Here is a 121,896-nt window from a genome sequence, read left to right as displayed (position 1 = left end):
TTAAGCGAAGTTGCCAGATACAAAAGAAGTTCTCTTCTAAGGGTTGGGCAGGTAAGCCAAGTGAGGAACTTAGCTTTTCTTTGAGTTCTTCAAAAGTTCTCTAGCAACCATTGTTCCATAATATTCATTTTGTAGTATTGAGAGATTTCAAAGCTTTGAAAAATGGCAAACATTTATCCTAGAGCACAAGTTGAAGCGATTGAGGACTGCCAATCTTTTGGTTAGGCATTGTACCTCCTTGACAGTTTTTTACTACTGCATCTCAAGGATGGAGCATTTATCCCTTCACCTTACCTGCCAAAAATCACCACCTAAAACATTAAATTTCTAAGATTTCTTGGCTATCTGCTGAGCAATTGCTCAAGCATGGTGGCCACTTTTGTTTCAAAACAAGCTAGATCAAAGGTCATGGCAAACAAGCCTAAAACATAAAAACATTGAATAAACATAAGGTTATATCATCATCATTTAAGGCTCTCTATGGTATGGTTTAAGTTTTTGATTATTTGACATATAAACATAGATATATGTGTTTGGTATGATTTATGACCTCTATTACTTAAACATAAAATCATAAATAGATCAAGAGCTATTTGTGATTTATTGTCATAAATTGTTTATTATTGTTTATGCACATGTCATTAATGAACATTTGCAAAATTACTACTTAAACAGGTTAACAGAGTAAAATTAAAAAAATAATAAAAAAAAAAATAGAACAAAACATTACTTTTCTTTCCAACCTCTACCTTGCTTACTTCTCCACATAAGAACATCTTAAGGATATCAAAACTAATAAAAGTAAACCAAAATCAAAACTATAGCCAATATCATACTATCATACTACTATATAAGAGCATGAACTCAAAAAAAATAATTACATTTTATTTTCTTAAAAGTCCTTAATCATTTGATTTGCATACAAAAATAAATAATACCCAAAACTATAACTTTATTTCACAATATAAGAATAATTGACGTTAATTGCAACCCCATTTTATATCATACATAATGACTTAGATAATCATTTTCTTTCTTCTATGTTAATTAATTTTTTAATACTTAATATTTTGTTTTCATTTCTTATCATTTTGTTTAATTTAACTAATTAGTTATTCTCTCCCTCCACTCAATTGTAGGAGATAGGATAAGTTACTTGCATACTACTGTGGAAGAGAAAAAATCAATATCTAATTTTTTTAATCAAAATTAAAATTTCAATAAACACTAAAAAGCCCTTTTATCTGATTAACCTAATATTAAGACAATTCAAATATAATTGTACTACACAATTACAAAATTGTAGTTTTATTCAACTAATTCTAATATAACAATATTTCAAAATTATAGTTCATAATAAAAAGAAAATGTCAAAAACCACCTAATGTATATATTGAAATATATGAAATTTTGTAATTGAAGGGTTTGGATAATCATTCAACTCACGAAAATAAATAGTTTAATTTAGTTCATTATTATGAAATTAGAAATAAAAGTTTACCTTAGATTTTCTTTCTTATAGATTATAGTTCAATTGCCTCCAATATATCAAATTTATTCTTTCAACAAAAGATAACTAGAATCATGTTAAGATAGAGCTAAAACATGAGATTATAAGAGACAATAGCTAGAAACATTCTGATTATCCATGCATATTTTGATTTATTATCCTCAATCATGCATAATGTATTTGTAAATAAAAAACGAAAAACTTTAGATACCACAAGATGATAGGCAAAATACATAAACCCCCCAAAAATACATTAAATTGGCACATACATCCTAAAATGCCTTTTAAATTTTCACAATGCTCCATTAGAAAATTCTATTAAGTCATGATTAGAAAATTTCATAATTCCTATGTTACCCTTACTCTCTTGTGACTTTACAATGTCTCCTTTAAAAAAATTGAATCCTAAATTTCATCTTATTTGTTTCTTCATGAATTCCTTCTACTTCCTCAATTTGTCATTTTATAATATAAGATATAAAATAATACAACTAAAGGTATATTTGTCATTAATAGCACAGTTTTGGGATGTCTATACTTTTTATCAATTATCTTGGGGTGTCTCTTAAAAATTCCCAACAAAAAATCATGTATAATGTATGAATAAAGTAGTTCTAAATCACCAAGAAAAAACAGAAAAGAAATGAAACACTTTTAACATGCCTCATGTGATTAGTACTTTTAATGAGCATCACAATTATAAACATTTATTTGTGTTCACTTAATTTACTTATATACACACAGATATAGAATATTCCAAAAATAGCCTAAGTAGAGAAGGGGAAAGAAGAAGAAAAAAATCAATTTTGCATATCCAAATAATAAGTACGGCCTCATGGGTGGCTTCTAACAGGTAAGGTGAAGTAAGGAGATGGGTAAAGAGAAAATCATTTCACCCGCCTACATGAAGGTATATTTAATCAAACAAAGGTATGTAGTTTTCTCTCTTTAAACTTCATGGGAGGATATTTCAGCCATCTAGCATTAAAATTTGATTGGACACTCACCCCAACAGGGTTGTGAGCAAGGTGCGACATCTCACTAAGATGTCGTGTTTCACCGGTTGCAGAAACCAGTGAATCAACTAAATCTCGGCGAAATTTCACTGACTCTTGCCTTTAGTTTTGTCCGAGTAGGCAAAAGCCAAAATCCAAAATAAAAAGCATTAATTGCCCTGGTGTCTGTGTATAGGGTGGGATCAACTTGTTTTGACAAAGGAGAGAAGGAGCATCTGGTTTTTTTCTGGGTTTTTTTTTTTTTTGAATATTTTAAAAACTAACTCATTCTTTCATTTCTTCTCATTTCTTCTTGCAGACGTAAAGTCGCTGGGCATTTCTGTTTCCAACGATGAGGATCAAGAGATGAAACAAATGACCTTCCATTTAGAGAAGACGTTGTCGTGTTTGGTGCATCTACACTTCTCTATACACCAGTTCTGAAATCACCGAAGTCAGCGATGAACTACTTCCGGCTTTAACTACTTCTGAGTTCTTTGATCTCCGATCTCCAGCTTCCCATGGCCAAAACCATCACAAACAAGGCAAGGAGAAAGACGGAAGTTAAGATCGAAGCAAAAACCCTCAGGGGTCTCCACCAAGTTGACAGAATCTCTGATCGTGATTCCTTATCCGGCAACGGAGTATAAGAACATGGAATTTCATGTTCAAGAATCGCCGAACTGGTGATTTATAAAATGGTGAGATATCACCAGTATCTCGGCGATCTCTCGCCAGTTCACGGTTCGCTCTTTGATTTGGCTCGCCATGAACCGAAACCATTGAACTTTGACGATATTGTGTACCATGGTTGAGTCATTTATAAGTTATAATTGGACACTCACCCCAACCGGTTTGAGTCATTTATGGCGAACCGAAACCACCAATATTCAGCAATATTGCGAACCATGGTTGTGAGTCATTTATTAGTTATAATTGGACACACACCCCAACCGGGTTGTGAGTCACTTATAAGTTATCCCACATAAGTGAGTCAACCAGAGTTTAGCTCACTCTAAGCAGGCCAAACTTAAGAAACTCTTTATGAAAATATACCCAGATTATTTTTAGACGCCTTCTAGTAAACCAACTTTCTTTTGGGTAGAACAGTAGACGAATTAATTATAACACCCTAAAAAGCCAACCCAAAATCTCTCATCCATCTCGGCTACCTTCAATCACTCCAACTGTTTTGATGTAAAAACACATTAAAGATGAGAAAATAAATGACCTAGGTTTTAATTAATTCTAAAATTTGACAATTTAAAGGGCGAACTCAATACCAACAGCTTCCGCAAAAGTAAGAGAGGGTGGGGTGAGGACAATTTTCCAATGCAGCCACTAAGAACAATAGCAGAAGCCTTGGCAAATTCCATCAGTCATCTAAATTTAGAGAAAAGATAATCAGACAATGCAATGAAATCTTTAGCCTTAAATAAGCAAAAAAAGAGTCAAATACCCACTTTCTAGACAAGAATACAATGACCAGCAGCATCTCAAGATACAATTTTATTACATTTGACAAGGAAACATGGATTCTGAGTGACCAGTTGGTAACTAATATAAACAACTACATCACTTTTGCTGTTATAAAGCAAAAGGATTAGGAACCACTATGATTGGGGATGTAATTAAATAAAAAATTGCACAACTATTAGACCTTACAAATTTCTTCCCTCCTCAACCCCCACCAAAGAGAAAATTTTGAAGGGGGAGAGGGGAACTGCTGTCATTTCTACAACTGAGAAGCTCTTATACTTGATTTCACCAAAGAACTTGAAATGTTGACTCATAAAATTAGGGTTGCAAATTGCCTGCAAACAAAACATACTAATTAGAATTTCTTAAGAAAATGGATATGATGCATTTTATAGGCTTGTTGTCTAGGAAAGACAAATTGGTGAAAACATTGCAACTTGATGTCTATACAAGTTCATTTGAGACAGCATCCAACAAGAGATCAACAAACCATACATCCTAAAGTTCAATGAATGTTTAGCTGCATCAACGATTTCCCTTTAAAAGCTGATCAGAAACTATAATTTTGGTCCATGCGGCTCTTCTGATTTTTATAAGTTGGTCTGTAGATTTCTGTGGCTTTTTTGGTGTTAGGTACCCATTTACTTTTCCTGTGTGTTTGTCTGTGGTGGTGAAGATGGTGGTTCAGAGGAGTAAGGAGATGCTTGCAATTCAATATGGACAACAAACCCTTTTCTTCAAGGATTTCTCTTAACCAAATATATTAAGCAATTGAAACAAGTGTTGACCAGTTCCAGAATACTTACCATGCATGCATTTTATGAAATAATCTAATTCTGAGAGGCAGATTGCTGTTTGAACATGTGGGGGCGGTTGTTGATATGTGAAGAACGAAAAATGACGATGATCAGGATCACTCCTCGGCTTTGCAGTCTCCAGCATTCTCATATAAGATTCTCTATCATAACATGGAACTGCATTCTGACCAGCAATGGTCAGTCCTTGATCCCAGGCAGAATTTAGAACCTGCAGGATAAGTTAAGGAATGTATTTATTTAGTTCATCTACAGGGAGCCAGCCCATATCATAATGCACCTAGATGATTATCTCATATGGCCCACGTGTTATCAGATAATGCATACTAGATGCCATGTAAACCACATGGAACTTCAGGTAATTTGTGAAAAGTACGAAAGGGTAACTCAGTACTCAATGCTCATCAAAAGGTAGTAATGATAGAGCTACCTGTATCACTAGTTCAGTCACTTTTTTGGTTTTTCTAGGGCAGAAAAGCACCATATCAGATTCCCCCTGATATAGGAATTTATGATAATTTTGATAGCTCAACAAAATTATACTGAAAAGCCTAAAAAGGAGTGAAAGAAACCACATATGCTCATTCACCTGCCAGGAAAATCCCTCTGGGTCAGCCAATGCTTCATCATTCTCCAGAGAATAAAACTGCAGTCCTGAGCATACAAACTTCAGTGTCACTGAATGCTTCTTAAGAACCTCAAAAACTGGAGAATAGCCATCTCGATTACAAGGATTGTAGTATCCTGCTGTGAGTTCTGCTGCATGGCTTGTAGTCTTATACCACCAAAATACTGAAGGAATCTGCATATTTACCCGATCTTGGTCAGAAGACCTTTTAACTTTAATTCATACATATATAGAGATCAGTGTAAAGATCATGTCATGTTAGAAGGAATACGATGAAGAATGTTGCATGAAATCAAAACAAACATATTTTGTAAAAATTTTCAAGACAGCTATTATCATATGGATTCACATATTCCATTTTACTAGACTAAAATCCCTAGATTTAACAAAACTAGAGAGAACAATATGCTACTAAAATTCTCAAGAAATTACCTGATTATATAATCCAACAATGGGATACCATATTACACAGTGGCCAAAATGCAAAAGAAAGACAGCTATTACCGTACTAGAAAAAACAGTGTTTATACTAAATACTCGTTGTTTTGATGTAGATTCCAACTATTTTGCTGTTCATTTTGAAGTGGATGAAAGTGCAACATCCTATCTAAAAATCATTTCTATAGAAGAAAAAAATTAGCGATTAGCAGCAGCTCCCAAGAGTCTCCAGACCACCACCAACAAAAAAAAGAAAAGAAAAGAAAACACTCCCCATAACCATTAAGAACCCAAAGGGAGGGATGCCCCCCCAGTCTGTCACTTCACTCAGCTGCCTGGGAAATAGCAACAGCAGAAGACAAAAATTGATGGAGATCTATGCAGTGATTCTTTTCTTTCTTTTTCCCGAGACAAGAGAGATGCAATGGGTGCATAGCATAGTTGTCACAGCGACGAGGCGATGCGAGGCAGTTTTAGCTAGTTGAGTCGATGAGTCGACAAGGCGCCCTCCGAGACGCTTTTGAGGCGGTCGAGATGTTTTAAGTGAAATTTTTACTTTTCAATGTACATCTCATACACTAATTCATTATAAACCTATCTTATATATAATAAAAAAAAAAACTAATATTAGCCATTTAGCCTACCTCAAGTCATCCATCATACTACAAACCACACATAGTAGGTCCTAAATAAATTCCAAGTATCATACTATCATTAACAAGAATCAAGAAACCAAGTTGCTGAACTATCAAAAAAACACCAAACAACAAAAGAAAAACAGAAACACACATACACCAGAATCACCAGATAAGAAAAGAATCATTACAATGATACAATCAGGTAGATGAAACAGAGATGGGACAAATTCAATGAAGAAGAATCGTTACAAATAAAAAATAAAAAAATGCCAGATACACCAGATAGCAAGTTCAAAGTATGCAATCAGGTGCATTTGCAAGTCACGGACTCACAAAGATGGTGAACAAAGTTACCGACAACATATAAGTATACAACATAGCTACAACGTAGAAAGGAGAAGAAAAAAAATTCGGCGACATACTATCGCCTGAGATGGTGACCAAAGTTACCGGAAGCCGTTGCAACTTGGTCGCTAACTCGCTGCAAGCTTGCAACCGCAACAGTGAGTCGCACGGTGAACAAAATGGATTTAGGGGGGGGAAGCAGAAGAAAGAGAGTCACACGCTGCTGCTCGGAGGTTGCTTGCCGCCGGAGGTTGGCCGCTACAGCCTGCAACTAATACGGTGGAATTTTGGTTGATGAAAAACAAAAATCGAGTCCAGAGGTGCTATCACTGGCTGTCGCCGGTGATGACACCGGTTATGACGCCGGCTGTCGCCGGTGTCACTGATTGTCAGTGTCGGAGTCGGAGACGAAGAGAGTAGCAAAGGGAGAGGCAGAAAGAACTCAGAGAAGAGAGGTTAGGTTAGGGCTCGATATCGATTCTCGAATGGATTTCACTCGATTGTGTCGAGTGAAATCTCGTTTTTTCTTTTTTCTTTTTAAATAATTTAATTAATGTTACAAATGATATGTAACACCTATATAACCATTCACCCATTAGATTCTTTCTGATTGGAATCTACTTTTCAAATTGTTTTTGGCCTTTGATTTGAAATAAAATAAATTACGATTTTAAATCCGAGGCGTCTCTGAGTCGTCGACACGGACCCCTCATAGCCCAAGGCAACCGCCTTATTGATTTTACCTAAGTTGACCATCGACTTAAGCCCTCTATTACCGCCAGGATGCCTTGACAACTATGGTGCATAGCTCAGTTGGACTGTTGGAGTCCCAGCTCAACATTCATGAGAGGTACAAGAATACACCAAAAGAAACATACTGAATCAGCCTAGGAAAGATCAAGAATGAAAGATGCAGAATGATCTGGAAAAGAGAGTTGGGGATCTCATTGTATAAAAAGAACAGTTTCAACAAGATAAACAAACATATTTGCTCAAGCCATTTTTACCCGCCATCAGCACACAGTAGCATAATGTCTGGCATAACCTTCAGCGCAAGAGTAAGATTTTTACTGCTTACCATTTTCAAAGAACCAATGCCTCCTCAAGGCTTGTGCTCTTGAAGATTCCAATGATCAGACCTGTCTCTCTGGGATTTATGCTCAAATGATTTGTAGAAGCAAGTAGATAATCAGCATTCAAGCAAAGAAAAACAAGGTTTCAAATTTTTCTGAAAATTGCTTAAACATGCTAATGGGTCCCTTGGTGAATCAATATTTGGCAAACTAGGCTCAAAATACAAAGTTCTGAACCAAAAGTTGGCCAGATAGAGAAGGAGAAGAAGATGACTAGATGAACGAGGTGATGTAACCCCCAAATTGCGGGCCAGTCTTTAGGATCAATTCAATTGAAACAGCAGGAAAACTAGGATTCCCCAAACCCTGCGGTTATTGTGTAGCGGCTGTTTTGAGTGATATAGGGTTTGGGCAAGGTTAGATAGGGTTCGGCTGGGGTTTATTGAAACAAAAACCCCAACCTTGCTGTTTTGGGTTTCAAGCTTGAATTCCAGATAGGGTTAGGGTATTGGGAATTTATGCCAGCAAAGTAATTAAGGTTTAGGACTAGGGCTTGGTTGGTCTGATTTGGGATATTGAGAGGGAAAGGTCACTAGGGTTGGGAGAATGAGGTTCCTAAATTTTGGGACAGATCTAACGATTAGATTGCCGTAGACATGACCTTAAAATTTAGGTCTTTAGAGAAGTCCGAAAATTCCGGAAAATTTCTGGGGAAAAAAAAAAGGATATGGGGAGTAGGCGATTAGGGGAAGAAGAAGGGATTCAGTATTCCTAGGGTTAAGGGGGATGGTTAGGCCTATGGTTGAGATCAGAGATTTAGAGCTAGGGGAGGGGAGGGGAGGGGAAGAGGTTTCCTAAAGAGATTGGGATGTGGGACAAGGGAAGGGATGACCTATGATTTAGGAGTTGGGGAAGAACTAAAGCTGCCGCAGGCTAGAAAAAAGAGAGGGGGGGTTAGAAAAGAAGGGAAAGGTACGAGCAGGGGTGGGGTGTTTGTATGGTTGTCAAAGCGTCCGCCTAAGCCTCAAGGCGGTTTGTCAACAGCCTTATTTTGAACTGCTTTGTTAAGATGCAGTTTTTTTGCTGCTTTTTCACCTAATTGTTATCATTTTGTTGCCTTGTGAACCTTATTACCGCCTAAACGCCAAAACAATTGCATTTTTCACATTTTGTACATAATAATATTTTTTTTCTTCACTTTTTTTAAAAGTCAAATTTTATCCCACAAAGCCATATGCGAGCTTAATAGTTAGCCATTTTAGAATCGAAAATCAATGAATCATTAAATGGATAAGGCACTTATTTGGCATCACACTATCATAGAGGTAATTAAACATGTAAAATTACTACTTTCATACTTATAATTTGATATAGTTTAGTCATATGTTATGATGATTGATGAAATGAACTTATGCTTGTGTTCTTTTTTAATGATCTTTCATAATTATGATTCTTGAATGCTTGTTTTTTTTAGATGAATGTGATTCTAAAATGTTTGTTTAGCTTATAATAAAAACTTATCGGCTTAAAGTAGTCATATTGAAAAATTTTGACCCAGCCGCTTTGGTCGCCTTACCATCTTGCCAGCCTTGGTGTTTGAATACTCGTTGGAAGAGAAGATTGCTGAAATTTCAGAAAAATTAAAATGCCAAACTTGCCACAGGTTTCCTCCCTTGGTAACCCACGACTCCACTTAATATCTTCAATCGATGTTTATTCAATATTCAAAATTGATTCTTTACAAGCAATGGGCTACATTTATAGCCTTACATGAAGGATTCATACTAGGACTCAACATTAGAAAGCAAATCAAACCAGGAGTTCTACATGGACTCAAATTGGAAAGCAAACAAACTAAGAATCTTAGCTAAACTTAAGTGCAAAGTGCAGGAAATTCTAATTTAAGAAGGAATTTCTTTTAAGATCGGACTCCAACTTAGAAACCTACACAAAGAGGGACTTCTATTTTACTTGGGACCAAGGTAGGAAACTTGTAGATATTTCGTCATTTCGGAAGGAGGTGACACGAAATGTTCCTCAGTTTTGGTGATATTTCTCTGTTTCGGAAGGAGGTGACATGAAATGCTCCTCCGATACGATATATATCATGTCTCCAAAAAATTGGCAAGAAATCGCTGAGTCTTCAATTTCTCACCGATTTTTTGTCCTTTTTTTTGTCAATCAATTTTTCGGCAATGTTTTGCCATTTATATACGAGATTAGGGCGAAAGGTAAGGTTGATTGACCAAAATGCATAAAGTAAGGTAAGGTTGATTGAAAATTTGAAATGCATAATTAAAAACCCATAAGATTGATTGAAATTATAATTGGAAATAAAGATGTAATTGAAATTATAAAGTTAAAGTTGACTAAATCTATAAATTTATAATTAGAAATCAAATCATAAGGTAATATTTGTATCTCCTTATATAATAACTAGAACTCAAACTACTGGCTTTACTTTAGCTACAGGGACAGTTTCACCGACCTAACAAGTTAAGGTTGACTAAATCTATAAATTTATAATTAGAAATCAAATCATAAGGTAATATTTGTATCTCCTTATATAATTACTATTTATAAAAAGAAACTAGACCGAAACCCCTGCAAATGTCGCCAAAATTTCGGTGACATTTTGGGGTTTCACTGGTTTCACCAACCAACCAAACCCCGATTCTAACCAAAAAATCGGACCTTTCTTGGGACTCCCACTCTACTAAGGACTCTCACATATCTCATCCTAGGATGATTGAAATTACAAAACAATAGTAGGACTAGACTCCCTGTAGAAATTGGAATACAACTAAGAGAATCTCCCCCTAACTGAGAATCTTAACTTGACTCAGACTCTTTAATAGCTAGCTAGACCAACCGATCCAAACTTCAAAACAAAAGTAGAAGTAGTTTCCTAATAGAATTTGGCTACTACTAGAGGAATCCCTCTCTAACTATGACTCCTAGGCTCCTAGCTAGACTAGGACTCTTTCATAACTTAACAAACAATGACTCAAAACACAAAAATAAAAGTAAATCTAAATGCCTAACAGGACTCTAAATCAAACTAGGTCAGATTGGGTTTGACAGCGGGACCCAAAATGACCAGAATACCCCTTCCCAGCATTGGCTTCCTCCTTGGGCCATAGGTTGCTAAGCAGCAACCCTAGGCCCTTTTTGGCTAGTGGGGCTTTTCTGTGGTTAGTCCTTATGGTTACACTAAGTGTATTCTAAACAGGCTCTCTAGCAATGAGGTGCGGCTAGATATGCAATTCCAAGCTCCTAGTTCAGTTACTTCTTGCATGAAGCAAACGTCCATGTGACCATTGTCATACTTCATAAAAGAGTATCACAACAGAGAATATTGAACCCTCTACCACAAACTACAACAGCATACACAGCCCTAACCCAACTAAGATCCAAACAAAAAAAGGGCATATAGAATGGGAAAGAGGGATGGCAAAAATGATAAAATGTACAATAAAAGTAAAATAAGAGATTAAGAGACAAATGCAGACGGGGAAAAAAAGAAAGAGGTAAGGCGATAAATGCACATCCAAGCAGGTAAGGAGAAGCTCAGCTAGATGGGGCTAGCTGCATGAATCCTTCTCTCCGACAGGCTCTATCCGAGGTCTACTTGGTAAAAGACCCAGACCATGCATTCCACATAACTTTTTATATAATCATTTTAGGCATGCCCCTAGCTCTTTTAGCTCTTTCAATCAGGATCATATCACTCCTTACTGGGACATAGCAAGGCCTCCATTGAATATGACCAAACTACCTCAAACAACTCTCTTGAGCTACTCTCTTCAGCTTTTCAATTATCAGGACGACTCTCAAAGCATCTCTTATATAAACTTTTTCCGTGCAGGCATTATCCTTGCGGGCCCATATATGTGCGCCATGTTCTTGAGTGAGATCTAACAGTTGCCCTGAAGTTAAAGCTACAAATGTAGACAGATATTCGAAAAGCTGAATTCAATTCATATTCGTATCCGTGTAAGAGCATCCAAATTCGGATATGCCAACTTTAAGTCGGATTTTATCCAATTCGATTAGATATTTGACGGATACTGTCCGTATCCGATTAAAGTTTGATTTTTGGGAATACATCATTATCCCTTCATCAATATTCACTAATAGTAACTAATTACATTAAACTATCAATACACCTTTACAATAATTGCAACCTTCAAGAATGAGTTTAAAACCCTATTCGGATTCGGATATTTTTATTCCATCCGATTACTTTTTCAGATCGGATATTATCCAAAAATCCGACAAACTAAACAAATTTGAATTCGGTTATAAATTTACACATCAAACCAATATCTGATTCAAATTCAGATATTACCATATCTGAGCTGAATCTGATCCGTTTACATCCTAATTAAAGCCGTGGATGTCCTTGGGACAAGTGGCACAATATCTGGGCCTATGTAGATATTGCCACACAAAACAAAAGAAAGTCCGGCTCTTTAATGTTCATTCCTTACTTTATGCTTCCTATTTTCCCGAACATCCAACATAACATCCTTATATTTACTCCACATAGCTTATCAATGATACTCTTCTTAACTACTAGTTTGTTCCACATTTTGCCAAATACAATGTAGCCAATCATACAACAGTTCTATAGAAATTTCTTTTCACTTTCAATGGAATACATTAATCACAATACTCTGGATGCACCTCTCTATTTCATCCATCCAACTTTAACTCTTTGTGAAACAACATCTTATATGTCACCTTCTCTAGTCACTTACCAAAATATCTAAAATTGTCTTTTAAGTCATCTCTCTATACTCAAAAAACAACATTTCAGTATCCATCATTGTGTCATTAAAATTACACATCATAAACCCCATTTCTTACAACAAACTACGAACATAATTTCTCTATTTATCTTAGAATTATATTCAATCAGTTTGTAGAAAAGCAAGTTGACCTGGACAGAAGGCTACTAGCAATGGGAAAAAGAGAGTGGAAATCAAAACTTTGAACAGAAGTTGGCCGTATAAAAAGAACATGGAAGCATGGTGGGAGATCTCGCAAGATATCTCGCTTTTTTGGTTAACCGAGACAAGATGGAAATCGAGTCCTGCGAAATGGGATATCTCACTTGAGATCACACCATATCTCGCTATCTCACCCCAAATCTCGTTGGAACTCTCAATTTTTGCCAAATTTTTGCAGATTTCAGCTGGATTTTCACAACTACTCTTAGCACATCAACAAGACCAAAAGAAAATCAATCATTCTCTACTTGTCTTATGAATTTATGAGTTAATGACTTATATAGAATTTCTAATGGTTATATAATTTTATTATTCTATTCTCGAGAATCAAGATTTTGACACTCATCTAGTTATATGGATGGAATTTTGATGACATTTAAGTTATTTGATACTCTTGCTTTTCATTTATATGCCTTAATGGTTCTATGTTACATGTTCTATAACCTTATATTTCCCAGACCTATAGCATTTTGGTTTCACACTATGGGTGGACTTAAAAATCATACTTGGGGTTGTTTTCTCACAAACCCAAGGCCACCAGTGCGTCAAAAGGCCTTAATATGCTAAATACCAAGTTTCAGCCCAACCGAAACCCTAAAACCCACCGAGATGGGTCACCGAGTTGACACAAAAAAAATCACACATCTCGACCGGATCTCGATTTTTCAGGGTGGCGAGATCTCACTCAAGAGCGAGATCAACTACCATCCATAGAAGTATACCAATTGGTCCCCTTTTGAAGTTGGAAGCCGACTTGGTCTAAATTGAAGAAAGAGATACGCGACAAAATTACTATTTGTTAAGTAATTATTTAGACTTTAATAATGTAATTTGACTCTAAATTCTAGAACCTTTATTCCCCAAGGTTAAGGCTTTGAATCTTCCCATAGCTACATATAGTATTAACACAAAGTAATGTAATACTATATTTGAATGATCAAAACAGTAGCCAAACAAGATGTTTTCCCAAGTAATGACTTTCAGATTCGATAGGTAAAGGATAATATGAAAATTAGATTTGAATCAAAGCGGAAATCTAGAGTGATATCACAATGATAATTTTGGGATAAGATTAGAACAATAGGAACAGATTTGTACTTTAAGGAAAGGAAAGTAACTGAAATAGAAGATTTACAACTTGATGGCTTATTGCTAGATGGAGAAGTGAGGGAATGATATAGCAGAAATGAGAGAACAACAAGGTAGCAAAATAACACCTGGGCTTCACACTGCAAAGGGGATCGATTGGATCAGACACCAACGTATCTTGATCCGACACAAGGTTTTTCCATAGAGAACAAAGGCTAACAAAGTAACTTGATTTCAAATGATTAGTAGGTTCCATTCTCTTACATTAGTCCCTTTAATATAGTCATTCTGTAAGACATAAAAATTAAGTACACCATTCAACCAATAGCTAACACCCACCTATTAATGACTTAACTACTACCTAACTATTGATAAAGGAAAATCTTTTTTAAAAGAGTTCCTTATTTTCAAACTATAGCCCCTTTTATTGACTTCGATGAAAATCTCAAGGACTAGACTTGGGCTTAGGTCTAGCCCACGAAGGTCATAACACATGGGCTGACTTTAACCCACTAAAACAATCCAAGCCTATAAAAGCCTTGGGCTGATTTTGGGCCATATCCTTAGGCCTTTGAAGGGCTTAACCCCTTAGGTTTTTTCTTTCTTATATATGTCTTCAGTTCTGCATCAACTCTCCTCACCTTGAAAACATTCCTCTCCGATGAATGGATGAATGACATGTAATGCTCACACAAATTGGGATTGAATTTCTTGAAATTGTCAGCATGAATCCAAGTACTATCATGCCATGGTGGATTCTTTCATTTCACGAGGAAAGCATGGTATCCAATGCCACGACGAGTGGTTTTGTAAGAATCATCCAAAACCTCCTCAATGACTTCATTGATTAGTGGCTTGAGTTGGGGTAGCCTCAACATTTGTTCATTGTCTCCATCATGAGATGCAAATCAGCCACCTTGAAGACGTTGTTTATGTTCACTTCTTCTGGAAACTCAAGCACATAAGCATTTGGTCCAATGCATTTCAACACCTTGTATGGACCCATTTTCTTTGGATGGAGTTTGTTGTTGACTCCATGTTGGAACTCTAGATTGACATAAACCGTCACCGTGTTTCCCAGTTGAAACTCCACATATCGTCGATGTTGATCTGCCGTAGACTTGTAGACATAATTGCCAAGAGCTATTCTTCGACAAACATCAGCATTTACCTTGGTGATATGGCATCGAAACTTGTCAGCTTCAATACTTACACGTGCTTGTGGTGGTGGTGGAACAAGGTCTAAAAGCCATCAGGGTGGAAGTCCAAGTAGAATCTGAAATGGAGTACGACCTGTCATACGATTAACTGAGCTATCGTAAGAATCTCAGCTATATTAAGTACAGACGACCATGTCTTCTCATAATCACAAACAAGCACCTTAATAAGTTTCTCAAGCTTCGATTCACCAACTCTGTATGCCCATTAGTTTATGGATGGAATGCGGATGAGCTGTAACTTTGTGTTAGGTTTCAGCCACATCTTCCAAAAGTAGTTTATGAACTTCACGTCATGATCTGAGACATGGTAGCCCATGTAATTGGACAACCTCCTTGAAAAATATCTTTGCAGTGTGAGATGCATCAAAGATCTTGCGACATGGTATAAAGTGAGCCATCTTTGAGAATCGGACAACTACAACCATGATGGAGTCGTATACCTCTTTTGTTGAGAGTAGCACAAGTATGAAATCCATACTAATATCAATCCAGGGTGCATGAGGAACTGGTAATGATGAGTACATACCTATATTTTGTTTGGTTACCTTGACTAGCTAACAAACCCGGCATCTCTTGATTACATGATCAACATCTTTTGAAATATGAGGCCAATAATAACAATTGTAACATGTATGATTGTCTTATCCTTGCCGACATGACCTCCCAAATCTCCGCCATGCAACTCTCGTATGATGTGATGTCAGGAAGAATTTGGAACACACAATCAAGTTCCCATGAATAGATAGCCATCGTGAAGTGAGTATTTATGATGCTGCCCGCCCCACCCTACTATAACTCCTTATATGGCATGCTGAAAATGTCATCAAATGCATACTCATCACGTATCTTATCAATGGTAATTGTATGTGATCAGAATGTGTTAACAGTAGGTACTTTTTGGCTCAATGCATCAGCCATTGTATTCTCATTTCCAGCCTTGTACATTGTTGAGAACACAAACTCTTGTAGATAAGCAACCCATTTGGCGTGCCTATTGCTAATCAACTTCTGTGAAGCCTCATGATCAGTATGGAGAATGAACTATTTGCCAATGAAAGAATGTCTCCAATGGCGCAACACTTGGACAATAGCATAAAGCTCCAAATCATATGTCGAGTAGTGTCATTTTGCATCATTGAGCTTCTGGCTATAGAAAGTGATAGGGTGCCTCCCAAACCAATATGTGAAGCATCAGTTGCTACCTCAAATATACAGTCAAAATCTGGTAGGTGAAGTATTAGAGCCCCTATCATCTTTTGTTTAATAATATGAAAGGCCTTGGTTGCCGTTGCTGTCCATTTGAACTTGCCCTTGCCCTACTTTAAACATTCGGTAACAGGTGCCATGACTGCATTAAAGTTCTGAATGAATCTCCTGTAAAACGATGGAAGTCCATGAAAACTACGAACTATAATGATTGTCTTTGGGGTAGGCCAATTAGTTATGCTCTTCATCTTCTCTGGATTAGTTTCAACCCCCTATGATGAGACAATAAAACCAAGAAACATGACCTTGGGCAACATAAAGGAGCATTTCTTGAGATTGATTGTGGCTTCTCAATGCGAAGCACTCTCAAGACTTGCCGTAGGATCTACATGATCATTTGGATGCTTGCTATTGATCAATATATCATCAAAGTATACAACCAAAAATCAACCAATAAAAGAGCAAAGTAACTATGTCATAACCCTCATAGAGGTGCTAGGTGCATTCATCAGACCAAAAGGCATGACTTTCCAACCAAATACATCATTGCTCTTGAAGGAAATTTTCCATTCATCTCCTGGCCAAATAAGAATCTAATGGTAACCACTCCTGAGGTCCAATTTAGAGAAGATCTTAGCCCCTAATAGCATGTCTAACATATCATTAAGCCATGGTACAAGGAACCTATACTTGATTGTAATCTTGTTGATTGCTTTGTTGTGCACCTAGGTACGCCATGAGCCATTTTGGAGTGAGTAATGCTAGCACAACACATAGACTTAAGCTTTCTTGAACGAATCCTTCGTAGCAACTCATCCACCTATCGTTTGAGTTCATTGTGCTCTATGGTTAAGGCGAAAAGCCGGTATGTTTGGTAATACCAAACCGTACAAAATTCATAGCATATTGAATATCGCGTATAGGAGGTAGCTCATCTAGCAACTCATTAGGAACCACATAAAAAAAAAAATCAGAAAGTAACTCTTCAATAAGTGAAGGGAACCTCAGGTTGAGGGGTAACTTCCCTTGTAATAAGAGCCAATAACAGCCCTGTATCATGGCTAGGGTGGATGAACTCCTTGTGAGGAACAAGCAATAACTTCTTTTGTGGAGTGGGCAACACCATTGGCGCTCAATTCATGCCCATCTGGTTGGTCCTCAAGGACCTCCATTGACGCATTTCAATTGGGATGTTGACTAGATGGAGGAAAGTGTGGAAGCCCTTTAAACTTGAAAACACTGATTTTTCATTCCTCTAACCATAATATCATTGTTGTACATCCGCAGTCGACCAAACAGAACATCAGTCAGATGCATAGGGATTAAATCACACCATAAGTCTTCCTCATATTAGTGTAGCTTCATTGGTAAGAAACGACATTGATTTACCTCAAAAGTATTTTCATTCAGCATTTTCTTACCTCCAAAGTATTTTCATTCAGCACGAACACCCCATATGGTTGAGGGTGCTTTTCCACCTTTAAGTTGGCCTTCTTCAAAAAGGTGTTGGAACTAATGTTGACGTAGCTCCCATTGTCAACTACCACCAAAGCAATGAAATCTCTGGACTTCATACAGCTGTAGAAGATACAATTGCGCCACCAATCCTCTCCTTTGGTTTTAGCCACCAAGATGCGGCTTACTATATGAATGCTATAAACATCACCATTGTCAGCAAAATCCTCATCATATGCAGCTCTACCATAGTCACAACTTAATCAAGTGGGTATGGAAATAGATCAAGATCTTCTTCCTCCATTGTACTTTCAACTTCAGCCACAACATTCATCTTTTGATGGTGTGGACAATACTTAGCATTATGTCCAGCCTCTTGATAGTGGAAACACTATGCTTGGTTGCAACTCATCAAAGAAGCCTTGCCCTTATCTTGTCGAGTAGGTACTGTGGGTCAAGGAGGGGTTGTTGCAGTAGGTTTTGGCGCTGGAAAATTTATGCTAGCCTCCCCCGCTTGGTATCCAAATCTCTTGTTATTGGATGCCAATAACTCTTCCACACATAGGGCTTACTCAAAGCAATCCCTAACATTTTCCACATCCACAACGCCAATGGCCCGATTAATTTTAAGGCCGTAAACCCAATCTGAAACATGACAAGATCTGAATCTATTTCTCCTAATTCCTATATAAGAAGAGAGGGAGTCGAATTGCTCTAAATACTCTGCAATTGAAAAGTTCCCTTGACGAAGAGAATTTAACTAGTCTTGTTGTAGTCGCAATCGGAGAGTGAATGACAAGTACTTTTCTCTCACTGCTTCCTTCGTCTCCTCCCACGTATTAGGAGCATGGTGGGAGATCTCGTGAGATATCTCGTTTTTTCAGCTTGACGAGACGAGATGGATGGCGAGAGCAGCGAGTTGGGATATCTCGCTCGAGATCTCGCCATATCTCGCCATATCTCGCCATATCTAGCCATATCTCGCTGGAACTCTCAATTTTCACCTTTTTTAGTGGATTTTGGCTGAATTTCCACTTGCAACTACTCTTAACACATCTACAACAAGGAAGATCAATCATTCTTTACTTGTCTTATGAATTTATGATTTAATGACTTATATAGAACTTCTAATGGTTGTATAATTATTTTATTCTTGAAAATTAAGATTTTGATACTCATATGGATGGAATTTTAATAACATTTAAGTTAGTTGATGCATTTGATATACTTGCTTTTCATTTATATGCCTTAAAGGTTCTATATTACATGTTGTATAACATTGCATTCCCTAATCCTACTACATTTCGGTTTCACACTATGGGTAGACTTAGAAATCATACATAGGATTGTTTCTAACAAATCCAAGGCCACCAACGTGTTCAAAAGGCCTTAAATAAGCTAAATACCAAGTTTCAACTCAATTGGGACCCTAAAACCCACCGAGATGGGCCACCGAGTTGACGCCAAAAAGTTGTATATCTCGACCGAGATCTCACCGAGATGGTCAAGATCTCTCTTTTTCAAGGTGGTGAGATCTCACTCGAGAGCGAGAACTTCTACCATGATTAGGAGCTCTACCATGATCCTCTAATTCATATTCACGAGTTCTCCACCATTCACATACAACTCCAACTAGCTTGATACTTGCGAGTCCCATCTTTCGTGCCTCCAATAGTTCATACCAGTCGAAATAGTTATCCAACGCTGCCAACCAATCATAAAACACTTGAGGATCATGCTTACCCAAGTATTCCTTAAGTTTAAGCATAACTTTTGGGAGTCACCAACATGCCTATTGAATATAGGTTGTCCTCTAGTGAAATAACTCTGTAAGTGCTCCTTGAAGGTTGGTTGCACAATTGGAATCCTTTGGGGCCCTCTCCCTATATTGCTTCAAATTGGAAAATTGGCTACAAAGCGAGCTGGTTGGGATTCTTCACCAAGTGGAGAATGTGTGGCATGAGTGGAGGTTGCAACTCTAGCCTCCATTGTTGAGAGCCTCTATTCCACTTGCTTTTGGTTCGTAGTGATCTGGTTGCTCAGTTGCTAAAACATCTCCATCATTGCTGCCATACGATCAATTTGGACCGGATGCTCCAGATTTGCACTCCCTTGTCATGGCTCGACACCAAATAGTGTAGCATTGTATTTGAATCATCAAAATAGAAGCCAAACAAGATCTTTTCCCAGGGAATGAGTTTCAAATTTGATAGGTTAAGGATAAAATGAAGATCAAATTTGAATCAAAGCAGAAATTTAGAGTCATATCACAATAATAACTTTAAGTTAAGATTAGAACAATAGGGACAGATTTGTACTTCAAGGAAAGGATAGCAACTGAAATAGAAGATTTACAGCTTAATGGGCATCCTGCTAGATGGAGAACTGAGTGAATTATATAGCAAGGTGGATTAGATTGGATTGGCCACCAACCTACCTTGATCAAATACAAGGTTTCTCCATAAAGAAGAAAGGCTAACAAAGCAACTTGATTTCAAATGGAGTGAGTTCCACTCTCTTATATTAGTCCATTTATATAGCCATTCTATAAGACAAATATTTAGTATACCATCCAACCATTAGCTAACACTCACTTATTAATGACTCGGCCATTACCTAACTCTTAACAAAGGAAAATCCCTTTTAACAAGAGTTCCTTATTTTTAAACTATAGCCCCTGTTACTTACTTTGATGAAAATTTCAAGGACTAGACTTGGGCTTAGGTCTAGCCCATGAAGATCATAACATGTGGGCTGACTTTAACCCACTAATACAGTCCTAGCTCATGAAAGCCATGGCTGAGTTGGGCCATATCCTAGGGCCTTTGATGGGCCAGATCCATTAGGCTTTTCTTTCTTATGTATGTCTTCAGTTCTGCATCACAAAGATTAAGAAATAACTAAGCAGAGGTGATTGTACTTTGGTAACTTGGTTGTACGCTAAAAGTTAATTGCTTGTAAAGCAGGCTTTGAGTAACACAAATGGTTTTGCTTCATTTTATTTTAGTTGCTTTCATTAAATTGTTTTTTTTTTTTAACTAAATTATGTTAAATAATCTAGGGAACAGAACCAAACTGCAACTTTCTGTGTGATGTTTAATTTAGAAGTCTCCCAAGTCTCTATATCTCGAGAAGCTAAATTAGCGTTATCCCAAAGTTTCTGGTCAAATATGGCCAATTGACCACCATAATGGACAACCAAACCATGCAAGTTTCAATCAAATTTTGGTCAAATTCTGGTCAAACTTGCATGGTTTGGTTGAAACTTGCAGACACCGGCTATCATGAGTTCAGGAAAGGACATAAGAAGTTCAAATGATTGAATGAGGACTGATAACAAGTCATCCAAAGATGCTTAGATGGACCATATGCAGCCAATCAGTCAAAAGGCAACAGTTCTATTGCCATCACACTCAATAACAGCACATGCATATTATCTACAGGGAAGAAACATCTGGGTAAATACATAACAAGGGTAAAAGTAAATGAACCAATAGCTGACAGAATATAGAGTCAATCTTTCAATTTAAAGTAGTTGATAAAAGTATATAATAACCAACCTTCACAACTATCTGTGTCTCCTCAAATGCAAGGGTTGCAAGAGATAGTACATTATCTGCATGGTCTACCAGAGTCTGTGCATACCAGTGGAGGAAAAAGCGTCCATAATAGCTATCATAATCACCTCGATCACAGAAGAACCCAGTTTCATGTGGCCTAGAATTATATTGACCAGCATTATCAGGGCCCCTAGCCCAAAATGACTGCCCACGCAATTTTGCTGCTTTTTGTAAACTTTGCTGCAAATACTTATCATAACACTGCATAAATTTATCAAATATCATTGGAAGCATTTTCAGTCTGTCAGAATTTCAAAATTTTATGAAAAATTTAAAGGATATCAATTCAAACCTCTGTTTATGTCACAGTTCAAAGACTATTGTGTATTAGACACACACGTATATGACGTCAAATCGATATTAGTATTTACTATTGGTTTTGAGGTTATATTTGTAATCTGATTTTGTGGTTTAGTTTGACTTGGCCTTCCATTTGGAACCTACATGCATCTCAGATTCTCAATGGAGTAGTAATGTGCATTGCATTCCATAGGTGATGCATATATATCAGATTCATAGAGCAGTCTTAAGTCCTCTTGTGGAGGTAATGTAATACACATTCTTGGTAAAGCTGATTGAGATATGATCATATATTATTATTTTATGGATGTAGATCATGATTTGAATAATGAGTCTTCCATAGGTTACAGAACGATGACGCACACCCCCACCCTTCTTTTGGTAGCTTACAGTGTGACATTTAATGCCAAAAATGAGCAATTACCTTCAATGCTTCTGATGCAACCTAAGGTTTCTGAAACATTGATTAGAGGTAGTTATGGAACCAATAAGATGCTAAACGGCTCTAATTAAAAGTAACAGCAATTTTGTGATTAAATGGAAGTTCTTAATGAAGAGAAAAGGTTTATGGGCCCAAGTGGAAACAAAAATGCTAACAGAGGATATTTGTGGAAACTAAAACAAGAATGGGGAACAAAATAAAAAAAAAAATTAAATAAAAGGCAACCAGCTGCAAGCCCACCAACTAAAGTATGTGACACTATCTCATACCTCTCGATGAAGGCAACCAGCTGGAAGCCCACCTACGTAAGTAATTATGAGACACGTTCTCTCCAACCCCTCAATAAGGGCAAGCATCTGCAACCCCACCTACTTAAGATAAAATAACTCAACCCACCGGAGTCTGATAGACTGAAATTTTAGGTCGAATCATTGAAATGGGGGATTGAATAAAGTGGGAGTCTCAACACAAGGTTGTGATTCTCAAGGTTATGGCCATCTCCTTTCTCTTCTCTCTCTTTTATCCTCCTCATTCTTTATAGAGACCAGCATAAAATCACAAGGCACAGAAGATACAATATGTCAATATCTACTTTTGCAGCCTATCTCACCCGGATGTTGGTCCAGCCTATTAAAGGGATCCTGTATCCAATACATCATCTTTCTCCTTCCCAGGTCCAGTGGTTTCTATGGCATCATCTTTCCAGGTTAAAGTCATACACGCAAACACATATTTACGAAGTCTTTCCATTCTCGTCATGCAGACAATTGAATACCATCAGATAATTTTTATATGAAGATTTTGTCAGAAAACCTATTAAAAGAACCTCAGAATCATATGTGAAAAACTTAAGTAGCACAGAATGCCTTTGGATTCAAGAAACACGCATTATCTCTTATCAGAAAAAGAGCACCGTACATATAGCAGTGAGTGGTAAAAAAATTCTCAAATAACTTGAGAACTATACCATGCTACTTTCACACACTCTAAATTTAACTACATTAAGTGAACGGTAACTGATCTCGTACAGTTGACATTTTTAGCTACTCAACATTACACCAAATGAAAGAAATAAAACATATAAAATGCAGAGATAAGATAAATAGATACCTGAAACTCACCAATACCAGGATAACTCCATCCCATCCTTTCTGGGAACGAAGGATATTTCAGCTCCCCAGAAGCTCCAAGCCCAATCTCAACAGCAGAAATAAGGCCCTCAGCAAAAAAGTCATCAAACTCTGTCCTGAACCTTCTCATGAAATCGTAATACACCTACAAATAATCGAAAGCCAGTCACTTATGAACTTAATAGGACATGGAGATATTTCCAGATCACTCATAAGAGCCTGGAAGCTCACAGTATGACCAATGGTACTATATTAGCCATAGGAGACCACCTATTTTACTTAAATATAAAGAGCCTCAACAAGAAGCAAACATATAAATGAAATCTCTCTGGAAGAAGTACAGATCTCAAAGAATCAACTGGCAGATCAGTATGTCGAAAGACCTGAAACAGAGCAAGTAGTTTGTACTTGGTAGTATGTTATAGCTATCGATCCTACAGTTTAGGTTTGTTCTCTCTATTAAAAAACTAAGCACATTATAAGGTTATTTATTATGTCAATTATTATCAAGGTTTAAGGGGTTATAGTGATGTAACAGCAGATTTTACGGATACTTTCTCCTTCCCACTAATATTGAGCACACAATAATTATCTCTCTGAATGTTTCAGATTTCCATACTTGTTTTACAGTTTATTCTTCTAATAACCTACACAATGAGATGCCTTAATTTTATTCTATAATATTGATTCCCACCCATGGTGGGAGATCTCTCGAGATATCTCGCCTTTTTAGAAAGGCGAGACGAGATCTCTGGCGAGATCTGCGAGATTCCAGATCTCGCCAATATCTCGCGAATCTCGCCACGGGGTTTTCCACACTTTAGGGGCTTTTAGCCTTCTCGCTCGAGAGGCTCTCTCGCCTCTCTCTCCTCTTCTGCTGGCCCTTTTGGCCGCTTCTTTTTGGCGGTTTGGCCGTTTTTGGGGATTCAACATAGCAACATCATCACTCATCTACACAACAATTGAGCATATTTGTAGTGATTAAGCATATTTAAGGATCTTCAGTGTAGATTTTCCCCCAATTTGATTTTTTCAAATACAAGGTTCTACAATGATTGTATGGTGTGATATAAATATATGTTGATGTTCAAGCTTAGATCTACACTTTCATGGTTTAATTTTCTGTTATTTTTTTTTTTTTGAATTTTCGTATTTAAAAATAAATTATCTAAAATTAAAATTAAAGATTATAAATAAATACTTATGATATGAATGTGATTATTATTTATGTTAAACTACATTTAGAGGGCTACAATCTCATGTATTAATATTTTGATTATCATGCTTGCTGTATTTTTTTTATTTAAATAATTATGAAAAATAATATTTTATTAAAAAATTATCTGTTTTTTTTTAAATGATGCTTATATTATGTAGTTTATTTTAAAAATACAAACATGTCTTATTGAGCATTGTATATATGTTATCTTAGAACAAAGTGTGTGTTTTGTTGTTTTATAAATTATTTTTACATAACATAATTATAAAAATAATATGTTATTAAAAATTTATCTGTTTTTTTTAAAATGATGCTCATATTATGTAGTTTATTTTAAAAATACTAACATGTTTGTTTGAGCAGTGTATATATGTTATCTTAGAACAAAGTGTGTGTTTTGTTGTTTTATAAATTGTTTTTACATGTTTTTATGTACCTAAAATTATTCTAATGATTATTTGGGAAATTCATGATTCATGTATGTATTTGACTTTCGGTGCTGTACATTTGAATCTTAAATGGCAACTAGTGGGAGTGGCGCCCGGTAGTGGGACTCGGGACATTGCTTGGCACATGGGGATCCACCGATTGACGAAGAATCCCGATGCAAGTATTGCCTCAAGACTTTGAATTCTAGTGGTTCACCGATTGCAACATTTGGCTGGTGGTTATAAAGATGTTGCCAAGTGTCCCGGGGTTCCTTATGAAGTCCAAAAACAATTGCAGCAACTTTAAGGGAGGGCAAGGAAGAGATGGACAGCAGGATTTGAGGATATAGTGCTATCTAGACCTAGTCTTGATGTTGATGAAGAATCAGGATGATGAAGGAGGAAGGGGTTTGGGTGTTGAGTCACGAGCCGAATGGAGACAGATGAGGCTGCAATGGAAGCTGCAGGCGGTCCTTACATGCCGATAGTGTGAGGCAATATGACAAACAAGGGGAGCGGTGTGGTTGGGGTCGGGCATCCATGCCACCTAGACATAGTTTTGGCGGGGGACCGAGGAGGAGGGGAGACTACACTTATGATTCCACATTTGACCAAGACCCCTCTCTCTTCAACCAACAAGACATCTATCAAGGCATTCCCTATATGTTTGGGAGGTGAGAGGCGTAGGGAGGAGGAGCTGGTTATCAATCGCAAATTCATGCTCTATAACAACATTGCACCCAATGTAGCCAAACACCATACTATCGGGATGATCAATGCAGTTGCTAGGGCGGTGTAGGGTTGGCCCAACGCTTGGGGTAATGAATAAATATTTACCCAAGGTAAAGCGGGGTGGATGATACATTGAATCATTAAAAGAACATGGAGTACATATGGTGTTACGTATGGCTGATGGATGGACTAGTCCTACTAGACACCCATCATTAATTTCATGGTGAGCTGCAATGGAAAGACATCCTTCCTCAAGTCGGGATGCCTCGAGATAAGATCAAAGATGCCGACTACCTTTACAAGCTTCTAGGGAGGTGGTACTGAGGTAGGGCCAAAGAATGTTGTCCAAATTGTCACGGATAATGGTGCAAACTTCAAAAAAGCTGGTGAAATGTTGATGAGGAAGAAGAGCAGCGGATCCACCTCTTTTGGACACCATGTGCTGCTCATTCGATTGATCTTATGTTGAAGGACTTGGGGAAAAGAAAGTCAATCAAGATCGTGGTTGAGAGGGCTAGAAGGGTAAGTAATTTTATTTATAACCATGGTTATGTGCTGAAGATGATGAGGAACCACCGTAAGGGTGATCTAGTCGACTCAATTGACTAGATTCGCCACCAACTATGTAGCTCCGAAAAGCTTCGAGAAAGTGGTGGGTCTTCAGCAGCATGTTTTCAAGTGAGGAGTGGTTTGGTTGGCGTGGATCTAGCCATCCGATGCGATTAGCCCAACAAACCATCGCTGATGATTCCTTTTGGAGGCAGCTGAATAGGACACTGGCATTATAGAGCCTATTGTGTTTGTTTTAAGGATGGTGGATTTGGAGAAAAAGCCCACAATGCCCCACATATATGCTGCCCTCCAAGAAATGAAAGAGTTGGTTAGAGCTGCTGCCCCTAGCACCTTCAAATCCTACGAGAGGATCATCGATAATAGATGGGAGATGCACTTGATGCATCCTTTGCACTTGGCTGGTGAGTCACTTTTAAGTCTTTAAGTTTTTGTTGTATACTTTAATTTAAATTCTTTATTTGTTATAACTTATAACTTATAATTTATAAACAAGTAGTTAGTAAACAACCAAATCACTAAGTCATTAACCAAATTTTTATTTCCACAATGCAAGCTTACTACCTCAACCCAAAGTACCATTACAAGAATGATCCGGGGCTTGATGTAAAGTTGATGATCACGGTGCAAGAGGTGGTGGAGAAGCTTGTGTCAAATCCCATCATGCAAGGGACAATTAATGGAGAGGTGAGAACTTATTCAATTGTTTCTTCAACTTCTTGCATTAGTGCATTAGCCATTAAGCATATACATGATAATAGTATAATACAATAATTGAAGAATTGGTGTACAGATCGGGAGTTCGGGATGCCTCGGAGTTTTGGAAAGCCTTCTGCGTTGCACTAGGAAAAAACTGATCTTGGTAAATAGTTCACTACTCTATAAGTCATTAAGTCTATAAGTCTATAGACTATAAGTCTATAACTTTATAAATGATAACCGATAAGTTATATAAATATAAAGATTTGTTTGCCTAATGCATTCTTATTTTTGGTTATGCATTGATCGGTGGTTTCTATATGGAATTAGTGCGCCAAATCTCGGCCATAGCAATTAAAGTACTCTCACGACTTGCTCATCCTCCGGTTGCGAGAGAACTGGAGCACCTTTTCGCTCATCCATAGTAAGGTACGGCTTGGGGAGTAAGAGGCTCGAGAACTTGGTGTATGTGCATTACAACATAAGATTGAGAGTAGGGCACATACAAGATAATATAGATGACACAATCGTGAACCGATTGGTTGATCGATATATTCCACGAGCCCCCGCAGAAGATGAGGAAGATGATGTCATATATCATGGGTTAGGGATCGAGATGGCCCATGCTGGATGGGCCGAAGGGCAGCCCGATCCTACCATTGCCGCCGTCGGGCCCGGATGTCGTGGTGAGCACCTATCTTCCGATGAGGGTCGGCCGCGTGCGCATCGAGGATCGCTGTACCATTTGTGGAGCCACCCGGTCGACTTCAAACACCGGGTGACAACTAGTGTGGGGATTCGATGATGATGCCGATGATACCACTCTACCGCGGCCGTGGCCCAAATCGACATCGGTTCGGTCTGGGGCCGCTGGTCGTGTTTCGTGGAAGTCGCGTCCAAGGGAGTCACCCGACTCACCTCCCCGTCCGAGTCATCCGACACGTGAGCCACGCTTCCCCTATCTCTCGGACTTATAGTAGGAGTCGGAAGAGCGGTCAAGCAGGGCGGGCCCTGATGATGCGAGCATGCATGATCTTGATTGAACATGGGAAGCTGAGCCTAGATCGGTGATTCACACGCGGCCTCTCGGGGTCCATCGGATCACGCCGGGTCGCCGGGGTATTCTTCTTATGGAGGTCATACTATTCCTCAAGACCCTTCACCCGGGGTATGCTATGGGGTGAAGGTGGGTTGTTAAATGAGTGGTTTAGAAAGCCGTCCCAATACTCAACAACTATATGAACAACAACAACAACAATGGCTCTTTCACCCACCCACGATTGCGTTATCCCGCATCGCTATTCCTCCGATTCCGACATGCAAACATATAATGATCATATAAACCGATATGTGACATACTTCTGATCAATTGACTGGGAGTCATATGTGGCCACCGTTCGAATCAATTGATGCGGAATGTTGAGTGATACTCTTAGTCTTGAACTTGTAAGTTGTAAGTTGTAACTTGTAGTTGTAAGTTGTAATCTTCTTAATTCTTATGGAGTTATGGTTGTAAAATTTTGAAGACATTTAAGTGTTTAACAATTTATTACTTTGAATCTTTGATAGTTTGAAGTTTGAACTTTGATTTGATCACTTGTTGACTTGATTCTTGAATACTTGATGTGTAATGTTATTATATATTTGTATTTGATACTTGATGGTTGATAAATGATAACTCATTAACTTGAAGTCTTGAATTACTTGATATCTTTACATAATTACATTACATGTTGTCTCTAACTCTCTAAGACTCTAACTCTATATCTATAATCTCTATTCTCTAAGACTCTAACTTTGCATTACACAGAATTTCGGTTTTACACATAGGGTCGACGTAGGAGACATAGTTAGGGTTATTTTCTCACAAATCTAAGGCCACCAATGTGTTCAAGGCCTTAAATAGGCTAAATACCAAGTTTCAGCCCACCGGCCCTAAAACTCACCGAGATGGGCTCCGAGACTACCGCCAATTTTCGGCATATCTCGACCGAGATCTCGCCATCTCGGTCGAGATCTCGGTATTTCTGAGTGGCGAGATCTCGCTCGAGAGCGAGATCTCCCACCATGTTCCCACCCATGGTTGTCAAGGCGGCAAAGGAGACCAAAGCGGTTGGGGCTCCGCTTAGGCGATTAGGTGACAAAGCGGCACCTACGCGGTAATAAGGCAACCAAAGCAGCTGGGTCAAATTTTTTTAATACAACTACTTTTAAACTGATAAACTTGTATTATAAGCTAAACAAACATTCAAGAATCATATTCACCCCCCCCCCCCCCAAAAAAAAAATCTCAAATCATAATAATGAAAGATTATCCAAAAAAGAACACAAACATAAGTTCATCTCATCAAGCATCATAACATATGACTGTGAACTATATCAAATTGTAAGTATGAAAATAAAAGTAGTAATTTTACATTTATATTTACCTCTATGATAGTGTTATGCCAAATCAGTGCCTTGTCCATCTAATGATTCATTGATTCCCGATTCCGAAATGACTAATTATTAAATTCGTATATGGTTTTGTAGGATAAAATTTGACAGAAAAAATATTATTATGTACAAAATATCAAAAAAAAAACAACCACTTTAGCATCTAGGTGGCAATAAGGTGCACACGGCAACAAAGCGGTAGCGATCAGGCAAAAAAGCGGCTGAAAAACTGCATGTCAACAAAACGATAGAAAATAAGGCGGTTAAAAAACTGCCTTACCACCTAGGTGGACGCTTTGAAAACCATGTTCCCACCTAATCTGTAATATGAAAGATATTAGGGCTATAGGGAGGGTTCCCTCAATTGCCATATTACATATAGTAACCATTCCACTTTAGTCTGCTATATTTGTTATTCATGAGGCACTATGATACAAATGACATGCTTTCCCTGCTAGAACAAGAAAAAACTACCTGAAGCAAAACAGTATGTAAAAATAAATTCAGAAACTCCATACCAAATCCATGGAACAACCGTAAACTATCATACTCAAAAAGTGTAAAAAATATTACATCATGCAGGGAAACAAAAGGCTTTCATCAATATTAGGAAATTTGCAACCAAACCTCAATACCGGTTCTTCCCTTCAACACTCTTTCTTTGTCAATGCCCCAAGACAAGCACTGGGTATTTCTCCTTCCTTCACGATCGGTTGAGAAGATATCCGGATCATCTTTTCCAATCTCCAAAACCCACTGGGGAAGGGAGATCAGCGTTTCAGGAGAAACATTTTCTTCACATTCATGAAATGCCATAACAACCTGCAGAATTAAAAGAGTGAATCCATAGTCCCATTCAACCACTTGCCCCAAGAAAGGAACCAAAGCAAATACATTTGTAACATTTTTAAATCCCTGGTAACCACCATCATGCACACGTATTTATTATACAATACAGATCAACATATATGTTAAGTAAATTCACAACAGTGACCTGTATAATGCTCATGGTTATCAAGCTGTAGCATAGGGGTCAAAGCCTTCTCAGTTCGAGAACATGCCTTTTTTTGGGTGGAGTGAAATAAAAAACAATGGCATTACCAAAAGCAAGGAGAACAAGGGGGCCTAAAGAGGCAGAGAATATACAAGCTAAGGCAAAAGCTAAATCAATATCGCACTTTTCAGACACAGGAGTGGAGGGATTCCAGGAGGTTACTATTTGTCTATTTTCAGGAGAATCAATATGTCTAAAATAGATCACAAGACAATTCTGATATCAAACGAGATGGAGTCACAAATGAGCAGGAAAGATGTAAAGTTGAAGATCCATTTCCAAAGGTGAATAGCAGCTCCAAACACGACTTTTCCAAAAATTGCAAATAGGGGAGCCTGTACATGTCAAGACAACCAAAATCCACTAACACTGGAAGGGGAAAGTGATGTAGAAGCAAGGATAAAATCATGGAGGAAAAAGCATAGCTAAGAAAAGGTGGTTGAAATACCTCTAAGGCATCCCAGAAGAGGATAGAGGAGGGAACTACAGGAATATTCCAATGGAGGAGGAAGATTATCAAAAGGCAAGATACAGGGATTATGAAAATAGTGAAGCTTGTAGCAAGCGATATGAAAGGAAACCGAACCCGTTTTACCCACTAGTCTTTACAAGGTCAACAGCCAGATGCGAAGCTGAATTAGACCACTAGGGAAAACAGATCAGCTCCTCATAGAAATGCCCAGGAGGGCAGACCAAATAATGTCCCCTTTTTTTTCTTTTTTTTTGGAGGGGGGGGGGGGAGGTGTTGCAGGGAGAGAGGGCAGGAAGCATCTCCCTGAATGAAATCTGAAATTGTAGCAACCCCGACATAACACAGACTATAGTTATAGGTAAGATCTATCCCCATCCAAGTGAAAGAGATTACAGGATCTCAAGAATGTGCCGCCACCGGTCCATGCAAAGAATAGCGGAAGCATTATTATCACAGAGAAATGGTCTAAGCTCCAAAGTAGTCCTCCAAACCCAAAAGGATCATTGGGCAGATTAACTAACCAAAGAGAGTCTTTACAAAGAATGTCAAGAATAAACCTATTCTATACAAATATTTTAGATGCTAACTTCCACATCAACTTCTAAAACTGGCATGACGATGTCTTTATCCACTTGAGTCCCCAAAAAAAATCTCAGTTTTGGGAGAACATGGTTCCAAAAGCCACCAGATCTCACGAGCTATCTCAGTTTTTCAAGAAACTGAGACAAGATGGGAAGCGAAATGAAGAAAGCTGAAAATCTCGGTCGAGATCCGGGTCGAGTCAAGATCTCAGTTCCATCGAGATTTCAGTTGACCCCTAGTTACAAGAATGCCAAGTTTCGATTGACAATCTCATGGCACCTTCTTTCCTCTTGCTGGATTTGTGCATTTTGCCAGATTTTTCACCAGAATGTTGGTCGGAACACCTCCTAGCCTGCATCAACAACTTGTTTAGAGCATCTATATCAAAGATCCAGCTGGTTTTAAAGCAAATCCTAAAGCACGGTGACTGTCCTTCCTAGACTGGATTTTTTTACGTTCTATGCTCTCTCTTTGGATGTGGATAAATATATGTTAAACATAGCTTGATCCACACTTTCATGGAGATGATTTTTTTTTCTTAATTTTCTGAATAAAAAAATATATTTTTTAAGAAATTAAAACTAAAATATTATAAAAAATATCAATGTTTTGGAAATGGTTGTAATATATGATAGACTACATTAGAGGGGCTACAACCTTATGGATTCAAAATTTTTCCCCCCATCAATACTGAAATCTTTTTTTTTTTTTTTAGTTTAAACCTTAATGTGTTCATTTATATCAACTCATGGTTGTGTACTCAACGTTTTATAAGTTTGCATGCTCACTTCTTCAGTGCATAAATTTCAAAGTTAGCATCAAGTTGAACTTACATCTACACAGTTTTCTCACAGACCTAAGGCCATGACTATGCTTAGAAGGTTTAAAATAGGGTAAGTACCAATTTCCAGCCCAAACTGAACCCTATAATCCGCTAAGATAAGCCATCAAGTTGGCTTGAGTTGAGCTGGGAAAGAATGCACCATCTTGGCCAAGATCTCGTGAAACCCCAACCTGCCATCATCAAATCCCATCATGTAACCCCAGCTTAGGAAATCAAAGGCTTTGTGGATATCAATTTTGATGGTGGTTGGTTGGTATTCTTTTTTTTTTTAATACAAAACGTTCAGAATCTCATGACAAAGGAGGATGTTGTCAGAGTTACAACAGCTAGGGATAAAAGTCGACTGATTATCATTGACAAAGGAATCAACAACCAACTTAAGCCTATAGGCCAAAAATTTTGCAATGAATTTATATGGAAGATGGCAGAGGGCAATAGGTTTGAAGTCAGACATGGAAGAGCACCTTCTTCATTGGGGACGAGGCCAAGGTTCTAATCTCAATTTTGAGTCCAGTTTCAACCCCGGTTGAAACTCAGATATCCCAGGCATGAAGCAGAAATGTCATGTGCTATCAGAACTGGTTGAAACTGGTCTATATATATACCATTGATGACGCAACAAAATGCGCTCTTTGATGAATCAAGGCAACTATTTTTTTTTTTTAATTGCATGTAGATAAAGAGCTTGGCTGCTGTAAACTCTTTGCCTCTTTGGTTCCACGATTGAAGGTTTTCTTGTGGTAACTTTCTTTGCTTGATCGATTGGTAGATTGATTGATTGATTGAAACATGGTTTGGAGTTCCTTACTTTGCTGTTCTGAGGTTTTGGTTTGTGAGTGGACAGCAGGAGGGCCTGTTTTTCCCCTCCCTGCTCCTCCAGCAGAGGGGGGGGGGGGATAGCAGTGCTGGAGAAACAAATGATGGGTGCTCGGGGAAAGTGAATAAGGAGGTTGGGGACAAGGAAAGAGTCCAGCAAGGGCTGGCATGGAGTGCTTTGCCTGCAGATAGCTATATTAGGGAATCAGCAGAGGGGTTGAAGATGGAATCCGTTCCCCCATCTGTAGAGATGGAGCAAAAGGTGCAATATGCAATGCTGCTGCAGTGTAAGAAGAGAGAAAATTTAGGGGGTGCACTGGTGGGCCACTTCACTGGAGGAAGACCTAGCCTTCTGCATGCAAAGAAATGCTTTTGAAGCAATGAAGCCATCTGCTAATGTTTCTAATTTCTATCAACTTGATAAAGAGTGAGTTACTTATCTTTGATTCAGCTTTGAAGCAGATCGTAAAAGGGTATTAGGAGAAGGACCACGTTTTTGCAAAAGAAGCCATCCATTGTAATTTGTAAGATCTTGAAGCCCAGAGGAGGTGTTGGAGCATATTGAGTTGTCCTCAGTGCTAGTTTGGATCTCATTCCCCAATCTCCCATCCCATCAGTGGTCTGCGCCTAGGTTGAGTACCATAGCCAGTGTTGTTGGTAAGCCTTTAATGACAGATAGAATGAATAAATCCATTAAAAGGATGTTATATGCTCGATTGTGCGTAGAAGTGGAAACTCAAAAAAAGTTGCTGACATCAATTCAGTCTTTGGCGAACTAGGGGTTCTATTTTATCAAAGGGTTCAATATGAATGGAGACATCCATGTTGCACTCTGTGCCATGTGTTGGGGCATTCCACTACTAAATGTCTAACAAGTGGGAGAGGAACAGCTGAGGAACTTGGCAGTCAGAGTAACGGTCACCGAAATACCACCAATGGTACCTAGAAATTAAGGGAGGAAACAGGGGAGAGGCAGTGTGAGGAGTCAATGGAGGTGATGTGACAGCATCACACTTAGGTTTGACCAATAAAGGGAGTATACTGCACAGGAAAAGGGGAAGATCCAATCGAAGCAGAACTCCTTTGCAGTCCTTATGGGAGGCAGGAGGAGTTAGTAGAGAAGGGGGAAATTATGGAGAAGAACTCGAATTCCACAATTTGGGTTGCCCAGTCTACAGATGGACATAGGAGATCTATTACCAAGGAGAGAGGGAGATCGTTGGTAATTCAAAATGCTTTCTCCCCCCCCCCCCCCAGAAGTAGGGATGTGGTCCAAGGATTTTTTTTTTTTTTTTTTTTTTGGGGGGGGGCAGCACTGAATGAAGAATCTCAGAAATTACTAACTTGCCACTAGGGGAGAGGGGGAGGACTCTATTTTTGTGGCACATTTAGGCTATGTTGTTAACATGGACGGGACCTCTTGGGTTAAGAAGAATGCTACTGTAGAAATTGAGTCAGCAAAGGACTCTCTGGAGGGGAGAGAGTTTAGTGGGAGAAAGAGAAGGAATAATGGAATTGAGATGAATCACAAGTGGATAAGGATTTTTCTTGCGCAAGCTAATTTAGGGGTTGTATCAAAAGATGGATTTGACGTGACTGATTCTAGATAGCTGCTGCATTTCAAAGAGGGTGACTTAACTCAGGACTCTGATGTGGATGACTCACGTCAGGAAGGGCCAGCTAGAAACCCTAAGCTCTGTTGTGGTCGGTCCATTCCAACAGCTGGATGGCAGAGGAATCGTGTCTATGATGAATCCACATGGCACCAGGGGGGGAAAAGGAGTGTGACTTATTTCAAAAAAAGAGGCCTCAAGGTGACCCTGATTTAGGTGGACATCATGAAGGGGGAAAAGGTTTTTTTGCACCAGATTTCCACGTGGGAAATTCTTTTGCCTTAGCTGAGTTAGCTTCTACTAGATTCAAGCCCTTATTTGCACAGCCAAATAAGGATAAAACAGCAGTATCAAAAGGTACAAAAAAGGAAAATGCCCAGTGTTTGAGAAAGAAGAAAGGAATGGATATGCATGAACCATGAGACCTAATCCCTCCTGTCAAAATATGGAGGGAGAATGAACCACAAGGATTGAATGCCAAACCTTTTAAATGAGTTGTCTATGCTGACACATGAGGGGTCTAAATGCCCCTGAGAAACAATCTACATTAAGTGAATGCTGATTGAGAAGAAGATTAAGCTGGCTGGCCTCATAGGAACAAAAATAAAAGTTGAAAGTGCAGTAGAAGCATTTCAGAGAAATAAGCCAGGATGGAAGTTTATCTACAATGGGACTTACGAAGTGCCAACTCAAATCTGTGTAGGATGGAACAGGTGACTTGAACATGGAAGAAATGCACAAAAGTTCAGAGGTTATCCATTTAAGGGTGAGAGAGGTGGGACTTTAATTGGTTTTGTTTGCTCTATAATCTATGCAGAAAATTCCATGGAGGGAACACAAAGGTTGTGAATGGAAGTGCAATGAGTGGCGAGATCTACCAAAGAAGCTTGGGCAATAATGGGAGATTTCAATGTTGTTCGGCACCATAGTGAGAAAAGAGGGGGCTGATTTTGTCCAGCCAGCTGCTGCAGAAGAGTTCAATCATTGTACTTTGATGCAGGATTATAAAACTTGAAATGAAGAGGGGAATTATTCACTTGGTCTAATAACCAGAGGGGAGGTGGTAAGGTATTCTCTAAGCTGGATAGGATCCTAGTGAATGATGAATGGCAGGCTAAACTTAGGGTGTCTGGGCTGAGTTTCTAGAACCTGGGTTATTTGATGATTTTGATCATATCCGATTGTTTTGAAGACCTTGGTAGATTACAACTCAGGCCCTAAACCATTTAAATTTTCCAAGCTTGAACAGCCAAGGCTGGATATCCAGAAGTGGTTGAAAGACGGTGGGTAAACTGATTGATAATAGACTGAATCTTCTACTGGGGCTTGCTGCCCAGTTGTGAAATGCGATAGTAGAACAACAATGAACTTGGTGATGTTTATCAAGCAGTTAAGGAAGCAAAAAAAGGAGCTGAAGCATATTCAAGCTTAAGTAGTACTTTTGTTGATGACATCCTCTTAAGTAGCAAAAGAGAAGCAAAAAGCATGAAGTGGCCAGCACTGCATATGAGAGGAAAAATTCCTTAGGGAAAAATCTAGAGTGTGGTGGGTTACAACTTGGAGATGGAAATAATGCTTTCTTCCACAAGTCAGTTAATAGTAGACAGAATAGAAACCACATGCTGGATATAATAATTTGCAAGGTGCTACTATCGAGGATCCAAAGGAAAAAAAGGGAGGCCATCGAGTATTTCTCTAAGATTTGTGGAAGTTGGAACAGTGGAAGAGGATGCAAGGAGTTGCCCACGATATGTCCCACATAACGGGGGAGGGGTTTGTTGGTGGAACAACAGATATGGTTGGAATAAGCTATTTCAAAGGAGATAAAATGAAATGAAAGACTCCAAATCTCCTGGCCCTGATAGATTTGGTGGATATATAAAAGATTATCACAAAGATCCTCACTGATGGGATGAAACGGGTGGTTGGTGACCTTGTAACTAAGAACTAGTCTGCATTCATCAAAGGGAGGTAAAAGTAGATAATATTCTAGTGTGCAATGATATTATGAGAGAGATGGAACAGAAGACAGCTTCCTCCTCAGCTGTGTTGAAGGAAGATTTGCACAAGGTTTATGTTTCACTAAGCAGGAAGTTTCTGTTAGAAGTAATGCAGAGGATGCAATTCTCTAATAAGTTTTGTGGGATGGGTGAAAGCATGCATTAATTCTCTATCCTAATAAATGATAGCTTGGAAGGTTATGTTGCAGAAGGTAAAGGGATTAGACAGGGGGATCAACTCTCACCATATCCACTTACTTCGGCGATGGAGGCCTTCTCAGGGAAAATGAGACGTTTGGAGGTGGATGGCCAAATAAAGTTGCTGCTCAAATGCAAAATCAGCAAGTATATAATATTTGGCGTATGCACATGACTTGATCTTTGTGGAGGCGACTTACAATTCAATCATGGCTAGTATAGGGGTCTAAGATGAGTTTGCTTCCTACTCTGTGTTGCATCTCAATAGGGCTAAGTCCATTTTAGAGGACCCCCGAATAGCAAACTGCAACTTTTGGAATTAACAGGTCTGTAAGGAATATTGGTGTCTTTGTTTTTAGATAAATTATCAAGAGGAGATTGTGGAGCTATCCTAGACAATGTGAGAAGGCTACTTGAAGGGTGGAAAGCCAGGATCCTCTCATACACTGGGAGGTTGCAGCTGCTATCCTCAATGCTCCTGCTCCAATGGTGCTACATTTATTAGTCCGGAATTTTTTGATTGCCAGGAAATGTAATTAAGAAGCAGGTATCTTCTCAAACTCCCCATGGAAGGGACCCTCTCTGGAAAGGAAGATGCATTTTCTATTATAGGATGTCGGGTGAAAGTCAAAGTAGGGAAGCTTAGGATTCTATACATAGAAGACTTCAACACGGCAGGCATCCTAAGGCAGTTATGGTGGATTGCATCAAGACAGAGCATTTGGGTCCATTGAGTGTACAGTAGATATCTTAAACAAGATTCCATATGGTCAGTCAAACCAATTTTTGACTGCTCTTGTGTTTAGAGAAAGATTTTGTAGTACAGGAATAAGGCAAAACCTCTAAAACAGCATGTAATTGGCAATGGAAAGCATACTAATATGTGGCTATATAATTGGAACACTAAAGGTGCTTTGTTTAGAAGATGGGAACATAATCAGGCTGGATGTGAGGACTCAGCGTGGGGAGATGGGGAACAAATTTCTCATTAGTGGAAGATGGAGAAGCTGCACAAGGAGATAAGCAGATCTCATGACTGTATGGAGAGACCTGCCACTTCTAGAGACGGTTGATCATACTAAGGCAGACATGGTGGTTTGAAGAGAGACTTCCACAAGAATGTTCACCTGCCGATAATTTGATTGGTGGAAGGTGGTGCAGTTTGCAGACAAGATTCCTACACACTCATTTACAGCTTGGAGATGTCACAGTCACAGAGACGCCTTTCCAACTGAAGATAATTTGATGAAAAGAATATAATGATGCAACCAAAGTGCTACTTATTGCTGCGAGGGATTGAAAGTAAAAAACCATTTCTTTCATTGTAATTTTAGTTCCTTGGTATGGAGAGGTATATTTAAAATGTTGACACATGAAAAGAGGGCAATGACAAGGAAAACTGAAGTTGTGGTTTGGGTGAGGAACCATGTTGAGGCAAAGGAGAGAATAGAAGTAATCGCAAAATTGGCACTTTGTGTGCATCTTTAGACACAGAAATTATCAGATCCTCAAAGATCAAATCAGAACACGAGCAGTTAATAGCAGCCATAGTGGATGATGTGCAGGTGAAATGTGCTAATCTATAACAGCCCAAGCTGTTTATACAGCAGAGAAGTGGAATCAAGTAGCTTGGTAAAATAGGATTCCCAAGGCCTACTCCCAGTTTAGACCACCTATAAATATGATCTCTTTGCACTGTGATGGAGCATTAATGAATTCAAGAGCTACATATTGAGGGGTACTAAGGAATAATTCAGGCAAACCAATCATGACATATGCTGGTTGAGGAGAATAGCTTTCGGTCTTGGCAATGGAGTTAAAAGTCATACTTTGAGAGATCTAATTTTTTATTGAGAAGGGAATTTGAAGGTTTCCATCATCTGATTCCAAACTAGCAGTTGATACTCTAAATGGGACAATCTAAGGGCCTTCAAAGTGTCAAGCTACAAAAGGGAGGATACTGCATGCGACAGCTATCCTAAAAGAGGAGTTTAGGCATGTCTAAGGAGAACAGAACCAACCAGCAGATTACACGACAGCGGTTCAGCTGGGTCAGCAGCAGGTAGGGTGGTATCTTACACAGTTCCCTAAATAATTAAAAAGTATGTGAAAATAGATGTTCTATTACATATAATTGGGCTTTATTTTCCTATTAGGGACACTGGTTAGGACAGAAAGCCCTCCTTGTCTAGTTTCTCCTAACCCTGTTACTAAGGAGTTCTAGGAGAATGCCTTCTATGTACTTCCCCTCTGATTTTAAAAAAAAAAAAAGAAGGAACAGACACTTATCAAATAATAATAATATGGCAACTGCCTAGATGTCCCCTTGGATGACTATGCATCATTTTGTCGCCTTGTGGCATTTGTGATAGCACGTCTTATACTGTATTAGTTTTTTTACGCTAAGTGAATTTAATTTGAGTTATAGCTATTGCTTTGCTTTTTCTGCATATATCTATATTATATCCCATGCTTATTATATCATATTGCATTGATATCGTTTAGTTTTCAATAATATATTACACATACTGCAGACCCATGGTGCTCCTCCAAAGCCTCGAGTTGTCTGGTCTCCTTGACAACTATGATGATGTAATTTGAGCTATTTCACAGAAAGCAGGTTCTTCTTGAGGCAATGATAAGAAAATACTATGTTAAGGATAGTCACATGAATATGCAACTTAGAAAAAATGAAAAATCAACATGTGCATGCCTAATTTACCACAAGCTTCGTAAATCATATGGATGGAATAAACTCTAAAAGGATATTTCAATCAACAATATTCTGAAGAAATCACCTGCAATTTCAGCTTGAGCTCTCGGATGATGTTAAATAGTTCTCTGTACCCAGACCATACGTATTTTTGCGGGCTCCAGCCCTCAACGATACCCCACCAACAACATACAACTACACCATCCACATGTAATGACTTTAATTGCCTCAATTCCTGTCTAACACCTTCTGGATCCACCAACTGGCAGAAATTGTTGATAATACCATTCTGCAAAAATAGCAGTCAAGTTTTAAAGATACAATCAGAAAACCCAGAACTGGCAACTTGAGATATAGGCACTGAATTGCATAAATGAGAAGTGAGAAGACAGCATCCTACATATAACAAAGTACCACCAAGATCAGCCACTTACTGTGAGCATCACATAGACAGGAATATATGGAGTCCCAGTAAAATTGTTCTCATGTTCCTCTGCATGGATATCTCTTATGAGCTGACCAACCAATCACACAATCAAATGTCATTACAAAGTAATCTAACGATTGAATCATGTTCCATTTTTTCTCACCATGCCCCCAGATCATACATATTAGGAAGGCATCGTTCAGTAACAGTAAAAAGCATAGCTTGGGTATTTAGGAGGAGATTTATCATGGTGCATAATTCTATTGCCAAAATATACATCCACTTTTTTTTTAAGGAAAAATAATTCAAAGAAGTAGCCCTAGGGTTCCAAAAATGAAAAACCTTTTGGTGCAAGATCATTCAAGCACAAACCATTACCTCATCAGCCTCCAAACATTCTGCGGAGTTGATGGAATTGACAGTGGTATATTTATCTCTTTTTGTATCCCTCTCCGCAACAACAGAATCAAGGGATGCTGGTGATAAACTCTCATCGATTCTGAAAACAGATGGCTGGCAGTCTAATGATGCTTTAGTGGTGCAGTTTTTTAGAGGACTAGAGGATAGATGGCTTTCAACAGACCTTACAGGAAATGCTGCCTGCACACAGAAGATCAGTTACATTCCACATCATGATAAATTACAGATGAAAGGATTCAATAAGTAATTGTAATAGAGCTCATAAATGTAAGAACCTTAGCACTATCCACAGAACAAATGGGCTACAACTTTGTACACTTAAAACCACATACAAAAGTAAAATCCATACAGAATAAAGCAAGACCAATAAAGGTAATAATAGAGGGGAAAAAGGAGCCCATGCGGGGTGTTGTGCATTGGGGGATGGTGGAGGAAAATCTAAAAAAATCCAAAGCAAAATGATGGGGACCTGACACATCCACCCACCACCCGTTACTACCAGAGACAGAGGCAACAGAACCTTGGAGTTTCGTTTGGCGAGGCACATGGAGATGCCTACTAGAAAGGGTCATCTGGACCCTTAGGACCATGGTCCACACCACGTCTTTTTTTGGTTGCAATAGTATTAGTATTTATTGAATTATTTATTGTAAAAGTACTTTAGGGAATTTCTTTTCATATCTTGGGGGTTATGGGATTTTATTATGTTCAAGTTATTTTAGGCAAGTCTCTTTTTCTTGTTTCGTTTATTTCATTGGGGTTATTTTAGGAAACCTTTACCCTTTAATGTACTAACCACCACCAAGGCACGACAAATGAAGAGTTAGGGGGGAAAAAAGAAGCATCAATTGCAGCCCTCTTCTATCACTGGCAGAACTGCTTCTCCCTCTGGCTCACTGGTAAGTCCCCTTTTCCCCTCTCTTCTCCTTGCTTTGAAAGAAATTTCCTTCCCTCCCCCCTCTTCAGGCCGGCAGCACTATTTTTCTGGTTCTGCCTTCTTCTTCTCTCATCTCCTCTCCTAAATACCTAACAGCAGGGACCCTTTTTCTGTGGATAGTTTTTCTCCCTTCATCTATCTTCGCCTTCATTTTCCCTCTATCCTGTACGGAAGCTTCTTCCCTATCCCTGTTTTCCCATTTTCTTTTCATGCATGAAAGCCTTGCAGCCCCACCTTATACTTCCTGCTGATTCTTTCCCTTTCTGTTTTCTCTCCTCCCCCTCGATCCTGCTGTGTCTTCTTTTCCTCCCTCTTCTGCAGGCCTTTCTGTCAGCATATTTGCCCTACCATCTTCTTCAGTCTTTTTTGTCTCTTTCTTGGTAAAGAGTATCTTTTGTCTCTGTTGAGTTTGCAGCAGCCTTGGTGCACAAGTCGCACAAGTTTCTATGTTAGAGAAGTTTCTATTTTAGAGAAGCAGTCTTGTTGCACAAGTTTTGAAAAATCAGGGTTTCTATTTTGGTTACTTTCTATTTTGATTACTTCCTAATCTTCTTATTGATTGGCTGACAAGTAATCTTCATCGTATAGTTTTGTATTTAGTAGCTTTGGGAAGTTATATTCAATATGTAATTTTCCTTTTTGCTATAACTCAGCTTAGGAAACTTTCCTAAACTAAGACTTGATTTTGCATTATAAATAAAGTACCAAGGGAGAGCCAAATACACATACAAGCTAATTACAGGTAATGAAATTCTAACAGTCTTCTTCTCCCTCTTCTCTTCTTGTCCTCTTTCTTCTTCACTCTTCTTCTATTCTTCTTGTTCTTCTTTCTAAATTTCCTTTCAGTCCCCAAGCTAATTACAGGTAATGAAATTCAAACAGTCTCTAACCAAATTTTTTCTGCTAGGAAAGCTCTTCTAATACCCTACAGTAGGCTTGCTTCCTTCATCTTCTTCCTCTCTGTTTTCTATAGGGTATCACATCGCTGCTGTTTCAGACATTACATGTACCTTTATTTCTAGCAACCTCTCTTTGTAAACAACACAATTCAGATTTAATACAAAAATTATCATTGATTCAAGTGAGCAGTTGTTTGGTTTATTTCTACAGAGTTAAAAGACACAATGGAAACAGAAGGACCACAAAACGAAAGACATGTGTGCAAAAATACCACATTAAGTGGAGGAGAGAAGGACCACATTAAGTTCTTGGTTAAAAGACTAAAAACATAAGGACCATACTAAGTTCTTTCTTGTGGAAATGAACAGTTAAAATTTAACCCCCAAAAAAAAGAACACAATGCACAAGTTCAGAAGACGTGTGTGCAGATGCACGCAGTAAAAGAGGGGGTTTCTTCCAATTTTTTACGAAAGAATTACACAGAAATACAGTATAAAAAGCTAACCTGATCAAATGTTGGTTTGGAATCTCATATAGGTATAGCAAATCCATACATTGGCTGAAGGAAAAACAATCGGAAAAAAGAAGTGTAGCTTACAGCAATATTAACAGTAAGAAGTTCACCTTGTCAATGTTAATAAGAAGTCAAAAAACAAACAAAATCCCGATTCCCTTAGCACCAACACAAGGGAAGTCAGGAATTTCCTGATTCCAGGGCAATAACTTCCACAATGGCGTAATATCAGCAACATTTTTTAATGGGAGAACACTAAATCCTATCAAAAAGTCATTCGAAGTAACCAAATTCCACGACGAACATAAAGTACTATTAAATTAGCTTGAAAAAAATAAACTTTTTCCTCAATTCAATCATCGACCCAGCCAGAAACTAAACAGAAAACAAGGATATACAAAAATATAACGAACCAATTGAGAAGGAGGGGGAGATTGACGATATGTGGTGCCGTCAGGCTCCACAGTCCAACCAGCCTCGCGAGCAAGTGAAGCAAGGACATCGTTCATGTCGGCACGAGCAGGGAGGGTAAAGTTGCCAAATTGACGGAGACCCGGCGAGCATGCGACTGGTGATGGCACGCCGGTGACGCTCACGAAGCTTTGTGCGTTCTTTTTCCTTTTCTCTCTCTTTCTTACCTTTTCCAGCAGAAGAGACGCCGACGCCTGCCGCGGCAGCGGCTGTGGCGGCGAAACCACGGGGTCTGCGTTGGGGTTGTGGTGGCTGAAGCTGTTGAGAGAAATGGTCGGAGCTGTGGTCACTAAGTGGATCAAGATCGTGTTTTACGTTGTTGATGTTGTTCATCTCTAACAGTTAAGCTCGATTATTCTCGCCTGGTTCTTCTTCTTCTTCTTCCAATGTTGTTACTTCTACTTGTGTTTGTTCCCATTACTCTCTCCCTCTCACTCAGTGGACTGCTCAGGATGATCAACAATCATATAGTAGAAGGGGAAACGGAGGGGGAGGGGGGGGGAAAAAATAGAAGACATTTTTTCTGCCCCACCATTTTTTTTTTTTTTTTGGGTAAAAAATGCCACGAGTTACCACTAAAATTAATGTCATTCCAGTTACCCATTCTAGATTTTCAAATTATGGAAACAGTTTCATCTGATCTTTGCTAATTTTATACCCAAAAAAAAAAAAAAAAAGTTGACCACCTTCACCAATTTAAAACCAAACCCTTTTCTTCTTTGGTCATCATCAACTCAGTAACAACTAACAAGGACTTGAGGGGGCGCATAAGGGAGCTGGATTTTTATCACCTCCAATTCTGATACTCTCATGTTTCATTCAGTTGACCGTTAGATGATGAACACATGTCTTATTCTAATCTTATGGTTGAAAATTTTACCATCCTTAACCATTTCATCCCTAAAATATCTTTTCTCCTCTATGGGCTCTTTCTGCGTTTTCCCTCTTCTACTCCGGCAAGTGGCAATCCCTACCGACGTACACAGGGAGATGCCCTTGAGGAACCCCTATAACATGCAAGGGATGAAGGGTTTTGAAGGGTTTCATGCCTCCCAATGGAAAAACCTTTGTTAATAAAAAAGAAAATGAAACATTTTGCAAAGGTGATGCTTGAGTTATTCAATTAGGTTTTGGTGGTTGCATACAATCTAAGATTAGTAAGCTAATGTTTCTTGAATCTTGAAACTTTTATATCGACTCAAATCTATTATTTAACAAATAACAAAATATCTGGAGTCTTTGGATCTACACATCTTCAATTCAATTTCTCTTTCTCTCTAGTCATAATGGAAGGAGTTTAGGACAACCGGATTAAGCTCAATGTCGGTGGCAAATTGTTTGAGACAACGCTTTCAACAAGAGCAGGCGGCACTAACTCACTTCTCTCAGCCCTCACCGCACAGGACAACGATAGTGGCGACGACGATCCAATCTTCATAGACCGAGACCCGGAGATCTTCTTTGTCCTCCTATCCCTTCTCCGCTCCAATTGCCTCCCTGCCTTCGCCTCCTACTCCTTCTCCAAGCAAGAACTCATCGATGAAGCCATCTACTACAACATCGAATCACGCCTCAAGTACGCCATGACTCCGCCTCCCTTACTCGGCATCGACGCCTCTCTTGTTTCCACCATTTGCCTCGCAGCCGACAGCATCCCTTCCTCCTTCAAGGCCTCTGCCGGGGATGGCTCCATCTAGATCGCTCACGGCGATCATATCTCTGCCTATGACTGGAACCTCGCTCACTCTGCTACCCTACGAACTCATCTCGACAACATCACTTCCAGTGTATGTCAACAGGGGTTGCCGGAGTAGAAGAGGAAAAAGGTAGAAAGAACCCGAGAGGAGAGAGAGATATTTTGGGATGAAATGGTTAAGGATTGTAAAATTTTCAACCCTAGGATTAGAATAAGACAGATGTTCATCATCTAACGGTCAACTGGATGAAACATGAGGGTGTCAGAACTGTAGGTGATAAAAATCTGAAAGGGGAGGGACAAGGGGATGAAGGTGTTGAGGGATGGGATGAAGGTGTTGAGGGATGAAAATTTGAAATTGAAACCTTTTTAATCTTAGTGACTCTATATAGAAAACTACTACGACCACTTAACATTTAAAATGGGGTTTGATTCAAATTAAAGAAAAATATGAAAAAATGGAGCAGATGTAGAAGACGTCAACCTACCTCATTTCACATCATTTGCCATTTCAATTGACACTCAATAGGATGGTGTCGATAAACATTTTTGGGACTCAAAGGAGGAAAAATGCCATAAAATTGGGAAAAAGTAGACCTCGAATAGAAGAGTTTCAAACATAATTGTATACATTGTAGTATCAACACTAGAAAAGCTAGAAAAGCAAAAATAATGAGTTTGCCGAAGATTACAAGCTCTACACAAATTATTCATCTATTAGTAGGTTTGTAAATGGATAACCGAAATTCACTTCTGAATTTGTATCTGCATTCGTTTAATGGTATCCGAATCCGTCCAATTACTAATAGATTGCGGATATGGTATATCCCTTTGCTACCGATTATTATCCGTTCGATTAAATTACTTATTTGGATTTATTTTTCTTATTTTTATAATTTTTACTTGAAATATATGATTATTTTTCTAGATTTTCTACTAAAATAAGTACCAAAGTTGCTAAATTCTTAAATTTCAAACCCAGCCCTTCAGAAATAAAATGGTAAAAATGTCAAGAGTAGTTAAAAACTTATATTCAATTTACATTCATGTCCATTTAGAAGAATCTACTTAAGAAAATAAAAATCCGATTATCATCCGAATCCGACGGAATCCGTTTGAAATTCTATAGAATATTATCTGAATCTGTCCCAATATAATAGCATGCAACCAAGGTATTACCACTATCCGATCCAAATCGATCCATTTACAACCCTATCCCTATCTATTAGTAGCCTGCATGCTGAACCGAGAAAGGACTAGTTTTGCTTGTAATTATGCTGTTGTTGGTAGTACGTCTAATATCCAGGGTTGACTTACCCTGTTGTCCTTCCTTTCACCATATGGATACGTGCTTCCAAATGGAAATTCTGTAATTGTAAAAAAACTGGTTCCCATAGCATTGTTCCTGACCAATTTGTTGTTGTTGTTGTTTTGACTAGATCCCCAAGGCTCATTCTCTTTTCCAAGCAAGGCCAGAAACCAAAACATTCTGCATCAAAGAATTCCCTTTGCTATCATGTTCTTCAATCCACAGCTCTCCCAAAACCAATTTCCTCATTAACTTGACAAAAACCCATCTCAGCCACCTTTCCTGCAAGAGATAAAACAAAAGATTTTGGTATACACATAGGCTGGGTTGTTAACTGAGAGACAATATTTCATAAGTTGAGTATATCCCGTCCCATCCAATCTGAAGTAAATTAATCACAAGTAACATCCATAGCAGTTTTGGTTTCAAATGTCTAAACAGGCTCCTTAGGGAAATAATGAATCTTAACACTGACTTTTGAGTTTGTAGATTTAATGGAAGTGGAGAAATGTGTGCTCACCCCGTCACAGAAAATAAGACATAACAAATTAACCAGACAATGATAATTGTCTACAATTTTTTCTCTGGGTAATGATGTGTTAAGCTTACATTCACCATTTGTACTCTGTTTCCCTTCTTGATTAGCTTGCTTACATAAATGGTGAGAATAATCAAGGCCAGCCCCCCATCTCTACATAATCTTGGAAATGAACAGCTCCACAGACTTAAATTTCAAATCTTGTCCATTCTTATGAACACCCGTAAACATCTGAAGAAAAACTAAAAGCTTAGAGAGAAGAAAAAGTAAAAAGCTAGGATTTATTTTCCAAGTCATCTCGGGAATGTGTCCTATAAGAGACCTTATTTAATTTTGTTTCTCCATTACAAATTAGTCATCCTGGAAGTAGGGTCTTGAACAAATTCCATAAGGTTATGTGCATTCAAGGCTTTCTTATGCCTTATAGAATTGCTAATTGTCCTCAGTTTTCAGTTGCAGGTATTTCTGACGTTAAGCCACAAGAACTGAGTATACGCAGAAAATTTATATGCAAACACAAACGTGGTTTTAAGTGTTGTTATCATATCATCTGATCCAGCCATCCATATCAGGAATTCAGGATCAGCAGTGACCAATCCAGCAGATCTGAATCTCATTACTTGAACTATGAGCTTCTCAACCCTGTTCAGACAAAGACAGACTCTTCTAAGTTGCTGACAACCATTGTAACAATCAATACCTAACAGTCCCCCCCCCCCCCCCCCCTCTTTTTTTTTCTCCTCTCTTTTGAACACCAAAAAAAAAGTGCCATTAGAGGTAATCAACATCCAAGAATATTACATTTCACTAACCAAACTGAATTGTCCCTTCATTCACATACTGGAAATGGAGCAACACCAAGAATCACCTTTTGGCTTCCCAACAATATTATGAGATAACAAGATAGAGTAGAATGTACAACCTCCTACAAGAACTGATATCATTCATGATCTCATACTGTCTTAGCTGGTTATCCCATCTCCAAAACCTTTTATCAAAATCACATACTGTGAATTCGACCATCTAAGTCTTAACATATTACTTTACTTGTTCAAAGTTTCTTTTTTGGAGTGACAAGAATCAAGGAGTTGAACTGTGCCCTAATATACAGCATAACAAAAAGCGACAAGAACTGCACCCCCTAATATATAGCATATACCACAAAACTTCAGTTCTTGTTAAAGAAAATTCATAAATTCATAAGCACCCCCCCCCGGGTTAAGGTCACATCCCCCGCCACTCTCTCACACTTTGAACTTTTGAAGACCCTTAACCTTGCTCTCCCCACCCAATCCTTCCTCATTGGCTGCCACATCTTCGTTAACCCCAACTGCCTCCTTTGTTGGAATGGTTCAGAAGACCTTCAACACCTATTCTTCACTTGCACTTTTTCCCGCCCCCTTTGGGGAAAAGCACTAGCTTCCATTTGGCCTCGTTTGCAGCGCTCCTTTGGTTTTTCTCGATATTGGTCTCGGGTTTTGAGAAACTTTCAGGTTCCTCCATATGTGACTGGATCAATAAGCTAGTCTTTTGTGCCATTGCCCATCACCTATGGTGGGAGCACAATCTGAGGAGATGAACTTCCAAATTTCGCTCTTTAGAGATGATTTGGAGTGCCATCTATTTTGATGTTTCTACTAGGCTTCTTTCTATCCCCCTCCCCCCAGTTGTTGATACCCCAAGTAAAAGGCTCATTTTTGTCTCCTGGGGTCTTAGCTCCTCTTTCCAGTCTCCCTCTTGAAGGTTGGTTCTTCCTCCCCCCTTTCGCTTCATCCTTTGTTTTTCCTTGGCTTCTTCTAATTTAATTATTTTAATCATCAAAAAAAAAAAAAAAAACACTTGTTCAGTATATTTGAAATTGAAAACCAGAAAGCCCTCCACTTTTTCAATGAATGCAAATTCTCGAGTGCTCGTTCATTGGTTATTTGTGACAAAAACAAACGGAGATTTAATCCCAGAGAAGCTAAAAGAGACAATTAAAAGCAGCTAACATAAATTTTTCCATCTTATTTCACTTTAAATTTTGCAAAGATAATCCTTAACTAACTTCCTTGCAACAGTTATGAAATGAAGAAAACGATGCTGTACTTGAGAGAGGGTGGGTGGGTTTCATAGCTTCAGAGTATTATGATTTGATGTTTATTAATGTAGAAGGTCAGCAGACAGAAACTGAAATGGAGTCTCTGACCCAATGGTCTCACTCATTGTACACAGAGAAATGCTAATGTGACAACTTCACTGCCCTTTTCTGCCTTTGTATGGCACAAGGTCAGTTCTAGGTATCTCTAAGGAATTTGCAATTGTTACACTAACATTAGTTGCCATGTGGCCCAAAAGTGGCCTAAGAATGAAGGGCAATATTGGTTTAAAAAATAGGTGGAAATTGATGAACCCCAAAATGGAGGCCAAAACACGACACCCCATTAGTTTAAAAACACATAGTCCTAAGTTAGAGGTTATATGGTTAGCATTTTGCAAGACTATATCCCTGACTTATTCTCCAGAATCTTTTTGTAGAGCGGAGAGGAGGAAGAGGAGGAAACCCTCGGTCCGTGGTATCCTGCCGTGGGGGGTCCGATTGCTGGTGGGGGGTTCTCTCCTGCTGTCGTCCGGCGGCCCCTTAGGGGGCTTCTCCTCGGTCGCCGTGGGGCGTCTCGGAGCTTTTTTGTCGTTGGGTTGTTCTGTTCCCTCTGGGTTGTTGCTCGTCTGCTTTTTACCCGGGGGGTTTTGTTTTCTTTGGGGTTGGGATGTGGATAAACAGGTGCTTCCTTCCTCGTTGGGGCGTGCCTGGAGTGTGAGAGAGATGGGAGCTCGGTGGTGTGCTGTTTGTTATCATCTTACTTGGTGGGTGGGTGCCTTGGAGGGGTAGAGGTCGCGCTTTGGTTTTGCTTCTAGGGGGGGGGGGGGGTTGGTGGGGGTTTTGCGGCCGGTTGTGGGGAGTGTCGAGGGGGTTCTGATCCAACCTCTTTCTCCGTGCCTGGTGTGGGGTGTGGTGGTATATGCGCGGTGGGTTGGTGGTGCTCTTGTTTTTTTTCTGGTTCACTACATTGGACACTCGGATTTGAAGGAGGCGGTCCAGGTTTCAATTTTTCTTTGTTCCGGATTGCTGTTTTCCGGCAACATCTGGTTTCGCCCGGGTTTGCGTTTTTTTCTCTCTCTGGGGTTTTTGGTTTTCGGGGGCTGTATGTTTGTGGGGGGGTTGGGGTTTTTAGGGGTGGGTGCTTTGGGCCTCCTTTTGGGGTGCCGGTGTTGCTCATATATTATAATAAAAGAAGTTTGTCCTCCTCAGAACTCTAGTAAATTTTAGTAGATACTGGAAATTTCTTTCTTTTCAGGTTTCCTTTAATTTGAGAAATTGAGAGGCTGCTTTCAAGGTTAGGTTGTAGCCAATATCCCTACACCGCCATAAACATCAGTACCTTCAAAACTAATCAGAATTTCCACTACAAATAATTAGTGTTTTCCTGAGTTCACAGGTTAGAGATCTAAACTATGCAATTTATGATCTACATGGTTTAGTATCACTCTTAAGAAAAGATCACCGACTACAGTTGGGGGAATGAGAGAGAGAGAGAGAGAGAGAGGTTACAACTTGAAAACAGGCTATTGCGCACCAAAAAAATGTTATGGGGACCTCAACACATGGTTTCTTCCTTACTCTTTCTTCTTTTTTTTTTCTTCTTTTTTTTTTTTTGGGGGGGGGGGGGGGGGGAACAGGTTGGTTGGAATCATACACTATGGACCGAGCTGTTTGTTCAATATATTATCATAAAAGAAAAACGGTAATGCACCTTCTTCTTTTCCCTTTTTGTTTCCCCCGTCCCAGTTTTCTGCTTGAGAAAATTCATTTATTACACAATCCAAGAAAAGACATGCATTCTCCAACGGGCATTAGATCAAATGGCTAGCATAGATAATAGTGATGAAGTACACAAACCTCTATTCAGTAACAAGCTTCAGATGTAACTATTTTTACATATAGAGAAAGAACAAAAACTCAGACTTTTACATGGAAGACCTCTACTTCCAACACAGAAGATGGAAAAGAAAAATCATGCACAATACCATTGACGAAATCAGAGGAAGAATGTCTCAAATATTACCTCCAGGGTAGTCGAAACTGACCAAACAACTCAGAGATCGAAGTATCTTGATCAGGTTGCAGCATCGGTGCCATGGATGAGATTCAAAGGTCTCTCAGGGGATTTGGAGATGAGATTGGTTTTCAGGCAAAACAAAATGATCACGACAGGAAGAGGTTGAGTTCTGATGGGACTTGCCCATTAAGCTTCTTGCAGTGAGGTTTATAATTGCAGAGCAGAGCAGAGCAACTTCTTCAGTCCATTCTTCAAGTTAAGGGTGTTCTCTTGCTTTGTAGGTCAACCTTATTACAACTGTTACGTTTAAATGGAAGATTCCAGTTATACCCCTGCATAAGTGTGCTTCACTTCACATTTGTGCCAGCTTGGCTTTTCTTTTGAATAACAGAAAAGTAAGTCGGATTTATTTGTCAAACACTGTACTCACCCAAGCAGAGGCAACTTGTTGCTGATGAATCGATTCAACAAGCAGATCGACCAATTCATTCTGTGCCGCCGCTGGCCTCAGATCAAATCGAGTTGATCTATTAGTTTGAGGCTGTATTCAATTATTATACTTGACACGTGGGAAGGACTTACCCTCTGCCTGGCCTGGCTAGCCTCACCTGCTTCAACTTACCCTCTGCCTGGCCTGGCTAGACCTCACCTGCTTCGAGCTCGAAGTTTTGCATAAGCGGATGAAGAAAGTGTGAGGAAGAGACTTTTTCCAATTTTTGAAGAATTAGAAAATGTTATGTTCAGATTTTGCAACTGACAATCTGTAAGTCAAATCAATTTTAGAAACATATTTTCAATGGAAACAATGGGACAGATATACTTAGCATACCCTCTCTCCATTTTAAGTATTGGAACAGATGGCAAGCCATAGTGCAAATCGAGACAGATGAAACAGAGAACCCATTTTTACATGGCTGTCAACTCCATGCCTTGATTCATTCTTCATATTCACTTCTAAGAGAGGGACTATAACCAGCCAACTTTATCTCCATAGCCAATTCATCCAATTTTGCATAAACAGCATCAGATTGAGGATGCTTTTGATCCCTAGATGTAAAGCAATTCACAACACCATTAATCTCAATCCAACTACGACCCACCTCCTTCCTCAAACCCTTCTCTCTCATTACTTTCCTCACCCTTTCAACATTATCCCACTTTCTCTCTTCAGCGTAAAGATTTGATAGCAAAACATGGTAGCCAGCCATGCTATTTCCTTTCTCCATTTCAAGCAACCTGTCAGAAACCACTTTGCCCAATTCAAACTTTTTGTGTATCCTACAAGCACCAAGAAGTGAACCCCAAAGTCCCACTACATTAGCCTCATCACCCAGTTCATTAATTAGTTCATAGGCTTCCGTGATCCTCCCAGCCCTTCCTAACATGTCCACAACACAGCAATAGTGCTCAGGTTTACGTGCAATCATATATTTATCTTCCATTGTTTCAAATATCTGGAGGCCTTCGTCAACCAATCCAGAATAACTGCAAGCTGACAAGACAGCAACCAAAGTGACGACATCAGGTTTCATGCCAGACAGTGGCATCGACTGAAACAAAGACAGAGCTTTCTCACCCAGTCCATGCATGCCATAGCCTGAGATCATAGTGGTGTATGTAACAGAGTTCGTCTCAGGTAATCTAGTGAAAACTCTTTCAGCATAACTGATTGCACCACACTTTGAGTACACGTCCATCAACGCTGTACCAACAAAGACATTTTGATCAAGGGCGTGACGGACTGCAAACCCATGGACCTGCTTCCCAATACCAAGTCCTCCAACTGGACTGCAGGCTGGAAGTATAGATGCAAGTGTAACAGCATTAGGTAACTGATGTTGTTGGAGCATCTGCCGGAACACAATTAAAGCCTGTTCAATCTGCCCATTCTGACTGTACCCAGAGATCATGGCATTCCAAGTGACTTGATCTCTATCATGAACACAGTTCTTCTCAAAAAGCTTTTCTGCGGCATCAATCAAACCAGTCTTCATATACATATCTATAAGGTAACTATCCATTCCCTCAAACTGAATCCAATGCCTGTAGAGATAAGCATGGGTTTGTTTTCCAATTTCCAGGTTTCTCAGATTTGATGCTGCTGAAAGTAAAGCTGTGGCTGTTATGGAATCAATCGTAAATCCTTGCTTTTGCATCTCATACACAAGCATCAATCCTTCATCATCCAATCCATTCTGCACAAAAGCAGAAACTATGGTATTCCAGGAGACAAGATCCCTTCCTAACATTTTATCAAAAACTGTGAATGCAGCCTCAACAAAATCACACCTAGAATACAAAGCCATTAGGGCATTTGAAAGAACAATATTTGATGACATTAAATTCTTAATCACATAAGCATGAAGCTGTAGCCCAAAGTCCAGTTGCTGCAGCTGTGATGCTGCTGTCAAAGCAGAGAGGAAAGTTACACTATCAGGAATAATCTGATCCAAGTCTAAGACTTCAAGGAAAAGATTGAGACCTTCAGCGGGCTGATCATTTTGCACGTACCCACTAATCATGGTGTTCCAAACTTCTATATTTCTCTCTTTTGACAAGTCAAAAATCTGCCTTGCAGAAACCATGTCTCCAAGTTCTGAGTACATGAAAATTGCTGAACTTGCAGCAAAAAGATCACTGACATACTCACTACCCATTTTGAGAAGCAAACCATACAGAACATCACAGTTCTTCTGATCTCCTATACTTGCAGCTGCTGGAAAGACATTGATGAAACTAACAACTGTTGGTTTTATTCCCATAAATATCATCCTCTTAAACTGCTTCAAAGCATCAACAAATCTTCCTGTTTTGACATACCATGCAATTATAGTATTCCATGATACAGCGTTTCTCTTACGCAAACCATCAAACAATGTCTGTACAACATCAGATTGAGGAAATTTGAGAGGTCCACTTTCATTTTTGTCTTCTTGGATTTCAAAGTATGGACTCAAACAATTAGAGTACATATTCAGAAGAGAATTACTAACAATTCTACTCGGATTTGCATGAGAACGAAGAATCTGACAATGTACAGATTTTCCAATTTTCAATTGTTGAGTTTCAGCACACGCTTTAAGAACTGAAGAATAAGTATAGGAATCAGATCGTGTGTTGGGACACTTCTTCATTCGGACATAGAATCGAAGGGCTTCACTGGGCATTCCATTGCAGATGAACCCAATGATGATTGTGTTCCAAAGCACGGTATTTGGTTGAGAAATGGTGTCAAAGAGGCGGCGAGCAACCTCTGGTTGTCCTTCTTGGCATAATTGGCAGAGACGGGATCTAATTGTTGGGCTTCTAGGTTTAGACTCTGAGGATATCTCTGACTGTTGAATACATTGAGAGCTTTCACTGATAGTAGGTTGTTGTTTATCTTGTACTTTAGTAGGAAGATTTGCTCTTGGAGAGTTTGAATATGAATAGTTAGGAAAGCGGTAAGGTTTACAACGGTTGTGATGTGAGTTAGGGACTGGGAGAGGAGGCATTGTGAAGGATCTAGAGGCCATGATTGTTGGCTGATACAGAGTCTTAACTTATCCCAAGAAATTTGTTTCAGTCGAATAAGCTGTGAGAACAGAGCAGATGTTGTTCTGCTGCAATAATTTAAGAAATCCCACATATCAAACAGGGAATTTGCTGGAGAAAAAGCTGAACATAATGAATGAAAATCAATTCACAGGATCTTCGACTTGCAAGAGTAAACAAGCGTAACAAAACATGCCTCTCATTGTGAAGAATTCAGATGGGAATTACCGACAGCATATGATTTAAAGCAGAAAACAAAAGAGAAGCAAAAGTGGCGCGAACGTAACAGGAAACTCCTAGTTTTGGCTTGCTGCTCGACCCGAGAATCAATTCAATCGTCGTTTCAGTCTTATCTGTCAACGATAAACCGAGAAGTGGTGAATCCATCACGGCCACAAATTTTAGATTTGTAGATTTTTTTTTGGTAAACAGATTTGCAGATCCAAGGGTTTTTTTCTTCCCCTAAGCTAAGAGTAAATTGCACTAGCTTCCAAAATGGAGGTTTAAAGCACTTACACCTACTTTCATGTTTAGAAAGCATAGCGACTCCAAAATTAGATTTTCATTGAATATATTTGTCCAATTTAACACTAAAAGCCTTTCAAACAATGTTTATTATAGAAATATTTTTAAAAATAATCAATAATTTAACTATTTTTAGTGATAAATTTGACAAATATATTCAATAAAAATATATTTTTGAAGTTTTTGTGATTTTTAAACATAAAGTGGGTGTCAATGCTTGAAGGACTCTATTTTGGGGTGCCAGCGCAATTTGCTCTAAAACAAAAGTTTATAACAAAGTCAAACATTAATAATACATAGAGCAACGCTCTAAAACGAAAGTTTAAAACAAAGTCAAACATTAATAATACATAGAACAACTCCGTTGGTAGTTGGTGGTGCTAATAACTGTCAAGCTTTCAAAGCTATATTGTAGGCTATGTAATATCTCCCTTCCCAATTTATTTATATATATAAAAAGACACTCTTGTACAAGAAAAATATTGTAGGCTATATTATTAAAGTTTTTGGAGGTTCGAGGATTTAAAATTACAAAAGATGACTGTAGGTATTTTGTAAGGATGTCTACCAAAGATGAAGTTAGGTGAAGTGGCCATACTTCAATTTGAGGTGTGGGTAGAAAATGGAGAATTTCAAAATGTTACACCAAATCTCTTTGGAGTTCTCAATTGTTGGAACTTCTAGTTATCTTAGTAGAAATCTGATATCCTTATTTTCGTCTCAGCAAAATAATTTTTTACTTAGTAGATGCGATTAGTTAGAGGCAGTGAGTCTGAGGAGATCTTAAGGCCGAAACCTCTGTCCCTCCACTCCTTCCCCCCTCAAAATCCCCTATGCATGTGGGTTCCGATCCTTGTGACAGGTATACAAAAGACCCAAAAAAAAAGAGAGTATTTCATTGGGAAAAGCAAAAAAGAGCAAATTGTTCCAACATTCAAAACAATGACTTTAAAACACTTTTTTTTTTTCATGAGAAGAAAAGAACAAACGGTTACAAAACAGTCACTACTTAAGAAGGCTTGAAGTGAAAGAGATGCATAAGCATGCTATACACTGTCAGTCAGACATGAAATCCAAAGACATTTACAAAACAGTCATTAGTTAAAGGGTTGGGAGTGAAAGAGATGCCTAAACATGCTACAAACTTGCCAGTCAGACTTGAAATCCGAAGACAGCTACTCTCTATCTATATTGTTTACAAACTACAATATAAAGTAGAGAAGGGGATAGATACAAAGGCCAACAACCTCTCCTTCTAAGTAGCAAGTCATCCCAAAACTCAAAAGAGGAGATCACACAGTGGATCTTCAAGTTCATAGAAACAACTATTTGTAACCCAAAACTAAACACCATAATAAGGACTTCATCGAGCTTTTTGAAGGGGGGTTTTGCCAAAATTATCGTGTAGAAATTGTCCCCGATGCACAATTCCAAAAAAATACTCCCCAGACTCCTCGCACACGGCTGTAGATCCCACAATAACAAGGGTGGGATTAGGGAAGTGACTAAAGACAATCCAAAGTCACATTTTTTTTATGAGACAAAAAAAGAACAAAGGAAAATAGCAACTTACCAAACTTAGGAGTGGAAAAGCTGCACCAACAACCTATTGGCTCACCTGTCCACTCCTAACTCTAACTCTAGATGATTTCTATCTGTGGCGCTTACAATGACTATACTCCTGTAACAATCTTTAGCCGTCTATATTCTTGTAATAATCTTGAAAGAATTTCCATAATAATAAGGAAAAGGTAGGGGCTCAGAGGATAGCTCTGACGCAACCCCCAGGATCATGAGAACAATTCAAACGGGCATCCATTTAATTTGACCGAAAAGGTAGCAGAGTTAATAAGCTTGAAAATAATATTACATGAGTGTTGATTAAAACCGATAAAAGAAAAAATGTTTGAGATTACCTTTCACTCTGCTCTGTCATAGAACTTAGATATATCCAACTTGAGGGCCACAAAACCTTGTTTTCTTCATATAGAAGAAGATTTCATGTGCAAAACATTATCAATTATTTGTCTTTTTGGGATAAAAGCTCCATGAAGTGAGGAAATAAACTCTGCCAAGAGAGGTTTGAGTCTAAGCGCAAGGATCTTGCCTATAATTTTGTAAGACGCACTGCATAGGCTAATAGGACAAAAATCAACTATAGCACAGGCATGGTCCTTTTTAGGGATAAAACAGAACAGAGTATGGTTAATCCCAGAGGGAAGGCACAAATCTCTAGAAAAGGAAGTCACAAACTTGGAAAGGTCCTCAGAAATCATCTGCCAATGGTTTTGGTAGAAAATGCATGAAATCTGTCACAGCCCGGGGCCTTATAGGGATCAAAGGAGAATAATACCCTTTTAATCTCCTCAAGGGAAGGAGTTAAGGAAATTCCCTCCAGCAGAGAGACACTTTCTAAGGTTGGGAAAACGGTTGAATGAAAGAAGGGTCAGCGGATTGGAAGATGTGAAAAGCTTCTGCATATGGCAAGCAAAGGCCTTCACAATATCATGAGGTTCTGATAGAGTCAGCCCCTCCACAACCACAGAGTTGATTCTTTGAACATGATGATGGATCTTGGTGGCAACTGGCAAGGTGAAAATATCGAGTGTTACGATCCCCTTCAAAAATGTACCTGGCACAGGACTTCTGGAACCAGAACCATTCCTCAGCATCAAGGGAAGGAAGGATGTAGTTGCCAAGCAATTTGAAAATGAAATAATTTTCTTCCCAAGCAGGGTTGGAAGAGGTATTCAGTAACAAGGGATTGTGATGAGAGCACACACTAGGGAGTTTTGACACTCAAAAGAAGGTTGAGTTGCCAACCAACTGGGTGAGGCAAATATGTGATCCAATTTTTCCTGAAGGTTGTGAATTACATTCATAGGAGATCTATTAAATGAAAATTATCACTAACAGCCACGACCAACTTCAGCTTTACCTCATTCTCTTGTCGCAATGCTGCTGAGCCAAGCATATCTTTTTAGAAGCTACAGGGTAATCAGACCTGAAAATAATTGGATGCAAAGCCTACCCTATATGTTATGTTGGCGCAGTCAAAGCCCAAGATCCAAAATTTACACATCGACATTCTGAGCTGGTCCCTGAGCTCAAAAATTGAAGTAAAGGAGCATTTACAAAACCACTCTGGCGATGGAAACAACAATACTACAGGTTATATTAACAAAACCCAAAAAGTTAAATAGAATTTGAAACGGTTGTAGTTCTTACCGATCAAGTAAGCTCAATGCAAATCAAGTAAGATGGCCATCCATTTAGCTCATCATATGTAAAACATCATATACAAATCTACTCCGACGACAAAACTTGAAACAAGAAGTGAGAAGCTGTTCTATTAAACACCACTTGAGAACAGCTCCTTCACTTCAATATCCTGGCTAGATTTGATGGATACGTGTGGTTAATAAAAACTATTTTGTGAAGTATCTGCATTTATTTTGGAACTACCTACCATATAAATCTCTGGATCCCAGGTTCATGATCCCATTGGAAAGGCCGAAACAAAAACATCAGCATCGTGAACGTATTGACACCTATGTAAAGGATCCCCATAATATACCAGCTTTTGTTATCGATGATCTGAGAATGAAGAATCAGAAAAAAGAATGGTATGGTGTAATATCTGAACTCGATTAATGGAGTTGGGATTAGAACTGCTGCAGTTGCACAGAAATATACCAATATCCAGATACTCTTTTGAACCTTGCCTGCCAAGAATAAACAGAAACAATTTCCTTAAGTGTGACTAGAAACTAAGGCAAACTAAATGCCAAGTGATTAGTTACTGACCCAAGTTACTGCAGATGGAAAGCCATGAATAAGCATAAAAAGGGACCAGAATGTACTTCATTGACCAATGAGCTTTGATAACTTTCCGCCAGAGATAAAAGGTGTAATGCCGATTGTCAGCAAGGAGATACGGGTGTGCTATGCTGCAAAAGAATCAATGAGTATAAGTTTGAATCTCCAACTCACAACCCCACAAAAGGCAATAAGAGACAACTTTGTAAGGGTTTATCAGACCACATGCATAGTGTCCGTAGCCATTCAGCCAGTCACCCGAAAAAGAAAAAAAAAATGGCATAAACAATAGAAAAGAACATGTATTAACTAACAGCCATAATAATTTACAACTAGATTATAAGATTATGAGAAACTTCATCACAGGACTAAAGGACATGCAAACCCACTTATGTTTGTTTTCGTTGTAGCTCAGAAACTTTCTTTCTTTGGATGTAAATGGCTGGTAAAGATAACAAAATCATACATTACAGAAATAACCTAATTCACTTTTGAAGAGTGAAATAGTGGGCCCTGCAAGAGAAATGTACAAACCCTATATGTTTATTTGTGATGAGATAACTTCTGCAGTGAAAAATGTTTTATGTTCTTTACTTCCAGCCATTTACATCCTACAAAACTGGAACTTGGGGGAAAATCATATTTGCATTTACAGACCATGCAAAAGTTAACTCTTAAGTACCTGAAAAAATGTACAGAAAGAAACCCAGCCAAAAGAACCACAAGCCCATTAATGAAACTCAAGGGCCTCATTTTCCAGGATGTCTTGCATAAGGCTGTAATATGGCCTAGAGTGAAATGCACTGGGGCCATGGCAAGAGCGGTAACCAGACTAAAATACATTATCTGTGCAAAATGGGGGGAGACAGAGTGAGCTTCTTTTGCACCTGCAATATCATGGATTACGCAATGTGAGAAAAATTCTTTGGAGTCAATGAATAGAGAAGAAATGGGAGAATTAAGTTGACAGTACCTAGAACTATACTCCCATTCCAAAGGACAAAAGTGACAAAGGCCAGGAAAACCATCAAGAATGGACCAAACTGTAGTAAAACCTCCCACTTCAAGTGCCACAACCTTAAAAAGAGGGTACTGAACTCACCAACCAGACCTGCATTATAAAAAGGCAAGCATGCTATTTCAAATTAAAGCATGACATATCACTGTTACTAATATAGCACTAAACAGTTCAAGCATCCATGGAAACATTTTAAATAAGCAATAGAACATTCATTGTGCCAAAGATTACTCACTCCATTTTGGGAGGTAATGGGGTATGGGATATCCCAGTGAACCACTAAAGGAATCCAGTGTACCACAAAACTGGAATACTTTCACTATCCAGACCATAACTCCACCAAAACTTGGACCAACAAGATTCTTGAGACATTGGGACACCAACTTTTAGATAGAAAATTTTCGGCCATTTGATTTCTACAGTATCTGCCTCAGAAACAACTCAAAACTCTACTGAAGATTTGAAGATACTGCACATGCAAAATGCCATTGCAAACCATTTGACATTAACTTGTAGCTTTGCTACCTGCCACTCTACTACTGCACTCTAGGCTCTTCCAACAAATCCCCAACATAGTAGCATATGACCTGCTGCCCCAAAATACCAGACTCACATTTATGTGTTAGTTGTATGCCTGGATAGCTGCACCTCTCAGATAAGAGACGGTGTTGTCAACAATGAAAACACAATTCATGCATGTCTGCCCATGATTGACTGACACACTCACAGCTGCCGAACAGCTCAAGTGACCACCTAGACTGCCACAAACTCAACATATAAAGCAGTTATGAATCCCACAAATCCATGCTGTCCCTTGCAGAACTCACATGCTCAAGGATGGATTATTTCTCAAATAGATGGCAGTGGATCCCCTCTAGCCCTACTCTTCATTTATAACTTCATGGAGACAAGCAACATAGGAAACCGATACATGTGGTAGAAAGAATCCCCTACAGCTTAAGTTTGTCAACAAAGCAGAAGCTATTCTAGAACACTACAATATAGATGCTAACTACTAAATCCCTACAGTAACATCATATATTAGCTGTGCCTAGATGCACCAAAGAGAGATTCTACCTTGCAGCTTGTCTCATAAAATTGAATAATGGGTCACTAGGATGGGCATTGTCTTTGAGACAACATGCACTGTTTAGGAAGAAAAAAAAAAGGAGCAACTATTGCAATGTTTTGGAAAAATTGTTGAAGTCCACATAGAATTTCTTTTCCAATTAAAAAGATTCCATTACCATGTCATAAACTTGAAATTGCACTACTTAGTGAATATAATATAAAAAGAAAATATTATTCACAAAAAGTCATGACATTCAAACCTGACTAAGCAACAACCTGAAGAACGAGTCAGTGAAGAGGTATTCATCATGGAGGCAGAATGGCTGGCAACAAGCGTAGTACCACTACTCTTTCGCTTTCTCAAGTTTTTGCCACCTGGACCACTTTCATTGTTATCTAACTGAATACTTCTCCTCATTGATAGACCAGCACCATTCGATTGTATATCTTTTTTATCAGGAGCTAGCAAAAAATTAATAGCCCCAATGCATGCAACAAAAAGCATCCATATAATGTTTGTTTGCCGAATGAATATTGCCAAGGCTCCAAACTGTCAGAATAAAGGTGATGTAAGAGGAAACTAACACTGTTCAAAATCTATTGAAAAGAAAAAGGAGTATGACTGAATAAAATTGTACAACAATTCTTCTCTTCAGCAATTCCTTTACCCAGTAGCATGGTTCAACAAGTCGTGAGTTTCAGTTTCAATATGAAACAGCATGCAAAAACAAGTCAAATCACACTAGGCATTCCAGGTTTTGACTGAAACTTCCAAGTTCCAGTTGAAATCTTGGGAGTATAGTTGGTTGGGCAATTTTTTGATGACACCCTACGATGACATGACAAATAAAGAAACTTGATTTTGACACATTTACTCTTTTGATCAAACCATACTTCAGTTTCGACAGGTTTTGCGTGAAACCCGCTGTCAAGGCTAAAACCTCAAGTTTAAGCGCATTGTAGTCATTCCACTTTCAATTCTTGGTGAAGTCACTAGAGCATGTATAAGCCATTTACAACTAAGATTGGAGGATGGCAAAGGCAACATAGAGGCCACCTGTCACTAGACCTCGGGCACCTAATATATATAGATGGAACTCAGAAAGGACCAAGGCTTTCAATACCTCTGCTTGCCAACTCATGCGCTAAGGGTTTTAAATTTCTCTTTTCTAATTGAATAATTACAACACCTTTAATAAATTGTTTTGGTTCTTATCGTCTGATATATGTTTAAAGTCAATCAAGAAAATCAATAAAAGAGTTATCTACGAAATATGAAACTAACCTAGGGAAAAGCATGGGCGATGGATGAGCGAATGGAGTCAAACGTGTTTCCTTACCATTGAACTGGTTAGATAACACTTCTTTAGACAAGCCAGGTACATAGCAAGTACTGCTGCTACAGAAGCTACATCTGTATAATACAGAAACGTGAAGAACCAGTGGACAGGATACAATGATATGACAACTGTATATAAAGTTGCCTTTCTTTTATCAAGGCCTGGTCTTAAGTGTGTTAGAATCTCATAGACAAGGATGCTGCAAATGACCGCCAGGATACCATTCGTGGAACGAAGCACAGCAGTTGAACACACATCAGAAACTGATGAAGCTGCTCGCACACACCACATACCTGGAAACAGAGAAGCAACATGGGCGAGTGAAAGATAGTACCTGCAGTAGGATTAGAATGCATAAATCAATTTCTTACATTAACTTTTTCAGTGAAAATTCTAATATATAAGAGAAGATACTAGGTAAAACATTCGGTTCTGGTTTTTTTTTCTTCTTTGGGGTCATCTTTGGATTGTAAAAAAAATAAAATAAGACCAGAAAAAAAATACTGTGGTTGAAGTCATAGAGACCTTAATTATGAAGTAACTTATAATTAGTCTTTGATTAAAACCAGAGTGATGCAGGAGTATAGAGAATGATTCTCTTTCCTCTAATTATCACATAAGCAGAATTACTATGCTAGTTATTAGAAATTATGGTTAAGAGGCCAGTGGTACTTAATTGGCAAACAATTATTTGAGAATTGTTGATCTTTCATTATTTTGTTATTTATAATTTTATTGATCATTTAGATCTGACCTACACAAAATGCCATGTAGGTGATACGTGCATAGGAGAGGGAACAGACAAGATAGGGAAAAGGATAAAGGTTGGCTTTACAGACAAAGCAATTATGTATTGGCCTTATTAAGGAAGCCTGCCTTCTTCATGTCAGAAAATGGAAGGAATTAAAATTTTGCCTATTCTATAAAGATAGTGATCTTTAGAAGAGTTTTACAAAGTTAGATAACTAATATGCAACACCCACAATTTTCATGTACTACAACCCTTCCCAAACTTCCAGGAACTACTGCCCACCTACATGCAACAACGAATCAGCTTATGTAGACTCCTACCTTCATACAAGTATATAACTACATAGCCTCTTGATATTACATAACTACTTTACATGCACACACATGCAGCATGACTACACCTCTTGCATCCATGGACCTGTATGTACATTTACTAACAGACCTAGAGTCACATATCAACTCCTTCTGTCTTACGTTTTGGGTTTTGTCTTCAAGATTTAGCTTTGGAAATTGGTGGTACATTGCTTCAATATCTTTCCCCATGGCCTTAGAGCATGATAGGCCCTTCTGGACAAGGATTTGATTCCGATGCCTAAGTTTCCACCGACATATGCTTGCTTGGGGGAATTGGTGAAGTACTCCATTTGGTTCTTGAACTCCTGGAGTCCTGGTAAATCTCCCTTTGTATTTGGATGCTATTTCCTATCTTTGGTTTGTATAGTTACACATAGAATATAGGATTGATGCAACATTTTCCCATCTCTCCTCCTCCCTTTGGTTGATCGATTGATTCTGCTCTGCTGACGCTCAAAATCTGGGTGAACTTGGTCCAGGTCCCTCTATCCATTTGGCCAGTCTCTTTCTTAAAGAAATTCACTGCATGGAAAAATAGATCTTTTGAAAAGCTTAGACAGCTAAAACAATACAAGGTGGATACAAAACTTAGCATGTCACCAGTCCATCCAACAGTTGGAATGGCCAAGTGCACCATGTGGATAGACCATGCAGACAAGCTTGGGCACAGCATCTTTTGTATAATATTTTGCTCTTTGTTGTTCAAACTGAATAGTTTCCTTTTTGTAATTTTCTAATAGTTCCAAATTTTTGTAAGTCAACCGCATTCCAGTTGACCGAGCCTAATTCTAATTGTTTTGTTCCGAAGCAAAGATATCCACAAGGGACGGTTCATCCTATTAGATATTCACAACCAACTGGTACTCGATTCTTTTTCGGATAGGCCTTAAAAGGAAAAGGAAGGCTGGAATGCCAACAGATGTGTCTATTATTGTATTGAATTGACCCAAACCGTCACTTTGGGAACAGACCAATATCTTGTTAAATTACCACATTTTATATAATTAAGTTTGCCATATCATCGATGATAATTTTTAACTGATAGTTATTTGGCTGGCAATCATTCATGCCAATAAGGAAACTACGCACCTTAACATCTTCATAGAAGCATCAGAAGAGGTATATAATGGCCATAATAAGAACCATAGTTAAGGAAATCATGGTCAGTGATGCAACAAATATAACCTTAACTATTACTAACGTAGAAAATAATTTATGGTTTGCCCAACATTGCATCAAAAACATCCAAGGTTATTAAGCTCCCACGCCAATCCCTTCCACCTTCACTCCCCACCCCCCCCCCCCCCCCCCCCCCCCCCCCCAAAAGAAAAAAAAAAAGATAAAAAAGAAAAGAAAAGAAAGAAAAGAGATAACAAGGAATGGAGAACTCACAGGCCAGGGGGAGTAGTAATCATGGGATCCCAGCTTTTGAAATTGCCTTTACAATATTGTTGAGCCTGTGGTATATGGAAGATTTCATCCTGTTCAATAGAGTTGTCCCTGTTAATATTATGGAGCAGAAGAAAATTAAGAGTACTGAGATAAACTAAGAGAAAATAAAAAAGCAAAGGGATCACCATATATGGCTCCGGAACAAGGCGATTGACAATTATCATTGTGGGAATAGCCCAAAAGCTCACTATTGCTGCGACAGCCAACCTACTCATCTCTTTAAAACTACCACTCCCTGCAATAATTGTCCAAATGTTAGCAGAATGAGCTCATAGTCTAACTTTTAATCTTTTTTCCCTTTGTTTTTGGTGTATGCATTTTTGGGAGGGGCAAAAATTTACAAAAAGATGTTTCCCTTTCACATCTGTCACAACAATTTGGGAAGACTAGGAAGTTCCCATTTCAAATCATGGACTTAGGTCTGAAATGAAAAATCAATAAACCAATAAATCTATCATGTTAGATTGCAAACAAGCGACTAATTAAGCTGAAAATTTTGGTTAAAAAACAGGGTAACAACTATGCAGAAGAAGAAGAAGATATCATGCAGAACAGAGAAGTTGGGAAGAACAAACCACAGAAGACAATCGGATTCGATTTGACAGAGAGCAGTCAATACAACAGCAGCTTCTAACCATGTTTTACTCAACTCAATACGAATAAATGCATAAAGGGTTTTTGGTAGTAGTCTGTATTTCTTTTTTAAATTGGGATGCAATGAAAGTCACGGTGACTTCCTATCTAATTGCTTAAGGAAAAGGTGGAATCTTTCTCCACAATTTGATTTGTTTCTCTCAAAAACCAACACAGCTCAAGGCAAGAAGTAACCCAATCCAGATTCAGGCATCAATGGTAATAAAATCAGCTCATACCTCCACCAATTGTAGAACTTTTTGGTGTTGAAGAAAGTAGTGAGCACACTTGAAATCGAAGATACAAATCCGAGAGGAGGGATTGGAATTGAAACGATCAACGAGGTCTGGTGCACTGAAACGTCAGAGACCCAGTGAAATGATGATTTGCACTGTTCGCTTCAGTGATTAGTGCCAGAAAGGGAGAGGACTCGCTCAAGGTCGCCTTTATGGTTTTAGAACTAGGATTCCTTTGTATAACCTGATAACCTATGCTGCAATACGCGATGAAAATGGCGATTTTTCGATGCTTGTATCTGAAATTCTCAGCCGGAGAGGGACTACGCTCGACTGATTCGGGTTTTTTGTCCTCATCATCGTCGGAGGCGAAGGCAGCAAAAGGTAGAAGTTGCCGAGGGAGACGCAGGGAAGGCTAGTCGGAAAGAAGACACAGGGGAAGAGGGTCAAAAACCCGGTTCAATTCGGTTTCGAATCCCCTATCCAAAACATTTCGGTGTCAATTCGGTTTGAAAAATACATTTTATTACACTCCCGTCTGTATTTGCAAACAAATAATTTCTTGTTACATGTCACTGGTGTAGATTAAGAGAGGCTATTTACATGCATTTGTGTTGCTGCATAAAAATTTGACCCTAAAGGTGTATCTTGGTTGAATTTTTGGGATTCATCTAGAATATGTATACATAAACAAAAAATGTTAGTAAGGCGATCATAGTAGTCGGATGGCCGCCTTTGATGATCAAGTTAGACGATGAATGCAACACTATCACCAATGCATAAGGTGTTAATGGCTCACAACTAAAGAGTTGCAAAGTTGAAAGGGAAAAGAATGATCATGCACCAGTTGTCGTAAGTTGATTTTAGTTACCTTTGGCAGAAGTAAGTAGAGAGTTTTTATAGAGTAACCTAGGATTAGACGTCCGTTGAATCTTCCATGCTGGCCTGATTTCCTCTCTACTTGCCGCCACCTTGGATCCCAATTGGCATAAGCCTTAGCATAGTGTAACAACTAACAACTACCATAACTGTATAGCAAATACATCAGTTAGGGCATTATTCTTGCTGATATAATTCCGTGTGTTTTGTTTGAGTGGGATACAATACTTGATTTTCAGTCCCTTCCTATCACGGCTTTGGGTGTTCTCGAGCTACAGTCCTCCCCAAGTCTCATCCATGCCGGAATACTCCTATGGAGGGAATTTTTATTTACGACAGGGCTGCAAGCTACAGCCAGTGGTAGAGATAAAGCAACGTATATAGAATCCAATCAGACGTTGTCAATTAAATTGGCAGGGATTTAGCTCTAAATATGTTTTTCTTGTTTTACATTCAAGGGTTTTATATTTAATAAATATACAAAACAAAACCCCTTACTCTGCTGACTCTAATCCCCTATATTACGCAAGCCTTGGCTCGGGATTAACTTTTCCCGAGTTCGACTTTTCAGTAATCAACAATTCTTCCATACTCTAGTTGGAGGTTTGACCTTGATGACTAATCTTCTTCAAGAATCATTGGATTCGGCCAGTCCCAATTCTAAAACAATGATCTAGGGGACTCTTACGTTTCAATTGTTTTCCCTTTTCTCTATTCGATAAAAGAAGAACTGAAAGAAGAACTGATGGTTAGAGAGGCGTTTCAATCATCATTGTAATTTGTAACTTTTTTATGGGGTCTATTCATGAATAAAATACAGAAGATTTTTAGTCACTAAATGGTCTGATTGGTGAGTTTCTCTTCTTGAAAAATAAAATTCAACACTGAATGATCACCCTATCATCGGACTTGCTTCAGTCCTGTGCATTTAATACGCAAGACTGTCAAGCAAAACAATTTCGATCGCCGGAAGTTGAGATTTCGATCCGGCGATCCGAAATTCGACTTGACAGTCCTGCACATTTAATACGCAGGATTGAAGCAATTTCCCCTACCATCTACATGTCTCTTCCGTGCCTGCTACATGCCAGACTGGCTACACTCGAGTTGTAGTACCAGGCCTCCCATTTAGCAAGATGAGTTCCATTCAAAGCCTAATCTGGTTAGCAGCTCATCCATAATTTATTCCACACCTTAGAAGATTGTGCTTTTTTTTTTGGTAAATTAGAAGAAGACTGTGCTTCCTACAATGAAAATAGTGCCAAACACCACCTCAGAACCTACAAATCTTAACTAAGAGTATCCATCAGAGAAATGCTAATCCAGTGCTTGCTGGGAAGAGCAAAGGGATTTCCTTTTGTAAATTTTTAAATTATAAAATCCTTGAATGTAAAATGAAAAAACTGCATCTACAATTAAACCCCTTACATTTTAATTGAAACCCTCCGATTAAATTCTGTACATGGGGTCTAAATCTCGACCATTGGCTGCACGCTACAGCTGCTGCAGCAAATTAAAATCACCCAAATGACTCATCCCATACTATTTTTGCATCATTTATCTCCTTTCTTTAGATTCTAAGATGAAATATCCTACGAGTTGATGTATTGGTGGTAATATCTTGGGAATATCCTGCCATTTCTTGGGGTGTTTTGTAATTTTCATGCTTTTTACCTATATCCAACTTTAATTTCAACAAATAAAAAATGCACAAACTTAAATTCTGGAAGCCCCTAGTAGATACTATAATGCAAGTACAAGGCCACAAAATCTACTTGAATTGTTGTTCCCTTCGGAGGTGGAGTGTGCAAGCCATTTGCAACTGCTGATGCTATCTGCATTTCAAGAACCATCTGGCATTTGCAAAGCACAATGCCTAGTCAAACAAAAATTTTCTGAAAGCAAAAATGTTCTCTGCATTTATTATCTCCTTGAGAGATGGCACAAAAATAACAGAAATCTTTACAACTTAAAACACCAGATGATCATCTCACCAAAAAAAAAAAAAAAAAAACACTAGATAATCTGAAAAAGTTCTATCACTTGAGTACCTCAACTGAAATACAGGACAGTATAGAATTTGATCCTCTTTGGAGGAAGGGTATAAACCCAAATAGTTCTTTTTGCTCCTAAGTCTTCTGTTCCCAAAGAAGATATACAATCAATGTTGCCAAAAAAACGTAAGCATAAAAAGGTTTTACCTAAGATGCTCAATTATGAATATCAACTGGCCAACATTTCACAAGCCAGAACAAGAAAATTGGCCATACCAATGCATGGATCTTGAAATTTCAGCTTCTATAATGGAGAAGAAAAGCTGAACTGTATGCCTGTCTTTCCACGATCATGCTCCAATTGTTTCAGTATATAACAGTAGTTTATCTGGAGAGAGCAACCACAACAACCAAAAAAGAAGAAAGTTATGAATAGGCCTCTGATTTCCTGCATAACCCACACAATAGGGCCTTCCTTTACATCCTCATATCTGCAATATGGTGGGTAAGGCAGACAGTGCCCAAACTAGTGACTAGTCTACTTACAGGTCAAAAGTTTCATTCCTTATAGAGTTTGAACCAAAAGGCGGCGAAAATTGCAATCCCAACATAAAGGAGTAAATGCCTATGACATCTAACAATGAACCAACTTAAACTGTATCCTAGCAATCCAATTGTTCTCCACAAGATGAAAATAGGTGAACCGGATAGGAGGCCCTTCATACAAACTACATAAAGAACAATGATAAAGGAGTAAATGCCTATGATATCTAACAATGAACCAACTTAAACTGTATCCTAGCAATCCAATTGTTCTCCACAAGATGAAAATAGGTGAACCGGATAGGAGGCCCTTCATACAAACTACATAAAGAACCATTTGCCATAGAATAAGGTTGAAATAGGATGAAATTCTCCCTGCAACTATAAATATATGCAGCAATCATCCAGAAAGGATTGTTTTGGAACTACCTGCAACATAAGTGAGACCAGCTCTATGGAAGGCCCTGTCCTATTTGGGCCTATGTTTACTAATTTGGGCATAACCATAAGATTGTCATCCGAAATAGGTCCAAGAAACCCCAAGTGAGGCCATTTCTATGCTTTGTCATATCTTAATTTTTAACAACACTAGCATTGGGAAGAAAACCAAAAGAGAGATTACAAACCTCCATGCGTAACAGCCTGGTTGGGACAATAAGCCCAGCTCCAGCAGATCTTCGGAATGACTCCCCAAACTTCTGCAATGAGAAATTCCGGTACTCATTCTCTGTCAACTTAGCAAGATTTCCAGCACAAGCAAATAGATGTCCATGGATTCCTGCGTCTCTAAGTATCCTTAAAGGAAGGTCAAATGAGAGGTCCATAAAGGCTGTAACAGCAAGGTCTCCCCCAAGGGCATCAGTCCCAGAAGTAGAAGATGTATTCTCATCGTTTGATTTGTCGGTAATTATCCTTCTGGCTTCAGCAGGACCCAATCCCCTAGATTTGAAACCCAATAACGTCGACGGGCCTGATAAGGTGCAAACTGGAGAAGTATGGCCACCTAAGAAGAATCTTTCAGGTAGAGGTGAGGGCATGTTCATGAATCCATTTCCCCATGGACAAATAACACCAGCAGAAATCCCAAAGTTAAGTGCAGCATTTAAAAAGCCCAGTGGCAAAGCATAACGAAGGTCAAATTCCTGTCCAAACAACTAATGTAAGTTTTGTTGACCAGCTGAGCATAAAATGATACTATATGGCTCATCCCAAAAAGAAAGGAAAAAAATCCATTCAGTAATCATATCAAAAGGTTAGTTAGCTACTGAGCATGACCGAGCAATAAAAAAGCAGAAAGTAGTGCAAGTAAAAGGATAAAAGCTCCAGAATGCATCTCTATTTCATGGTAGATCAATCAGAAAAATGTGATGTCAAGGCTAGACCAGAATTGATATAAGCAGGTCGTCATTTGGTTGTCGATAACTCAACATTGTAAATCAGCATTGGACAGTTTTTTCCCCATCCCATCCATTCTTTGTGAAAGGGGATTACTTTCATCAGCAATAGGTTGATAGAAAAGTACATCAGGAAAACCAAATGTTCATCCAAGCAGCATAGGTTCAACATCTCTCCTGACAGCTTTTCAAGCCAATGTCTCTCTTCAGCAGGTTCTGTTAGGTTAAAGCTGAAACCAAACACCCAGTAGCATTAACAAAAGAAGCTTAAAATAAAATGAATGTGGGCCAGTTCTTTTAAGATCTTTAAGAGAATCAACTCATAAGGGGTGGACAGGTTTGGTTTTAAGAGAAAAAAAAGGGGTTAAATTAGAGCTTTGTGGTTAAAAATCACACTCTTAAGTGATATTTGGATATCATGGACATGTAGCCCAGGGTCTATAGATGTCAAAATGGGTTGAAACTTGGATTGGAATGTTGGTGGCAATATAAGGATATGATTCCCCAAAGTTCAGTTGGGATTGGATGGTTAAATTAGGAGACATGAAGGTTCTCGTTCTGGGGTTTTAGGAAGTATGAAAATTCAAGAAAATATGTATATCTTGAAATTGGATGATCATAACAGGGTCAAACTAGGATTTAACTCACTAGGGTGGGAGGATGATGTACCTAAAGAGTGGGACAGATTGATGTAAACTACAAACACTGCCTTAATAGAAGCCGCATGAAGCCACAGACAGCTGCCATGTTCTTGCACGCCCCTAGGGGTATTTTGGTCATTTTCTTCAATTACAACCACTTTAGTTGAATGTCTTATTTAAGTAGGAATCTTTCTAATTAAAAGAGTCCTACTTGAGTTGTTAGTAGTCTTTTATTACTTAATCAGATTGTAATTAGCAAGTAGGAGTTTGAGCCCAAGTCTAACTTCTTGGTCTTCCTAGAGTAGAACTTCTAGTTCTACTTGGAGTCTTTGTTGTTGCCTATAAATTCAAAGCCCTGGAATGTAACACATTAGTTTTGAAATCAATAAAATTGCTGAGAATATAGAGCCAAGGAGGATCAAGTGCTTGGAGTGGGGTTTGCAAGGAGGAAATCCTGTGGCAGCCTTGTTTGGTTGTTTTCTTCATTAGTTCTTCATTCACAGCAGTAGCAGCAGCAATCCCTCTCAATCCCTTGAAAGATAAGCAAATAAGTGCTAATTCCTAGGACTAAACCCCAACTCTAAGCCCTCCTCGCTCTCTCCTTCTCTCTTACCTGTGCCAATTTTCTGGAAGGTTCTAAACCTGTAAAACCCTGCTGTCCCCTTCTTCTAAGACCTAAAACCAGAGTAGGAATAGCCCCCTGACCATCCCTAAACCCTTTGGCTATAACCAGTAACCCTCCCCCACCATTAAAAGCCAAGAAACCCATCCTACCTTTCACAACCCTAACCCTTACCTGAAAAATTAAAATTGCAGGAAAAACAAGAAGATCAGAATTGAATTGACGCTTTTCCTTCTAGAAATCAACTAGACAGCACCTGTCCATCAATCCCTACCCATTCCAGCAAAAGCTAAGGCCCTAAACCCTAGCCGCAAGCCTTAAAACCCATTTCCCCTCTACCGCAAGCTTCCCAAACCCTAGGAAGTTCTGCCATTCATCAATATCATCAAAATCAGTTATCCCCCTCCTTGGTTTACATCACAGATCTAAGGTAAGATTGGTTTAGACCTGAATTGAATTTTTGGACTCTCAAAAAGTTCAAAAATTCAAGAAAAATAAAAAAGGGTGATATGAGAGGGGGACTGGAGTGTAGATTACAGAAAACTTGGATGAGGAGCCTTGAAACTTTGGAATGAATGGACTAGCCACTTGAAAGCTGTCTATTCAGCCATGGCAAGGATTTGGCTTGACTTCACCAATAATTTCTCTGACCAAAGTTGACATAAACCACTAGTTGCAGCAGCAACACACACAAAAGCACTCAAGACTTGAAGGGAAAATAATCTATTAATCAACTGTACCGTATTTAATAAATCGGGGCTATTATATCCTTGCATAAGACAAAAACTATACTCTGCCTTATAACTTAAGTCGGGCAGAATTTACATAATTAGATCAAATGACCAATTAAACTAATAAACTAACCTATTTTGGTACTTGGCCTACATGCTAAAATTTTTGGGCCAATAGAATAGGCCCATGACCACATAAAGGTATGAAACGAAGGCCCACAACGTATCTATCAACCCTAGGTTGAATTCAAAGGACATAGCCCAATTCAGTACTACACCTCCCTGGACATGGGGGCAGCATCAACTAAAAGAATGGTCGATACATAAGAGTAGTTACCAAAGGCCTCCTACATGAGTAGGCACTTCCCCATATCCAAGGTGTGCTCATCCTTCATTAAAAAAATAAAATAAAAATAAAAAAAAAAAAAAGAAGAAGAAAGAAGAAGAAAGAAAGAAAGAAAGAGGAGAGAGAGAGAGAGAGAGAGAGAGAGAGAGAGAGAGAGAGAGAGAGAGAGAGAGAATTTCAGAATCACCCCAAGATATATGACAAAAGGCAGAAACACCCCATAAGTATGCCACAAACTGTGAAATATGAATTAGTTAGGAAAATTGACAAATATACCCTTCCTCCTACCCTAAAAAGCAGAACATCTAAAAATACATAGGATCCTCCTCCATTCATCTTCTACTCCGCTGGCAGCCAAGAATCTGAGATTCCAAAACAGCTTTTTAGCTTTTCTATCCCTCTGAGCATGGATTCTATTCAGAGAGAAGGGATTCATAAGTGGACCTGATAACTTCATAACCTCTCAAGCTGCTTTGTTCCAATGAGCTCTACGGTTTTGGAATCAAACAGGAGCTTCTTCTTGGTCTTGAAACTCTTCTCCAAGAGGTGAACTAATCGATTAACAAATAACAAAGCACCACAGATTTCTTTAACTCAATAAAACAGCAAACCAAGATTTGAGAAAAAGAAATAAGGGCTAGCATCTAGCTCAGCTCAGGATCTTAGGAAAAGAAAGGAGGTTGGACACTAGATTTAATCTAATAAAAGCTAAAAGGGTTTTTTTCATGGTGCCCACTTAAGTTGGGCCTAAATTCTTGACTGCCCACTTAAGTGAAAAAAATTCGAAACTGCCCACAGTTCATCTTTTTTCAAAATTTCAAGTTACCCAAAGTTTAACTTTTCTGTTAATTTGAAATGACCATTTTGCCCATAATGTGTTAGTAAATATAATTTTTATCTTTTATTATATTTAAGGAATTTAAGTCTCTAACTTTACCAAAAAAAAAAAAAAGCCCCTTACAATTACATCTCTTTCACCAGTTTCCCAACACCTTGTAGGATAAAATGAACTTAGGAATTTTACTATGAATTAGAAGATCGAGACTTCAGTTTAAGAAGCCCTTTTGTTCTGGTTAAACAAAATGATTCCACAATTTAAGAAGCCCTAAAGAAATGTTAGATTTCAGATATGGATTTAGGGTTTCCATTACCAGTTAAATGATTCAAGTCCCATCTACTTACGTTCTTAGTGTAAATTTGAGCTTTCGTTCTTACTGTTTACTGCTCCATTTCAGGGTTCGAGGTTCTGGTCTCTTGTGTGTCTGATCTGGTTTCCTATTCCTCTGTTCAAAACTTGAAAATCTGCTGCTTTTCTTGTTAGATCTGATTCAATTCGAAGGTCTATTTTGCTCCTTGTTCTGTTAAGAAGGTCTGTTGCTCTTCTTTGTGAGCTTGTATTGACTGTAAATGGTTCTCAGGTTCTGTTCATAATGGTTCATCTTGTCAATTAGGGTTCCTTCATCTTTGTACCATTTTATAAAGTGTTAAACATGCCAAATATAATTCAAATCATTCACAATTGTGAAAGAGAACCAGAAGAAACTGGGTCAGATTCTAATTCATGAATAAATGAACTGATTTATAGATCAGATTTAACAATACACATCAGTGCCCAATTTGGTCTAGTCTTAAACAATTTACAGATCAGGCTTCCCTTTTTGCTGGGGCAGAAAAATAGGGAAAGGGGATAACACAGACCCCAAGAAAATTAAATGAGATCCCCCTCCCATGTATAAAAATTGAATGATCTTCAGGTTGAATTGCAGCATCATTGCAAAATGGAAAGATCTAAGAACATCCAAACCTCCAACCTAAGGTATTGGAATAAGGTTTAAAATTGAGTAGGAGTCAGGGGCTTCTTTTTGTAAATTTAGAAACTTAAAATCCTTAAATATAAAACATAAAAATTATATTTACCAACACTCTATGGGCAAAATGGTCATTTCAATTTCAAATTACCAGAAAAGTTAACAGTGGGTAACTTGGAATTTTGAAAAAAGTGAACTGTGGGCAGTCAAGAATTTAGGCCCAACTTAAGTGGGCGTCGTGAAAAACACTCAAGCTAAAATAAAACACAACTCTACGGAAAAGAGAAGAAAAAAAAAAGGGCATACCCAGTGCCGAAGCTCCCACACTGGGGTCTGGGGAAGGGACTTTCTAGGCAGCCTTACCCCTGTTTATTTTTGCAGAGAGGCTGATTCGAACCCGCAACCTCCAACGCACAATGGAGAAACTCCACCAATAGAGACTCTACGGAAAAGAGAAGCGGAGAAAAATGATCCAAGCACCATTAGCCAAAGTTGGTGGATTGTTTTTGAAGATCGGCAAACGGTTGGTTCTTCGTTCATTTTTTTCTTAACCCAGTGAGTTTATGTAACTTTGTTGACCGATATAATTTCGATGATCGATCACATGGTTTTCCACTCTGCTCTTCTCTGATCAATTCATTATGGTTTTGCTAAGCATGGAAGGTTGGAGCATGAATTAGAAAGAAAAAGATAACATAGATGCATGTGTTCCCCAACGAATGAATTTCTTAAAAGATCAATCACATGGTTTTCCAACTCTACTCTTCTCTGTTCAATTCGTTAGGGTTAAGCTTTTGTAGGTTGTTGGTTCTAGGCTGTTTTCAAGGTTGAGGGCTTGCTGTTGGATAGCAGAGACAAGATGAAAGTGTCGAAGGAACAGAACATAAAAAAAGATGACTTAACAGAAAGTGTTAACGGAGCACTTTTGGGGTGTTTGTGCTTTTCACTATATATCTTAGGGTGTCTCAGAAATTTTCCTCAAGAAAAACATAAAGCACCGATATTGTTGATAACATGTCGCCCTATCTACCTAGGCAAGGCTTGACATAAGCAAACACCCTTGATGGCAGGTTTTTCTTCTTTTTATTTTTTCCTTCTTTGCATGGGATGAGATCTCGCGAGATCTCACTCAAGAACTCGATTTTTTGAGATCTCAAGACGAGATCCCTGACAAGACTCTCAAACTACTTGACTGAGATCCCGGTCCACCCAACCACTTAAAATCCACCCTCATGAGTGAGACAAGTTAAGATCTAGATCTGTCTCACTCTCTCTTATTGTCTCTTGCCTTTGAACTCATTGAAACCACTCCTAAGCCCTTTTTTGGCCCAATTTTTTGCATGTTGACACTGGATCTTCACCTGTAACAAGGTTTAGCACATCTACATTAAGAAAGGAAGATCAAACAAGGCCATTTGAAGAAATTCTTCAACCAAGGCCACAACAACTATTTCATAGGACCAAGCCCAAACTGCAAAGGAAATCTAGAGGCCCAAAATGATATAAAGCGTCTATAGGGCCCCTGTGTGTGTCGGGGGAAAGGTCGTCAACAATAGAATGTGAAGCATGAGCCATACCCAACACTTCTGTTATGAACATATGATTTATATTGAACTTATGATGGTTGTATTATGTACTCTCGAGAGTCAAGAATGTGATGTTGTATTCTTCTCATAAGGATGGAATTTTGTTGTTACTTAAGTTATTTGATGTATTTAATATACTTGTTTTTCATTTATATGTCTTAAAGATTCTATATTACATGTTTTATAACCTTGCATGTTCATTCATGCAGTATTTTTGTTTCAAACTTAGGGTCGAGTTAAAACTCATACTTAAGGTTGTTCTTCTCACAAATCTAAGGCTACTAGTGTGTTCAAAAGGCCAAAATTAAGCTAACTACCAAGTTTGAGCCCAACCTGGGCCTTAAAACCCCCGAGATGGGCCTTCAAGTTCAATCAAGTTGGCCCATAAAAAAATGTAAGATCTCACTTGCTTTTTTGAGGGGCAAGATAGGTGTCGACAGCGAGATTTCTTACCATGCTTCTTTATGGGTTTTTTTTTTTTTTGGGGGGGGGGGGGCAGGGGGAGTACACAAAGCGGATCCCTTTTTGACCATTTGGTCGGAGCATTTTAGAACTTAGGTATGCTGTCACACATGGGATAATGAAATAAGACATTAAAAAGAGAGAGAGAGAGAGAGAGAGAGAGAGAGAGAGAGAGAGAGAGAGAGAGAGAGAGAGAGAGAGAGAGAGAGAGAGAGAGACAAATGAAAGAAGGGGAATAGGGAGAGCTGTTACTGACTGGACTCTCAGATGAACTGAGATATGAGAACAAACCATTATTATGTGCTGTTCCAGTGCTGAGAAATAAGACCGTTTATAACATCCCAGCCCCATACTTCTTCTAAACCTCTATAGCCGCAAAGCCTAACTTTAACCCTTTGGCCACTTGCAAAGCAAATTCTCAGGACCAAGTGCGCAATTCCCAATGCATATATGACTTAATCCAGAGCTTATTTCTACAAAAATAAGCCCTAAGTGACTTGTCGCATCACCCTCCCCCCACCCCCAAATTTTTTTTTTTCCCTATTGTTTTTTCCGTGTTCTTTTTTCCTCATTGTTTTTTCCGTGTTCTTTTCTCCCAGTTAGCAACTGGGCACCTAGGTTTTTTATGCAACACCTTGACAACTACAGTTGAACCAATGTAAGAAACATAAAAAAAGGGGTATGGATGATGGATAATTAGTGAATTCCAAGTCAGTTAAGAAGTGCCAATAGGCCAAATTGTTTTAGGAAAAATTGGAGGAAGATTTCCATATAGTTTCAGAATAAAAAATGATTCATCAAGGATTTGGGGTTACAGCACAAGGGATTGACTAATATTACAAAGTCGTTCCCCTCCTAATATTACAAACCCGCTCCCCTCCTACGTGCAGGGTAAAGATTCACTTAGATGTACTGCCCAGCCCAGAATTAAAGCCACAAAAATGAACAGTTAAATAACCTTGAGGTGTAAGGGTCGAATCCTGGGAAATGCAATAGCAATTCATTTTGGTTTTTAAATTTAAAAACAGTATCAGATTCTGATTCTAGATTCTGATTCCAAACAATATTTGCCATTCACTACAAATGAGACATAAGGAATCAACTGTACCTTTTTAAGAAAAGGTGGGGTACTCTAAAGGAGGAAGATGCTCATTTTTGACATTATGATATGTTAAGATACCTACTGCCGTACTCTTCTTCTACTCTTTGTTATCTGTTGGTTGAATATCATGGAGTGCTGGAAGCAGTTTTGTTACTTCTTCAAGCATGGACAAGATTCTGGACCTTTTTTCTTTCTTGGAAATTCAATTACTTCACATGGGCCCATCAACATTATCTCATTTTTGAAGATTGGTTCACCTAGCAGTCCACTTGACCTCAGTTAGGAGCCGACCCACTAGCCTGATTTCCCAGGTTTGCAGTTTTCCACTCCATGAGGTACCTATTTTGGGCTTGTTTTTCACATCTGAAGTATCTAAAATTCAGTCTGATGTATCCGGCAGATTTCGCAGAGATTGTGAGACAATGGTGCTCCTCTGTGAAGGTCCATTGGACGTCCTGATTTGGGATTATTGAGTATCTCACAACACAGCCTGCAGCAATTTGTTACTGGTTATTCTTCTTACAACTTTTTTACAAGTCACTTTTCAGATTGATTAGACATTATACGGTACTGTTCATTCATCACTGAGGATCATTTAATTCAATTCTAGAGGAGTTGAAAGACCAGCTAGGAGAAGCGGGGAACTCCAGGGTTCAGAATTGCACGGGGAACAAAGAAAGGAGAAGGCATTCCTGAGAGAATAACAGTTGACAATTACGCCAGCAAGCACACACAATCACACAGCAGGGTGCAGCCAAACTTAAATTTTCACTCGAAGCTCAATATAACTCTATTGCATTGCATGTTTATGGAAAAGGACCAAAAGGTAAAGCCTCACTCCTCCATCAAAGTAGAAACCTAACATAAATAGAAACTGATAGGAACCCGCCTATCTAGACTACTATTTGGATTACTTGCATAACAAATACAGCAAGAAACTAAGAAACAAAGGATAGACCTGGTTTTGATGGTGCCAGTCACCCAGATACCATATGGTGCCCTCAGCCAAAGGCTGCCCAAAACCTTACACAAAATAACCAATACCCTCTCCTCTCCATTCCCACAATTTTATAACCCACCAAGTATTAGTTATGGTAACTCTCCCCACTCTCTTTCTTCCACTGGTTGGTATCCTAGGGTCCTAATATTACCAACCCCTCGAAATTCACCTTGTCCTCAAGGTGAAGGAAAGTCAGAAGTCTAGTCTTCACATGTTTGCCACACAACTATGAGTGGCTACAAAAAAACCAGCATCCTTGCATGTGTGATAACTAAAGCCACCCTCTGATAATTCTTTGCATATGTCTTATCTTCATCCAGGTACTTGTTATTTTTTATAAAATATAATACACCAAAATGCAGGTCTCCAGACCCAAAGGTTGGCGGACAAGCATCAAGAATATTTGGAACTTCAAGTTTTTGATGGTTCTCTCCTCTGGTTCGGAAAGGCAAAGCTGATCCACCATCTGATTGTGAAACTCCTTCAGGTTTTGCAAGCCAAAAACATACACAGCCTCATTAAGACGTCTAAATGTCAACACAATCAACCCTGTTAAATCCCATTCCTTCTGCAAAAGTGAAGACCGCCCACCATTTTAAGAGTGTTGCAGTATTCTTCCCCAAATGCAGCAAGCAATATCCTCCCCTTTTGCTTGAGACCTGGCCATGGGATATCCCCACCCCCTTTTGTTGTTGCCCCCATAGAGGGAACCTCGGGCATGCAATAAGTGGGGGCCCCATCCCAATTCAAAGCAATGAGAGAGATGCACCTTCCTATTTGGGGTCGCCACAACGCTAAAATTCCATTCCTTATTAAATTGAAGCCGTTGTAGGCCACTACAGTGATTGTGTGGGGCCCTACAGATGCGGTTGCTGAAAATAATCGAGCTCCACCAAAGAACATGTATTGATAGGGATGGATATTTTCTTTTCTAAGCCCAAACCTTAACAGGTAAGATTAAAGCAACGGAATAGTATAAATTGGATTGATGCACTTGACCTTGCATACCCTAGTAAAAAGCTATATGCCCCGGGAAACCCTAATTTAATTTTCATTGGTTCAGGAGATGTAAACCAAAATTTTTTTTTAGGTAAGAGATGCAAATCAATGGTAGGACACGTTTGCCTACTAACTATAGACATTTTATTCACAAGGTACAAAATCAAATCACAAAAATCTGCCTAACTTCGTAAATCAAAAACATAGAATATTCCAAAATCAAATTAAAAGGATCCATCAACTATAAGAAGAAGGGGTAAAAAAGGAGAGTAACAATGAATAAATTGAGCCCCGAGAAAAGAGACTTAATTGTGCACTAGATTTTTTCCAAATTTTCTTAAGCCACGCTTATAGAAGGGGAAGAGAATAAATAGGAAAAAAAGAGGATTGCAGGAGAGGAGATACAAGAGCAATACAATAGGGATCCACACTCTAGTTTTTCAAATTCAGAAATAATATTTTGATTTTTGAATACCTAATCAAGATTTTTTTTTCAAAAATTTCCTTTAACCCACCTATTATAGAAACATAAGAGAATAAATAGGTCTAAAAGGCGAGAGAGAAGAGAGCAATGGGGGAATAAATCGGGTTTGATGGATTAAGTTTTTTTATTAGGAATCAACATTTCTAACCCATCATTTTACATGTTGAAAAATTGTTCACAATATTGGGGGCGCAACAAACGTTTAGTGTACATTTCACATGTAGGAAGAATGGACAAACCGGAAAAATTAAAGGAATTAGGGGTGAATATGGATAAAATTTGAAAAAATCCGGGGGCGGGGCCCTGGAACCTATCCCCTACTAGGCTAGCCCAATCTAGCCCCCATACACTAAATTAGGTCCCATTAGGCACATAACATACCACCACGTGTCTGTAGTTGTTGTCCTTGACAGCTCTCACTATTGGCAACTTTCACTCTAGCAGTAGTAGCCCTCTCCAAGTGGTTGCACTCTGCTGCCTCATTTTTTTTTTGGGTGGCAGGTAGCTCTTTCTTGGTAGCTTTCACTCTACCCAGTCCCATAGCTTCAAAGTCAAACCCTGAGAGAGGTGCCAACATATGGTGGTTTAGGCAGCCTTTAGCCAAGGGCACCATATGGTGTAAGGGGTGATGGGCACCATCAAAACCAAGTCTATCCTTAGTTTCTTGTTGTAATTCTTATTCAAGTAATACAAATATTAGTCTAGATAGGCAGGTTCCTATCAATTGGTATCCAAGTGTGTTTCAATTCGAGGGAAGGTAGATGAAGACTGGATTGTCCATATTTTCTGGTGAAGGAGATGTACAATAATGGACTGCAGAGGAAATAAGCTTCTGTTAGGCACACTAGATTGAGTATGATTATCGATTGGGTGTGGCCTTCCAACATCTAGAAGGAAATGCATTGAAGTGGTTCTATTTGAGAAAATAACCGGAGTTTGATAGGAAAAACTTCAAGGAGGCTCTATAACATGACTTCGGTGGAGGGAAGATGACACACACAACCAGAGAGTCAGAACATTAGAGAGAGATTGTTGTCATGAACCAAAACTACCATCAGCACTAAGGACATATCTGGTTTATGTAAAGACGCCCCTCCCATATGGTGCCCTCAACCAAAGGGTGCCCAAAACCTTACACAAAATAACCGATACCCTCTCCTCTCAATTCCCGCCAATTTATAACCCACCAAGTGTTAGTTCCAGTAACTAACCCCACTCTCTTTCTTCCACTTGTCGTTATCCAAGGGTCCTAACAGAAATCAACTAAAACACAAAACGAGCAAACTAAGCTATATCTGAGAGAAATCTATTTAATATAGACAAACAAAAAACCTAAAACAGATATTGCACAATAGATCGACACTAGCCAGACCACAAAGCTAGTTTAGGATCAATCCTTTGTTTGGGCCTCCAAATTGGGTCATGTTGGAAACGTAGTTCTAGATTGGAAGCATTACAACAAAAGGTCAGTAACCTGGAACTGCTATTAACTGGTAAAAACTGTTAGATCAAAACTAAGATTAGGATTCTGTACTACCTATAGTTTGCAAGCCAAGTTAGTGGGAATCCAACACTTAAGATTTGATAAGATTTCTTAACAGTGGAATACCACTAAAATTGCAGAACAACAAACTTCTGGGTTTTAAGAAAGTAAGAAACAGAAGAATCTAGGTTTCCCAGGAATATCGAGACTACCAAGATCAAGTTCTCCTAGGGCTGTCAGGGTAAGGCGAGATATGGTAATATTCTGATCATTCGATTGTTCTGTGTAGGTTGATTGTGGATGGTTTCTAAAGATGGAGGAAAAGCTAGAGTTTATGGTTTAGAGGATTAGATGAAAAAAAAAGTTAGTTGGGGTTGAACCAACTTACTATTGTTAAAGATCATTCTGAATAGCAGAAGGCATTTTGCTTTTTCTTTCGTTCCCTTTTTTTCCTTTTTATTTATTTATTTATTATTTTTTTTTTGGGGGGGGGGGGGGTTGGAAGGGGAACAGAAGAATTCATGTTCAGGCTATCAATCCCATTTTCATTGCTCACAGCACCATACTATTGGGAAAAGCTGATATTCTCTATACAAGTCATCTCTATAATTCTAATTCGACTCATAAGATGACTCCTAATCACTGCATAAGGCTCAATAAGGCCTATAACTAAAAACACAATCTTAACTAACTATTCAGCATCCTAATCCAACTCAAACATTCAATTTAACTACTCATCCTGTGCGCTGACATTACGCCCACCTTATGGGGTTATATATTAGGGCCCTCGTATCAATAAACATAAACATCAGAATGCTTGAATGCCCAATCTACCATCCAAAATAAGTCTTTTCAGGCCCACTGACCCAGTTGGACAAAGTTAACTACACCGGTTGGTCATATGACTCCAGCCTTCGCTGATTATTGATCTTCACCATTTTCAAGGTTTCTCTCCCAAAAATTGTTTTTGTTCATTGCTGAGTATTAGAATGAGACTGGAAGGGCAAAAAGGAAAACATACAACCAGATCCAAAGAGAAGGATTTGATTTCTTTTTGTTACGCTTTTGTTTTCCTCTTTGGACTCAACTTCTATGTGTTTGGTTCTCTATATATATGGAACAGATATGGAATCTCACTCATCAACAATGCTCCAAGTCCCCATGGTTCTATTTTTCATCTTCCTCTCCTATTCAATGTTCATGTTGTCTGCTGACATATTTGAGGCCTCCTTGATGTGTTGTTCAAGGGTGTGAACTCCAACAATTTTCCCGTCGGAAGAGATTAGACCCACTCTTGGGGGGGGGGGGGTCCTTAAGAAGCTCCATACCCATCCACATCTGAGACAAAATTTTCTGCTCTCAGTTGTAGCTTTGTTGGGATCAATTTTTGCCATAGTTGTCTAGGTGTCACCTAGGCGACCTGGCGTCACCTTGACGCGTTGCTTGGTGTAGCTTGATAATCATTGTCCTTTATCGCCTCGCCTAGCCAAGCCTTTTCGCCTTGTCGCCTTGACAACTATGACTTTTTCTGCTTACTGTCCTACTCGACTGCTGCTTGAATCAACCTTTGCTATTTATTTCTGCTGCTCTGCTGTTAGCTTTGGGTTCAAATATTACTGGTTAATGCTCTATTTTGCTGCTAGATGTTCAATCAAAAACATCATGCTGCCGCTGATTGAAAAGCAAAGTATTTGGTTTTTTATGCCTGTACTGTTCAGACGAAGCTGCATGTATTTTTGTTAGGCTGGTTGCTAACAAACTGCACCCTTCTTTTTTTCCTTTCTAATCCATGCAATTTCTTATCGCTGGATTTCAATGCCTGAGCAAAGACTACCATGGGTGAGGTAGTGTCATGGGCAATAGCTTCCAACACACACTACTCATGAGGGATATGATTCATGGGATACTATTGTTGCTCGAATTTTAGGACATACATTGAATACATGCAAAGACACATTGTTGATTTAGTTACCCATATTGACACTATGAAGGAATTACAGTAGTACTTGAATGCTTTGCATTATTGAAAACCCAACATCTCTCATACTATGAGTTACACAGGAATTCTAGAACCTAAACCTATAGATACTCCCATGGTTTCTAATTTGAAACTTATGCAAGACGATGGAACTATTCTTGTTGATTATGAAAGTATTAGAGATGATTGGTACCTCATGAAAACTTAGTGGACGTGGTTTGCTCTAGATAGATCATGGTCATGTTCAGGGCTTTCCAGATGTAAATTGGGCTGGTTCACCAATTGATAGGATGTCAACTATTTTTGGAGGAAAGCTTTTGTCATGGAAGATTAAGAAGCCAAATGATAATTATACTTTAGTTTTTATTCATCAAAAAAAAAAAAAAGGAAAAAGAAGCCTAATGGTGCCAAATGAAGCACAGAGTTAAACAGTGTCATATCATGGCACATGACACATGTTAGTTGATATGGGTAAACCAATTTTTTGATGAGCATTGATTCATTGATAGTTCACCCATGCCAATGTGATGTGATGGGATAGTCAAGTTGCTATCCACATAGCATCAAATCCTGCATTTCATGAATGAACAAACTACAATGAAGTTAAGTGCAATTTTGTACATGGAACCTGCAAAAAGTACTTATTTCTCCTACCTAAATTCATACAGGAATAACTAGGATACTTGTTCACAAAGCTTTTGGGGACAGTGAGAGTTGCTATATTGGTAACAAGTTAAGCATGGTTCATATCTATGCTCCAGCTTGACAGGTAATGTGAGAATGAGGCTTGGAGTGCAAAAAGAGAAGACAAAAGATATATTTTGGGATTAGTGCCAGGTGCTAATCTCAAGAGGAGGTTTTCCTTCAGATGAATAAAGTATCATTAGCAAAAACACCAAAAGGGAAGAGAGAATATACGAGGAAAGGGTGGGGTGGAGGGGAAGCCAGCCTTTAACTAATTGACTGAAAGGAGGAACCTAAACCCCAGGTAACAACAATGAGTTCCTTGGGGTATCCACAACAAAGGGGATGGGAAAACAACTATAGCTTAGAGAAGACATCAAAGTAGATGGCTTTCCAAAATTGAGTCCAAGAACCTAGAGTTGGAACTCCATCTCCTAAGGTCTCATTCCCAATATAAGTGATGAATGGCTGCTCCAAAAACGGAACTTACCTACAAGGTCACAAATAGTAGATTCAAGGAAGGAACTCAAAATCCGCAAGAAGTCCCTAGCAAACACAAGATCATCTAGAATGGGACCCTAATGGAGGTCAAATCTTTTCCCCAAAGAGAGCAAGAGAAGGGACACGTGAAGAAGAGATGGTCTAAGTCTTTGGTACCATTACAACAAAGGATACAACCGGGGTTGGCATGGATATGATTGTGGATAAGAAATGACTAGGTGGGAAGGCAGTGTCGAGGGAATGGAGGAGGATGTGACCCTTGAACTAAACCAAGGGGACCATGAGACTTTTCCTCGAGAGGGATTTGATTTCTTTAGCCATTTGTTTCTATTTTGGCTTAACTTCCATATACTTGGTTCTCTATATAGATCAAATAGATTTGGAGGTCTTCACTCATCAATCATGAAGCCTCCTTGGCTGTCATCATCCTCTTTGCTTCTTTTCTTTTGCAGGCCTCTCCTATTTACAATGGCATTTCTAGTTACTTTTAGGATCAGTGATATTGGTTTTGTTCGTGAATTGTGGCTGATCCCAAACTTACTCAAGACACTATCAATATAAAGATCACCACTATTAAACTCCATGGAATTGGAAATTATTTGTTACATGCTCAGCAGTCTTAAGCATGTATTAATGCCAGGGAAGCCTCATGGTATGATCCGCCAAATGAGTTGCGTAGACACATCCTTTTTAGCGATTTCCTAATCTCAATTGATTCATGGGGAAACCTTGCCCCAAGATCTCTCAGTTATTTGAAAATTTGAGATGAGATAGTTGCGAGCCCTAGGAAATAGTAAATCTTGACTGAGTCAAGATCTCAGTTCAACCGAAATCTCAGTCCAATCGTTGTTATAAATATCCCCCAACTCAATCAAGTTGAGATACCTCAGCCTCACCTAAATCTTGGTCCTCTCATCCTACTCTGTTATTAATTTTTTTAATTAAAAAAATACTTTGTAAGAATTAAAATTAAAGTATTAGAAAAATGTTAATGTTTTGGAAATGGTTCTAATATATGTTAGAATCCATTTGAAGGCCTACAACCTAATGGAGTCCTGACTGAGACTCTTCAATAACTCAGTCAAAACTAAACCAAACTACAAAACAAAAGTATAGTTGGAATCCTACTAACATACTGGATCCAACAACGCTAATTTGAATAAACTAGAAGAAGCAAAAACTACCAAAATGCCCCACTTCATGCACACTCTCCTGTAGGGCCATAGGGTGTTGGGTTGCCACCCTAGGCCTTGTTTCGGCTCTTATCTACATAAGGCCTAAACCTAAGACATTATTGATTTCCTGAAAAATTAAGCATCAAAGATTTATACAGTTTTGACTTTTGATACCCAATAATTTTGAGATTTGATCTTGTGTGATAATGGTATGGGCTATGTCATCTGCCACATAATACAACAGTCAAATCAAGATAAGACCAAACATATTAGATCCAAGATATTCTTTTAAATGTGAAATGAAATGTATGTGTTGTTAAATTGTCACAAGAGTATTACCAAGGGAAGCAACATAAAATTGGAGATAATTTCTTGCTTCCTAATTAACAAACAATAGCTCGAATTATGGTGATGATATTCCATTCTCAGGCAGTGATAACATCTAAACTCAAACCCACTATGTCAGCATATGGCCACACCACAAACCCACTTGGACAAGCATAACGGAGATGCATTGAAAATGTTAGGACATGGAAGAGCACAGTTGTGTTATAACCTATTCCTGACCTATGTTATCGCCTGTAAACTAGTAAATGCCAACACAATCATACAGTAAACAGACTTACAATCCCAGGTCAAGGTTTCAGGATAATGCATGGCATTTAATCCGTAGTTGAAACCATTGGTGCAAGGAAAAAGTTTTCCTAGAAGAAAAGAAACTTAACAAATTGAATTGGAGGTCTTCTACCATTCAAAATACCTAGTACTCTAAGAAAGTGAAAATAATACTTCAAAGAAAGGACCAATGACTAACCGTGCAAAGCAAAGGCAAGACAAGGAGATAACATTTAATGAGAGTGAGATATCCTCATCCAACATGATGGGTTAGAAAGATAATAAATAAATAAATAAATATAATGGTATAAAAGAACCAAACCTGACGTAGAAACCGCAAACTTCGACTATCAGGTGAAAGGCCACCAATTTGAGAAGTAGAGAGAAATGCAAATCCTCGTGTTGGCCTCAAAGGTGAATCCCTCTTGTCATACTTAAATGAGTACTTACAAGATGAGAGTAAACTATGTCCAAGCTGTCTCCTTATTGATCTGGATGACATTTGTGATGTATCTGTTAAGTTACGCCATGTAAGATTGTAAGACAAGTCATGATTCCTGGTTGATATTAAGCCAACTGAGAGGCCCAATAAACGCTCCTTGTAAGAAGAGAACTTGAGCCAGTCCTGTGAAAGTAGTGATATTCTGGCCATTAGAGGAGTTACTAATCCCTTGACTCTGGGCAAAGAAATACCAGCGCTTATCTCCGACGTGTGGTCCCATCCATAGGCCCCGGAACAATCCCAAATGTCACCATACCCAAGTAAGTTTTTCAGTTTCAATGATCCTTCAACTGACCAAGATCTAACCTACAAAAAGAACATACGAAATTTCAAAAACTTCAGGGAAATAATTGAAAGTGTATGTAACAAAATCTCCATCACATTTCATGGACCACACATAAAGATACTAAACTAAGCAACAAGGTCTCTTGCTTTTCAAAGATATACTTCAACCGCCATTCTTATAAAAGGATGTCTACTTTCACTGCTCAGGTAACTCCCACAACACATTATGAAATCTCATAAACTACACAGCCCAGTGACCAAACATGGAATCATTACACATTTCAAGCTTGCATTGCCTAATAACAAAGTTGGCATCTACGAGAATTCATTTATAAGCTGTTGAGACGCGATTCAAGACCTAGTAGAAACCCATCATTTGTCATGGAAAAAGGTGCTATTGATACTGACATCAAAAACCTAGCAGAAATCCACAATATCCATCACAGGAAAGGGGAAAATGACAGTACCTCGGGCTTGGTGTAGATGCCGATGTCCCCCGTAAGAGGGTTCTTTGTTTCGACAACCTCAACGATGACATTGGCAGTTCCGGGAAGCTCTGGAGGTCCACTGTCGAGTGTAATGTTGACGGAGTCAAAGATTTGAAGACTACGAAGGCGGGTATTAACGATATTAGCGGCCTGAAGAAGCTCTTGCATGCTAGTCGCTTTCTTGAGGGCTTCAACTTCAGCTTCGATCAGCGATTCCTTGGTCTTGTTGTTGCCCTTGATCAGGACATCATGAACCCGAAGAGTCAGTCGCTCTTTTGATAACCGACGAAAGAGATTGTCTAACTTCTTTCCTCTGTGAAATCAACTTTGACCGGCTCATGACCGTCGTCGTCGTCGTCGTCTTCTTCTTCTTCTTCTTCAAATTCTTCTTCTCCATCATCTTCTTCTTCAGAATCTTCGTCTTCATCACCATTAGGAACTCCTTCGGTTTCATCACCATTTGGGTTTAGTGGGATCGGCTTCTCTTGATGGATTTGTTCCTCTTCAACTGAGGTCGACATCGGGAATGGTAAGCCACACCTGAGCAGAAAACAGAGCTTCGAGTATCCAAGTCTTGTTCCTCTGTCAATTGGTAGAAAACTGCGTTAACAGCTCTTTCTACGCGAAAGGGGTAAATTAGTAAATTCACAGTCAAGACAATATGTTGTTATGTATGCCAAACCCTACCTATGCGGTTGCGGGCCCCTCGACCAAGCGATGGTGGAGAAGAAGCATCAAGTATGTGAGTGTTGTCTATCTTCTTTGCCGCTGAAAAACCCTAAACCCCAATTTTGCTGTTCTATAAGTTTTGCTTTTCAGATTCTAATTGTTAGAATTCCGAGTTCTGGTTAAATTCATGTATCGAACACTTGCCAAAATGTCTAACTCTTGAATTTTAAGCCCAAGTCTGAGAATCATATTTGGATGGGCAAGCGTTGCCACTAATTAGTTGAATTTAATAGAAAAAGAATTAAAGCAAAATTTGTCAGAAAAAGGAAATTAGTTGCAAAGGAATGGTCAAGATGCAGAGAGAGACGAGAGAGCTTCGCCATTGAAATAGGAATTTATTAACTGTGGTATTGAGTGTGGAAAAGATTTGAGAGTTAGTGCGACTTTGATTCGACTTGGTTATAGTTTCTTTGGCGAAAGGCCACCTTCTGACCAAAATAAAAGATCAATTGTGTTGGACTTGAGGAAAGGCCTGTAATTCTTTTTTTCTTTTTCCATTTTTTCTCTCCTTCCCACTCTCTGCTTGGTGGAACTGATTCAACTGAATCTTGTGCATGCTTGTAGCCAACTATTTTGGTTCATTTCATGTTACTATTTCTCAAAAGTTGATGGAACAATCTCTTCTTTCGCTGCTGCTTGCTTTTTTATCTGGATGAAATGAGAATTAGTTTTCGGTTGCATTAGATGGACCATTCTCCTTTATTTTATTTTATTTTTGGTGTTTTCTTAAAAGGGTTTTGTCTTTACCTGATATTATGTCTCTAATTTTGTTTGTTTTAAGTTCCTAGTAGTGATGATTGGATGTATCATATGATAAATGATGGAGTTTTAGTTTTTTTTGGGGGGAATAACAAAGCTTTGCACCCCTTGTTTGTAAGTTGATCTGTCATTCTCCTTTTGCTTCTGATTTGTTTTTGGATTCACAAGGTGGTATTTGTTGTTTCTATATTAATGTATCATTCTATTTTTCTTCTCTGCTGCTCGGTTTTTATTTTACTGTTTTGTGCAAAAGCAAATATTTTATCCACTATACTGAACAAAAAATACCTGCTGTTTAATTCTTCTGAAATTGTAACTTATTTGATGTATAACAAAAGAGCAACATTGTAAACTCAATGCTGTACAAAACACACGAGGTCACCTAGGATCCTCATCAGAAACATACAATTTAGCACCTTGGCACAAGAGAAAAACAACTCACTTTATTCCAACTAAATGGGGTTGGCTACATGGATCCTTGCAAATAAATTAACAGATAGAACAAGAAAAACAGTTCAACAACATTGACAAAAACTCACAACAAACACACCTAATTGGGTTGGCAACATGGATCGTTGTCCTCCAACCTTTTCTTGCCATACTTGAGAAGGCCAAACTGGCCATTTCTTTCCTCACTGTAAGGTCATTTAGCCCTGCAATGCAAGAGCACAAAAGGAGGAAATAAAACTTGCCATACATGCAGAACTATTCTTGAATAAAATCTACCTTCTCTATTTCATGTACTAGCTTTCACTCCCCTGAATTTGAGAACACTCAAATAGCTAGTACATGCTAATTTCGTGGATTTAGATGGAACCTTCCCCGCTGGGTTCTCTCTTCCTTTAAATGTGCATGCATTTCTTTTCTTATACATCCAAAGATGGCAAAGGTGACACATATCTTATCTGAGAAGAATAGATCTAAGTAATTTTCAGAAAGAATTTTCCTCTTTTCTTTGCTACAATCAATAGTTCAATAAGATGATGCGAAAACACAAACAATATTCCAAGAAAGAAAAAAATTATGAAGAATCAAATAATAGCAGAAAATATTTATAGAACTTCTGTCATTGAGGCTCAGAAAAATGATGTTCTGCCACTTTTAGAAAAAGAATCTATTGTCCTTCATGTGTCCCTCCCTCCTCATTTTTATCAAATAGTCTAATAAAGGACCAGACTACCCTCACTTAACAATACTTAGAATTAATAACTAGTACAAACTAGGAAAATAAAATTAAAGTCAGAAACCGGTGGCATACTCAAAATTGACTTCAAGTGACTCCAAATGGCTGGTTCACTTGTTCCTCCTTGCTTTGATTCTTTCTGACATTCACTTCGGTGCTCTCTTTCTTCCATAACTGCAACTTCTACCTCCATGCTGGGATCAAATTCTCCTTCTTCTCTTCCCAATATTTATGATTCTAGCTCTAATGTGAACCAGATCCAGGGCTACTCTAGCGGCCAAAACAGGGGCTAGGGTGGCAGCCAACACCATACAGCCCTACAAGAACTTGTGCAAACATGAGGGCATTTTTGTAATTTTGGCTTGTTCTAGAGGAGTCCAATTAGGGTTTGTTGGATCCAGTATATTAGTAAGATTCCAACTCTACTTCTGTTTTGAAGATTGGGTTAATTTTAGGATCTGGATTTGTGAATTATTATAGATTTTTCATTGGTAGAATGGAAAGAATTGGGGGAAGAAGGTCCCACAGGTAATGAATGGGAAGATAGACGCCAAGATATCAGCGGCATCCTTAGCACGTTCTTCTATCAAAATGGTTTTCCCAGGCGCACTCCACTCCATGATATACTCCATCTCCTGATTGGTGATGGGCAAAAGTGGATCGGGGTGCACCCCCTCCTCCCAGCATAGGAGGATAATGTGGCTTCTATCAAAATTTGATTACAGTCAAGGGAAGAAGCCCAAAAATCGTCCAATGCCAATCAAGTTAGTGAAGAGCCCAGTCAGGTTAGGAGTCCCAATTAGAGAGGGATTCCCTTAGTTGTATTCCAGTTTCTACACGGAGTCTAGTCCTAGTCACGTTGTATAATTAGAATCATCCTAGGATAAGTCAAGTCAGAGTCCTTGGTAGAATAAAAGTCCTAAGTCCAATAAGAGTTCTAGTTTGAATCACCTTCTAATGTTGAGTCCTAGTATGAGTCCATTCATGTAAAGCTATAAAGTATAGCCCCTAGCTTGTAAAGAGGACTGACTTGATTATTGAATAAACTTAAGAATTGAAGGTGAATATTGGAGTCATGGGTTTCTTGAGGAAGGAAGCGTGTGGCTGCTGTGGTGTTCTAAGTGCTGCAATTAATCCAGTGCCCCAACCTGTCTTTCTCTCCTACAAGTGAGTGCAAACGTTCCCCACCCCAGCCCCTACCTTTCTCCTTCTTCCTTCTCTTTTGCAGCCCTTCTTTCCCTTCCCCCTCCCCCCCCCCCCCCCCCCCCACCCAAACAAAAAAAAATCTGCTAACCCTGGTCTCTCCCCAAACACTATCACCCCATCACAGCCCCATTCCTCCCCTCTCGCAGCCTGCAGCTCTTTCACTCCACCCTCCCATCCCTAATGCTTCATCACAGTCCCTTTCTTCCTTCTTCCCCTCTCTTCTCTCTTGAGACAGCATAGCTTTTCCATAAACCCTAGGTTTTTCAATCCCCTCCCCAACCCCTACACCCTAGTTCTCCTAATTCCCCCTCCCTTCCCCTTTTGGCTGCAACATCCCGTCCTCTCCCCTACCCTTCAATTCCAGCTCTACCCATAAACTCTTCTCCAAAACCTAAAGTTCTGCAACTCATCTTTCCCCAAAACCATAACAACCTCTCAACACCTATATCTCCCTGCAACTAAGCTCATGCCCATGGGTGTTTTCCAGAGTTCTAAATGATGCTGACAACCTCCCATCACAGTTTATGCTTCATCTAGATTTTGTTTCTATAGCAGTTTATATCAATGATAGCCCTCGATCCTTTCTAGGCTCTCTCTATGGTATTTTTAAAATTTAGGCAACTGAATTTGGATGGATCCATCTACTTTGGCCCAGCAATAACGGCTCAACTATTATTTTTGTTCTTTGAGTGCCATTTCTTAATGCCATACAATTGTAATGATTGATCTCTTGCATTGACGCTTTCCTTTAGGTTTCCCTGCAATTTTCTTTTTTGAGCTCTGTGATTTCATTGTGAAGGTATGCAAACACAATAATGTAACTAAATACATTTTAGTTGGTTTTAGGTATAGCTAATGCACCCTTTCATGTATTGATTGCTTACATGTAGATACTCTAATAAGAGAAATTTGAGGTTTGCTACATTTATTGTTTTTCATGCTCTTAAAAAACCATTTTAACCGCTCCCCCACCCCCATACTTGATGCGAACCTAAACGCTAGCTAGAAAAACTATAAATCAATGTGCAAACAAAGAATCTTCATAGCTTTAGTACTAGCCAAAGAAGTTCTGATAATAGAATAATGGAGTTTCATCAGCACTGTCTATTGACTAGAATTCGGTAGCGAAAAAGAGAGTGAGAATTTTTTGGAGGATAAAATCATTAGTAATGGGTACAGGAAGTTTGAATCAAAAAGACAGACGAAATGGTCTTGAAGAAGGGGAAGAAGGAGAAGAACACTCATAAGAAGAAGAAGAAGAAGAAGAAGAGAATAGGGGAGGAAGAGGGGGCTGCAAATGCCCAAAGTTCAATCTTTACTTCATTTTTTTTTCTTTTTTCTATTCCATAAGTTTCCTCTTTATCGAAATGTAAGGACGTATTTATTGCTTGGTTAAAGCTTTACAAGAAATAGAAACTTAGTAGACTAAAAATAGAAACTAATATCCTAGTAACTAGTGACTATAGAATCTTATAAATATAGAAACTAATTAAAATTAGAAACTACGAGGCTTTATATTTCAGCCGCATGCATGAATAACTAAAATAGAAACTAAACTAAGGATCTAAATCTGCCAAGAATAAAATATTCATAAAATTTGATCTTGGGCCCCACAAATCTTTTAAGAAGCATCCCCAATATACCAGATAAAGGAATGGTACAGTGTGTCGGCAATATATCGCAGTGTCGCTAGGGGGCAACACTACTTCCCCCAGGCCCCAGCGACATGACATATACAATATGTCGGCGATATATGGCGATATATCGCCGATTTATTGTATATGTCATGTCGTTGGGGGAAGTAGTGTCACACCCCACCCAGCCGGATCCGATCTACCCGAATGCCCGTGGGGGTGATACACCGCAAGATCTAGGTTCAATGACAAATCTATACAAAACATGATATAGTATAATTAAATGGACAAGAATAAATCAAGTTTCTCATATAAAGTTATCAAAACTGAAATAATGGTTACAATCATCTATTACTTCAAAATAAAAATATATCATCAGAGTTTTGAAAAGAAAAGAGAGTAGTTTTATTCACAGCGGAAAAATAAACTGAACTAGTTCTCTAATGGAATTCAATCCAAAAGAACAGTCTTGATACTGGCATGAAGCTCCATGTGCGTCCACTTCTTCTTCGGTCACTCCTTCAAGAAGATATACTAGCAACAATCCTCCATTTGGAAGAAGTCCTCATAACCTGCAGCATAATCTAATAGAAAAAAGACTTATAAAATGGATGAGTTCAAAAGAACTTAGTGAGGTCAACTCAACATCATATCATGCATTCATTCACAAGATTCCACAGCACACATACAACATGAATATCGATAATGTAATTAATGACAATGATATGATATATGAATGATTATACTCCTAACTCTATCATTAAGTCTCTATGGTAGACACGCATTAAGTTACACACCAGTCTTCTTTGGGCAGTCTCATCACTCTTCCCTCACGGCACTCAAGCACGTCTGTTGGGTTCTCCGCGGTTGTTGGGTAAAGTCCTGTCAAGCCGTGGTTGGGGATTAGGTCACCACTCTCTCACATCACCATTGGTATAAGATCTAGCGCGTGTCAAGGATAATCCTAGGCCCAATGCAAGGTCATACGGTCTCGTACTACATATGGTCTGAATATCTCCCCTTACGCCTAGTGCTCTGTTCGTTCAATACCTTCCCACCTATGAATGGAATCCTCAACGGGAGACATCTATTGGACCCCATTCATTAACCTAGTGGTCATCCACATATAATGGACAGGATGATCTCCATGTCCTCTCACGGGTCATTTCACCGGTCTTGAGCGCCCATAAGCCCTTATCTATTATATGCAACCCTACCTCTCTATGATGATAGTGGGCCTGCTTGACACACAAGACCTAGCCACTAACATCACGGGTTAACCGGCTTCAATACCCCTGCTGAAAGGGTAGTAGTACTCATGAGGTCACCTAACCAAACACTTCTAGACAATGCCCTAAATATGTAAATCAGTAATCGGAAAAGAGCCAAGGACACCATAGGAATGCGTTCCATACCGCCTCGTCTGGTATCCTATGGCAGAAATGCCAAAAGGGCATTCCCCATTCCCAATCACAATATAAGCAATCATATAATGTCATTAGGGCAATGGGTGAACCCACAACCCTAGTTTGCAACATGAAATAGAATGAGAAATTTAATTAATATCATCCATATATTTTTATATCAATAATTTAGGATTTAACAAGAAAAACTCAATCCATTCAATCTCATCCATCTCATACATTCTCATATCAATATTCAAAGATATTGAAAAATAGAAGACATAATCACAAGATAATACTAAAGCAAGTCAAGATATTAATAATAAAAATTACTTCATATAATTAAACATGCAAGATAAGGTTAAGTATATTCCTCACCTTTTACTTTGTTCTTTTCTCCAATGATCAGTAATTCCTTTTCACAAATTAGCGTGTAAAGATATATTAACCTATTCATGCAAAAGAAATAATTATCACAAATTAGAGCCAATTTGGGTTTCAAAAGATATCCTAAAATCTTCCCACAATCCCACGAAAACCCAAATCTGAAAAACTAGGTTAAAAAGAGTAGTTCTCAACCTCACTGGTGAATGGTCTCTAATTCGCCACCAATTTGAAATCTATAATGAAGCAAAACTTTGGGAAAAACTAATTGACAACAAAAGGATCCTACGGGTACCTTCAATTTGATTAAATTTGACGCATCTCAAAAAGCCCTAAATTTGGCTCTCATAAATCACCCGTAGGTGACCTAGAGAGTCAAAATGCGTAAACCTTAGCATGGGATCTTACCATTACTCTCATACTCAAGGGAATCATTAATATAAGAAAAGATAAACATCTAGGGTACCTATCATTATTCCCTTTTAGATCCCTCAAAAGAAGAGAAATTATTCCCATAAACTAGGATGGACATTAATACAAGAAGGGAAAGCATCCAAGATACCTAACAACCTTCCCTTTCAAGATCTCTACGAAAGAAGAGAAGATAAACTCTCACCAACTATGATTAAAAAGAAGGGTTAAAGAAAACTAACCTTTCTTAGTGATTTTGCGAAGATTCGGATCATAAAAACCTTCGGAATGATGGAAATCGCTCCTCTCTTTTGTTTCTCCTTTTCTCCAAAGCCTCCGCCTCTTTCTAGCCTCCAAAAATGCGTTTACGGATGAGATAAAACATAAATAGGGTTTAAAAATCCGAAATTCCAATTTTGTCCCTAAATAGAAAATGGGGTGGGGTTGTTCACCCAAACCCCAAACTTTGGTCCTGGTTAACCCCAAACGAACTCCGATTTTGATGATTTTTGGCTCGTTGGAAAAGTCTTTCAACGATCTTCGATTTGATACCTTATCCGCATCAATTAGATTTTCCATCACCGATATATGGATGTTCCAAGATCACTTTTTTTACACCATTGGGATTAATCTTCTCTCTTCACTTAAACTCTAGGAGAGTTTTTGAGTCATTGCTAATGTGAAATCCCCCGGATTTCTACCCCTTTAACCCTTGGTTTTAAGACCTAGAACTTGGGCCTTGATTCTGCGACAATCGTGGACCATTCAATTCGAGCCCGAAGGATTGGAAATTGAACCAATGTTGGTAGATGACCCTTATAATGACTCAAAAACTCTCCTAGAATTTAAGTGAAGAGAAAGATTAATCCGATGTTGGGTGATCTTAGAATGTTCATAAGTCAACAATGGAGAATCCGATTGATGCGAATAAGGTATCAAATCAAAGATCGTCGAAAGACCTTTCCAACGAGCCAAAAATCATCAAATCGGAGTTCATTTGGGGGTCCAACCATGGACTAGAAATTTGATCCGTTTGGTGAACCAACCCCACCCCATTTTCCATTTAGGGGCATTGGAATTTCGGATTTTAAACCCTATTTATGTTTTATCTCATCCTAACGCATTTTTGGAGGCTAGAAAGAGGCAGGCTTTAGAAAGGAGAAACGAAAGAGAGCTTTCCATCCTTTCAGGTTTTTATGATCCAATCTTCCAATCCTAGGAAGTTATTTTCTTTAACCCTTCTCTTTAATCATAGTTTGGGTTTATCTTCTCTTCTTTCTGGGATCTTAGGATAATAATGTATCCTAAATGCTTATCTTTTCTTATATTAATGTTTCCTTGAGTATGGAGTAATGGTAAGATCCCTGCTAGGTTTCGCATTTTGACTCTCTAGGTCCCCCGGTGTTTATGGGCCAATTTGGCTTTGAGATGGTCAATTGAAGGTACCGTAGGATCCTTTTGTGCCATTAATTTTCTCCCAAGTTTTCTTCATTATGACTTATTTGGCAATTATGATCATTCATTAGTGACATTTTTTAACCTAGTTTTCAGATTTGGTTTTCTAGTTTTGGATATCCTTTAAACCCATTGGCTCTAATTTGTGATATTATTTCTTTGCATGAATATGTTAATATATCCTTACACGCTAATTTTGAAAAGTTCTGTCATTGGAAAAGACAAAGTAATAGAATATACTTACCTTATCTTCATGTTTAATTGTGTTAATTTATTTTTATTATTAATATCTTGATTTCTTTGTATTATCTTTGATTATGTCTTCTATTTTTCATATCTTGAATATTGATATGATTTGGTTATGTTGTTTTTCTTGTTAATCCTAAATTATTGATATAAAAATACTGGATGATATTATTAAATTTCTCATTCATTTCATTTCAAACTGGTTTTTAACCCATTCCCTTGACTTTTGTTCTTTATGTTTCTTCCCTTTTGCATTTCTCCCTGGATCCCATGCTATGACCATCCTATGGTTTCCTTGGCTCTTTCCGATCTGTTTACTATTTGGCATCGTGTTTGTTGGTGACCTCATATACTACTACCCTTTCGCGGGTATTCCTTCCCTGATGTTAGTGTTCTTTTCCAACCCCACTATCTCATGAGGTGTTCTTTAGATAGCTCTCCTCGACCTTGCCCGTGGCTGATCATCCCTCTATTATTTGGATGACCGGTTGGAATGGGATCCAACATGCCTCCGTTGAGGTTCCTTCATTAAGGTATTAACCAACGAGCACTGATTTATCCGACCATATGTGTATTAGACCGTTGACTGCATTGCCTATTAGCTCCTAGCCGCTTTTCATCTCGCCCCCCTTATGTATATTTGAACCCATTCCCCCTTGCCCTAGTTCCCATGATTATTGTCCCCCCCTAAGCCTTACAGGCCACCACCCATTCCTCCCTAATTGGCCTTATTCCTCTTTCCCTGTCCCGGCCCTTTGCCCCGCCCCGATTCCCGATTGCCCCGTCCCCGCCCCGATTGCCATGTCCCCGCCCTAATTGCCCGTCCCTAGCCCCGATTGCCCCTCCTGTTCCCAGCCCTAATTCCTTGTCCCTACTTTAATTGGCCTATCTTTGGTCGTAAATATCAAATGTAAGACGGTAGTAATTAAAATACATATTAAAGTAATTAAATACTTAAAATTCCTAACTCAATTCCGAATAAAATAGTAAAGATGTCAACAAATAATCCAAAACTTATATTCAATATGTATTTAACTATTTATACCCATTTAGATTTTAGAGAAATAGAAAATAGAAATCCAAATTTCTAGGTTTTTAATTTGCTATTCGATGAAAATTATGGTTATTATATGTAAGCTCAAGGGAAAAAGAAAAGATTTATCTCAATTCTCAATTAATTTCTAGCTTCTAAAACAAGGACAAACTTCATTCCAAATTTTCAATTTGTCTTTCCCCAAGTTTCTCTCTCTCTCTCTCTCTCTCTCTCTCTCTCTCTCTCTCTCTCTCTCTTTTTTTTCCTTTGTTTTTCTCCACGGGTTAAATTTTCTGATGTGTTTCTTAATTTCTTTAGTCGTCTTTTGTCACCAAACTCTTTTTGTAAACTTAGAAACATCGGTTATTCGATCTTAAATTTTATCTTCAAAGTCAAGAACTGCCTTGGTATTTTTCATTCCTTTTAATAAATTTATCTTTATTCATACAAAAAATCATTTCAAACCTTTTAACGTAATCGACTATTTAGTATTTAACAAAAAAATATTTTTTCATAGTTAAAGAAATGATGTTTTAGTTCAAACTCTTATTTTTTAATAAATTTTTTGAAATATCACAGAGATTTGTTGTATTCCTGGTTTTGTTTGTTGTTTATTCTTTATGTAATAGTTTTTATTATTTATAATATATTATCTCCCTTGTCAAAAAATAACAATATTTTATTGAACTAATGCTTGTTGGAAAATTTTCTTAATTATAGTGATTTATATCTAATGTCAAGTACTATTCAAATCGACTCTTCATGTTATATAAGATCTAAATCTTCTTCTCCCTTTTGTTACCTTTTCGGCTCGCTCCCTTCCCTTTTCCTTCTACTTCTCTTTCCCTATTCTCGTCCCCTCTATTTCCTTTCTTTACCGGTGTGTGGGTGTCTTCCCTCTTTACACCACTCCCCCCGTGGCCGGCGTCCCTTTCGTTGCTCTTCTTCTTCTTTCTTTCTTTCTTTTGTTCTGTGTGCTGTGTTTGCCTTTGACTCACCTTTTATATGTCTTTTTCTATTAGAATATCTGCCCCGAGGTTTCATCTTCTTAAAGGAGTGATCGAAGAAGAAGTGGACGCACTTGGAGCTTAATGTCAGTGTGGATTCCATTAGAGAACTAGTTTAGTTTATTTTTCCGCTGCGAATAAAACTACTCTCTTTTCTTTTCAAAACTCTGATGTTATACTTTTATTTTGAAGTAATGGATGATTGTAACCATTATTTCAGTTTTGATAACTTTATATGAGAAACTTGATTTATTCTTATCCATTTAATTATACTATATCATGTTTTGTATGGATTTGTCACTGAACCTAGATCTTGCGGTGTATCACCCCCACAGGCATTCAGGTATGACTGGATCCGGCTGGGTGGGGTGTGACACTACTTCCCCCATCGACATGACATATCCAATATGTCGGCGATATTTCGCCGCCAAATTTGCCATGTATAACAGAATTTCATTCGATTTTTGCCAAAGTGACATAGGACCTCTACAGGCTCTGGGGCGGCCTCCCCGGACCCCCGCCCGCTCACCGGGGAGCGGGACCCCATGTCCCTACTCAACATAATTGTATGATGAATTATATAAACTTTAGTACATCTATTCACTAGTTGTGTATTTGTGTTCTCTTTGCATGTTTACATTAGTTTATATGAATTTTCTAAACTTCCAGTTTTGTTTGCATATAGCCAAACATGTGTCAATCAAAAACTTTAGATTAAGTGATGTTTCAGGCCAAAATTATGTTCCTAGTGTGTTTATTAGCATCAACTTAGGTTACACAACAAAATTCAAGCCAAAATGACCCTAAACACCCTCCGAAATCAAGGGTCGAATTTTCAATGACACCCTGCAAAAAGTCGCCGACATGAAATGTCGCCGTGTGGGTCGTGTCGCCAGCCACCGACACGGCGACATGGTCCAACATGTCGGACCTTGGATAAACGGTTGTGACATTGTTCATGTAAACAGTGTTTTGGCCTTCTTTCTTCACTTTTCTCCTATTGTGGCAGTCCCAATTGACTGGTCAGAGTAGTGGAGCAAGGGGACCTTCTATTTTGATTAGTTGGCTGGCTTGAACTAGCATCCAATGCTGGTTTGAATTGGTCCTAGCCAGTTGTCTTGCATAAAAAAGACTAGTATGAGAAGATATATTGTAGAGGAAAATAGCCTGAAACTTCGAAGGAAACTAGGGAACCACAAATTAGAAGATGAAGAATAGTAGAAGTGGATTGAGAAATATCACAGTTGCGGAGGAGGAACTGAACTCAAATAAAGATAAAGAAGTAGAAGCAGTAGCTTTAGTAGAGCCTTCTCCCATATTTGTGTACTCAAAAACTCTTGTTGAAGAATTGAAAAACTAGTACTGAAATCATCGTTATCAGGTATTGGATACATATTTGTAACCTTAGATTTTCTAAACTGACCCATAAAGGATCGCTAAGCACTGTCTTGCACTAAATAAAGCAAGGGATAGGCTGGGCATGACCCCAGGTGAAAAGTCACCCTTGCTCATAAAGTAAATACCCTCTAGAGGGATAATTACTGCCTTTGAGCCCTAAGCGCTGCATTCTGGCCTTGTGATAGCACACCTTATATTATGTTGCCTTCTGGCACTCACAGGCCTATACCTTGATTCATGTATGTTGCTTTTTTCTTTGTCAAATATGCTTATATGATGGATGGCCTATGCTGTGTCTGTTATATATTTATGTTTTTCATATTATGTCACTACTAGTATAACATAGTATTGCATTGAGATAGGTGGCTCTTTCATTCCATACGTAGATGGCTTTATTATATATACTGCATGCATATGCTGCCTAGTTGTCTCTTCAAACCCTTGGATCGCCTAGTTTTCATGACAGCTATGAACAAGTGACTGTTGGTCCATATAACCCATTTTAACTTAATGTCTATTTTCAAAATAGTCTTCCTATGGCCAATTCGGCTTTCTTAACTGTGTGTGGCATACCCAGTGCATGAGGCTATCACCACTGTGGGGCCTGAGGACAGTAATAATGTACACAGCCTTACCCCTGCTTTCACCAAGGCTCTTTCTAGACTTAACTAGGGCATATTAACTGCGTTTTATTTTCAAAATAGCAACCATGAAAACAAATACTCTGTAAGCATTCAAGAAGAAGCCTCAGTTTCTGCTTTCTTCTTGCAGCTTTCTAAATTGACTGGGAAGACAAAGCTTGTGAAGTTAGAGAGTGAGCTTCTTGTATTAGTTCAAAAGTAAGCAACAGGAAATGGCGTTAAGGCGTCTTTTTGGGTTTTCTGATGGTGAGCTGATGAGATCAGATGCAAAGCCATGTTCAAGATTAATGAGGCACACAGCAGGGGTTTTCAGTGTAGGCGGAGGGCTGGCTTTTTGGGTTCTTTGTCGATTGCATTATGGTTAGTGGACTATATCTGTGTTTTGACTCTATTTGATTCTTTCATAGCTTTTGCTTTATGCAATGCAGTTTTTCATTTGCTACACATACCTAGGTGCAAGAACCCTCAATCATAATTATTTCTGGGTTCTGTTCTTCACTACCCAGGTTTAATGACCAAGGTGCATTTTATTTGGGTCATTCCACTCATTCTTCTCTCCGTATGTGCCCTCTTGCTAACTACTCCCTTTTGTCAACCTCCTGAACGATCAATTTGTCAGATGCCATTCTTTTTTCCAAGTTCAGTTCATTTTAGATTACTCCAAGAAACTCTTGGATTTGCTAGTGTACTCCAAGAAACTCCTGGATTTGTCAATCTACAAAAGTTAATCTTCTTCCCATTCTTTGCTTTAATTGTATGCAATACCAAGAAATTATGTGTAGAGTATTTGGTGACTCTCTGTCAATGTTGTAGCCTACCTGCTGTGGGCCCAAAGCCAAACTTCTATTTGGACTTTGATTTTTTTGATCTGAGACTGATATAGTGCTTAAATGGCTCAAAATAGGTTATATACCAAGTTTCATGACCTAACAAGAACAAAAGCCACCTTCCCAAGCAATGAGTTCACCCAAAAAACAGAAAAGCAAACACAAAATCACTGAGATGTCAGCATTATCTATAGGCCCAGTGCAGTTTTTAACTGGTGGTGACCAGGTCCAAGATCAAGTCCTGTGCCATGTTTTTTTAGGAATACCTGCAACTTGTGTTAAAGGGAAGAATGCAGCTAGTACTTGAATAGTTAGTCATAATTTGTGAAAATAACTGGGCTCCCAAAATATTTAATAAAAAATGCATCTCTGCATGAGTCTCCCCCTGCTAGAGGGACAGGGAGAGGCAAATGTACACAGCCTTACTTAAAAGTATGTATTACAGGGTATAAAGTAAATATTAATGAGCCCTCAGGATGCTACTTAGGACCTTCCTCAAGGGCTTATACACTTCCACCTGAAGCCAAAGTCTATAGTTTTGTGTAGAGCAATGGTAGGAGGTTCCCAAGATCAGCAATCAAGTGGGAGCTTTCACACCCATGGCTTCTTCTCCCCAACACACACACGCCCCCCCCCCCCCCCCCACCCCAAAAAAAAAAAAAAAAAAACCCACCCCCACCCATAAAAGAACAAAAGCCAAAAATAAATAAATAAATAAAAACATCCTAGAAAGGAAAAGACAAAATCCACCCAACCTAGTTACATTACAAAGCTTTTGCTTTTTGTTCCATTAAGAGGTCATTGGTATTAATATAGCAGAAGAGAAAATTACAAATTACAATATTTACACAATGTCAGGGGACCCAGGGGACCAGTGTCACTCATCCCGCAACAGAAATTGCAACCAATACACCCAAACTCATTGGGACCTTGTAGCGGACACGTGGCACACTCAATAGGAGGAGCACTAGGGGAAAATTCGAAATTTGGATTTACCTGCTGCCTCCCATTTTGGAGCAAGCTGGATCTCGGTGGCCATCGAGCATTTAGACCTTAGCATCTCTCCCTTGTAGCAATGTGTTATTTAAAAACATCATACAACTCTCCCATTGGAACAAAGCATATGCAGTGTTCTCTGGATAGACCATAAAGCTCCCTAGACATTTCCCTTTTGTTTGAAATTACAAGGAAGAACACCAAAAGAGAAGTATAAGGATGGGGTGCAGAAATATAATTAATAGTTGATTGAGCTTTTTCTCATTTATGCATATGATTGATTTTATAGAAGACAAACCTCATCTTTACTTTTCTGTGTGCTATATGTCATTGTTTAGCTGCAGTCTTCCATCTGCATTGATTCTACACTGAAAGCATTCCTCCTGATCAAGTTTCCTGTGGAAGTCGGCTGTATTTTGTGTTAACTGTTAACAAGATACTGGCTGCGAACAGTTCTCCTGCCCTTAAAGCTGAAACTGAAGCATGGACATGAATGGATAACTATTAAAACAAAAAAGAAAAAAAATGGAGGAATGAAAGAGCATTCCCATCCCCATTGCCACTATTACAGGGTCTGAAGGGGCAATGTAGCAGCCTTAATGATGCAGAATTGGCAGCATATACAAAAAAGAGAAAAGCCCAATGGTCAAGCCCATCAAAGCCTAAGGATATGATCCAAAACAGCCAATGGCTTGCATGGGCTATGACTATTGTAGTGGGATAAATTGAGCCCATGGTTTCATGGGCTTGGATTACTTTAGTGGGAGAAGATCAACCCACTATTTTGAACTAAGCCTAAGTCTAGCTTTGAAAAGTCAACAAAAGGAGCTAATAGGTGGTGTTGGGTAGTGGTTGGATGTTTCCATTATTGTTTTGAATAGTGGTGTTGGGTAGTAGTTGGATGTTTCCATTAATGCTTGTAGTAGGTTGTGTTGGGTAGTGGTTGGACGTTTCCATTATTATTTTGGTCTCCTTAAAGTGCTATATAAGAGACTTATGTAAGAGATGGAAAAAAAAAACAACTTATGAATTGAAATCAAATTGCTTGCTAGCATTCCTACTCTTTGGAGAACCCTTGTGTTTGATCAAGGTAGGTTGGTGTTCGATCCAATAGATCCACCTTGCGGTGTGAAGCCCGGGTGTTACATGTTACATTGTTATTGTCACTTTCTTCATTATAGTTCTGCCCCTATTTGAAGATCTATTCAGCCCATTATAATACCATTCTAGTTTCAACCCTCTTTCCCATCTAAACTCTGTTTCACCTTAAGTCCACCAAATTTGCAATTGACTTCGTGTGAAAATGTCCTATTTGGGTATTATTTTGATCAATCAAATTCGGTATCTACATTACTTAGCCCCCTTTCCAAGTTGTGACCCACAACCAACAGGCAGCAACAGCACAACTATCATGGCAGGGCTTGCACTACAGACAGGTTTTTGAATATAAACTTGTGTATTGGTTTTCCAGTGAGTCATGGGCTTGCACTACAGACAAGTTTATGAATATATACTTATGCATTGGTTTTCTAGTGAATTACAATATGCCCCCTTTAAGTATGCAAATTCCATAGAGGTTGCTTTGGAAGAGAAGTATGCAGACTCTTAAACACAGCTACATAAACACATCCAGCCTAATTCTCAGCATGTAATTTTACAGTTCTTTTTATATTTATTGCAGGTCCAAGGATAACAGTTCCTAGGAGTCTCAGGTGGGCTGCTTGTGGAGCTGTATCTGTGAGCTCAACCTCCTCTCTGCTGGTTCGCCTTTTTAGTCCTGAATGTGAACCCCAGAACATTGCAGCTTTTGACAAAGGAAAATGAGGTTCAATAGCTTGTGAGGTTTAGAGCTTGATATGTCATATTAGTCACTGTTGCACTGCTGTTGCAAGAGTAGCATTTGTAGTACTTTAATTCACAAATATCAAGGATGGTTTTATCTTCCAATATGGGAAGTAATAAAAATTTTCCTTTTTTCCTATTTCCACAAGTTAATCCAAGCATATATAGAGTTCAACTTGGGTGACATCTTTGGAGAATGTAGATATTTTTGTAATATAAGACAATTGAAATAGCTTGTTGCTTTAATAGTCAAGTGCTTGTTTTCTTTTCAAAAATCCTACTGTATACTTGTCATATGTAAATCAACAGCATTGTCCTTCTGTGCAGCTTGATCTAATCCAAATTTTCTTTTGGAGAAGGGTCCTAAATTTCTTGTTTTCTTTCTTTTCACAGATTTAGCATTGTCAAATGTCTGGTACTTTAATATCTGCTTCTTTTTTTTCTTCAAGATAACATTTTTACTGTCATGTGAACCTTGATGTAAACTGGAGTTTTCTGACTTCAGACCAGCACGCCCTTGTATTTTTAGGGAGTCATTCTTGCTTTGAATTGAGTCCTAGTGGGAGCATGTCTTCAATCTTTTCAGGAAGTCATGGTAGAATCTAGGAGTCTCTTGGATAACTTATTCAAATATTTGGGTGAGCTTTGTGGCAGAATTATCACTTCCATTGCACAATTAGTAGCTGGGGAGATCTCTAGCTTATAGCTCATGTAATTGGGTTACCTGTATTCTTTTTTTGTTGTTCTTTTCATGAAACTTGATACTTCTTTGAGTTTGGAGGGGCTACTTTTCTTCTTCTAGTTTTCTTGAATGTGAAGATCTTAACTTGATCGTGTCTTTCATCATTCAAATTTTATTCAAAATTTTGAAAATTGATGAGGTTTAGGATTAAGAGCTGAAAGAAAATACTATATCTTTGTTCTTCTTAGTCTTTGACTTTTTTTTTATGTTTTTCACTATTGGTTTATTTTTAAATTTGTTTTAATAGAAAATCTAGAAAATAATTACAATTTTTTCAGATTACAAAATTACAAATGCATGAAAACAACATTCAATCAAGATTTAGAATTACCATGTCTAAATCTGATTAGTTTTTCGACGGATTTGAAGTTTCCTAGGAGAAAATTGTTCTTATCGAATCTGACCTATCAATGAACTGAAACTAAGATCTATACTATCCAAGGCCAAACCTGTTCAAAAGATTGCATTATTAGAACAGACTGACCACTAAGATCCATGAACCACCTCTTGATCTCAAATCAGAGTAGGATACAACACAACCCTAAGGCTAGGGTCCATGAGTGGCAATGTGGCTCCGGTGCCTTTTGCTAGTGGTCCAACCCAAATATATTATGGGTTGGACCATAGACTTGTTTCACTGGTTCAAGTTAAAGATATTTGATATCTTAATGTAATATATTTGAAACCTCAGGGAACCCTTGAGTCAGTGTTCTAACCCCCAATTCAACAGTGGTCAACAAATTTTGGTGGTTTTTATTTCAATCACATCTTTTCTTTATTTGGCCAACTAATTTTGATTATCAAAGCCGCCAGTCCATGAGGTGATAAAATAATAATAATAATTATTTAATAAGAAAATAAAAAAAAAGTATTAGTGTATTTCCATATTAAGTCAAATCATTATCCTTTAATTACTTCAATTAACTTATTCTAATTTCAACATATCTTCTAATTTAAGAAGTTTCATTAGCAGTTGACACTAAATTTTTCTCAAATTTAGAAGCTTCCCATTTCATTCTAACCAAAGAAGATACTAAATCTATATTCATCATGACAAGAAGATCTAGCAACACTACATAAACAGTCTCAACCATTAAAACTTGGACAATCTTTGTATTAGTTTTCATTATGATGGGGAAGAGCAGTAAGGGAAGGCAGAAGATTGCTATCAAAAGAATTGAACACGAAGATCATAGACAAGTTACATTCTCAAAACGACGGAATGGGTTGTTCAAGAAAGCAGCTGAGCTTAGTATTTTATGTGGAGCAGAGATTGCATTAATCGTCTTCTCTCCAGCTGGTAAAGTCTATTCTTTTAGTCATCCATCTTCTGATTCACTATTCAATAGATATATAGATGGGGTGGATTCTGGTGTTGTTCAGAACAAAGATGCTGCAACTTCACTTGTTGATGCTCACCGTGGTAATTTTGTTAGAGAACTTAGTCGGCAACTCACCCAAGTTACAGAAGAACTAGCAACTGAGAAGAAGAAAGCAGAGATATTAACTGGGTTGAAGAAAGAGCAAGTTCAAGTGCCAGATTTCTGGTGGGAAAAGTGTGTTGATGAACATGATCTGGGTGAGTTAAAGAAGTTGAAGGTGGCTATGGAAGAGTTTCAGAAGAATGTGATCAAACGTGTTGATGATTTGATGTCTATGGAAGCTGCTTCTTCATCCTCACCATTCTTGGCGATGAACCCAATTCCTCTAGGAGTTGTCCCTCCCTCAAAAGTGTGTGAGGGGAATACTTCAAGTGCTCCTCATCATGGATTTCAGATGAATTTTGGTCTTAATGACTTCTAAGAGAACTTTGATTGATCTTGTTATTGTTCCTCATATGAACAGTAGTTTGAATGTTGCTTGTTTAAATTTTCTTTTAAATAATTAATCTGACTTGGTACAACTTGTGTTCATTCATTCTTGTATATTGAATCTTGTTGCTTAATTAATTACTTCAATTATCTGATAAAAACAATTTTCCTTTGCAACTGAGTTCATCTTGAAATAATGGCTTTACTGAAAATTATCCACCTCTATCCCCACCTCCACCTCCATCATGCAAGAAGGCTTATTTTCTTGCTTCCATCTTTTCATGTTTTTTTTTCTTTTTTTTTTTTTTTTTGGCCGGTCTTTTTCCCCTGTTTCTTTAAATTGTTCCTCCAAGAACTGATTGATTCTTTTTAAGAAACTCGACTCGGGTCTTTAACCACACCTCAAATATATTAGGGAAGTCATGGGAATTGGTAAATATTTCATTCCTTTGTTTCCTTCCCCCACCAAGGAAGATTCTTTCTCTTTTAGATTTGAAAGCACAGGGGTGGAGCAAAATTTAAAGCATGACCATACTCTCCTTTCTCAACATAATTTTATAATGAGACTGTACATCTCTTTACTAATTGGTATTGTGTCTGCTATTTACTGTTATATGAATTTTTCCAGCTGTAATTCAATGAAGACATCCAATATCTTGAGGGATGTTAGGTCAATCTCCCGGTGTTGTGACCTCAAATATGGATACTTTAAATCTTGAGGCTGAGTGGTGGAACTTAGAAGTGGTGGCAGCTTCGTTGATGGAACACGGCCATGAAAAGGATGTCTGAAGATATAGAGAAAAAGGGGAAGAAGGTGTCATCTGGACTGAGACGGAAGGTTGCATGGGAGAGAAGAGGGGTCAAACCAGTAATGAAGAGTAAGGGACTATTTTGGCTATTTTTGTAAAATAGAAAACTCAATCTTCTTCAATTTCTTCAATTTTGTTAACTGAAACACATGATGGTTAGTTTTGTATAGAGAAACATAAGTTTGTCTAATCTCTGTAATTTTTCCAATTTCTAAGCAAAGACACATAATGTCAAAAAAAAATCATAGAACCCTATAATTCAATTTAGCAATGCTACGATTCACCTTGGAGTCAATTTCAGTGCCTATTTAGTCTGTAGTTTTGATGATTCATCCTTTCACTTCTATTATAAGCAATAGAATTTACGTAAAAGAATTCAAATAAACAAATGTATTCAGATGTTCTTCTATTATAGAGCAACAGAATTTACATAAAAAAGAACCATACGACTAGCATTCTTAAGCAAAAATAAGGCCTAGTATTCCAAACAATTACTGTCAAAATCGCCTTTTGACAAACAAAATCTCATTGTTCTTCACATTCATTCATTGTTTCTTGAATTAGATACATTCCTTTTAAGCTGTCATCAGACCCAATTCTTTGTCTTCCATCCCCACAAAAGTTAGCAACAATTTCATTCACATTGTCCAATCCCACCCCAAGACACAAAGGATTGGTTGCAGGTCTAACAGGCCTCTCTTTTCCATCCAATGAGTTCTTGTCACAAGCATTCACAACCCTAACATTGGGACCATCTCTGCACTTCCCCATGCACTTGCATCCAACAACTGCTCCTTCCACACCAACCCTTCTCTCCAATTCCGCTAGCAATGTTATAGATCCCATTTTCTTGCACTTACCTCCCATGCAAACCTCAATCCTCTCTGCTGTTGATGCCTCGGCAGCTACAGTACTTCCTTCACCCCTACTGTTACCATTCCAGCAACTCTTCAAACTGGGTACCTCATTCATCCCTAGTATTCCTTGAGGTTCAATTGGAAGGTTTGTGGTTGTTGTTAATGCTTCTACTTCAATGGTAGACTGTGGTTCTGCGGATTCCCTATTCCTGAACTTTGTCATATCAACCACCTTCTCACATTCGCTGTCACTAGATTCAGATGAGGAGCTAGATGATGAATCATCATCTCTGTTTTTCATTAACATAGCTTTCAATTTAGTCTTCTCTTCCTTCTTTTTCCTCTTTAATTCTTTTTCTTCTGCTCTCAATTTTCCAAGTTGAGCAAGAAGAATCTCAGATGCTTCCTGTAGAAACAAAAGACAAATCAATTACTAGATGCTCTGATACAAAACTAAACACAGTGCTACTTAAATAGGGTACATACTCTTACAATTTATCAACAACATACAAGCAACACACAGCCCAAATCAGAGAATTGATTGGTAAATATATGAAAAATATGAACCAAATTTGATAGTTACATCTGGACCCGGATCTAATTTTCAAAGAAAATATTGTAAAGCTAATTAATTTATTTTCCGTGGAGAACCCATGTTATAAGTCTCTGCGAATCTCTTTTTATATGCTTTAATAAAAAAATAAAAAGGCAAAAGCAAAAGCAGGCTAGGAATCATACCGAAATCGTCTTCTTATCGTCCCCAACGAAACCATAGCTGATATCCGAACAACCCAACTGAGAAGAAAGCTCTAACAAATTCTTAGACAACCCTTTGATCTGCTTCAACTTCTTCTTTATAGTTGCAGCTTCGGATTTCTCTTTCTTACATACCTTGCCACACGTTGTTGGCGTAGCGTAATACTTCAGATGGCCGTTATCAATAAACCTAGGAACAAGGGACTCTGATGGCTTACTGTTTTTGAGAGAAATTGAAGAAGAATCTCGAAAACCCAGAAGCCGAAACTCCTCGGAAAACCGTTGTTGGGTGGAGAAGCCATGAAAGGAACGAACGAGAGCAGCAGATGCTTCCATGACTCTCGAATTCGAAGGAACAAGAAAGAAGAGAGTTTAACTAGAAAAGCAGATTACTTTGCGCCACCGAGGGCTTTTATAGAAGAAATAGAAATAGAAAGAGATAATGGGATTTCAATGTCAAAGAAGGAGGCAGGACCAACAGTTTTTAAAACGTGGCGTGTTTTGATTGGATGTAAGGGCTCGTGACAGTTGAAGGGTCTCCACGTGCAGACTTACGTCTTTCAGAGTCTTACACGCGTCGAGAGTGAAGATGGGCCGTTGGATCTTTCTGTGTGCAAAATCACGGTAAAGATGGAGACAGATGGACGCTGAGTCATCATCGACTCCCATCTTCAATGCCCCAGAATTCCTTATCCGATTCGGAATAGGATTTATTAAAATAAAAAAGATTACATGAATTTCCACTCCAGCAAGGAAAGTGCAACCGAAACACGCTATCAATGCTTGGTGAGAATACCGATAAACGAAGCTTCACAACGCCATCGAGGTTTAAAGTATCGGTATCTAGCATATCGGTGAGGTGATTTTAAGAGACGTATCGTCTTGTATCGAATATTGTATCATTCTGGCTAATGTATTTTAGTGTAATTTGATAGAGATGCGTATCGAGATGTATCGTATCGTATCGGTTGAGTCAACTATGGATATGTATCGACTAATATCGTATGGTATCGTGGAATACTTTAAACCTTGCCTTATCAAATCTTGATTAAATCGGCAAACTCGAATATTTGATCATATAGTTTTTCTTTTCTTTTTCGTCCAATCAATTTGGGTTAAGGATAAAAGAAAAAACAAATTGTGCACCTCTTTGATTTTGATCTAGCTTCATTTGCATGTAGTGATCTGACTGATAAGAAATTTTCATGTTTTTTTGCATCCTTTCACTACATATTTATGAGGACTTGTCCTTGAATACAAAAAGTGAATAAGAGACAAAACTCCGTCGGAAATATGCTACAGAGAGGTGTGCAGGGAGCATCGTTCTTGGATCCCAACTCTTTTCACAAGACCAACGCATAATAATAAATTTATCTAATTTGAACTTGTAATCTAAGTCTTGGATTCAAGGAACAAAACTAGATCAAACCCTCTTAATCATGATTTAATGCATCTCACAATATGATACACTAGATAAGGGCACATATTGGATTACACCAAAATGTATTGACTATTGACCAGTATAATATAATATTTCATACAAGACAATAAATCTCTTAAAATCACCTACCAATACAAGTTTCGATACTGATACTTTAGCGAATCAACATTTCGATGTTTTCAAAAGAACCCAAAGAGTCCCAAGACCTGAAAATTTGTAAGGGGATTGCTTGAAGATTTCAATGCCATCTGCCTTACAGCACTTGTTCCCTAGCTAGAAAAGACCTACTGATACATAGGAATATTTTGTAACCTAACCCAGAGATTGCATGACTACATACAAAGAGTATCATGCCACAAGGAGGCAAGAAAAGCTACAAAGTCAAGCGTGTAACATCAGGTTGGCAAATGAAGGAAACCTTGGAAGGCATTTTACCAAGATCATCTCAATTGACACTTTTTTTTTCATGGAGACAATTAACAATATTATAATGGCAATAGTAGGGTAACATCATCCACCATTCATTACCTTAATGAAGTTCATCTGTCCTAAACACACTAAAACCGAAACAAAAAAATACCCAAGAGAGATTAAGAAGCATTTGGGAAAGATGCTCTGGCTTCACCAAGAATAGAATAGGAACTGCTTATTTGCTGAAGGGCATTTGATTTTCTGTTCTGTTTGCAATCCATGCAAGAAAAAAATAGAAATCCTTTTCATTACAATATAGATACAATGCAGCTTAGTATCCCAGATCATGTGATTCAGATACCTTGAATGAGATAAAGTTGGGAAAACAGAAGACGAAATTATCTCCATTGTAAATCCAAAGTGAATGTTCTTCCGACACAAATTGATCATTACATGAGGAGAAAGATCAGACCCTGCAACTTGAAACCTTAGGTATCATTGGCTGTAATTTTCAGAAATGGTGTTAACCCTATTTACTGCTGAGAGGGTTCATCAAAGTTTAACCACACAGAATTTTAAACCCCATATGATTAAGAAAAGACCAGGATTTGAGTGAAACTTAAGTCAGACAATCACAGCAAATAAGTGAAACTCAAAAACACTACCACAAACACAAACACATTGCGAAACAGAGGATGCAGCACTTGAAAAGAAGAAGATGGATGGAATGAAATAAAAATGAAAACCTTTTAGATGTATGGAAGTTATAAGACCATCTATCTGCTTTGTTGCAATTTCTAGGTCGTCTTCTGTTCGTCACCACAAAGTTACCTAAAATATTCATCCATTGACTAAGCCACCTGAGGTACATACCAGTTAAATACAGAAAAACAAATATGACTTGAAGTATTTCGACAAACAGTGCAAAATTTCATCCATCTATTCTGTCACTGATCGAGGAAGAGAGTACAAAGCAAAGAAAATCAACAAAAACAATCCACAAAAATTAAGGAAAATAAAATAAAACCAACACAACCAAATATAAGAAGCAGTGGTAGTTTAGTAAGAGAAACTGGCAGGTGTTATCAGCCATTGTATCAGTCAGATTGGGAGCTGGAGAACATTAATGTCAAATGCATGAGAAGAAGAATTGGGTTGAACACTTGAACATTAAACTAACAGTGCAAAATGAAGCCCTTGAATTCTTTACTAGCCACCAAAAAAAGGAATTCACGAATGATGTTCCAGGATTACTTATGTATATCAGCAAAAAGCTCCGTTTTTATTTTCTAAGAAAAATTTGTATCATCTAAGTTGGAGATTTCCCTTTGAATCCATAACTCTGAAAACCGGAGCATGCAAACAAGGCAAATTGCAACTAGTAAGTCATCCAAGAAACCAAATGATGCCAGCTGATTCCCAGACATCAAAGCCTTAACAACAAGAATTTCACAATGACACAAATTAGGGGTTCGTACAGAAATAACAATAACCCAAAGAAGATAATTTGCATTATGTTTCTCAAGCTTCTGTATAAGCATGTGATAATGTCAAGGCAAAGAGAGCAATCTACTCCAATAGGCCCCTAGTGTCACTGGTGTACACTCGAAAACAAAGGAAGAGATACAGGGAATCACAAGCACAAGCACATGAGAATACTTACAGCAAAAAGGAGGACAACTGGCACTTGGTCATTAGGGGACAACCTCACCCATGGACATTGGGTCGGGTCTGATTTGGACAGAAGATAGGGACAGTTGGAGAAAAGGTATTGGGGGGAATAGCGAGTACGTTAGGAGAAGGGGGTATATAAGGAGAGAGGAAGGAGAATTTAGGAAAGGGCTGTAGCAAGGGAGACTTGCACGGTGAGAGCAGAGGCTCTTGGGTAGGTTGTAGGAGAAGTTTCTATTAATGTTTGAATGAAGTTTTAAGGTGGTTATCTTGCTGCACTCAATCTGTTATGGTTGTTCACTTTTGCTGAAGTTTAATTAAGTGTTCATCTAGAATTTCCATTTGATTTTGTTCATTGTGGAATATGTGAGTAATGAAACCTGAACTGAGAGTGTGAGTGCTGTAGTGAGAGTGCTCAGTGGTCGAGTTAGGATCAGGGTTCCTAGCATACTCTTAACCTTGTTCCTCTTCTCCTTCTCCTTCATTGATCAAGAATTTAAGCTTGTTTTCTTCAAATTTCATATTTTGTCCTATTTTTGTCATATTAATTTTGGAAACTGACTGTAGAGGATATCTTACCAGCAGATTTAAAACCCTAAGGAAGGCTTTCCACCAAGACCTGATACCGATCAGGCTTCCTGATCTGGAGAAATTCAATATCTCCCAATGTGCCCTTTACTTCCAGGTTTGGATCTCCACAATTCTGATTACTGCATAGGATCTTTAATTGTGCTGCTACATTACCACTCCTCACATTACATGATGCTAACTGTGTTTGTTAGGTTTTACAATTCCACAGGACTATTAATCAGAACTGTGACTTGACTGCTGTATCCTTTTCCTATATCACTGGGTTGCTCAATGATTTCATACCCAATAATGGGATTAATCTAAAGATTTCAGCATGGGTTCCCTACCATAAGAATAGAACTGAACCTCAGCTCTGACTAACCTGATCAAATTTGTTTCACTTCGTGCCCCCTGTGGAATGGCTATGAAATTTCCAGCAAGTCTCCCTAGAATGATGCGGGTTTCCGAAGCAATTAAATTTTACTAGATTACAAGAAGTTCAAGCATTGTTGACTGAACAAACACTCTCAACAATTAAAGAGGTCTATGGCATAGTAACACGAGAGACTTGAGGACCAGGAGGAGGCATCATGATAGAATTGCAATGATTCTTATGCGAATCAATTATAGGCTTCAAGCAGTGTAAGGAATGTAGTCCTGCTCAAAAACTGAAAGCTTATTTGATCATACTCCAGATCAAGACCAGTGAGGAAAGCATACACTAATAACATTTCACATCCATTCACAAAAGTGGCTGCATCCAGGCTGGTCATGGTAATAGGATGAAAAATACCCAATTGTTGCCATAAAATGGATTGAACAGAGTAATAAGCATATGCAGAAAGGTAATTCTGTCTAGCGCAAGTCTATCAAGTTTTTCGAGCCTGACAACCACAGTGAGTTTTCAGTACCCCATCCTTGGCTGAATCAAGAGGAACAAAATCGAAACTGATGGAAGGCTTCATGGGTTCAACATGGACATCATGATCAGGGCAACATCAGCTAAGCACTTATCGGTAGCTGGAGTTTTAATCGGCGTAGCTGTGCCACCAGTAATATATTCCAGAAAATTATTACTACGAATGGAAAAGAGGCAGGAACATGACAATTCAACACATCCAACTCAGTAGGTCTGGGGTTGAAGAGGATGAGGAGGAGGAGGGGCAATGGGAGGTCAGATTGCTGCTTCAATACCAGGTCATGCTAGGACCATCCATCAAAAATTGAACAAGAGCACCAGAGTTTGGAAAGTTTTTGCTACTCATACTATCAGCAAAAAGAACCATATAGAGGGCAGAAGAATCTCAAAGAAGCATAGAAGAGAAATCACAGCAGCTAGATTGCCAAACATAAAGCTGGAGGAAGCAAGCTGGAGTTAGACGGCTTGCCATAGTCGTAATGCAATAGCAACGGTGGCAGTAGTGGCAGGCTGGTAGCATCATGTGATCAATGATCATATCTAGCATGCATGTCTGATCAACCATGTTGAACCAAGAGGCCGGAAGCCTCAGTGGTAGCTCTGACAGTGACTGTGTTGGGTGGTGTTGGACTCAAAATATCCTCAGGACTTACACTCTTATACCAATTTGAGACTAGAGAGAAGATTTTGGTTTGTCAAGATGAAAGGCCACCACTTTTTTTGTAATGCAAGAACATTACAAATATGGAAGATCCATTTAGCACAATAAGCATGTGCAGTATGTGCACAATGAATCTAGAGACTCTATTGTACCTAGTTAAATTATACACTTTCAACAAGGGAACTGAAGAGACCAGACTGGATCAAACTAGGGGTGATGCACAGATGATTTTTTCATAACTCCAGCCCAACCTGAGTCATCTAAGCCCAGCCCTGAGGGCAGGCTGAGATATCTCAGCCCAGGTACAACCCTGCCAGGTCCTGATTGACCCTAACTGAACCGAGCTAAGTGTGGTTTGATCCTGATTTTTGTCAGGCCCAACTGACCCTGATTGATCCTTGTCATTTGCCTCCTATACTTTGAAAACAAATGAGAAACACTTTCTCTTTAATCCAATATTCAGATATTTCCATAAAAAATAAAGGGGAAAAGGAAGAATTACAAGAAGCATAAAAAGAGCCCATAACAATGACCTTGTTTTATATTGGAAGCAGAAACATTCAATAAATTGCAATGAATTGATGGGATACTGTTAAGAATATGGCATCAAAGTGAAGATGGAAAATAAGTTTTATCACAGTCGCCACATAGAGGCTTCAACCTAGTAACTGAATGCAGTTATCTTTGGACAAATTTTGGTAAAGAAGGGGAACTCCCTGTGTCTATGCCATTGCATGCCCAAACACAACAATAATAAACAAAAAAAAAAAAAAAGCAGCAGCAAAAATGTCGCAGAAGGATAAAGAAATTATGAACAAAGTGAAGACGGAAAATAAGTTTTATCACAGTCAGCCACATAGAGGCTTCAACCTAGTAACTGAATGCAGTTATCTTTGGACAAATTTTGGTAAAGAAAGGAACTCCCACTGTCTATACCATTGCATGCCCAAACACAATAATAATAAATGAAAACAACAGCAGCAGCAAAAATGTCGCAGAAGGATAAAGAAATTATAAACAAATTAAAAAGAAAACCTACCAGTACAATGTAATGGATGCACAATGTGTTCCCGCAACAGACCCAGATCTTTCATCCAAAGTAGTTGCAAGAAAGGAGGGCTTGAACAATTGAACCCTAACCTACCGTCTGGGTACAAAGATCCATCCCAGGTCCTGCTCGGGCTCTGGGTGGGCTCCAGCTGACAGGGCCAAACATCCAACCCAATGGCCAACCCAAATCCTTCAAAATGATCATATACAATATATATGTCTATAAATGAAAACTAAGAGAAGAGAAGGAGGGGGGCGCAAGCACAAAGAAAGAAAGAGCCTTTGGCTTGTCCAGAATTGCAACTCAACGCTAACTTCCAATTTAACTGCGCTGGTGTGATTCCAACCAGATCCACCAGGACACTTCTTGTTCCACCTTCTTTCTGTCTGCCACTTCTTAGTTCTCCCTCCCAACTCTTCTTCGTCCTCTTCTCCTCATTATTCCTAAAAGTTTCTTCCTACCACCTTCCTTCTCTTAATCAATTATTATATCTTCATTTTTTTCCCCCTTAAAACAATTATTATGTAATACACTATTACTGTTAAATAGCTTGAAAGGCTGAACCCACATTATGCAACATAGTGAAAATTACTTAGGCACCTGGACAACCAACTACCTTGCCATGACAACTATTGATGAGTATAGTCAAATGCCCTCTTGTTGTTTCACTCTATAGATACCATAAAACAGCAGCTGTATAAGTTGTCCATGAACATTTTTTGTGAGAGTTTTATCCTCAGCATTAACAGCTCCGAAGCAAGAGACAAATGTTCAGTATTGACCAAACATTTCCACATTTGAGACCATTTAACAATAAAACAGCACAAGAGAAGTTGCCCTCAACAATGAATGAGGTATATCTTCATTAGGTATACTGCAGAAAACATGTAATCTATGCATCTACACTACAAGCGAGAGATGGCCATTAGTCAATACCAAATAGTAAATATTCTGTTTCAGAATCTACGTAAAGAACTTAACATTTCAAGGAAGTGGGAACCATCCACTTCCATATCATCTTATGCACTAGATTACCCAGACAAGAAAATAAGATCAACATTAATATAAACTTTACAATAAAATAAATTGAGTGTCCACCTTAGACCTCTGATGAGCTTCAGAGATAGGATTAGCTCAAACACATTATCTTATAGAATAATAGGCATGTGAAGTCAATAGTCATTCAGACCAAGTGGCTAATGGTTTTGTGAAGGTCGGTGAGCTTTAATAGTCTGTTGTTTTGGGGGGGGGGGGGGGGGTTGAGGGGTGGGATTATTGGTGTAAAGGAAAATACTTCATTAGACTAGAACAGAATAAGGATTACAGTTAAAAAGGTGTCCAAGTCACATTTAGTTACAAAATATTTGATTAGGGAATCAGAAAGTTTATGTAAGTGAGGATCACTATATATATATATATATATATATATATATATATATATATACACATGCAGGACTTGAACCAAGTGCAGAGACTAGTGGTGAAAACGTGGAGAAGGTACAAGATCAAGCACATCACCAGGCGCACACCAGATTTCTTTGATGCTTGTCTTCTGCTGATAAGCTTGATCTCAATGCTTCACAATGCTCCAAAGACTTGGTTCCAGAAGATCCTCAGTCTTCAAAATTCCACTAGCCATTACAAAACAATTCTCCTCCAACAGAATGTTGTAGACACAAAGATGCTAGTTTCAGTTCAGCATTAGCTAACAGATGCCTAGAATGGAGTCAAGGAGAATTACAATGCGTTTCATTAGAGAAGTTTAGCAGCTTGGAATTGATGTCACAGATCATGGCTAGATGGTCATGAATCAGATTTTACAGTGATTTGACGTGAAATGACATTTATGGAATGGTGACTGCCAATCATCTTTCTCATTCGACACTTCAAGGGTATGTGTTGATTTTGAAGTACAAGTCGCTAGCGGTTCACCAGAGAAGGAGACCAGAAGAATGTCAAAGTGATTGACTGAGAGACTCACCATTTAGTAGATTCAGTTCAAAACTTTCAACGATGTGTTCACTGTCTAAGGAATGTTGTCGACACTGCTTCAATGTCAACAAGCTTTCACTGTTGATACCAAAGGATATGTGTGTCTTTTCACATTCTTTATTCTTGTCCATGAAAGGAGGCAACTAAGGCTTTCATGGTTTTTTGAGGGAAAAAAAAAGAGAGAGTGAGAGATAGGCCATCCTATACTATAAGGTTGATGCAGATCCAGCACCCAAATTGGGCTATTTTCCTTTTAAATCAACATAAGATTGATAGACATGGGTGTTGGTCCTCTGTTACATATACAGGCCTAATCTACGACCTAAAAGTTGAGAGTCCATGCCAAGTACGAAAATAGCTAAATTAATTATCTCAATTGGTCCAATTATGTCAATTCTGCCCAACTTAAGTTATAAGTACGAATAGTTTTCCTTATGTTTCTATTTCAGTTTTAAGCATCCAACTCTAAGTTAAAAGTGAGTCAAGAGTTCTAGTCCAAGTTGAACTCCCTTCACTTGTTGTTCGGAGTTCCATTTTCATTAGAAGTCCTGGTTTTTTGTTATAAATAGCCCATCCCATTCAATGGAAGGCTACCACCTCAAAGTATTAATAAAGTTCTCTCAGATTCAAGTCCCTTTGGAAGTGTTGTTGCTGCAACTCTGCCTGTTTGATGTAAAAGGTCCAAGTAGAAGCCAGGCATGGATTCTTGTTGTGGCTGAAAGGAGAGCCTTCTATAACTCCATCTCCACTCGATCCAAACATCTATAAGGCTACCCCATCTAGGTACCAAGCAGCCTACACTCCATTCCCCTTTCTTATTGCCTTTTTTCATTTTTTTTTAAATATTTTTTTTTGGACTTCCCAATACACCCAAAATTCAATGTCAGATCTACACCAATCTAACCACAAGAACTATCCTAAACATGAAGGATCATATCCTAACACATATAGACCCCAGTTTTCCATCTCAAGAAATTTATCCTATACCTCCCATGTGATGGGCCAAGTATCCTTGATACCCTAGAGCACATTAGTTTTAATAATATCACCATAACCTAACTTTTTCCCCCTTAAATCCAAACCTATCCACCGCATATGAATTAGTTCTCTTTAAAGATAGAAGAAAAAACTAGGCCCTCATTCAATTGAGGCTACATCAGTTGATTGTTTCATAACAGCACCTGTCAAGGAAGTTTGAGAAGAGCAAGATTTCAGAATCTATTGCTGCACCGGGTGAATCCAAGAGGGGAACCAATTCTGCATGTTCTTTGGAGTTTGCGTTTCTTCAATGAAGGTAAGCTATGCTTAAACCTTTTTATATTGTTCTAGGATAAGAGGTTGACCATTCCTAGTTCATTGAATGCATTGAGGGTGGTTTTGCCTGTTTCCTTTGATTATATCCACTATCAAATGAGTGCTTGGTAATTTCTAAGATTACAGACCTCTTACTTTAGTGGGAGCAAATGGGTATAATATGGATTAGTGTTATCATTTTTTTAGTGATACAAGTAGTGGTAAAGTATTGAGCAACATACGAAGCTCCAAAGTGGGATTGCTCCATGGAAGGCACACTGCTGAACCACATAAATATTTGTCTCCTGTGTTGCTAGTTTGCTTGGAAATATCGGAGTGTTTTGATAGAGGATCGATAATCTTGCTAAATGTTAGCGATTGCATGCAGTTGAGAAATGAGTTGTTGCAAAATAGTGTATAACTGTGATTAGTAAAATGATACTCACACACATTAACAAAAACACACTCGGTGACACACTTAATCCACAGTCAAGGGAAAAGAATCCCAGGATGGTGCAGATGGCCCTCAGACCTTACATGACCAGATTTTTGAACTCCAAGTCAGATATGATGCAACACAAATTCATCTGGATGTATTGTTTATGGAATAGCAAAAACCTATCCACATCTTTTTCTCTTGTGAATTATGAAAATGAGGGCAGGGAGGTTCCAACTTAAACAGAGCACATTCCGGACCTGTTGCTTTCTTTATTAAATGAGCTATGTCACTAGATTCAGAGCATGGTCCAAATGTATCTTTACCATCTAAAGTGCAGCTAACATTACAAAATACAGTAGAATGGATGGGAAGGGTGGAAACTAGGATATTAAATAAATTGCCTGGAAAGCAAGAAACAAGATTTTTTTTTTTTTTTTTTTTTTTGGGGGGGGGGGAGATAATCAAGTCACATATAAGCAAACTAATGCTACAAAATACTGCAAAAAGAAGATAGCGGGAGTTGGGGGGAGAAATGACTTAGATTCCCTGACCTAACAAGAATTTGGAATACCCACCTCAGTAAAAGTGTTAACTGACTAAAAGTCTAAAACACATTTAAAGAAAGCAATCCAAGCTATCACCCAAACAAGATTCTTCATAGTTCTAACCAGAATTGCAGAAAGGAGGAATCCTATTTATACACATAATAAAGGAAGTAAATTTGTTTCAAATAACTTCATCTCAGATATTAAGCACTTCCTCATATAAGAAGGTGAGGCAGAAGATCATAAGCTTACATTGTCAGAGTGACCAAAGTAAACCCACCCCCCCCCCCCCCCCCCACCACTCCACCTTCAAGCAGTAAATGGATATACTTATTGAAGGACAACTGAACACCATGTCACATTTCAGAAACATGTAACTCAAAAGCATCTAGGTACATTATCTTGGGATGACACCCTCAAGAACTTCTTCTTCCCCAAAACCTGGGAAGAAAAAGACAACAATGAAAACTCATTACTCTTCTCACCACCGTTCTCTTGGCCGACCATCAGGGAATGTGGGAACAAGTTCCTTATCTTCATTCTGCCTCGAGGATTCTGATTGATTAAGAGCTCTGGTCTGTCCAAGAGTTATGCTTCCACCATCATCATTGGAAAAGTCTGGGGGTGTCTCATCATCTTCATCACTCCAGTCATCCT

The 121,896-nt window shown here is 38.5% G+C and overlaps 7 protein-coding genes and 1 long non-coding RNA gene across 11 annotated transcripts in view; 2 read left to right on the top strand and 6 right to left on the bottom strand.

Annotated features, from left to right (window-relative positions):
- Nucleotides 1-3,568: 3,568 nt before the first annotated feature.
- LOC148999619 (beta-amylase 8-like) lies at nt 3,569-43,914 on the bottom strand. Its single transcript, XM_089140867.1, is given in 11 exon segments — nt 3,569-4,319; nt 4,791-5,010; nt 5,389-5,601; nt 21,467-21,727; nt 23,379-23,543; nt 30,110-30,304; nt 39,860-40,063; nt 40,209-40,289; nt 40,580-40,801; nt 43,386-43,526; nt 43,528-43,914. Coding segments are annotated over 11 exon segments (1,968 nt in total). The 5' UTR covers nt 43,777-43,914; the 3' UTR covers nt 3,569-4,302.
- A 6,817-nt stretch (nt 43,915-50,731) lies between these two features.
- On the bottom strand, nt 50,732-55,021 carry LOC148999618 (Tetratricopeptide repeat (TPR)-like superfamily protein). The gene has a single exon (XM_089140918.1). It carries the CDS (start codon nt 54,596-54,598, stop codon nt 52,019-52,021), a length of 2,580 nt encoding a protein of 859 aa, XP_088997044.1. The 5' UTR covers nt 54,599-55,021; the 3' UTR covers nt 50,732-52,018.
- A 2,183-nt stretch (nt 55,022-57,204) lies between these two features.
- On the bottom strand, nt 57,205-66,316 carry ALG10 (DIE2/ALG10 family). 2 transcript variants are annotated; one of them, XM_089140466.1, is made up of 9 exons: nt 65,819-66,316; nt 65,072-65,181; nt 64,887-64,975; nt 62,391-62,724; nt 61,327-61,600; nt 59,935-60,072; nt 59,644-59,848; nt 58,950-59,092; nt 57,205-58,867 (listed from the first exon to the last, which is right to left on the bottom strand). In XM_089140466.1, the coding sequence occupies exons 2-9, from the start codon at nt 65,159-65,161 to the stop codon at nt 58,608-58,610; spliced, it is 1,533 nt and encodes a 510-aa protein (XP_088996592.1). In that variant the 5' UTR covers nt 65,162-65,181; nt 65,819-66,316; the 3' UTR covers nt 57,205-58,607. The 2 variants fall into 2 exon arrangements, with proteins under 2 accessions (XP_088996592.1, XP_088996593.1); XM_089140467.1 differs by lacking the exons at nt 65,072-65,181; nt 65,819-66,316 and having other exon boundaries at nt 62,391-62,683; nt 64,887-64,974.
- A 2,385-nt stretch (nt 66,317-68,701) lies between these two features.
- On the bottom strand, nt 68,702-88,722 carry LOC148999616 (uncharacterized). The gene is given in 5 exon segments (XM_089139647.1): nt 68,702-69,076; nt 69,858-70,373; nt 87,165-87,650; nt 88,097-88,425; nt 88,428-88,722. Coding segments are annotated over 5 exon segments (1,626 nt in total). The 5' UTR covers nt 88,639-88,722; the 3' UTR covers nt 68,702-68,992.
- A 90-nt stretch (nt 88,723-88,812) lies between these two features.
- LOC148999615 (uncharacterized) lies at nt 88,813-105,591 on the top strand. Of its 3 annotated transcripts, none has more exons than XR_016170695.1 (3): nt 88,813-88,855; nt 101,737-101,966; nt 105,111-105,591. It is a non-coding gene; the product is annotated as an uncharacterized LOC148999615 (long non-coding RNA). The 3 variants fall into 3 exon arrangements; XR_016170693.1 differs by having other exon boundaries at nt 88,813-88,859; XR_016170694.1 differs by lacking the exon at nt 88,813-88,855 and adding an exon at nt 99,602-99,653.
- Nucleotides 105,592-107,144: 1,553 nt separating this feature from the next.
- LOC148999614 (agamous-like MADS-box protein AGL61) lies at nt 107,145-107,816 on the top strand. Its single transcript, XM_089140307.1, has one exon. It carries the CDS (start codon nt 107,145-107,147, stop codon nt 107,814-107,816), a length of 672 nt encoding a protein of 223 aa, XP_088996433.1.
- Nucleotides 107,817-108,930: 1,114 nt separating this feature from the next.
- DGAT3 (diacylglycerol acyltransferase) lies at nt 108,931-110,614 on the bottom strand. The gene is made up of 2 exons (XM_089140027.1): nt 110,229-110,614; nt 108,931-109,896 (listed from the first exon to the last, which is right to left on the bottom strand). Exons 1-2 carry the CDS (start codon nt 110,580-110,582, stop codon nt 109,159-109,161), a joined length of 1,092 nt encoding a protein of 363 aa, XP_088996153.1. The 5' UTR covers nt 110,583-110,614; the 3' UTR covers nt 108,931-109,158.
- Nucleotides 110,615-121,534: 10,920 nt separating this feature from the next.
- Nucleotides 121,535-121,896, bottom strand: part of WTF1 (Ubiquitin carboxyl-terminal hydrolase family protein) — a 2,171-nt gene continuing 1,809 nt past the window's right edge. Inside the window, exon 1 of the mRNA XM_089140816.1 lies at nt 121,535-121,896. This exon is cut by the window's right edge and continues 1,809 nt beyond it. Within this exon, the coding sequence (XP_088996942.1) occupies nt 121,721-121,896 (176 nt within the window). The 3' untranslated portion in view covers nt 121,535-121,720.

This window comes from Hakea prostrata, chromosome 11 (assembly GCF_041222555.1).
Source record: "Hakea prostrata isolate BN-2017 chromosome 11, UWA_Hpros_2, whole genome shotgun sequence".
In the NCBI taxonomy this organism is placed as follows: Eukaryota; Viridiplantae; Streptophyta; class Magnoliopsida; order Proteales; family Proteaceae; genus Hakea; species Hakea prostrata.
This window is presented reverse-complemented; position numbering and strand designations above follow the sequence as displayed.

What these genes read in the sequence shown, in the direction of transcription:
- LOC148999618 (XM_089140918.1), bottom strand. Translation starts at nt 54,598, where the DNA reads ATGGCCTCTAGATCCTTCACAATGCCTCCTCTCCCAGTCCCTAACTCA.
- ALG10 (XM_089140466.1), bottom strand. Translation starts at nt 65,161, where the DNA reads ATGAGTAGGTTGGCTGTCGCAGCAATAGTGAGCTTTTGGGCTATTCCC. An exon ending in TTGTTCCGGAGCCATATATG is followed by an intron (nt 64,976 to 65,071) that starts GTGATCCCTTTG and finishes TCTATTGAACAG; the next exon opens with GATGAAATCTTCCATATACC. An exon ending in TTCCATCTGCAGTAACTTGG is followed by an intron (nt 58,868 to 58,949) that starts GTCAGTAACTAA and finishes TATTCTTGGCAG; the next exon opens with GCAAGGTTCAAAAGAGTATC.
- LOC148999614 (XM_089140307.1), top strand. Translation starts at nt 107,145, where the DNA reads ATGGGGAAGAGCAGTAAGGGAAGGCAGAAGATTGCTATCAAAAGAATT.
- DGAT3 (XM_089140027.1), bottom strand. Translation starts at nt 110,582, where the DNA reads ATGGAAGCATCTGCTGCTCTCGTTCGTTCCTTTCATGGCTTCTCCACC. An exon ending in ACGATAAGAAGACGATTTCG is followed by an intron (nt 109,897 to 110,228) that starts GTATGATTCCTA and finishes TTGTTTCTACAG; the next exon opens with GAAGCATCTGAGATTCTTCT.